Source organism: Babylonia areolata, chromosome 9 (genome assembly GCF_041734735.1).
Source record: "Babylonia areolata isolate BAREFJ2019XMU chromosome 9, ASM4173473v1, whole genome shotgun sequence".
In the NCBI taxonomy this organism is placed as follows: domain Eukaryota; kingdom Metazoa; phylum Mollusca; class Gastropoda; order Neogastropoda; family Buccinidae; genus Babylonia; species Babylonia areolata.
This window is the reverse complement of record NC_134884.1, coordinates 41,467,241-41,608,953: the sequence shown is the minus strand read 5'-3', so window position 1 is coordinate 41,608,953 and position 141,713 is coordinate 41,467,241. Positions and strand designations below refer to the sequence as shown.

At 40.6% G+C, this 141,713-nt stretch overlaps 6 protein-coding genes and 1 non-coding gene across 13 annotated transcripts; 2 read left to right on the top strand and 5 right to left on the bottom strand.

The window, feature by feature from the left end:
* Positions 1-20,298: 20,298 nt before the first annotated feature.
* On the bottom strand, positions 20,299-20,370 carry Trnag-ucc (transfer RNA glycine (anticodon UCC)). The gene has a single exon. It is a non-coding gene; the product is annotated as a tRNA-Gly (tRNA).
* A 193-nt stretch (positions 20,371-20,563) lies between these two features.
* On the top strand, positions 20,564-28,215 carry LOC143285877 (ADP-ribosylation factor-like protein 2-binding protein). 2 transcript variants are annotated; one of them, XM_076593317.1, is made up of 7 exons: positions 20,564-20,581; positions 21,645-21,717; positions 22,262-22,320; positions 23,257-23,363; positions 25,662-25,747; positions 26,560-26,656; positions 27,683-28,215. In XM_076593317.1, exons 1-7 carry the CDS (start codon positions 20,566-20,568, stop codon positions 27,803-27,805), a joined length of 561 nt encoding a protein of 186 aa, XP_076449432.1. In that variant the 5' UTR covers positions 20,564-20,565; the 3' UTR covers positions 27,806-28,215. The 2 variants fall into 2 exon arrangements, with proteins under 2 accessions (XP_076449432.1, XP_076449433.1); XM_076593318.1 differs by lacking the exon at positions 22,262-22,320 and having other exon boundaries at positions 20,566-20,581.
* An 8,871-nt stretch (positions 28,216-37,086) lies between these two features.
* Positions 37,087-50,440, bottom strand: LOC143285454 (borealin-like). The gene is made up of 9 exons (XM_076592750.1): positions 50,383-50,440; positions 46,573-46,711; positions 44,959-45,053; positions 42,072-42,105; positions 40,973-41,058; positions 40,042-40,151; positions 39,155-39,235; positions 38,405-38,516; positions 37,087-37,241 (listed from the first exon to the last, which is right to left on the bottom strand). The coding sequence occupies exons 2-9, from the start codon at positions 46,706-46,708 to the stop codon at positions 37,095-37,097; spliced, it is 801 nt and encodes a 266-aa protein (XP_076448865.1). The 5' UTR covers positions 46,709-46,711; positions 50,383-50,440; the 3' UTR covers positions 37,087-37,094.
* A 6,657-nt stretch (positions 50,441-57,097) lies between these two features.
* On the bottom strand, positions 57,098-67,709 carry LOC143285453 (uncharacterized). Of its 2 annotated transcripts, none has more exons than XM_076592748.1 (6): positions 67,573-67,709; positions 64,428-64,617; positions 63,229-63,309; positions 60,497-60,686; positions 59,447-59,639; positions 57,098-58,294 (listed from the first exon to the last, which is right to left on the bottom strand). In XM_076592748.1, the coding sequence occupies exons 1-6, from the start codon at positions 67,591-67,593 to the stop codon at positions 58,085-58,087; spliced, it is 885 nt and encodes a 294-aa protein (XP_076448863.1). In that variant the 5' UTR covers positions 67,594-67,709; the 3' UTR covers positions 57,098-58,084. The 2 variants fall into 2 exon arrangements, with proteins under 2 accessions (XP_076448863.1, XP_076448864.1); XM_076592749.1 differs by having other exon boundaries at positions 64,428-64,614; positions 67,573-67,704.
* Positions 67,710-68,151: 442 nt separating this feature from the next.
* LOC143285452 (putative phospholipid-transporting ATPase IIB) lies at positions 68,152-115,484 on the top strand. 4 transcript variants are annotated; one of them, XM_076592745.1, is made up of 26 exons: positions 68,172-68,262; positions 70,051-70,108; positions 81,894-82,082; positions 82,848-82,998; positions 84,331-84,444; positions 85,944-86,111; positions 87,556-87,702; positions 88,340-88,420; positions 89,379-89,528; positions 90,997-91,086; positions 91,945-92,015; positions 92,891-93,056; positions 94,048-94,104; positions 95,073-95,333; positions 96,284-96,445; positions 97,147-97,239; positions 98,451-98,534; positions 100,005-100,175; positions 100,990-101,178; positions 102,362-102,506; positions 103,058-103,122; positions 103,741-103,829; positions 104,418-104,658; positions 106,539-106,596; positions 107,303-107,506; positions 111,696-115,484. In XM_076592745.1, exons 2-26 carry the CDS (start codon positions 70,056-70,058, stop codon positions 111,830-111,832), a joined length of 3,336 nt encoding a protein of 1,111 aa, XP_076448860.1. In that variant the 5' UTR covers positions 68,172-68,262; positions 70,051-70,055; the 3' UTR covers positions 111,833-115,484. The 4 variants fall into 4 exon arrangements, with proteins under 4 accessions (XP_076448859.1, XP_076448860.1, XP_076448861.1 ...); XM_076592746.1 differs by lacking the exon at positions 70,051-70,108 and adding an exon at positions 71,912-71,977 and having other exon boundaries at positions 68,175-68,262; XM_076592744.1 differs by lacking the exon at positions 70,051-70,108 and having other exon boundaries at positions 68,152-68,262.
* Positions 115,485-117,223: 1,739 nt separating this feature from the next.
* Positions 117,224-128,074, bottom strand: LOC143285451 (uncharacterized). 2 transcript variants are annotated; one of them, XM_076592741.1, is made up of 4 exons: positions 127,994-128,074; positions 125,656-125,713; positions 123,845-123,904; positions 117,224-122,433 (listed from the first exon to the last, which is right to left on the bottom strand). In XM_076592741.1, exons 3-4 carry the CDS (start codon positions 123,864-123,866, stop codon positions 121,826-121,828), a joined length of 630 nt encoding a protein of 209 aa, XP_076448856.1. In that variant the 5' UTR covers positions 123,867-123,904; positions 125,656-125,713; positions 127,994-128,074; the 3' UTR covers positions 117,224-121,825. The 2 variants fall into 2 exon arrangements, with proteins under 2 accessions (XP_076448856.1, XP_076448858.1); XM_076592743.1 differs by having other exon boundaries at positions 123,869-123,904.
* A 6,835-nt stretch (positions 128,075-134,909) lies between these two features.
* LOC143285876 (peptidoglycan-recognition protein SC2-like) lies at positions 134,910-140,158 on the bottom strand. Its single transcript, XM_076593316.1, has 4 exons — positions 139,043-140,158; positions 138,096-138,278; positions 136,094-136,207; positions 134,910-135,576 (listed from the first exon to the last, which is right to left on the bottom strand). The coding sequence occupies exons 1-4, from the start codon at positions 139,053-139,055 to the stop codon at positions 135,353-135,355; spliced, it is 534 nt and encodes a 177-aa protein (XP_076449431.1). The 5' UTR covers positions 139,056-140,158; the 3' UTR covers positions 134,910-135,352.
* Between the last annotated feature and the right edge of the window lie 1,555 nt (positions 140,159-141,713).

The following is a 141,713-nucleotide window of genomic DNA, read 5'->3' as shown; positions in this document are numbered from 1 at the left end:
ACCAAGATTACAAACATGCTCTAAAAATCCCAAAAACATTGGAAGCAATGTTGTAGGACTTGAACTTTGACACAGTTTAATAGTTAATAGTTGATTTGATCGGATATGTTGATAGCGCATTGCCAGTGCTGGGAGAAATTAAGAAAGCAAATCTGTGACAGATCAGAACGTCAGTTTTGACAGGAATCTGCAAAACAGTGTCGTTAGCAATTAAACCATAGGATATTTTGACCTGAGTCTATTTGCGAAAGCTTCTCTGAAGGCCTTCAACATCAGCCACGACACATGGGAGCTGAATGCAATGGACAGACCAAAATGGTGTTCAGCTGTCCACAAAGGCGCCAAATCCTGTGAGGCCAACAGAATCGCTGCAGCAGAGCAACGCAGACAGGCCAGGAAAAGCAGTGCCAGCAAGTCTCCGACAGCCGCCACCATCCCATGTCCACACTGCGTCAGAACCTTCCGGGCGCGGATCGGCCTGACCAGTCATCTGCGCACCCACAGAGTCCAACCCACCCACCCCTAGGATGACTAGATGGTCCTCGTTGATCCCGACGGACGAACCACATTTGCGAACGATTCCGAACAGCCACTAAGTACTCTCAAAAGGGTGCGTTTGTGTGCGGTGTGGGGTGTGTGTTTAAATGTCTTTTTGTGTGTTTGTGTGCATGTGTGATCAAAACCAACAATACAGCAGTGTGGTGTGATGTTCCAATAACATGTTATGTCTTATGAGTTAAGACCTGCTCCTGTTTAAATTGTCTACATGTACCCAAAGGCATAGTTCACAATCAGACTTGCCCGTTCGCATTTACCCTCCGGCAGCCCTGCTATTTCAAACGTCGACAAAACGTTGAAAAGAATGAGCAGATGGAACATTTCCTGGTGCAACCAGTAGGAGAAAGTCTTCAAAAACGAAAGAACTACATTTGAATTTCGTACATGTTATATGTACAGTACACACGTTGACTGAGCTGGTCGCTTCGACTGGGTCGTTCGCAATTACCCATACCTACCCTAATAAGAGTCACAGAGAGAGGGAGAGAGGGGGAGAGAAAGACCGAGAGAGATATATAGACAGAGAGAGAGGGGGGAGAGGGGGGGAGAGAAAGACCGAGAGAGATATATAGACAGACAGAAAGAGAGGGGAGAGAGGGGGAGAGAAAGACCGAGAGAGTTATATAGACCGACAGAAAGAGAGGGGAGAGAGGGGGAGAGAAAGACCGAGAGAGATATATAGACAGAGAGAGGGGGGGAGAAAGACCGAGAGAGATATATAGACAGAGAGAGGGGGGGGGAGAGGGGGAGAGAAAGACCGAGAGAGATATATAGACAGAGAGAGAGAGGGGAGAGAGGGGGAGAGAAAGACCGAGAGAGATATTTTGACACAGAGAGAGAGGGGAGAGAGGGGGGGGAGAAAGACCGAGAGAGATATATAGACAGAGAGAGGGGGGGAGAGAGGGGGAGAGAAAGACCGAGAGAGATATATAGACAGACAGAAAGAGAGGGGACAGAGGGTGAGAGAAAGATCGAGAGAGATATATAGACAGTGAGAGAGGGGGGAGAGGGGGGGGGAGACAGACCGAGAGAGATATATAGACAGAGAGAGAGAGAAAGACGGGAGAGAGAAAGACCGAGAGAGATATATAGACAGAGAGAGAGAGGGGGGGAGAGAAAGACCGAGAGAGATATATAGACAGAGAGAGAGAGGGGGGAGAGAGGGGAGAGAGGGGGAGAGAAAGACCGAGAGAGACATATAATAGAGACAGAGAGAGGGGAGGGGGGGGAGAAAGACCGAGATATATATATATATATATATATAGTCAGAGACACAGAGAGAGGGGAGAGAGGGGGAGAGAAAGATCGAGAGATATATATAGTCAGAGACACAGAGAGAGGGGAGAGAGAGGGGGGAGAGGGGGGAGAGAAAGATCGAGAGATATATATAGTCAGAGACACAGAGAGAGGGGAGAGAGAGGGGGGAGAGGGGGAGAGAAAGATCGAGAGATATATATAGTCAGAGACACAGAGAGAGGGGAGAGAGGGGGGAGAGGGGGAGAGAAAGATCGAGAGAGATATATATAGTCAGAGACACAGAGAGAGGGGAGAGAGGGGGGAGAGGGGGAGAGAAAGATCGAGAGAGATATATATAGTTAGAGACACAGAGAGAGGGGAGAGAGGGGGAGAGAAAGATCGAGAGAGATATATATAGTCAGACACAGAGAGAGGGGAGAGGGGGGAGGAGAAAGACCGAGAGATATATATAGTCAGAGACAGAGAGAGAGGGGAGAGAGGGGGAGAGAAAGACCGGAGAGACATATAATCGACAGAGAGAGAGAGAGAGAGAGAGGGAGAGAAAGAGCGAGAGAGATATATATAGTCAGAGACACAGAGAGAGGGGAGAGAGGGGGAGAGAAAGACCGGAGAGACATATAATCGACAGAGAGAGAGGGAGAGAGAGAAAGAGCGAGAGAGAGAGATATATATAGTCAGAGACACAGAGAGAGGCGAGAGAAAGACCGAGAGAGAGGGGAGAGAGGGGGAGAGAAAGACCGGAGAGACATATAATCGACAGAGAGAGAGGGAGAGAAAGAGCGAGAGATATATATATAGTCAGAGACACAGAGAGAGGGGAGAGAAAGACCGAGAGAGAGGGGAGAGAGGGGGAGAGAAAGACCGAAAATTTTTCAGACAGATAACGATAACGATAACGATAACGATAACGATTTTTTTATTCAGATAAAGGCCAAAGCCCCTTACTGAAGGGGGTGACATTAAAGAAAGATAAATAAGATTTTACATGACACACTATGCATCTTCAACACAAACCAACCAAAAAATATCTAACACAGATGTTCAACAACATTCACGTGGTAACTATTCTCAATCTCTTCAATGCCTCATATATATAAATGGCCAAGTTACACAGAGTAGACTCATGTCTTGACGACATGAGCAAATTAAATCTAAAGTTAGATGGATCTTTATAATATTTTGGTTGGATTAGTTTTTGTCTGAGGTCACTCAAGGCAGGGCAACATAACACAAAATGTAGCTCGTCTTCCATACCCAGATTGCATAAACGACAAGTAAACACCGATTCCCTTAAATTTCCGTATCTAAAACAATGAGTAGCAATATCAGAAACACCAAATCTAAATTTTGTCAATGCACATTTTATAAATCTGTTCAATACCAACTCAATGTATGGTTCTATGCCATGCGATGTCTTGAAAAGTTTAAACTTTGCAAATCTGTTACTATTTTGTATATGATCATGCCAGTCTTGCCACCTGCAATCAATAATTCGTTGCCTAAAGCACTTTAAAAAACCGGCAATATCTTCAACCCCCTGATTGTCCCACACAAATGCAAAACCATAAGAATTCAAACACTGTCTAACACTCGTTGCCCACGTCTTTTTGCCATTATTATCTAAAGAATATAACATATTATATGCTTTAAATGGAAATCTGTTTTCATCCATTCTAGTCAATTTCAGCCAATATTTGATACATTTAATATATGAATTCAAATAAATCGGATATCTCCCCAGCTCACCATAAACAAGATCATTTGGAGTTCGACTGTCTACATTGAGAAACCGTTTCATTGCAAATAAATGCGTTTTTTCTGTTGCTACATTATTTTCCAGTCCCCAAATTTCTGCTCCATACAGCAATATTGGCTGAACTTGAGAATCAAACAACCTACCAAATACACTAAATGATCTACAATCTATTTTATACAAAATATGAAGTATTACAATAACTGCTTTCTTTGCTTTGTTAGCTATATCCTGACATGCAAAATTGAAACTGAGTCTAGTTGAAAAATAAATTCCAAGATACTTATATGCATTGACAACATCAATTCTTTCATTGCCATATGACCATCTTTCATTTCTTGCCAAATACCCTCCCTTACGAAAAACAACAATACTCGTTTTGTCCATGTTTACTTTTAAGTGCAAATTACTGGCAGCAATATATAAATTGTTCAATTGTCGCTGTAAACCAACTGTTGTTATAGATAACAAAATCATATCGTCAGCAAACAGTAAAACAAACAATTCAATCAAATCAAAAGTAACGCCGTGCTGACCATTCTGCATAATTTCTAAAGCAAGTTCATTGATAAAAAGTGAAAACAAAACAGGGCTACAAACATCCCCTTGTTTAACTCCACGAATACAGTTCACACACTCTGATAGTTTTGCCCCTGATCTCACTCTTGCTTTCACTTCTTCATACATACTTTTCACACAACGACACAACTTTCCACTAATACCATTTTTCAACAAAACAGGCCATAAAAGTTTTCTAGAGACAGAATCAAAAGCTTTTTCAAAATCCACAAAAGCAACATATAATTTTCTGTTATTTGCAAATTGTTTCTGTACTGCTGCCATTAAAGTAAATATATGGTCAATTGTTGAATAGCCTTTTTTAAATCCTGCTTGGTATTCTCCAATTATATCATTCTGAGTTATCCATTCTTGCAACCTGTTATTAATAATGGAACTGTATAATTTGCTACTTACATCACATAAAGAAATGCCTCTATAATTGTTTACATTATTAATGTCACCTTTCTTAAATAATGGCAGGATTATAAATTCTGTCCAATTGGTTGGATAAATACCACTATCAAACAAAAAATTAAACATTTTCACCAGAAAATCAACAGTCACTTCTCCTGAATGTTTAAAAAATTCACCAATCAGTCCATCTGGACCAGCAGATTTGCCATTTTTCAATTTTCTAATTGCAAGCAGTACTTCTTCTTGAGATATAGGCCTATCTTGTGTAAAGTTATCATTGTCATTATCTCCACACATGTCTGCAGCTACTTCCTCCTCCTCCTCATAGTCATTTTCAAACACATCTTTAAAATGTTGGTACCACTCTTGGGTAGAAATATCACTTACAAGTTGTACTTTCTTTTTTGTTATCTTGTGTACTGTGTCCCAAAATTCCTTTTGACTTTTAACAGAATGCAGAAGATCATTTACTAATGAGTTATTATATTCTTTCTTTTTTCTCTTATTTAGGTTTTTATATTCACGTCTAGCGATACAAAACAAAACACGGTCGTCTTTATCTAATGTTTTTCTATATTTCCTCAATAATCTACGTACCCTGCATTTCTCTAATTTACATTCATGATCAAACCATTTATTTTCTGCTATTTGTTTGTTACAAAATACCCGTTTTTTCATATGTTCTGCTTGTTCTTTAATAGTCTGATTAAACATATCTAAAGCTCTATTGACATCAACATGAATAAGATCTTCTGCTACTTTGAACTTTACTTGTACTTCCTGTGCCTTCATAGACAAAGAGAAACGTTCAGCATAAATATCATTCCAACAGTACTTAATAATGGGCTGATTCACAATAAGATTAGAATTTTTATCACACTGCCTTACAAAGTGTTCTTTAATATATAACGCAAGGGGTAAGTGGTCAGATTCAATTCTCTCTGCTATCTGCAATGATACCCTCTGATATACAGATTCAAAAAAATTTACAGATGCTATAAAGTAATCATTAACACTTGATCCTTGATCAGAAATGTATGTGAAACGACCTGCAAGGTCACCGTTACATACACCGTTGAGAATGGTCAATCCAAATACAGTGCACATGTTAAGTAATCTTTTCCCATAAGAGTTTAATACTTTGTCTTCAGAATGTCTATTCATCACACTACTGACATTTTTATGACAAATGTATATTTCATCTTCAAGTAAAGTTTCTGGGGATATAGTAGAAGTTCTTGCATTCAGATCACCACACAATAATACATCAACATCATCTAAAAATAGCAATTTATCTAAAACACATTCTTCCAACATATCAATTCCATTATCAAAATCACTTATACTATAATATGGTGCATTTTCAGGCGGAACATATGCACACACCAGCAGAACATTTTTACTGAAACCAAAGAAACTTTTATCTAACATAAATGTCATACAATAATTACTATTACAATCAATACATTTCACAAAAGGGAGTAAAGTTTTCCGTACAAGACAAATTATTCCCCCTGAGCATCTTCCTTGTCGTGTCAGTTTAACTGCTGATTTTACATATAGCGCATGATCTTTAAAAACACAAGATTCAAACTCTTCCACAAATGTTTCTACGAGACAAACAAAATCAAACAATGAAACATATTGAACAAAACTTGAGTCATTCATTTTTTGAAGCAATCCACAAATATTCCAATGAAGAAATGAAATAGTATTTACAAAAGTATCCAGTCTCTCCACATGATCTTCTTCCACATCACTCATCCAGCTACAATCATGTACTTCTGTACTTTCATTCTCACATAAATCATTTTCATCTAACACTGAACTACTATTTGTACTACCCAAATGTACATCAACGCTTTTATTCTTATTTTCATGTTTTCTATCCATCATCATCAAGCTGTTCCAAGCAACATCCTCACAGTCAGTATCATTCTCAGTCACACTATCATCACCGTTGAATACGATCAAATCTTCACAGTCACCATCTCGATCAGTCACATAGTTACATTCATTATTTCTTATTTCCACAATATCACAATTAATACCTACATCATACTGGTCACCAATCACACACCCAGCATCTTTGACAACATCGTCTCTGGACACACAAACATCATTGTTATCCACCATCAACATTTCAGAACAAACACTGTGTTGCACAGAGTTAATAGCAACATTGTCATCAGAACACGCATCAGCATTCACACCAGATAAAGAAGCGCCACTCTCTCCAAGCACGTCAGCATTTTCAACATCATAGCTCGCAACACAAATCAATGGCAAGGTACACATATTCCTTTCATTCAACATTTCATTCTCAACAGCGAAACGTGTCAGATTTACATTTTTCCCTTGCGAACAACACACACTGACGTCATGCTCTACATCTGTACTGCACGTGAATTTCAATTTGACACAGTTCACAGTGCCACTGACACTATCGCCCAGCAAGCTTTCAACACCACACACACACGGTGACTGATTAATTTTGATACCCTTTGATACACTGGTGGGAAAAACTTTCAAAACATGAAAAGGCGGGCCGGACCTCTATGGGAGTTGAACAAGTTTATCTCTGCCATCCAGACCATACTTCCTCCCCTCTATCACGAGATGATCATATACCATTGACGCCTTTTTGTTCTCATTTCTGGCAGCTTTCAAATGAGGTGTTAACTTTTTCCTCATCTCCCTCACCCTCAAAGAAAAATCCTCACCAACAAAGATCTTAGTTCCCTTCAATTTTTGTTTTGCATGCAGGATTTTTTCTTTGTCTTTATAAAATGTACAGCGTGCCACAATAGGAGAGTTTGCTTTTGCATTGATTCTGTGTACACGATCAAATTGCACATCATCAGACAGTTCTAATTTGTCAGTAAGCATGTCCTGTACCAAACCTTCACAATCTTGCCATGATTCATTATCTGCACGGGATATACCATGAATAATGACATTGTTCCTTTTGGACCGCCCTTCCAGATCATCCACTTTTCTGTCTAATGATTCAACTTTGGAAGATAATCTGTCATTTTCAGCTTTCAATGCATCATTTTCTTTCTTCAAAGCAGACACATCCCTTTTAAGATTAACCATGTCTCCTTGCATTTTGGTAAACCCATCTTTCATCTGTACAAACTCTTCTTTCATGTCTTTCATATCCCCACTTAGCATGTCAAACTTACTGTTCAAATTGCTGTTCAAGTCGCTACTCAAACTGCTGATCATGGCCATCACGTCCTTCAGGGTGGGGTCCGAAGACTGCTCAGGTGTAGGTCCGGTCCTGTCCACACTGTCCCTGCGTGAAGCACCTCCAGTGCTGCCCAGTCGTGTCTGCCGCATGCTGTCCGACTTGCTGCCAGGTCCTGGGTTCAACTCCACGTCACCACACTGGTGGATTAAATTCCCATAGTACAGCAGGGTGAGGAGCACGCCTACCATGACACCGTCTGCACGAGTTCTGAGTCTTAAAATAGACATTCGCATGGCGGCCAAATATTTTGCTCGTTTGAACATGAACGAAGCAAATACTGCAGCAAAGCACCCACAGACAGATCTGAATGTCAATGGTAACGAAGGCATGGTACTTCAGCTCGCCGTCTGCCAACGTACAAAGGTAGGTGACGTCTTCAGCTGGAGAAAACAGCAAGGAAACACGGAGCTCCCAACGGCGTGACCTCTCACTTTTGTGTCACGACCTTGCCCCCCCAGACAGACAGAGAGAGAGAGAGAGCGGCTAGAGAGAGAGAGGGGCAGACAGACAGACAGACAGACGGACAGACAGACAGACAGACAGACAACCCTACTGAAAGACAAGAGGGACAGAAAAACAAACAGAGACAGAGAAGAGGAAGAACATGACCAACAAACCAGCCAGCTCGTTGCAGAAGACACAGGAAGAAACTTGGGAGGAAACCAGAGAAAGGACAACACCACCACCAACACCACCACCACCACCAACAACAACACCACCACCACCAACACCACCACCACCACCAACAACACCACCACCACCAACAACACCACCACCACCACCACCAACAACAACAACACTCAGAGAAAACCAGACAATGTCCCCCTACCCCCACCCCCCACCCCCCTCCCATTCACCTCCTACCACCGCCTCAACAACGCACATCCCCCCCCCCCACCCACCCCCCATCCCCAATTCCCTTTTGCATTCCCGTATCGCCTGAATATGGCAGCCACAATTAGACGGCGGGAATCTATGGAACACGCAGAAAGCTGCTGTAGGCTTGAAATTAAAACTGAAATATAATTTTAAAAAAATAAATAAATAAAACAAAGAAAGAAACACCTCACCAATCAGAGGGAAATAGGATCCGCCTCTAATGCATTGTTTGTTCTCATGCCTCCTCCCTCCCTCCCTCGTGCTGGTCTCCCTCCCTTCTTGCACATCCGTTTCTGTAATCAATAATTCAGTAATCCTCCGCGTGCGTGCGTGCGCGCGTGTGTGTGTGTGTGTGTGTGTGTGTGTGTATGCGCGCGCGCGTGTGTCTGTGTGTCTGTGTGAGTGAGTGTGTGTGTGTATATATATATATATATATATATGTCTGTGTGTGTGTCTGTGTGTCTGTGTGTCTGTCTCAGTGTGTCTGTGTACGTGCGTGTGCATTTAACTTACTGTATCTCGATTTTTTGTTTTTTGATGCTGTTGTTGTTGCTCAGTGGTGGTGGTAGTGGTGGTGGTGATGGTGTGTGTGTGTGTGTGTGTGTGTGTGTGTGTGTGTGTGTGTGTGTGTGTGTGTGAAACCCATTCTCTGCATGCAGTAAGTGTGCCGAAACATCGAATCTGCTGTTCGCCTATTATAATAAAAAATACGCACAAAAAAAGCCGAGAAAGGAGACAGTGAAAACTCTGCCCTGTGCCTTTCACGGAAAACATTCACGAAGCCTCACAAAATGGCGGCTTTCTGGGCAAAACAGTACTCTTCGCTGGAGACAAATACGTCAAAATACCAAACGTGTTCAAGTACCAAGAAAGTTCTGTCCTGCAGTTGGTCTAATACTGAGCGCAAAAACATAACCTATTCGTGGGAGATAATTACGTCAAAACACCGAACGTGTTCAAGTGCTCAGAAAGTTCTGTTCTGTTAGCACTCTACTGAAAGGCTGCTCTTGCTCTAATTGCTGTCACTGATGTATACGTTCTTATCCTCGGCGAAGCTAACTGGGTGAACTGCAAAGTCCATCGCCGTGCTTGTTCGTAGCCCTCTTCTGTTTTTTGTTGTTGTTTTTTAAATAATTTTTTCCCCTTTCTCTTTTCATTCTTTCCTCTCATTCCAACTTTCCTTCTCACCTTTTGTTCTTTCTAAGTTTGTTTCTTTACGACCCCCCCCCCCCCCCCCCCCTCCCCCCAAACTCTTTCTTGTAGTCTTGCTGTCTTTCAAAGATTCTTTCTCTCTTTCTTCTTCCTTTCTAAACTGCTGTTGTTGTTTTTTCCCCTCACATTTCTTTCATTCATTCTTTTTTTTTTCTGTTTTCAACCCCTTTTTGTCTTTTACTTGAATTTCTTTTCTTTCTTTCTTTAATTTTTTTCCCTTTCTTTTTCGATCCCTTTTTTTTTTTTTCTTTTTTTCGCTTTCGTTTTTTGTTGGTCTCTCCCTTTTTTCTTCTTTTTCTCCGACTTCTTCTTCGTCTCGTCGTCGTCGTCTTCTTCTTCTTCCGTACTGTACCCCTCTTTTCCTCTCAGTGTTGGCTAAACGCACCGACAAACAAGCTCGTTATCTCCTGAGATCAATGGACGGGCGGTGTTGAGGGTCTGTGGCTACGGACACCACTTCCAGCATGATATTAAGTTCCGATGAATCTTCACGGTTGTCGTGGCAACTCAGCCCCATAAGCTGCCCAAAGGAATTTGGTGCGGTCTGGACAGTGTTCAAACATGAACAGTCCAAAGACGGTCCGAATTCGAATCCCGCCTCTCGCCCTTTTCTCCCCCAAGTTTGACTGGAAAATCGAACTAAGCGTCTAGTCATTCGGTTGAGACGACAAACCGAGGTCGCACGTGTGCAGCACGCACTTGACGCACTGAGAAAGAACCCATGGCAACGAGAGTGTTGTCCCCTGTGGCAACATTCTGGAGAACTGAGAAATCTATTCTGATAGGTACGCCAATAACCATATGCATGCATTTAGGCCTGACTAAGCGCGTTGGGTTCTGCTGCTGGTCAGGCATCTGCCTAGCAGATGTGGTGTAGCGCATATAGCTTTGTCCGAACGCAGTGACGCCTCCCTGAGGAACTGAAATTGAACAGTCCAGTATCGGCAGTCCGTGTCAGTGAGCTGTGTTTATCGACCATGGTGCTTACGGAAATCTATCTTCCACATCAGTTGTGCACAGTGCAGTTTGTTCAGAACGATGTTCACGTCTCTGATTCCATTTCCGTCAATTTCTCTCTCATTCCATAAAAGCATTTTACCATCTTTATCGAAGGTAAACTGCGTCAAATTGCGTAACACTGATTTTCAAGTATCTAGAAAGTTCTGTCCCGTTTTACTTTTGACTTCTGCCGGTCACTTTTGCCGCTCTAAGTGCTGTCTTTGATAGTTCTCATCCCCGGCAAAGTGATTTCGGTGAACCGCAAAATCCATCCCAATCTTTGTTCATAGCTCTCTTCTGTGCCTTTCTTTCTTTTTACTTTTCTTTCTTTCTTTTTTTTTCCAGTCATCTTCTTTCCTTTATTACTACATTTCTTCCCTCTGAATACGGTGCTTGTGAAAATCCAATATCTTCCACACCGTGCACAATGGAATAACGTCTCCATAATGCCCTATCTCTGCCCCCTCCTTTTCCCCAACCCACATTCCCCCCCCCCCCCCCCCCCCCCCCCATCCCCTGATCTCTCTCTCTCTCCCCCCCCCCCCCCCTCTCTCTCATTCACACATAAGCCGAGAGAGAGATCGGGAGGTGGGGGTGTGTGGAATGCGGGTTAGCCAAAAGGAGTGGGGAGAGAGGTTTCTCTCTCATACACACATACGCAGAGAGAGAGACAGAGAGAGAGAGAGAGAGAGAGCTTGCTTTTACATGCAAGACCGTTTTCACCCCATCATGCAGTCAGCCACATGCTTACTCTTGCTTGGTACATTCTTGTTTCCACAACCTACTGAACGCTGACATGGATTACAGTATCTGTAACGTGCATATTTGATCTTGCGTGTGTGTATGCACAGAATGGGGGTTCAGGTATTAACAGGTCTGTGCATCTGTCGCGGATCTGGAGATTGGAAAATTTTCCACCCTTAACCCATCAGGTGCCACGACCGGGGTTTGAACCCAGGATTAAACTTTAAGTTATCATCATCATCATCATCATTGTTACATCTGTATGTAGGTGTACGTGCATGTTTTTATGCAAGATATATAGAGTTCGCTGTGGACAATGAACTCAGTATATTGGGACTTTTGATGCAATGTCTTGTCATTGCTCGCTCACTGGGTTGGACAAACCTGCTTGTTCTGAAAAACGCTCAGTGCACGATTGTTTGATCAGGTGCTATATAAATAAACTTATTGTTATTATCATCATCATCATCATTATTACCATAAACAACCAGGACTTCCTCATTGGAACACCAGGGGCCGTATTCAAGAGACATCGTGCCTGGGGGTAAATGTGTACCTGCAGGTAATCTGCTTGAGGCAAGGCAAACTGCCTGAGGGTAAGCAATACCCAGTATTCATAAACACAAGAGTCGACCTGTGTGTCTACAAACCGGAAGGCAATGTACCCTCACTACCTGCCAAGGCTGACTGCCCACGAAGCAGAGGTAAAAATGGCGGATCCTTTTGCATCATTTTTCTTTCTTTTTTAAAAATGGAAAACAGGCGTGCTTTGCGGATAGCATGTGCTTTGCGAACTCTCTCTACAATGTTCCGATCTGTGGTGCAATGAGAAGTGAGATGAGAAGTGAAACTGAGAGCATGCGCAGTCAGGAATCATTAGGATGTTTAAAAGAGACAATGGGTTAGCTGTCTGAGCAAACTGTGTGTGTCTTAATACGAAGATAACTTACCCGCGGGTCCCAGCCATGTCAAAGATAACTTGCCTGAAGGCAAAATGAATTTCGTCTTGAATACGGCCCCAGAAGGATAGCAAACACCTGCAGACAGCCAGGGCTTTACCTTGGAGAGCCAGAAGGACCTCACACCTGGACATTCACCCAGTACTCCACCCCCTCGAACAATGAAATCTTCACAAAACCTCAGCGCTGATTAAGTTAACCTTTAAAAGTGTGAGCCAATAGGTCGTTACACTAAACTCTACTGTGGGAAGAGAAGCCAGGGTCGACCACGGAAGCTGTACAGAACACAGTCGAACGCAACCTCCAGTGATGCAGTGAGCATCAAGCTTTAAGGAACTGGCAGATGTAACTGCCGACCGACCATTGAGCTCTTGCTCGACAAGCTCCCACCATCTCTGAGGAAGACCAGTGCCATAGACTCCACGCCGAACGAGAGCTTTTCACCACCCGCAGAGCGGCATCGACGTCAGCGTCAAGTGTCCCCTGTGATCCCGACTCTGCGCCTCTGTGGGGCCACCTTGGCGAAAATCAGTGAGTCGCATGACACATACATGATGCCACCTCTGAATACACGGATGAGTCGCATGACACATGTGTGACACGAAAGAACACAACCACTGCAGAAGAACGGATGTAAAGTCTTCGATTTCTCTCTGTCGCTCATTGCAGCTGCAAAAAGTCTTACGATTGATTTCCTTGGTGACGTCGAGTGGAGTTATATATCTCAATAACTTAGTGATACTTATGTAAATAGGAAATAAGTGTCGCGCGTCAAGTATCAGTTTGGATTGCCAGTACAATAGTAATATCATGTCATTTAAATACCAAACCACAAAAACATTCAATGGTGTTCAAAATTCACAGAAACGGCAAAGCAAATTCAAGCATACTCGGATAAATATCTGTGAATGGAAAAAAGTAAGTCTAGTCTCTTCAATGATTATAAATGTTGATATCTATAGACTCAAACATTCGAACAAATGACCCACCAATATAACCATAAAATAAAGGATCGGATTAGAAAGCCGTAGCCTACACTGGCACCGGTCAAATATGAGTCCCTTATTACCTGATCTAACCTGGTAATAAAATCAGGTAGACAGGGACGCAAACTAAAAAAAAAACGATGATGGAATTTATATCGTGAGTTTAAGGAACGTTCTGGTTTGATTTCAGATGAAAAATATCTTCAAAAACATGTTATTCGACATACACATTACAAACGTTCTTCGGAATTGTTATCCTTTGCGTCAGCTGATGAAACTTGAACAAGGAAAATAAAACAAAGACAGTGAAATTCACACCTACCTTGAACATTGAAAGCAGTGCAATATACCGTGGAAAATTGTTCAGAAGTATTGAACAAAAAAATAAACTTCTGGACTTTGAGTTTCACACAGAATAAACAAAATCTTGTCCTGATTATTTGACAACATAGAGAACGCCAACATCTCACCATTTCTATTACGTCATTTGCTTGTGACGTATTTGAACATTTCCAGCATTAATGAAATGTTACTTGAACTGGAATCAGACGTTTTAGGCCTGTGAAGGCCTGTTCGTCGTTCAACTGGATACAGTATACCAGCATGCGTGGCGTTAATGATAGTATACTGGGTCATAAATACTTGGAGAGTTGGCCCAATGAACGTCTAACCTAGTCTTGAAAGATAACATGGTTGGGGCAGTCACAACGCTGTCTGGCAAACCGTTCCATTTATTAACGACTCACACAAGAAGGAACTGCGCACTTTCAGTCTGCAATGTGATTTATTTAACATTAAACTGTTGCCTCTTCTGTCTCTACGTACAGCAGGTTATAGTTCGGGATTAGTGATCTTGTAGATTCCGTGTGTGTATTTATAGCAATCGATCATATCTCCCCGCTGCCTCCTGTGTTCTAGACTAGGTAGCTTAAGCAAAGCGAGTCTTTCATGGTAAGGCTTGTTCTGCAGATGATCAACCAGTTTCGTTGCCCGTCGCTGGACGTCTTCCACCTCTCTGCACAATGTTTTTGACTGCGGATTCCAGACCAAATGCCCATATTCCAAAATGGGTCTAACCAGGGACTTGAAAATTGTATAAACACTAACCAGGGACTTGAAAATTGTATAAACAGACCTTCAGATAGGTAATCGAAGGAACGCCTGATTATACCAACCATCTTGTTAGCCTTTGCAGTAACTGTTGCCACATGCGTCTTAAAGCCCAGCTTGTTATCAAGGTCTTTCACCACGTCACTCTCAGCAAGTACCAGGTTGTATTCCTCCCCGTTGTTGTTTTTCCCTTTCATGCAGTAAATCGCTTCCGATTTGCAGTTTCCTAGCTTCATTACACTGCATTTTTCTGGATGGAAGTGTAGGAGCCACTCTCTAGACCACTGCTGTAGGTTGTCTAGGTCATCTTGGAGGACTTGTGAAGCACCTACTTGGTCACTCTGTGTGAACAACTTTGTGTCGTCGGCAAACAATTCCACATTGCTCTTCACTCTACTAGGAAGGTCATTAATGTACAACAGGAAAAGCAGGGGTCCTAGAACACTACCTTGTGGGATACCACTTGTGACGTCTGCCTGCTGTGATGCTGTCCCATTCACAACCACCCTCTGCTTCCTTCTCTCTGCCTCCCTCTGTCTGTGTGTATGTCTATGGCTCTCTCTGTCCGCCCCTTTCCATGTCAGCCTCTCTGTGTGTCTCTTACTGTCTGTGTCTCTACCTCTGTCTCTCTCTCTCAACTGAGATGCGTACGTGAACAACAGCAGCTGCCATGTGCAGGACACAGCGACGCACTCACCTGTAACTGGATCATCACACCCCAACTGTCACCATGCTGCATTGCTGGTGCGGACGGTGCTGCTGACACAACTGTTGGTCATGGCTGTTTTGAGTTGATATGAATGGCACAGAGAAAGGACGACACGAACAGCAACACTGTGACCCCCAGCACCAGCCACATGACACATTAATAATGGAGGGACACAGTGCACCCCTCTGCTTTTTCTGTCGGGAATCACCACGCTCAAATTCGCAACTGTACACTCAGGTCAAACTAACACTGTCATTCTTACACGTGAAGCACGGGGCTCTAGCTCACCATGTCATGCATGCAGCGATAGTTTTTGCGTTTTAGGACGAGTTCAGCACGTGATTCACGTTGATTTGAATGATGGCTGACTGATACGGACACTTCAATCGCGCGTCTATCCTCGGTCGAAGACCAAGCTGAGAGCGCTTTACAAACACTGGGTCATTTGCACAACAGACTGTCATCCCGGGAAGAGCCGACTGGCAGTTCATCAATGGGCGCTCATCATGCATTTCCTGAGTCAGTCAATTAGATTTCACTGCAGGCACGCACGCATACAGACAGACATGTAACATTTTATATGTATGATCGTTTTGTTTCTTTACCCGGCCGTGTAGGCAACCATACTCCGTTTCGGGGGGGGGGGGGGGGGGGTATGCTGGGTATGTTCTTGTTTCCATAACCCACAGAACGCTGACACTGGCCGGGATTACAGGATCTTTAACGTGCGCGTGTGATCTTCTGCTTGCGTATACACACGAAGGGGGTTCAGACACTGCAGGTCTGCACATAATGTTGACCTGGGAGATCGGAAAAATCTCCACCCTTTACCCACCAGGCGCCGTTACCGAGATTCGAACCCCGGACCCTCAGATTGAAAGTCCAACGCTTTAACCACTCCGGTTGATTTCAGTGTAAAGAGGACTTCAACTCTACTTCCTATTTTCACTTATTTATTTATTTTATAATTCAAACAGTGTGTCTGATAAAGGAAGATACATGTGTGTGTGGCGGGTGTGTCAGCGTGTGAGGACACGCTTGTGCCAGTGCCATGACTGTGCGTACGTGTGTATTGAACGCATGCGTAGGCTAGCTTATGTGTGTCTGTATACCCGCATGTTTGTTTTCCTGTTCCTCTTAATTATGTACTTGCGTTTATTAATCAAACTTTATTTTTTTGTTGGAGCAACCAAGCGCGCGCACACACTCGCACACACAAATGTTTAGGTGCCCAGGCACACACCCGGGCGACACAAACAAGAGAAATCATTCACCGTGATAGAGAGAGACACAGAAAGAGAGAGAGAGAGAGAGAGAGAGAGAGAGAGAGACCCTGTCCAAACTCTATGAGGCTTCTGGTCCACAGTATCTTTCTGATAATCATTCATCCTTACATATCCATCCTCACACCGACTCCGCTCTTCTTCTCCCTCCCCCCCTCCCCCCGGCTGGAACTAAAACGTATGGCCAACGCAGTTTTTCATACCAAGCCCCCATTCTTTGGAATCAACTTCCTCAACCTCTCCGTCACTCATATTCGCTGCAATCTTTCAAATCCAGTCTGAAGACCCATCTTTTCCCGTCAGGAATAATTCTCAACAGCTCATCCCTTTCCAGTATGAACTACTGAATGAGTGAGTTTTGATAGTTTCACTGAGAATTTGTTGGTTGCATTTTTGATTGTGTACAATTTATGATTGTGTGCTATGACTTATTTGTGTGTGTGTGCTTGTGTGTATTGTGTGTGTGTGTGTAGGGGGGGGGGAGAGGGGATGAATAATTTTTGAAAATGTTTAGTATCTTGTGTTCAGTTTTTCCTTTTTGATATTTACGTATGTGCTCTATTTGTAAACGCCTTGGGCCTATTTTCAAGATCAGGCGTAAATGCTCATAATGATATATATATATATATATATATGTGTGTGTGTGTGTGTGTGTGTGTGTGATCTTCTGCTTGCGTATACACACGAAGGGGGTTCAGACACTGCAGGTCTGCACATAATGTTGACCTGGGAGATCGGAAAAATCTCCACCCTTTACCCACCAGGCGCCGTTACCGAGATTCGAACCCCGGACCCTCAGATTGAAAGTCGAACGCTTTAACCACTCCGTTGATTTCAGTGTAAAGAGGACTTCAACTCTACTTCCTATTTTCATTTATTCATTTATTTTATAATTCAAACAGTGTGTCTGATAAAGGAAGATACATGTGCGTGTGGCGGGTGTTTCAGCGTGTGAGGACACGCTTGTGCCAGTGCCATGACTGTGCGTACGTGTGTATTGAACGCATGCGTAGGCTAGCTTATATGTGTCTGTATACCCGCATGTTTGTTTTCCTTTTCCTCTTAATTATGTACTTGCGTTTATTAATCAAACTTTATTTTTTTGTAGGAGCAACCAAGCGCGCACACATTCGCACACACAAATGTTCAGGTGCCCAGGCACACACCCGGGCGACAAAACAAGAGAAATCATTCACCGTGAGAGAGAGACAGACAGACAGACAGACAGACCCTGTCCAAACGCCATGAGGCTTCTAGTCCACAGTATCTTTCTGATAATCATTCATCCTTACATATCCTCACACCAACTCCGCTCTTCTTCTGACACCCGCATGCTCATGTGTGTGTGTGTGTGGTGTGTGTGTGTGTGTGCGGGGGGGGGGGGGGGGTGAGGGGGGGGGGGGGGCAGGGGTGATGAATAATTTTTGATAATGTTTGGTATCTTGTGTTCAATTTTTCCTTTTTGATATTTACGTATGTGCTCTATTTGTAAACGCCTTGGGCCTATTTTCAAGATCAGGCGTAAATGCTCATAAAGATATATATATATATATATATATTGTGTGTGTGTGTGTGTGTGTGTGTGTGTGTGTGTGTGTGTGTGTGTGTGTGTGTGTGTGTGGTGTAGTGTAGTGTCAATGGCGTAAAAAGACAAGTTTAAGTGAACTTGGCGGGTAAGGAAAATAAAAGGTGTGGAAACTGGCATGGAAAATAAAAGAACGAATGCTCAGTTAAAATTGTTTTTCGAGTCAAGGATCCTGTCTGAGGCAACACCATTCATCCTTTCCAGCCCCTTTCCCACCACACCCCCGCAACTCAAATCTACTGTCAACGGGAAACAATCCATCACTATCGACAAGATAGTACGGATCATCTCCCCTGGACCATTCGTGAGTGCATGTGTGTGTGTGTGTGTGTGCGCGCGTACGTGTGTGTGTGTGTGTGTGTGTGTGTGTGTGTGTGTGTGTGTGTGTGTGTGTGGTGTGTGTGTGTGTGTGTGTGTGTGTGTGTGTGTGTGTGTGTGTGTGCAGAGCGTCAGTGGGACCAGGGAGAGGGAGAGAGAGAGAGAGAGAGAGAGAGAGAGTGTGTGTGTAGAGCGCCAGTGGGGCCCGCAGGGAGAGAGACACTGAGAGAGACGGAGAGAGACGGAGAGAGACAGAGAGACAGAGACAAAGACAGAGAGAGACCGAGAGAGACAGAAAGGGACAGACAGAGTCTGTAACTTTCATGACTTATGCCAACAGCCCTTGTCATTACAACGAAAAGTAAGAATATACATTCCGACATTTCATTAAAAAAAACAACAACAACAACAACAAACAAACAAAACAAAACGAGAGAAAACCAAAAGAAGAAGCATTTTTCAGATCAGAAAAAATACAACAAATACAAAATAAAATGTTTCATGGAAGTTACGAAGTCAGCTTTTACACACAGCTTTCGGTCACTGAAAGAAAAGATGAGTAACACACGGGGCAAATATGATTAATGTTCTACTTATAGAATATGGGATGATGACAAGTCTCTTCCATTGTATCAGTCTCTCCTCTGTATTGGAAACATATGAACCGCACAGAACATTAAGATCCAGTTCTGAAAAGCTGCTTAAAGTTCCAAGGACTAATCTCAAATGTGCTGGAAATAGGTCTTTCAAGGTATGCCTGTTAACAAGTATCTTTGTACTAGTATTTTTGTAGTCCTGTTTTAATGCATTGTGTACTTTATGTAGTACCAGTATTTTGTGTAGTTTTGGTCTCATATGTGATGGCATTTTTTCTATCTGGTTATTTTTAATGTGTGTGTGTGTGTGTGTGTGTGTGTGTGTGTGTGTGTGTGTGTGTGTGTGTGTGTGTGACGGTGTGTGTGTGTGTGTGTGTGTGTGTGTGTGTGTGTGTGTGACGGTGTGTGTGTGTGTGTGTGATAGTGTATGTGTGTGTGTGCAGTGTGTGTGACGGTGTGTGTGTGTGTGTGTGTGTGTGTGTGTGTTCTATGAAATGCATTTTGTTTTAATCTAAGCCTTATTTACTTCATAGCTTTTATAATCTGATTCATCTCTCAACTAGTGTGCTTTTTCATTCATATGAACACACTGGATGTTTTCCATTGTCAGATAGCGGTTGATGTGTTTTTTAAGGTATGTTTATTGTCAACTGGATGCTTTGAGCAGCATTAGTGCTGGATATCGCGCCATAGAAAAACTATGTATTATTATTATTATTATGAGGACTAGGATAGCATCTTTGAGAGATTTCCCTGACGCAAGCACCCTTTTGCAGCCGCGGTCTCATTCATCAGTCCACCTATTCTCAGAAAGTGCTTAAAACCAGTATTTAACTTCGTTTCTTCTTATTTTCCCTCATGACCTGACGGCGTATTGGGTTACGCTGCTGTCAGGCATCTGCTTAGTAGATGTGTCGTAGCGTTTATGGATTCATTTGTCTGAAAGCATTATTGACACTTCCTGAAGTAACTGTATGAACTCTTAAAAGCTGTGGTAGAGAACACAAAGAAATGCGACAGTAGACGATTTTCCAGTTTAGTTATGAAACAAATTAATTATGTATGGAAAAGAATTCAGGCTGACGTTTTATCCTCCACCACGGAAAAGGGAAAAAAAAGTGCGTCGGCCGGGAGTCGAACCCGGATCGACTGCTTGGAAGGCAACCATGCTAACCGTTACACCACCGACGCGTCTGTCGATCAGCCTTCTTTAAAATTATATAAACTTATTTTTTATAGCTTTCTTTTAACACTTATCTCAATATTTATTTAGAATTGCTATTGTGGTGATTATATAATCTAAGAAATATGTAACGTCATAGACAAAAACTTTCCCCAAACATTTTTCGCAGAAGATCACTAACAGAAACTTCCGGTACCGACAATATGGCGGACGACACGGGTGAGACTCCTGGCATCATCGACTTCTCTTTTTCATTCTTTTCTTGAAATGTAGCGGTGTGAACTGATTCTTTATAAATAAATGCGATACATATTATCTGTTTAGAAAATATTACTGTCTTAAATCCAAGGTAGAAGTTTTAAACGTGTAACTCTTCGGTTCTTTTTGTCGGTTGATAGGCACGCCAAAGCTCGTTCGGTGGAATTCTGCAAACAGATTTGTCATCATTTGATCAAAAGATCATTCACGGAAACGTACCAGATTTGTCAATTTTGTTTTCAAAAGTGATTGTTAACGCCTCGCTGCTGCCTGTTTGCCCAGTAATGTCTCAGTGGAAGATATCGGATACACACACACACACACACGCACACACACACACACGCGCGCGCGCGCGCGCGAACACACACACACATGTGTACATTGTGTACACACACACTCTCTCTCTCTCTTTCAGCGTGTCTCTCTCACTCTCTCTCATGAATTACACAAACAAAACTTTGAGAAATGCAACACACACAAAGCATGAGATTTAAAAACAGATGTAAGAAAATGCAGATTATCGTCCATAACTTGTGATTTTGTTCAGCATCTTTGCAGACACTCCATGCTGTTATAATTTCTTATTCATTTTTAACAAGAACTGTAAAATGACTTTATAAGATTTTGAAGTATTTGAATTGTCAGCCTTTTGTTTTTTTCCCATCCTCTAATGTTAGTAGTACTGTTTATTCATTTATTTTTGTGATTAATGCATCATTTGTGGATTTCATTATCAGGTACAGTTTGGAATTAAAAGTACAAAAGTCTTATACAAGTGAGGTATTGCTAGACATGCCATTCATTTAATTCAAGAGCTCTCACAAATGCTTAAATATATAACACCTGAAATACGCTCATGTGCACACATGCACACACACACATACTCATAGTCATGCACTCAAACACGCATGCTTGTCTACAAATGCTCACAGACACAGGCATGCACACATCTTTAGCCTTTCTGTTCTTTTATCTGTTATGTCTCTCATTGTTCTGATATAACTTTTTTCTGATGTTGTTCCAGGTAGGGGCAGTCATGATCTGATGGACTTCGATCATGGAGATTTTGAAGAAGAGGAAGACTTGGCTACAGGATGGTAATACATTACAATCCATCTTTGTTTCTGTGCCCTATTTCTTAGACTAATATCCATTTATAAACTGTCTGATAAATAGAAGGTGCTTTAAAAAAAAAAAAGGTTGGTACTGGTAGATATTGTATTGACCTCAGAACCTTTCACTTTCAGTGTTTCACCCTCATATGATATGTTTTTGGTTATCTCGGCTCTCCATTATTATTTCAGTTATAATACCCTGTTTTACATGGGATGCTTTGCTTTTTGTAAATAATTGATGTGTCAGGATGTTCTTGACCAGGTGCAGAAGTAAATTGGTGCATATGATTATTAACTGGAGAAGAGAGCTTGCTGGAGGGTGAGGATAGAAGAGTATAGAGGGTTGATGGGGAGAGGAGTTGGCCATAAATTTACACTGACATGTCATAAGATAAGGTGGGAGTGGAAGGGGTAATGGGTTTTTACAGACATTAAGGAGGTTCCATAAGAAGCTAGCTTCTGTGCAGTATGATTTGTGAAGATCCTTTGATTGGCTCATAATTGGAGGGCTTGATTACTGTTGCAGTTCAAATGCAGATGCTGGTTTTGATGCTGTTATAGGCTACATCGAAGACATAATAATGGGTATGTTCAGATGCCAGTAATTGCTTTTTTGTCTTTGAGTGTATTCTTCTGCCTGTCTTTCATGAGCAGTGGTACAGTTATCCAACAGTGTGAGGTGCCATGATCTTTGATATAAAATGTGTAATGTGCTGAGCAATTAAAGTCAGAGTGCAGAATGATTATCAAGATGCCCAACATGTTGACTGACCACAAAACTGTGGGCTAAGGAATGCTGCCTCAGTGATAGAGGAGCAACCTTCTGCAAAGATGGTTGGACTTACTCTTCTGCTGTGTTCTTTGGCTGCAACTCCCACACTCACAAATGTGTACAAGTGGACTTTCAAATGCCTGGCTGCTTTTGCTTCATGATATCAGCAGCCATACTCTGTTTTCAGGGGTGTGCATGCTGGATATGTTCTTGTTTTCATTAACAGCTGAACACTGACACAGATTATGGGATATTTAACTTATACATTTGATCTTCTGCATGTGTTTACACATGAATGGGGTTTAGACACTAGCAGGATTGAGGATCTTTTCACCTTGGAGATTGGAAAAATCTTCACCTTCAACCAAACAGGTGCAGTAGCTGGGATTCGAACTCAGGACCTTCAGATTCATTGTAAGTGCAATGCTTTAACCACTTGGTTGTTTCACCCATCAGTTGACTTGACTCAAAGTTTACACATCATTGCAGTTGGTGAAGAGTTTTTGCAAGTGTATGTGTTTTGTATTGAGTACATGGAGTGGTGCCAGCACACACACACACACACACACACACACACACACACACACACACACATTTACTCACACTCACTCACATACATGCACACACCAATCAATCCCTCACAGTAATGAAACAATCCACAAACTGGGAACACAAATGTTACTGTTTGATTTCACATGGTAGATGTGTGCGGTTAACATTACATGAATGCATATTTTTGTTCCTGTCAGAGGAAGACTTTCAGCGGTTACAAAACAGCTTCCTGGAGAAATACTACATGGATTTTGAAGACACTGAAGAGAACAAGTTTATTTACACAGACATCCACAAAGAATATGTGAGTACATTTTGAAATACATAAGCATGCTTCAACCATTTGAATTTATCATTTTGTGTTGTGATGATTTTGAACACAGGGCATACAGTAAAACTTTTACTTGCCATACTGCAGTCTGATAACCATGAAACTGTCCACCTTTACATAAAAAGAACTGGCACTGAATCAGTCTAACCCCTAGGGTGCCTATATGACGAGATAACTCATCATCGCAAGTATGTACGCTTCGCTGCCACAATGACGAGATAACTCGTCATCAAAATATTCTGACATTTCCCTGCTTTGCATTCAGTCCGTTGACAAAAATGCTGGTAGCTTTAGTTTGGGGAATCTTTCTAGATTCTATTCATAGCTAGAAACACCATCAACGTCATGAGGCAGTCCTTTATTTGAACGTTTTGGCTGGGTTACTGGCTGCAGTGTTTGCCTGGCTCCTCTCCTCACTCGCTCAACAAAATGTCGGACTGATGCCGTGCTCAAGACATGCGATTGTGGCGAACTAATTTAGTATCAACCAAGATTGCTTTCTTTAGCTGATGCTCATAAAGAATTGAAGCGTAAATTTGACGGAGAAGACAGTGATGAACATTTATCGGATGATTTGATATAAAATAAAGGGAGCAATCAAGAGAGTGGCCAAGATACGATTATCAGTGAGTGATGCCGGCTGCACACTTGTAGCAGATGACAGAAAGTTGACCGAATTATTATTAGGACACAGTGGACACAGTGGCACTCAGCCAACGCGGTCTGATGAGAACTGGATAAAGTGACCGTGTGAGAGGGGTGAAGAGGAGGTGGGTGGAGACTGAGGGGGTGTGGCCTCACATCCACATTATCACTTGGAGAAGTTACAATGCATTGTGTATCTATCTCTTTTTTATTTATTTATTTTTATTGTGGTTATTCTAGTATGATTTTGTGGTTGCAGATATCCATTTGTCCAGAAAATATATTTTAGTGCAAATTACCTGACTAATGTTTGTAATGAACAAGATGAAAATGTGACAAAAAACAAAACACTGATTTCAAAACAACAGCATGTCACTAAAAATATATAAAATGGGAAAACATCATGTGTTTTGTATTCTTTATTCATTTACCTTTCAGAAAATATATACTTTTATGGGTCTTTCTCCAGTAACAAAGAGCACAGAATTTTTTGAGAATTTATATATATTTATTGTGATAAAACCCTGGCAATTAGATTTCACTTAAATCTTATTTTCCTGGCAGTGAAAGAGTTAACAACAACAAAGACCAACCGCAAAGACTGATTGCAAATCTCTATTATGTGTTTGTTAGTGTGTTTCATTCTATTTACCAAGTTTGATATCTTAAAGGTAAACTTCTGTTTGCATTTCAGATAATTGGATAATGTTCTGTGTTATTTTTTAGGTTATTGATAGTGGAATAAGCTAATAACTTGGTACAGAATTGGGTGTTTTAACCAGTTGGCATGATTATGATAACAGAAGCATCATCATTGCGGTGTCATGACTGCAAAATGTTCTTTTTGATTTTCGTTTCTTGTCCTCTGATAGGCAGTTGAGAATTGTTGGTCATATACTGAGAAGACTGAATTTCTCTACTGTTGTGTACTGTTTTTCTGTTGGCCAGTTGTCTGAACAGAGAAAGAAGTTGGATAGGAAAACAGACATCTTGTTGTCACAAATTTGCTGTATCCAGGGTTTTTACCCTCCAGTGGGCAGTTTGGATGCAAAAGGATTAATTATATTTGAAGTAAGGAAAGTGCAGAAGTGACAGTGTTTGTGTTTATATATCATTGCTTGTGAGCTAGAAATTCTTCAAAGTAATGTGGGTTTCATGGTGCAGATGTAGTGATTCAGAGATCTCTGTACTGGGCTTAAGTACCAGTAGGACTTGAAATTTGAATGAGCTTTTATCATTTTTGATAAGTTGAAAAAAAGAATGGAGGAGCAGCATCTTTAGTTTTTTCAGACCTTGAGAGTCAGAGAAAGATGGTGGCTTTTATGGGGAGCAGTTGTAGAAGTTACTCTTTTCATTATACTGGTGAACATGCACAGCAGATGTTTCTGTTATGTGCTCTAACAAGACAAAAAATATGGACAGAGTAGAAGCTAAATGCTTGCAGCAAGAGCACTATTTTTCTTTGAGAAAGAAAAAGGAAAAGTTAGTTTGTTTTTCTGTCAGTAGTGTATCATTGTGAATCTGTACAATCAATGTGTTGTTGTTTATGCTATTCTACTAAATTCACTTATTAACCCTCTTTTAATTGGTATTTGATGGTATGGTTATTTTGTTTTTCTGTCACAGATTGACCTTGTGGAAAAATTTTTGGTAGATGAAATTTCCAAGAGAGTACCTGAGTTTTCCATGGATGAGTTCACTCAAGCACTTATGTGAGTAGCTCTGGGAAATAACTTATTTAGGTTATTGGTGTGTGAAAACTTAACTTTTATTCTCTTTTCATGTTAATATAAACAGATTAATAAATACATATGTATCACTCACTATAGATATAGTTTCACTGTGTAGAGTGAACTCACAGACAAAGTCTGCAGTGCAGATTTTAGACTTTGCTGCTGTGTACAGTTTGCCTGCTTTCTCTTGTGATTGTTTGCTGGATACTGCTGCTGTATGTTCTGTATCATCAGCTTGTGAATGTGCTATCTCCCAGCAAAGTGCAGGGCTTCTGAAAAGTTAAAAGCCTTTGGGGTCACAAGTACTCTTTACTGTTAACTCTAATTGTGCATAAGTGCGCCTATGCTAGTTTGCATTTTGAACTCTACAAAACAGTGGCAGTGAAGGCAATGCTTTTGGGGCTTACATGAAAAAAAAGAAGAAGAATTCTGTGAAATTAAGGCAGTGGATAAGTTGTGTCTCTGTGAAAATCTGCTGTTAACACTTTGTGTGTGTGTGTGTGTGTGTGTGTTGTGTGTCATTGGTTAAAAGCTTCAGTTTCAAGAAGGCGTCAAAGTGTGCAGGTTGATAGATATATGCTACACCACATCTGCTCTTAAAAGGAAAAAGACTTTATTGATTCCAAGACCACTTCCCTTGTCACTATGAAACATTGCTCCGTACTGATTACCAATTAGTTGCTGTCACAATCTTGTCTAAGAATTTGATATGTATCATGTCATTATGATGATGGTTAAAACTTTATTCTTGTATCAGTATGTCAGTGTGTTGTTTGTGTCTTGTGTTTCAGAGCAAGAAAAGATGAATTAGATGGGGAGATTTTCGATCTTTTGCTCACATTCAGTGATTTTCTGGCCTTCAAAGAGCTTATTCTGGACTACAGAGCGGTATGTATTCAGTTTGTCTCTCAACTGTTTGTCTGCTGTTTGTGTGTGTGTGTGTGTGTGTGTGTACAGAGGTGCAAGTGACTAGGTGACCAAATGTCAGACTTTGCCTTTGTTCCCAGAACAAAGTGCTTCATTGAAGAGGAATGAGGGCAGTGCATTCCTGCATCACAAACTCATATGAAATGAACAGTCATTGTTGTCACATGTTTTGCCATTTCTTTTCTTTCTTCTTTCTTGTTTTGATACCTACCCAGTAATCATATTGTATCTAGTATCAATGGAAAGAGCAAACCTTTCACTAACTGTTTATGATATGTTAAATTATCATTTCATTTACTCAGTTGAGTGAGACAGTAGTGCCACCCCTACTCCTGACATTTTTCTGGCAGAGAGAATGCCAGCCGTACAAAGCAGCAAAACCATCTGGCCGGTTTGTTTGTTCTAAGGCTGCTGTGGCCACCCAGTACCACTGCACAGTATCCTAACAAAGGTCTACACTTCACTAGGGCATCCCGGAAGCTAATTATAGATTGAAGTTCCCCCAGACCATACTCTGGAAAATGTAGAAATTTATTTCCTTGCCTGCCAGGGCTGGCAGTCACATATGTTGCGAAGGGGAAACTGGCCTGCCAGTACTGTGAGAACTCCAGTATTAACATATGATCATTTTTGCGTCCTAGACAACTATCTGCATCTGCATAGAGGTAAAAAATATTTCTAAAAACCTTCCAGGTTTATAGTTTTCAGTAGTGTGTTCTGTTGCTTGTTTTATGATTTTTAAATATGTTGGTAGTTGATCTGTCTGGATGGCTATAGAATCTTTCATCACTTAATTCATTGAGCCCTGTGCCTGAGCATTGTTCTCGGTCAAACCCATCTCGATAAAATGTTTTTCATGTTCCGACACTTACATATACCGCAAACAAAGGAAACTAACTTATACAGATATATATATATATATATACACATGTGTTTGTTTTCATGGTGAGATTATGTGACACAGCGCCATTTGTCACTGACTTGCAGGACAAAGAGGGGCGCACAGTGGACTTGAGCGACGGCATCAAGGTGACGGCAGTGCAGAACAGTGACCTGCCCATGGAGGGGGCTGGTTTGTCGCTGTCGGGGATGGGCTTTGGGAAACACTGACCTCAGCTTTCCATGCTGGCTTCAGTCTGTCTGGGTTGTGTTTGTGGAGCGGATGGATGGTCAGCTGTGCATTGTGTATTTAAGCATGTGGTGTGTGTGTGTGGGGGTAAAATAGAGACGAGAGGAAAGCAGAGAGTGACTGAAAGCAAAGGAGAAAGGATTCCCCCACCCCATCCCCAGGACCCCCCACTTCCCCACACTAGAATTATGTTTATTTTTTTGTACTTACAGTGACCCACTGATGCAGACTCTGATTCCTGTCCTGTGCAACATACTGGTCTGTCTATGCTGAAGAAAGTGAAAGTTTCTGTGGCTAAAAGCTTCCCTTGAGTCAAGAGGAAAGTTGAAGAGGGACTCACATGCCCATTGATCAGTTGTGATCTGGACTTGATTTTATCCTGATTACCCGAATGAAGGGCAGAAGAAGCTGAGAAGACTGGACTCCAAATCAACATTGGGAAAACAGAGGTCATGAGGGTCAACAACAAGAAGCAAGATCCAGTGCAACTACACCAAGAGAACATCAAGGAGGTTGACAAGTTTGTCTACTTAGGCAGTGTTGTCAGCAAAGACGGGGGGACGGACGAAGACATCAAGAGCCGTATCAACAAAGCAAGACACGCCTTCAACACCCTTCGACCAATCTGGAGATCGACAGCCCTCTCAATCCGCAACAAGATCCGGATTTTTAACACCAACGTGAAGTCGGTTCTACTCTATGGCTCAGAGACGTGGAGAGTGACAAAGACCAGCACCCACAAGCTTCAGACATTCACCAACAGATGTCTAAGAAACATCCTGAACATCAGATGGCCAGAGGTTGTCTCCAATGAAGAACTTTGGAACATGACAAAACAGGCCCCACTGGAGACGGAAATCAAGAAACGGAAATGGGGATGGATAGGCCATACACTACGCAAGCCTGCAACAAACATCACAAGACAGGCTCTTGATTGGAACCCACAGGGGAAAAGGAAAGTTGGCCGTCCGAAGCAGACCTGGCGGAGAAGCATTGAGGCAGAGACAAGGGCGGCCGGAATGACGTGGGCTGAACTGAAGAAGACCAGCCAGAGCCGGGTGCGTTGGAGGAGTGTTGTTGCGGCCCTATGTTCCCCAAGGAATCAAGAGGAATAAGTCAAGTAAGTAAGTCACCCGAATGAAGAAGGATACTCTTGCGCACATGCCCTGTTCGAACTTGATCAACAGTAATAATAACAAGCAGGCAAATCACTAGAATCAAGAAAAAAAATTTTTTTTAAAACACCAAAAACTCCCCCCCCCAAAAAAAATAAAAACACACACACAAAAAAACCCCACAGAAGCACAGGCTGCAGGAATGGACGATGGCTGCTGGAAAAGGAGAGCATTGCGTACATAAGTAGAAGGGAAGTTATATACAGTATTCAACTGTGATTCAAAGCCCTGTTTCAGGATAGTGTTGTATCCTTGGAAAAGGAAGGCACTTTACTCTGATATTCCTCACTCCGCCCAGGTGTGAATGGGTACCTGACTTTAGTTGGGGAAGGTTAAAAGAGATTTGGACCCCACCTTCATATGCTGACCCCCAGACTCAGTGGATATCATTAGCCTGATGGCCGTAAAAGGCTGTGACAACTTTGACCTTAACTTTGACCTTTTTTTTTTTATATACTCTAGGTAGGCTGTTTCTGCAGCAACTTTGCTTTCTTCCACTTAGCTCCAATGTAGACGGACTAGTATTTTGCTCAGGACAGGAATCTGACCCTAGCCAGAGTCTGTACCAGTGGTCATGGTAAAATACGTGTAATTAAATGGCTTAGTGGAAAGTTTCTTTTTTGGTTATTCTGTACTTGGGTTAGTGATTTGATGATGTTTTCATCCGTGACAGAAATTGGCCTGATTTTTGGGTTGAGGGGGCATATGGTCTGGTCTTTCCTGTTCACTTCTTCAAAATCTTTCAAAATGAAGTAATCTTTTTTGAAAACTAGGATACCTATCATCCATCCTTAGAAATGACTGGATGATTCCTGTTTTTCAGTCTGTTATTATTATTTAAATAACATTTTACCCAGATATGTGTTCCAAAACTCATTTTTATTCCTTTACATTCTGTGAATTTTGATTTAGCATCAGGCTGTGTAAGGTAGGTATTATACCATTTCAAAAGTATTCATAAAGTTCAACCTCTCCTGCCGCCACTCCACATCTCTCTCTCATCCTTTTCAGATGTCTACATTTCATTAGCTAAATATTGAAAATTCTAGTTTGAAGAAATCCCTGTGTGGTTGTCAGTGTGTCATCTGATTATCATTATGTGATTATAGTGAGATGCAGGAATAGTGTGTGTGTTAGCAGGCATGCATGTACATGGGAACAAATGCAGGTGCAGATCTGCGTGGGTAGAGTGAGATAAAATGGGGAAAGTGAGATTGAAGCCTGTTATTCAGCTTTGTGTCCATCCATGTTCATACAAAAAGCTTTTCAGTTTCTGTCATTTCTTTTTTAAATTAATGAAGGAAAATTAAACTGTTTACATATCATATGACTGTAGTGAATTAATGTCCGTGTTGGATATTTCTTGTCACTGACAATTTGCCTCATGACAAAACAAAGTGAGAACAAATTGTTATGATTATTGTCCATTACCTCTACTTGCCAGTGTGTGTTATATTCCTATTTTGGTTTCTATCCCACATTCTTTGATGAGATGAGAGGTCATGATCACCATTGTTGCATATTTGGTAAAATGCTGCACATTTATTTCAAGTCCAGGGTGCGTTAGAGATGTGTGTGTTTGTATGCGGCTATTACAAGGTATTTGTTTTGTCTGGCAGGTTTTAGTATTCAACATTCCTCAACTTATGTTACGCATTCCTTGCAGATTTTGTTTCTGTTTTTAACAGTCATTCATAATTTTTTCCTCTTTGAAACTGCAGAGAAAAAGCAAAAATCCAGGTACACATCAATTGTGATTTATAGCAGTTACATCTATCTCTTTTCTTTTATGCTAGCAAATTAAAAGATGTTCTTCATCAGATGTATCTGCGTGATGCAAAATATCGCTTGCTCCCGGAGAATATACTCAGCAACTGTTAATTCGTTTGTTCTCTTCAGACTTATTATGATTATGTACATGTACCATGGTCATTCACAGAAGTGGAAAAGAAGCTTCATGGAAGTATTGAGCAGCTTTCATATAAAAGTTTGGTTCTGTATGTGCTATTCTAAAATATGTACCTCTATAATAAACAGTTGTGATGCTTATGCACTTTTCATTGCGCAGTTATGTTGGAAGGGTTTCAGCCTTCAAATTCATTACAAATTATACACCAGGTTACTCACTAGTTTAAAGCAAACTCACAGAGGGCGTAGTTGCCACAGCAAGTTTCTTAAACTCTGTGTGTGTTTGTATGTGCGTTAAGTGTGAGGTGACAGAATGGTCATAAGAGGCAGGTCCTAGGTTTATGAGCATGAATGTCATTGTGTCTGTCTGTGTGTTATTTTCTTTTCCAGGTAGTTCCTTTTTCTTTTTTTTCCCCAGATTCTACAGGATCAATATTTACATTTTTTCCAGCATTGTTATGGCCCCCAGTGTGGTTGGCTGGGCTATATTATAAGCAACCACAGATAAGATGTTCTGAAACTTATTTTTAGTTAGAATCTGTAAGTTTTTGATAATCTCTTTTCAGTGGTTGTTTCAGTAAAACAGAATCTGAAAGACACATAATAGCAATGTCAGCAAGTGTTTTTTCATTCTTCTTTCCTTCTGTTTCCTTACTTGCCATGTTTAATTTTTGTCTGCGAGTGGTATTGCATACCTTGCTCAAATTTTTGGTTCTGTTACTGGTTTTGTGTTTTTGGCCATGTCATCCCACCACTTCACCCCCAAGTTTTTGGCATTCCATCATTCTCAGCCTCGACATTGTATCCTCTTTCACCTTCATTTTGTGTGCAGCAGTATCAGGAATGAGCCATTTCTATGCTTGCTTCGGTGACTAATTCATGATAATCTGTCTGCTTGTGATTTGCCATGTAGCCGTCCACGGAAATAATTATCTGTTCATAATGGTTGTACAGTGCTGTTTACCTGCATATCAACAATAAATTTTGTTGAAAGACTTCATTTTCCCCCATTTTTACTTAGGTGAGTGACTGGATAGAAAGGGTGAATTTATTGATGTTAGCGTTGTCACAATGTCACTGTTGGCCAATAATTGGACACTTGTGTACAGAATTTTTATATGATTAATGTAATTCACAGGATACACTGCCTCACAGCTTCCCTTAGGACTATCTGGAACTTCCCTTGGAGTCTGCTGTGCCAGTATTGTCACCCTCAGGTGGGAAACCCTTGCCATTGACTGCAGTGCCTGGTGACTGGCTGTCTTCAAAGGAGTTCAGGCATGCGTCTTCAGAAGTGTCAGTCTGGGAAAGACAGGAGACGAGACCCATCATCTGCTTTTGCCTGCTCACAGTGCGGCTGCATTTGTGCATCTCTGCCTTTGGGCTGCATTCTCATCTCCAGAGTCAGTGACGTCTTCATTGTTCACAGTGGACTTCCATGATGAAGATACACAAATCATTTCTTGACACAGGCATCTGAGCAGACTGATGGAATAAAAGGGCTGAATGAAATTATATACAGCTGCATCAAGTTACTCTTGCCAGTATTGGTGAAACCACATCTGTCACACACACACCAACAATCTGTCACTGCAATTTAAACTTATTATTTACATTTCCTTTTGTCAGTGATAAACCACATAATGGACACTTTTTGGGGGTGAGTGGGAGGGTTAAATGCACTTTGCTTCAATAAGTTTTTTTTTTTTTTTAGCCACTTAAAAAATCTAAACAAAACAAGCAATTTTCCACAACTTTTTTTTTCTTTTTTTTTTTAATGTTTTACTAGTAAAACACATTAACCAGACTTTCAGAACCTTTGCATTATTTCAAATGTGATACTATAAAGTATAATGTTCAGGTCATTAACAGCACCTGTGCATGGGAGGGAAAATACACAAATCCCCTGCAAAAGAAAGGGCTGGAGTGCAAAGGCAGAGGACAAGTCTTAGTGGGCCAACAGCAGTGAGCAAGGAACTCTTTGGAGGCCATGCCAATAATATCCACTAGTCTATAATTTAAGGAAATGAAATGTCAAAATAATCACTTGTATCAAACTTGTTTATTTGATGGGTTCTGCCCCACAGCATGTTTGTAACATCCCCTGTGAAGAATATGAAATACCAAAATAATCTGTGGTTTCAACACTTTTTATTTGATGATCCTTTTCTTTTTTAAAACACTTGGGACAAATAATTGATGCAGCACCTCAATTGTGCATGCATATTAAAAATCCTCCCAATCATGACAGAACTTGACATTTTGCTATGACATTTTGTTAAAACTGTCTACACATTTGATTTACAAAAATAATTTTTGGTTTAATGTGTATGTATCTCATACCATATTTATGGCAATTTATCTTAGACAGGTGACAAGTTTGTAAGAAATCTGCAGCCAATGAAGAAAGCCACGTGCAGAGCACAAAGAAAAAAGTATAATAATAGAAAGAAAAAAAGTGCTCTATGACTTGCATGCAACTGAGATCACACACAAAAAAAAAGAAGAAAAAAAGAGGAGTTTCCATGGATTCAGTCACTGCTTTTGATATCCAAATCACACCATGGAACATCACTGTATTTTCAGTCTTCTTTCTGTTTTTCATGCTGTATGTGAAACACAGAATATTCTGAAAAAATGACATGAAACACTGAGGTGCACATGTTTGTGAAGAAAAAAAAGGACTAATTTTAAGCACACCTGCAGAAATGTCCCTCCTCATGTCCTCCCCTCCCCTCCTAGGAGCAAGTACAGTCATATTCAAGCACATAAACCAAGGACATGCCTCTTACATTGACTGTAGCATCAATTTTTCATCAGAGAATTAAAGAAATTGAAAAAAAAACAACAAAAACCACTAACATCAACATAAACAAAATTATATAGAACTGGCATACGAAACCAGCAATTTCCATCGGGCAAAACAAAATGGGTGCAATAAAGAAGAAAGATGCCCAATTACCAACACTTTAAAAGAACAAAAACAAAAAAAAAGAAGAAAAAATACAGGCAAGAGAAGTGCCGTGAGCAGAAGGAGCTCCACATGGTCTTTGTAGACCTGACTAAGGCCTTTGACACGGTGAACCACCATGGTCTGTGGAAGATCCTCCTAAAGTTCAGCTGCCCAGAGAGCCTACTCCAGCTGAATGCGTCTTTCCACGATGGCATGCAGGCGAGAGTACAGGAAAATACTGACATATCGGATCTGTTCCCTGTGATAAATGGAGTGAAGCAGGGCTGCGTCCTGGCACCCACACTGTTCTCCATTCTCTTCTCTGCCATGCTGATTGACGCCTTCCAAGACTGTGACCGGGGCATCTACGTTCAGTTTTGCACAGATGGCAAACTTTTCAACTTGCGGCGACTCCACGCCAGATACAGGGTGTTTGAGGCACTGATGAGAGAGTTCCTCTTCACTGATGACTGCGTGCTTGCTGCACACACCCATGAGGACATGCAGTTCATTATGGACAGGTTCTCAACCTCCTGCAGGCGCTTTGGACTCACCATCAGCCTCAGCAAGACTAAGTCCATGCACCAACCATCTAGCTCACAAAACGCCAGTGCCCCCCCAAACCCCCATCTGCAATCAAGATCAATGACACAAAGATCAAGTCCGTCGACAAGTTTTACTACCTGGGCAGCACCCAATGCAGCAATGGAGCCCTTGATGCAAAAGTGACACTGCGCATAGCCAAGGCCAGCTCTGCCTTTGGCAGACTCGATAATAGGCTGTGAAACAACAAAGACATCAGGCTCAGCACCAAGATGAAAACCTACAGAGCTGTTGTGCTGACCACCTTGTACTGCTGTGAAACATGGACAACATATTGCTGTCACATTCAACAACTTGAGCAGTTTCACCAGAGATGCCTACGAAAGATCCTCGGCATAAAGTGGCAAGACAGGGTCTCCAACCTCCAGGTCCTAGAGAGGAGCAGCCTGCCCAGCATCGAAAGCCTGCTGATCCAGTGTCAGCTATGCTGGACAGGACACGTTGTCCGCATGACAGTCAGCAGGATCCCGAAGATGCTTTTGTATGGCCAGCTGAAGGAAGGCCACCGTGAACTTGCAAGACCCTACAAGAGCTTCAAGGACACCTTGAAGACAAACCTCAAAGCCTGTGACATAGACATTGCTTCCTGGGAAACTGATGCCCTTGACCGCTGTCGCATGCTGTGCTCTAGTGACATAAAGACGTTTGAAAACAAGAGAACGCTGGCCATTAAGGAGAAGCATGAGCAAAGAAAGCAGGGCTCAACTTCTGGAGACATTTTCCCTTGCAACACCTGTGGGAAGTGCTGTGCATCCAGAATCGGCCTCTTCTCCCATATGAGGACACACACCGACAGATAAGCCTGCCTGCCTACTCATCCGTCGGACCGACGGGAGACTCCGTCATCATCATCAAAAGAACAAAAAACAAAAAACCCAGACTTTCTGGAGAAGGAGAACAGGTGAAAGGACCAGCAAGGCAGAAAACAAGGAAGAGACAACAGAAAGAGGAAACAGCACAAAGCCAGAAACAAACAGGGTGAAAGAAAAGAGGAGAATTTCCACAATGGGTCTTGCTGATACTACGGACAAATAATGCAGACAAAAGTGGGGGGGGGGGGGGGTAAGGCAACAGCTTGTAGCCTGAAAAATATGTTGATGACAGCACAGCAAGGTACTCCCATTTCTGACTTAAACTTCAAGACTTCACAAATAAGGGAGAATACACAAACAGAAGGAAAGACAGAAAAAAAGTTGTTTTTTTTAAAACTACCAATGAATAAACGCTGCCTGTACAGATTATTCATTAAGCGGATGATAGAGTAAGTGTACATTATATATACAAAACAGCATACATAACAGCCAAGGTGAGCTTCAGTACAACCAGTTACTCCTGCAGCAATGAAAATGACAAATTCAACTTTCCCAGTTCTTCACAGCAAAGGTCTTCTTGCTCAGCACAAATTGGAAAGTGCAGCTGGACTTGGGTTATTTACACTTCCAACACAGTAATCAATGTGAAGAACATTTTCTACAAATTGGAAAGTACGTCTTGACTTGCGCATGTACGCTTTCCAACACAATGACCAATGATGAATATTATCCTTTGTAGTAGGTAGCTATTGCACAGCTGAGGCTGTGAGAGGTGCTTTCAGGCTCTGAATCTTTCCTGCATTTCACATGTTTTTGAGCTCCATCATGTTGCTGAACTCCAATCATTATGAAATGGGGCACATCATATTTTCATGACCCACATTATCTTGTACTAAAAACATCTTTGCCCCCCCACCCCACTCCTGTCATTTCATTCCATCTCAAAGACATGCAACAAACACTTTCAAGTAAATAATGATGGATCTCTAACTTCTTGATCCCTTCTGATGAATCAAGAAACGTACACCAGAACAATCAATCCCTCCACTGTCTCCAGGTCTGTCTTCATTTGTATGTATTGTGGGTTTACCTGTAGAAGACATTCTCATATTGTTTTGTGTTCTAACCTATGTTCATGCCGGTACATGACTATGTCTTCTTTCTCCAAAATGCAAAGGGTTTACTGTGCAATGCCTATTTGTGCTCTTCTGTTCCCCGAAAAACTCATCAATACTTATGTTGCATACAAAAGAAGTTTGACTGACCAGTTTACAAAAACCATTGGTTTCGTGTCTTAACACTTACCCAAGCTCTTTGCATTACATTCTGGGCAAAATTACTACTTTTTTCAGTTTTTCTTTCTTTTTATTCCACCTTTGTTTTGTTTACATGTTTAATGCTTGCAGAATCCTCAGTACAGAATCCTCAGTGAGGAAGACAGAATTAACTACCTTGTAATAATTTACGACAGAGTTGCATTCAAATCAACAATACTCCAGCTGGCAGACCTGTCTAGGCACTTGAACTCATTAGAAAAAATGTCCATATTAGCACAGAACATGCTGCAGGCATATACTCAGGTCTGCGGCATAGAGTTCTGCCAAGACCAATACTACGACTTCAGCAGCTGAAAGATTTGCAGAACATGACACCCTCTGGGAAAACAAGCAAAACTACTGGCTTCGCTTCAACCAATGTAAAGTCTTACTGCAGAACACTGTAGACATGAAGGGGGTCACACTCAGAGTGTTTTTCTGGGTCAAACCCCTGAAGTATGGCCTGCAATGTAACGCTGATCTCACAGTCACTGTTGGAGTGGTCACTTTGAGGATGAACCCCCCTTCTTGGCGGTGGAGAAGTCGGACAGGAACTTGTGGATGTCTGTTGTGGAGACCTGCGGGACCATGGCGGCCAGGCGGCTGACAGCGTTCTCCAGATCCTCTTCTTCAGAGATCACCGTGTGCTTCTGAAACAGCCACAGGTCACACACAGCTTCAACACTTGCAGACCCAGTGATGGGTGCCACTGCAGACCAGCTAGTGCCTGACCACACTTGATGTGTGTATACATGCAGAAACTTAAATGCACATGTTACAGATCCCATAGTCCATGTCAATGTTCAATGGGTAATGGAAACAAGAACATTCTCAACATGCACTGCCCTGACAATGGAGTATGGCACCCTACATGGAGGTGTGGGGGTAGAGGGTGAGGTAAAAATGGTTATGTACATAAAAGCCCAAACAAGTTGCAGCCAACAAACGCAGGAGGAGACACAATGGATTCATACCACACTATAACATCTGTTGTGAATCACATAACACACTTTGGACTCCGGAAGAATGGAAATAATGGTCAGCTCAAGCAATAAAAACATGTCTGTGTTGGATTTAGTCCCTGTGATAGTTTAAATTCTGGAATGCTCCACTCTCTCGGTATAGCAAAACACTGTTCTCGCCATAACACAAACCGGTCACCAATCCCCCATCTATCATGTGAGTGCTTTTACATGTTGGCGAATGCAATTTACTTTCATGATGGAATATTTTGTTTGTTTTTTTTCTAATACTAATCAGGCTTCGACTTTTCTTCTCTTGTGCTTGATGGTAAATTTTTGTTCATTATGTATTTCAGACAATGAGGTGATTGCTTACCCAGTCATTTCCAGAAATCACAGTCCTACAAAAAAACCAGTATTATTAGTATAATTGTTGCTGGTATAAAGTTATAGCACAGCTGACTGTACAGGCCCATATCAAGGCTCAAAACAGTCAATATGAATCACATACAACCTGAAAAGAAAGAAACATGGAACAAAAAATCAGGCATAAGTAGTCATATCCATGCACATCAACCGAGGTCAAGTCCCTGACATGGACCATTCTGTCAATGTTTTGACAGATAATTAAAACAAAAAAGAAGTCATAAATGATACACAAAATGGTCGTATTCATGCATGAAAACCTTGGACATGCCTGATGTTAAACATTCCATTAATGATTCAACAGAGGATTACCAACCCCCCCCCCCCCCCCCAAAAAAAAAAACCCCAAAAAACAACCCAAAAACCCCACCTGAACATAAACATAATCATACATGAAAACTTTTGAGACAGTTAAATCCACTAACCAGGGTTCTGGTCGCCCTCTGTGTGGTGGAGAGGTCGACGGGACTGCCAGCCAAGGACATAAGTCGCTCCCCTTGCTTTGGTGCTCGTGCGATGCCAGGCGTGAAGGGCAAGCTGCACAGTGGGGAACAAGTCGTGTTGTGTGCTTTAACTTGACTCAACAACACAAGAAGACATAAAAGAAAACACTCACATGCACACACACACACATCTAACTATCTAGCCGAACCACCAAAGTGACCCAGCAGCAGTGCAGGGTTCTCCTCTGGTGTGTGGCCTCCTGGCGACCTAACATAAATGGTTCCCTGTGGATTGCCGACGCTGGAACTGCGACAGACGAACCCGGGTGTGGCTGGGTATGGGGGAGGGGGGAATCTAAATGAGCGGCATGGGAGTAATGCCACTGAAACGGTGCAGATGATGGGGCAGAAAAAACAAAAAAAACAAAAAAAACTATCTAGCCGAAAGAACAAAAAGTCAGGTCATGTTCCCACAGAGTTTTAATTTCTCTCTCAAACTTTTGCCCTGTCCTTGGGCTTCATCAGGAGAAGCAGGATCAAAGAGCCTTTGACAAGGCTGCCTAAGACTGTACACCAAGAAAATATTACAGATTACAGCCAAAACACAAGATATGACCTACACACACAGACACAAGCATATACACAAGCTGCAGCCCACAAACACAGAAAGAAAAAAGAAAAAGAAAAAAAGCACAGCTGACACATAAGCACTATCAGCAGTCTGAAGCTTACTTGACATCAAACTTGGGCGTGACGGCAGGCGTGTCCCACACAGCAGGCAGTTGTCGTGACAATGGTGTCTGGAACCTGGACCTGACACCAACAGCCTCACTGTCAAGACTGGTGTTAGTCACATGTTCACACCACTGACATCAGGTGGTGACTTATCACATTCTTATGGGTTCACAAAAAGTTAAGGACCACTTCATGACAGCAGGTATGTTTTCTTAACATGTTAAAAAATTGAGAAAATATATATTCATATCACGCAATGGGCATATGGTTTCTCACTGAATACATAAATAGCTGTTTGGGGCAAACTTGCACCATGAACAGCTTGAAAAACACATTTCAAAAATCAATGTTTCAGCTAAAACTTTACATTTATTCAGTCGTTTATGAAAGATCACTGTGCTTTTTCAATGTAACTCACCATCCTTTCACCATGCCCCAAGAAGAAAACTGTGCAATTAAGTGGTCCTTAACTTTTTGTGAACCCTATACTTTTATCTATGTCTGACAGTATGTTGGGGAAAAAATCTGTCCTTAATTCAAAGGATGCCTTGGCCTCAGTTTGCAAATGAAGCCTTAAAATTTCTTATGTATTGGTTTCAAAATGTCTTGGTCTACAATTTTGTTACAAAACAAAGGGTGTATGTACCCGGCCTATTAAAAAAAGAACAAAAATGAGGGGAAAAAACAGAAAAAATATACAACTAAATAAACAAATTATATACACATAAAAGTATGCCTTATTTCCAAAAAATTTTTTGCACATGTTCACATGCATGCATATACAAGTGCAAATGCATGACACACATACACACACAGAAAATCAAGAATTCGTACACATTTTTGATTACACTAAGTTCACACAGGTTTTTAACGACACAATTTACCTTTGTTTCCTGGTGGACATCATTGTTGAACTCGGTGGTGGCATATCTGATTTCATGTCAGTGCCTTTGCCCTTCCGCAAACCTCTTGTCTTCTTGCTGGTCAAACGAACCTGTGTGACCATCACAAACCTATGGTAACTAATGCACCAATCGCTCACAACACACATTTCTTTCAAAAGAAGACATTTGTACTCACACTGTTATCTGGCTCACACAATGTAAGCTTTGGCATAAATGGACTGGAAACTTCCCTTTGAAAAAGAAATGTCAGCATCCACAGAAATGTTTGAAATATATAATTTCTTGGATGCTGCAAAGAATGACATTGCCAGCAATATATTTCCCTTATCAAAATAGTTTTCCACACTTTCAGTTAAAGGTTTCACCACTTTTGATTCAGCTGCGTATGGTGGGTTAATCAATTCAGCATGGATATTTTTTCCAGTTTTCTGGGTCTACAGATGTGCAGACATACTTGTGCCTGAAAACCCTTTCTTTATATACAAACCCCGAATGTAAAATATGCTCGTTAAAAATTCCTTAAGATGTGTCAGCATCCAGTGAGTTTACCATTATGGAAACACAAACATACCCAGCATGCACACCCCTGAAAATGGCTGCTTACTAAAGAGTGGGGTGAAAATAGCCGTACATTCAAAAGCCTACTTACAGATATCTATACAACTACAAGTCCAAACAATGGGACATGTCATTTAAAATCAGCAAAGGAGACAAAGGTGCAGCAAACTCAATGCAATTCATGGAGCGCAAACTTTGTGTGAGCATAAAGGCAAGGAAGAATATGGAAAATGCTTTACTTTACCAGTTAAATAGCAAGGAATAATATGTCTAAGAAAACAACCAGAACAACAAAATTTGATAAAGAAATTCTGTAATAGCCTTTAAAAGAAAACATCAGATTCTTGCTTACCCCTTGTGTAGCTTCCATCTGCTCCAGAGAGTCCTTTCTTGAGGTCTGTAGTGACACCATCGCATTTTCCACAGTCCCTCCTGCAGCTACAAACAACAAGCACCACCATGGTCTGGTCACTCAGCCATCATCTTGCAAACTCTGCATGTATCGCACAGCTACAACAGCACGACAAATGTCACACCAAGGCTTCTGATCACACATACATATGCATTCCTGACTCTCTGACAAAGGAAAGGAGGCACTGTAAGCTCTTCATTGAGCGGGTCCCTGGGGTGTTTTAAATATTTCTAGAATGAACATTTCGTTTAAAGTACTGATAAAGCATTGACTTCTGTGCTGTAGTCACAGTGACCTGGAGAGGTCTGTACAACATTTTTATTCTGTGCTGGCTGTGACCTCAGGACATTGAAAGAATATGGTTATTTAGGTCGTAACCTGACCTGCTTTAATTCCCTGTATTTACAATTGTCATGGTTTTTGGAAAGCCAGAGTTATCTGGAATATTTTTGTGATGGAGGGCAGTAGTTCCCTGAAATGAATAGTAATTGAAATTGGATATTAGTAACTCAAGTATAATACCTTTTTGTAGCACTGGGATGTGCTGATGTAGTTCTAAACTATCAACTGAATATAAAAGGTTTTGAATACTGGGTGGTGATGTACACAATTGTATAATAGTGTGATGCTCAGTTACGCTGGATAGACATGATTGATTGCTTAGTGCAGTGAACTGATACTAGCTTTGCTAAGTGAAGGTGTGTGAAGTCATCTGAATAACTTCCCATAGGGGAAATGACTGAAATTTTTTTTTTTTTTTTTAAATTCTTTTCTTTACTATTTGAGATGGTAAGGTGTATGATCACTTACTTGATCCCTCATGGGGAGGTAATTGATACATAGAACAAGAATTGAAATGTTTTAAATATTGTATAAAATTGAATTAGTTAAATAGAATAAGAGGGAATTTAAGAGGTTTTTTTTTTTTAGTGAATAAGTGTGAAGAGAACATGTGAGCTTCTGACACAAACTACTTATGATCTATTTTCATACACTAATACTGGTCTGAGCTGGAAAAAAAAATCTGATATTTCCTCACCTATAAAGTCCATGATATTCATGTCCCGAATTTCCTGTGGGAACAGAAAAAATACATTCAAGCTTAGTGCTTTATCAATCAGTCAATCAAAACAACAGACTGGAAAAATAAATAAACAAGTAAAACTTGCAAACTGTAGTGGCTGTTTCACATTCAAGCAGAAAAAGTAGTTTACAAAACAGCTCCACTTAAATATAAAATAGAATATGTCTTTATTACCAAGTGTACCAGGGTCACAAGGAATATTGGGGGGGATTGTACAACAATATAAATAAAAAGTCATACACGAACACAGATGTGTGTGTGTGTGTGTGTGTGTGTGTGTGTGTGTGTGTGTGTGTGTGTGTGTGTGTGTGTGTGTGTGTGTGTGTGTGTTGGATGTTCCTGTTTGTTTATACTGTTTGTTCATACTGATTTCTGTATATTGTATACATATCTTTGCAAAAATTTTAATAAAGTAAAAAAAGAGAGAAAAAGAACAGGTAAAATATTCATTGTTATGAGCAAAATAAGTGTAATTAGACACATTTCTGTCACAGCATACCTGCATATGTTTAATATATCATGTACTGGGGGTTTTTTTTCTGTTTTTTCTTCTTCTTTTTTTCCTCTGTAATATTCAAGTCCTCTGGCTATTTGTCTTTTGGGGAGCAGTTGCTTGTTTTATGCAAGTGTGTGTTTGTATGTGCATACTTGCAGGTATATTTACTTCTTTTTTTAATTTTTCATATGTGTGTGTTCAAAGAGGTTAAGAACATTTGATTATAGTTGATGCCTCAATTTCATTCAATAGTCTGTGTAGCCAGTATAATTTGTCGTGTCTTTTCAAAATCGGCATTCAAAAACAGCTAGTTCTCTATATGATATGTATAGAAACAGGAACGGTTCTTTCAAATCTATTTCTCATGTAGTAAGTGTCTTCATTCATTCATAACTTCAGAGCTACCATTCTGCTGCAAAATCCAACAAAACAGACTTCATTTCCTTTCTTTGGAATATAATTATATTCACTGATTCAGTAAGGTTACTGTTCTGAAGACAGACCTGTGCACCCCTCTGTTAAACATTTCAGTACTGTCATAACAGTCTTCAGTATTTTTCATTGGCTGTCAGTATTTTATTACATTCGATCAGTTCAGACCATTGCTTGCTCTTGCTCTCTCCCCATCCTCCCTCCCACTCTCTTATTAAAAGAAAATGCTTATCCTGCAATATCCAATAACCATTTTCATGATGGGAACAAAAAAAATTTTTTGTATTCTATATTGTTGAGAAATTGGATTTTGGTTTACGAAATCAGATTTCCATATCTCTCTCTTTTTCCCAGGAACAAATACTAACAAATATGGGGGATGCATAGGTCTGTGAAGATACATGGAAAAAAAATGAGTAACCATGACATAAGTCATAAAGAACCCCTCGACAGGCGCAACAGCTGAATGGTTAAAGTGTTGGACTTTCAATCTGAGGGTCCCGGGTTCAAATCTCAGTGACGGCGCCTGGTGGGTCAAGGGTGGAGATTTTCCAATCTCCCAGGTCAACATATGTGCAGACCTGCTAGTGCCTGAACCTCCTTCATGTGTATACGCACGCAGAAGATCTGTTTCATACGTTAAAGATCCTGTAACCCATGTCAGCGTTCAAAGGGTTATGAAAACAAGAACACACCCAGCATGCACACCCCCAAAAACGGAGTATGGCTGCCTACATGGCTGGGTAAATAAACAGTCATACATGTAAAATGTTACATGTCTGTCTGAGTGTGTATGTGTGCGTGCCTGAAATCTGATTGAATGACGCAGGAATGATGAGCGCCCAGTGGCAGCCGTCAGTCGGCTCTACCCAGGTAGGCAACCTGTTGTGCAAATGACCCCGTGTTTGTAAAGCACTTAGAGCTTGGTCTCTGACCAAGGACAGGCGCTATATGAATATCCATATCAATTAATCAATCAATCTTCATAAAGAACAACAACAAATAAAACATAATTCTACGAGTACAAAAGTATACTCATAACAAAATGCAAAAATGCTATTAACATATCATGCTGAAAATAGGAATCTTTTGGCTGCACAATCAAAGCAGCCAGTCATTGTCACAATCTTTTCAGTCTCTTGAGAGCGTCTTCAGAAGAAATTAATGCCATGCTGCATCTGAAAGCAAGACCTATGTCATGCGATGCAAGTGTTGCCAGGTTGTTTGCTTAATCCCAGGGGAGGTGTTTCTAGTGTAAAGACAGATTTATCTAGTCTACATAATCTCCAATGTTTCTTATCTTACTCCTGGAGAGTCAGTCTCTGTTTTCAAAATCAAGTGTCTTTGAAATGTTAATATAATAAAATGTTCTTACTACGAAAGTCATGAGAGTAAAAGCAGAATGAAAGCTTACAAAATACAACAAACTATCGTGCCACACTTTCTGTTTCTGCAGGTAAATTTAATGCCAACCCTCTGAACCTTTTTTTAGGAACAATTTGATTCATTTGAATTTTTGCACAATTTTAGGAACACTTGGAATCTCACTCTCAGACCTTTGGCATACATACATTGTTTACCTAGTATAGAAAAAAATCATGTCCTTTCCTCTGAGAAAATAAATCAGCTGACAGTCTGCTCAATGTGGGTTTTGTGTAAATGTTCATGCAACTGATTTTGGCAGCTCCATTACTAGAGGCTAGTTATGTGATTCATTACCAATCTGTGTGTTGCAAAACTACCAAGCAGCTTACAGCAATACAAGAAAGCAGTTAGGTGACCCTCACTGGACAAAAAATAAACTTGTTTTGATGCTGGCGTAACAAAAGACCAGTCAACAGAAAATACAAGTCAACGTAATAAACCAGTTGGCATCAATATATATGTAACCTTTTCCCATACAATATTCCTCACCACAGGAATATAGCTGAGCTGCAGGTTGAGTTCTTTCTCTATCACAGACTGGATTCGGATCTTTTCACTCTCGATTTTCCGAAGCCTCTGGTTTACTGAAACAAGACAAACAGGAGAGTGTATTCAAAATCATTTGATAACAAAGATCCTAACTATATGTGCAAGCGCATGTGTGTTTGTGCATATATGATATATATACCCATATCCGTGAGTATGATGGTGTATGGGTGTGTGTATGCATGCTGATGAATGTGTGTGTGCATATGTGGTTGTATGTGCATGCATGTGGGTTATGTGACAAACAATGAACATGTAAATCAAACTAAGTTTTGTACATTATTTAAGACTGAGTATGAACTTGCTTTTCTGGGTATTCTCAATATCTTAATTTGAACATAGACACTTAGAATGGAGGGGGAAAAAAAGAAAGGAAATTAAGACTGAACAGATGCTTCTTTCTGTACAGTGCATGCCAGTGTTTAAAAGTTCACACTTAAAACAACACTATTCAATAAAACATTACAATACAACCCCCCCCACCTTTTTTTTTTTTTTACTGCATTATGTTCTTTTACTAGTTTAGTCTTCAGAAGTGGACAATTTTCATTTGCTTTTCTATAGCCAGTAATTGTCTGAATAAGCATGCAATGATACTATTGTATCATAAAGTACACTCACTAGAGGTTCACCCCCATCTAAAGACTTAGGACTTTCTACTTTAAAGTACAGAATATCTATATCACAATATCTGGAGTGATGGCCTACAGGTAACACATTCGCCTAGGAAGTGAGAGAATCTGAGTGCGCTGATTCAACTCATGGCTCAGCCGCTGATATCTTCTCCTCCTCTAGACCTTGAGTGGTGGTCTGGACGCTAGTCATTTGGATGAGATAAACTGAGGTCCCATGTGCAGCATGCACTTAGCGCACGTAAAAGAACCCACGGCAACAAACGGGTTGTTCCTGGCAAAATTCTGTAGAAAAATCCACTTTGATAGGAAAAACAAATTAAAAAAACTGCATGCAGGAAAAAATACCCCAAAAAATGGGTGGGGCTGTAGCGCTCTCCCCACCCAAATTTTACTCAGAGAAATCTGTTGTGATAAAAAGAGAAATACAATATAATATCAGCAAAATGTCTCTCCCCAAAACACAACAAAACAGTGGAAAAGCAAGAAGTGCAAAATTACTCTAATAATGGACATTTGTTAAGCATAAGACAGATATGTTCTGTTGCTATATCTTAATCTGCAGGACATGTAAATCAGTAAACATTTACCCAAATACAATAAAACAGTGGAAGATATCAACTGATTAAATAAAAAGTGCAGATCATTCAAATGGAGACATGTCAAGCATGAGACATACAAACAGAGCTTTTTTCTTTGATGTTTTGGAGGGTCTGAACCATCTTTTGGGGGGCAGGAGGTGGGGGTGTGGGGGGAGGCAGGGGACAGTCGGTAATGTGTGTATGATTTATTTAATTAATTTTGCAGAGAGAAGCTTAAGAAAAATAACAAAAGTCCCAAGAAGTAATGAAAACCCACAAACATCATGTACAGCAGTTCATCCACCAGGCTGACTCAGTGTCTCACCAACATTCACAAGACTGACCTTCCATGTCAAAGTCCTGCAGGAAGACCCCCAGCTTGTGTCGTCTCTCTTCTGGGTCCAGATGATCACCAATGTCATCTTCTGGTTTTTTGGGCTTGGTGTGTTTCTTGATCCGCGTGGCTCTCCTGCGTGGCATTGTCTGGTAGTCAACACAAACATTTTAAAAATCATGCATTTAAGTTTTCTATAATTTAGATATTATACAATTAATCAGATCTATTTGTGCCTAAACACTGCTCAGGTGCAGGCAGAAAAAGCCAGCTGAAAATGCCTGAACATCGCTCGGGCATAGGGCAATATGAATTAGAATGTATTTGAAAAATAAACTGACATGTTTTTTCCCCCAAGCGTGAAGGGGAGCTGACTAGTTTTATTATTTATTTATTTATTCATTTTTCTTCTTTCCTCCTTTCTGTATTTTTTAATTAATGTTATGACCCATGTTGTAAAATATTTAAATATTTCCACATGATCCAGTCTGATACTTTGCATTGTTATGAATATTTCACATTATATAAAATAATTTGAAATATTTTCTGAAATCTACAATCAAAATTATTCATGAAAAAAATCAAATGATTGAAAATCGAAGACTATCCAACTCCAAGTCCAAATGAAGGGCATGATGAGCTTCTAAGAACAAACTTACCCAGCATGTATTAGACTATTACATTTCAATCCACAGTTTATAATCTCAGTGCATTCTTTTCCGGTATGCATTAAAAGCCAGTCCATTATGCTTGGGCCAGTTGGGGGCTGCAGTCATTTCAGGCATACAACTGGCTGTTTCCAACAGAAGGAATTCAAATGGCCTCTGACTGCAGCATTCAAAGAGTATATCTTACATTTCCCTTTTCAATCTTCAAGTTTTTTTGTTTTGTTTTTTAAATAACAAAAGGATTGTTTGGTTGTTACCTATACTCTTCTACCTCCACTATCATGTTGTACAAACTATTATCTTACACATACATATTCATATTTTTCACAATGTTTGTCTGCTTGGTGCAGAGCAACAACAGTATCAATTACATCTTTTTTGAGTAAGAAACAACATTCACAACTGTTATGTAAGATAATAAGAAAAAAACTATAAAAACCCTTTTTAGTACGACTGATTTTACAATCAATTATTAAGTCAATGGACTGACTGGCTGTCACATCAATGGGTCATTTCAAAATTGTATGCATCAATGACCGACATGAAACCTAAACCCTGTGTGTGTGTGTGTGTGTGTGTGTGTGTGTGTGTTCGTGTGTATGTATGTTCAGAGTTTGTCAGAGTAGTTAAACTCCAGCAAGTTAATAAGCATACATAAAATATATATATATGTTTATGCATAATATAAAAATAAAAAAATCTACATATATGCATGTGTTCTATGCTGAGTTTATTTAGGTTTGCATGCCGCCAATCAAATCAGTTGTCTGTTGGCTGCACAACCTGTTGACTAAATGATAGACGATTGTCCATTATTACACTCCAAGGTCCTTCCCCTCCTCATTTTCTGCCAGTACTGAAACGCTTGAAATCACTGGATATTTGTAATAGGTCCTAATGCCACGTATCTGAAAATCCTATGTGAAATGTCAGTGGTTCTCTCTGAGAGATAATTCAAATGGCCTCCAGTCTTCAGTGAGTTTATTAATCAATTTCCATTTCTAATCTTTACTAAGTTATTTCAATGCTCACTCGCCTTGCCACAGTAACAACAGTGCCACACTTACTACAAAGTCACAGACAGTATTAGTATCAGTATCTCAAGGAGGCGTCACTACGTTCAGTCAAATCCATATACGCTACACCACATCTGCCAAGCAGATGCCTGACCAGCAGCGTAGCTCAAGGAGGCGTCACTACGTTTGGTCAAATCCATACACACTACACCACATCTGCCAAGCAGATGCCTGACCAGCAGCGTAACCCAACGCTCTTAGTCAGGCCTTGAGAAAATAAATAAATAAATAAATAAAATTAAAATAAATAAATAATTTTTAAAAATAATAAATTAATAGTAATAGTAATGATAATAATAAATGAATAAATAATAATAATTATTATTATTATGGTATTTATGAGGCGCAAAATCCTGATGCAATCAACTCTAAGCGCACACACACACACACACACACAAATAAATAAATAAATAAAATTAAATAAAAAGACAATAATGATGATCAATAAGCAAATAAACGTAAAACATGCGGACACACCTTCACACATACACACACGCATAACAGATATGCAACAAACATGCAGTTTCGCAAATATGAGAGCACAATCAAATACACATAAACGTACATGAGCCCCAACACACAAACATTACCCTGCACCCTCCCCCCCCCCCCCCCTCCTCCACACACTCATTTCTTGGCTACGTATCACAGCTTCCACGGCACACACACACACGCACACTTACTTGTACAAGCACACACACATATAGCACGTCCATATCCCCCACCCCCACACACATTTCTACAAATATATATATGCACACCCACACATTTTAATATTCCGTTGCTCCCACAGTACAGACATGCATACACACACATACTCATCCTCTACACACACACACACAGTGCATAGAGCTCTCCTGACATGTGTACACTTACAGTTACACCCTTGCGCACGCACACACACGCACAGAGGCTGCCACTGACTGGCCGCAAGAGGGGTGGGAAAAGATCTCTGATGCCAGGAACGTGGCGTCTAGCATGTTGCTCAGTCTATTGTATTTGGATAAGCCCACAGCTACTCTGTTCTGTTTTGAAGAAATTTGCGCAATGTTGGTTTGGAAATGATGCCGATGTTCGTTTGATTTGGACTTTGATGATAAGACTTACGGCCTGCTCCCTCTCTCTACCTTTATTTCGTTGAGGCGATCAATGGTGTAATGGCCTTGTACCTGTTCTTTTTGGTATTCTTTGACTTTTCTGAGGATTTCCGATTTTCCTAGATGTAGGCCGCTCGTTGCTGTTGTGTTACCAGCAAGTCTGTCAGCTCGCTCATTTCCCTTAACACCTGCATGTCCTGGGCAGTATGACCATGTAAATGAGGTTCACTGACCCCATTAGAATCATGGCATGTTGGTTTCCAGGCATATGGATAGATGATAGCCACTGGAGAGCATGTGTCACAGCTTCAACTTCCACCATTAGGCTGGAGGTTGTGACTTTGTAGGCAGCATTCCCTTCCCTAATTGTTTTTCCATATTGTTTTGCAGTGAATCCCCAACCGGAATGTCCTTTGGTGACTGAGCCATCTGTGTATAATGATGATGTCCATCTTGTCAGTGTCAAGTCACAGACAAAAGATCGTATAGGATTAGATGGAAAGTTACAGCAGACCAAGAGATCATCATGATTAGGCTGAACAGCCTTACCAATCTGCGTATCATATAATATCATATCATTTAGCTGTGACTCTCCTCCCTCTCCTTCGACAACTTGCCTTGAGCAGCTTTCTTCCCTTCCACTTGTCCCACTCCCAACTTGAGAACGTAACATAAAAAAAATGTCAAAACAGTCCTGGATATGGAAATTGTTAAACTAAATTCAGAAACTGCCTAAGTCGATCTACTTTTTAAATGATTATTTAGAGAAACTGAGTTAAATCATTTTAAATTTGACAGAAACATGCCATCGTTGGAACTGCTGTTGTGTGTAGAAAACTAAATGCTATTTTCCTTGTGATTTTCCCAGAAAGGATGTCATTAAATTCAACCTTAGCCAGACTGCTTCATCTGACTGCTCTGGCAAATCCATGACTGCTACAATACAATAAAAGATATTTTTGTTGGTCTCTGTACTTACTGCTAGACTTCTGTTTACCGTCACGTCACCTTCGCTTTGAAAATACCGCTTGACAGGAAGTAATGCACAGCAGCAATGTATATATGCACAGCAACTATGTTAGCAAATGTATGGTGCTTGTACGCACGCGCACGCGCGCGCATACACACAGACGCGCGCACGCACCTGAATCGTTTCAATGGTTCATACTTTACCCAAAATGATTGGACTCGCCTTCTTTCAACACTTGTTGGTTAACGGCTTGTTTGTTCTTCTTGACGGATATGTCAAAATGCAGTATTTTACAGCTTTTCATCTAAAGCAATACATTCATTGCTGTTCTGATTGAGCTCTGTCATCATGACAAAGTAACAACCTCCAGCCTAACAACTAAATTTACAGCATTGACACAGGCTGTGCAGTGACTGACATCCATATATAGATCTATGCAAATCAACATTCTGCAATACTGACTCTACAAACTGAAAAATCCTCCAAAAAGTAGAAGCTGGATGGAAAGCCCAGGGAGGCTATGTACAATATCCAGATGCAAAAGCTTACATAGATGTACTGCCCTGGACATGTGGATGTTAAGGCAAATGAGTGAGCTGACAGAGTTGCTGGAAGTGCAACTGTCATTACAAGTGGCCTACGTCTGGGAGGATCTGAATTGTCAAGAAAGTTAAAATAACCCTCAAACCAGGTACATGGCTGTCACATCATCAATCACCTCAAAAAAGAATGATAGAGGGAGCAGCCGTAAGTCTAACTTGAAAGGAAAAGGAACAGCCATCCCAAATCAAACTAATGTTGGCATCATCTCCAAACCAAAAATGTGCAAACTTCTTCAAAATGGAGAAGTCTTTCTGGGCAATTCCAAATAGAGTAGAATGGAGAAACATGTTAGTTATGCTCATCATGTCAAAGAGGTGAATGCAGGTGTTTGTGACCACAGTGGAGAAACTATAGCAGCATGTGAATGTGTTTGTGTGTGTGTGCGTGCATGTGTACATGAGTTTCCACGCATGCGCACATATGTGTGTACCAGACTGTGGGAGCTCATGGTGTGTGTGTGTGTGTGTGTGTCTCTGTCTGTCTCCGTGTGTTTGTATGCATGCATTTACATGTGTGTTTTTATACATTCATGTGTGTGTGTGTGTGTGTGTGTGTGTGTGTCTGTCTGTCTCTGCGTGTTTGTATGTATGCATTTGCGTGTGTGTTTTTATACATTCATGTGTGTGTGTGTGTGTGTGTGTGTGTGTGTGTGTTATGTATACCAATGGTCAGCTCTCAAGGCCTGACTATACAATGATCTGCTCCCAAAGAATAGCTGATATAAAACTACCACCCTGTTGCAGTTGGTGACAGAAAGATTGCATAGCATATCTGACGGCAGTGACAGTCGACAGTCTGTTGCTGGGGACTTCCCCCAAAACAACTGCCATCAAGGCTGCTGACATGAGCATTAAATGTTATTTTGATAGCTGGTGTTCAGAAAACAAAATTTTATTACTGCTGTCAAGACAGTGTTATAGTGTGTCAGGCACCTATGGTGGAAGCGTGGGATTTTCTCAGACACACTGCTCACTGATGGACCCCTCCTTCCTACCTCCCTACTCTTCTCCCCCCACCCCCCTTCCATGGCATCTATCCCCACCAACACCCCTCCCCATACCCTCTCTCCCTTTCCCCCCTTCTCTTGGCCAAGTACAGAGGGAGCAAGTTATCAAGAAATACTAAGTAAAGATGGTATCTCCTCTGACCATTCTCTTCCTATACACTCCCCTGCCCTTTTCCCTTCCACTCCCATCACCCTCAACCCCGTCCCCCCCCCCCCCCCCCCAACCCCCCTCCTTACCCCCCATGTCGATCTCTGGCAGGATGGCATCTGCCTCAATGGTCACCACATGGTGTGGTGTGTTTATCATGAGATGTTTAGAGCAGAATCAGGGCTGGGCGATCTTTCCTCCTCCTTCCCTTCCTCTTTTCATCACACCCCCCCCTCCCCTCCCCTTCGCCTTGACAATGCTGGGTTCTGTGAGAAAAGTGTTGGATGTGCAAGTCTAGCACGGTTGGTCCCAGATTGGTCTGTTAACTTCAGCCAATTGGAAACGTTCTGGGTCAGAAGATAGTTTGCATACAGCGCCAGCTTGTGAAGAGGATAAAATGAATAGGTGTCTTTCTTTTCCATCCTTGAAGCAGGCCAGGAGAGCCAGACGGTCAAGACAGTACCATGGGGGCTGTGAGTGTCAAACTAGCATCTATTTTTCGGACTTAGATGAATGCTTGATTTATGCTATACTTGGATTCTGTGACTAACACACTGGCTTAGTGGGATTGTGTTCTGCTACATGAATTAAGTGAACCCTGAAACGTTGGGGGCTGTGAGTAATGCTTGTACTGGTAATTTGGTTTGTTGACAATTTACTTTATGGTTTTTGGAAACAGTTTGGAGTTTGTAGAATTGTGATGTTGTGTCACAAGAGCATTGAGAGATCCTTTTTAGCTGATGTGGTATTTTACAGTTAATTTAACTGGAATGTGTTGATGCAGATACCATGACTTGTGAGAGAGCATAGCCAGCATGTGTATGGCTTAATTGTATTTGAGGCTAGTGACTGAGGGAAAAGTGGTTAAAATACACAATGTAGCCAATACATGACTAAATGGAGTACTGGTTTAGGGTATTTGGGTATCCCTCCCCCCCCCCTTTCCTGTTTTCTGCAGGTTGATATTATGGTATGATGCTTGGACATCATGTTTGGGTTTACATGTTGTGCATCTTGGCTTGCATAAATGATAATGTTCAGTAACATGTCAGTGGTGTGTCAATTGTTGACATACTGTGGGAACAATGTAAGCATTCAGTCACAAAGAAACACAGAGATTATGTGTGTGTTGCATCTGTGTATAATGTTTTGGTTGTAACAGTTGGAGTTATTTTGAAGTATGACATACCTATTTTGTATGTTAGGTGGTGATGGTTATATTCAAGGTGAACAAATCTACAGGCTAACTGTATGTTCATGTGTTTCCATGTGTGTGTGCACATGGGTGATAATGCAACATGGGGAACATATGTGACTTGGTAGTTGTGATTACCATGTGCTGTAGTCATGTATTATATGCCACTGGGGTAACACATAGCTGTATGTGTTCAATAAGATTTGAGACCACTGACAGGCAGTCCAATGTTGGTGCACATATATATATATATATTTACCAAATTACTTGGTAACTATATGATTCCCATGTAAAAATTTTACCAATGAGATACTTTGCAGAGACAAAGTACAGATTTGTTCAGTCTTAATGGAAACAGTTAATACTGTATGGTGATTTAACTGGAGTTAAACACTGGGAGTTTGTAATTGTCTGCCACATACTTGGTGCGACAGCTATTACTGTATGGTGATTTAACAGGAGTTAAACACTGGGAGTTAGTATTTGTTAGTCATATATTTGGTGCACATTAACTTATGTGCCACTGATTGTTGATGGTAAGCTATATGAAGCTTGTTTTACATTTATACATAGATCTCTTTGAGAAGAGAGTGTACGGCTAGACATTGAGTGTCAGAATGGAGAAAGGTTATCTGTGGAATTGTTTACTTGTCCAGACAACATAATGATGTTTCTGTTACATCAGTGCAATTATGTCTAGCATATGTTTTGGTATTGATTTAACCTGGGTTTTAATATTGTGTGTGTTCCAGGTGTGCTGTTAAGTTAGAGAAATAAACACCTCAATTCATCTTTCTAAAAGACCCTGCTGTGGTACGAGGAGAGAGTGGATTGTGCACCTATCCTCTGCCTGTTATCCTACTCTACCTCTTCACCTTCTACACCTACCCCTACTCAACCCCTACCCCCACCACTACTACCCCCTCTTTAACAACAGTTAAGGGGCTGACATACCAGATCCATTTTGTGGCCGGAGCTGTATACAGTTTTTGAGTTACATGTTAAGTCACATGTCAGCCCAACAGTGTGTGTGTGTGTGTGTGTGTGTGTGGTCAGTATGTATCCCTGTGTATTACACACAAATCATACTGAGCTGAATACTATCAATTCCAAGAGTAACCCTTTGCAGGGCACTAGCTGGACAAAGAGAATGACCAAGGGACACAAGGCAGGAAGCTGAAAAAAGAACTGAAGAACCTTCTTCCCATGTCACTGTGTTTCCCTTCCCCTATATACCCTCTCCCACCACCAAACACGCACACACATATATGCTCATATTCATACAATCACTCAGGTGGACATTAATTCAAAACATGCATGCATGTACACACACACACACACACACACACACAACACGCACAATATTGCAACATCATAAAGTTATATTTTTTTCTTCTTTTTTATGAATCAAAACAGGAAATCATGATTTACAGATCACAGATCAAAGAAAAATGCATTTTCAGCAAACATGACTGTTAAAATATTGGATCAGTACCTAAATGCTTGATGCAATTGCAAAGACTGGTTATATCAACTGTACAAGTCAACATGTGTAAATGTGGGGAAGGAAGACACCATGCACATAGCCCATGGAATGTCACACAGTGTTACAAAATACATGTCCAGCAGTTTTTACAATCATTATAAATGAATGAAACTAATGAAAGACAGAACATTTTACCACAGCCCACATCATGTCTGCACAAGACAAAAGTCTATGTTATAACACTACAGTGTAGACAAACAACAGATGTCTGCCTGCTATTCAGAGACTGACCCAAAACAGACAAGAGTGGTGGATGTTTGTTGCTGTCCTGCACCGACAGAACACATACAAAGATAAAGGAGCAGAATGAAGATGTTGAAGAAGAAAAGGAAATGGAGAGACACACTCAAAAAAGGAAGGCGCTGGAAGAAACAGATAGGCAAAGACACAGAGAAAGATACTGAAGCAAAAAATGAAGCACAGATTTTGGCATTTACGAAAATACTGAAAAATGACTGGTGCGATACTAAAAACCAACATTCAGAATAACAACAGTATAAGGTCTTGATGTGAGAGCACCAATCTTATAGGGTCATTTATTGATTTTGGCGGTCTGTGGTTTGGGGGATTTATGGTATTTTTACATTCATTAGCAGTTTGTAGCTTTCTTTCCTGGTAAAGCAAAGTATTACACAAGAAGCTACTTCCAGAAACATAAGTAATCATCACTGCAACACATCTCTTAAATTGGTCAAAGACATGTTTGCCATGCGTATAACAACATAATTACGTAGACAGAATTCATAATATTTAACAATGAAAATGCACCAGGAAACAAAACATTGCAGATGCATTTCTGACAAAATTATCTGTCAATACATCTTAGCTAGAGAATCATGTACCTTTATTACAAACAAGACAAACTTACCTGTCAATACAGGTGGACATAAATGTAAGGAAATGCCATTAACAAGAAGGTGAAAAATTCAGCAGACTAGCCCAAAACAATGTGTAAAGTCATCCTTATAAACAGTGTGTTTAAAACGAATCAGGTCACTATCAAAGTCTGGCATATTACAAACGGAGCAGTCTGACTAAACACATTTTAATTTCATTCATGTCATAACACTTTTTTCTATTACCTTCAACATAAATAATCATGTCAGTATCATGTCTCATACAATATCCATATACTGAAGGGGTAGCTTCAGAGATAAAAACTTGCCAAGCAGAGATGGAACGTTGTCTGGATAATGTTCTTGTGAATTCATGCAGTTTTATTATCATAATGGAATCTGTGTAAATACTATCGCATAAAAGTGTGCACTATATAAATTGGAACAACACACACACACACACACACACACACACACACTGACATAGAGTACAGAAAGAGAAAAACAAATCCATACTCAAAGACAGATGAAATCAAATTCAGGGGATATACAACACCAGACCATTAAACTAAGAAATGCATTTCTTCACTAACTACTAAGACAAACAAAGCAACAAAAAAGGTTTCATTAAAAATTTACATTAAGCTTAACATTAGACCCAGCTTGATGCATCTTGACAAAACAAAGTTTAGTAAAGAGTTAGTACCCAGTGTTCAAGTGCCACTTGGTGCATTTTCCTGCTCCCATATGTCTAAACACTGCTCAGATATCTGATCTTAAAACCATCTTTAATTGTTGCGATGGCTGCAATCTTTGAAAGGAAAAAGGATAAAACATGGCAAGAAATTAATGTATACTGTAGTGTCGTTTGTTATTATCAAATGACCTGAACAGAGGCCAACCAGCTTCGACCACAGCTGGTAGGTAATATTAACAATATCCGAGTCCCATCCTACATGAAATGTTAATAATAATATATAATGTATTTTTTTTATCAGTAAACTTATAACACATAAAAATAATTATGAATATTACATATATGATGCTAGAAATGATTTTTGGAAATATGGAGATATTTCAATTCAGATCATCTGTATCTGTTTCCAGTAGTAGAATGGTGATAAAAGAGCTCGCTGTACGAATGTTTCGCTGAGATTCCGAATTACTGAGCAACTGTTTCTTTAGTTAAAGCGATAAATAAACAAACATATCAAAAACAAAAACAGAAACAAAACAAAACAAAACAAAAAAAAGTCTGTTGGTTCACTGTAACACCATAACAACATTCTGCATGAATACTGTTAATAATTGTGTGTCTTATGTTCAAGTGCTTTGAAGTGAAAAACAACAAAGTTTATGCATTTGTGTCTTTTTTTTTTTTCTTCCCCCCCCCCCCCTTTTTTGGGGGTGGAATAAGAGACAGATAGGAGAACAGGTATAGAGAGAGACAAAAGTTCAAATTCGTCAGTGTCAACATCACTGGTTATTCCACAGGTCATTAGCCAGTGACACAGTCTAAGACCAGACATCACACTGGTTGTAACTGATTAGTGTCAGTGTCACTGGTTATTACACTGGTCATTAATCAGTGACACAAAGGATGTCATTTGTCAGCGACATAATCTATGACAACACTTAAAAATGTTTTGGATATATATGCTGTAATTTGTACCTCAGCTGACTCCTGCCAAGACTTCAGTATGCTACATGCTCTTTTGGGAAATCTGGCACCAAACAGACAAATGCCATCCACATAAGGGACATATCTTTGACAGTGATAAAACACTGTAGGTGTCTGCATCTCTTGGGCGTGGTTGATGTCAGCCAGGCAATGTTATGAAAGGAAGTATAAAGTAGAGCCTTGCAACTCAGTCTCAAACCAAAAAGGATCTCCACAGCATTGTGATTGCTGTTCATACTGTCAATCATCATATAATAATACTTGAAATATACCCTATTTCTATAAATTCCAACGCTTCCTGAGAGACAACAGAAATTTGACAGAAAAAAACGGGGTCTGACAAAACCTGCTAAGAGGGAGATAGAGAGAGAGAAAAAAAACAACACAACATCTGTTGATTTAGGCACAAACAAGAGTCATGACCAGAAAGGAAAGGAGACGCTTGGTCACCTGAAAATACTACATTTTTCCCCTCATAAAATCCACAAGCACATATTACAAATAGGTCCTGTACATTCAGAACATTAAAATGACCTCTGGTAGCTGATGGATCAAGATATGTGTGCCACCGAAAACATGTATGGCTTGAACATTTCTTGTCATGTATTCTCCCCCTCCTCCACACCCTATGTGCAAATTTCCTGCAGCCTCATCCTGCAGTAACATGACCACCCCTGGACATCTCGTCGTTCCGTTTCAGTCGGTGTGCAGGCTCCGGAACTTCATGCCTTCCTTGTAGGCTGAGCACAGTTTCATCAGGGTCTCCCCCATGCGACTGGCTTTCTCGGGGTCGTCATACTTGCGTCTCCACTGCTGCACGAGGCCTTTCTCCCAGCTGACCTGAGGGGAGTCCTTGGAGGCCAGGCTGGCCACTAGCCGCTCTTTCTTCTTCCTCTGCTTCTGGTCCTGCAACACAGAAACACATTGTCTGAACTGTGTGTTCTGCACACAGAAACATGCTGTCTGAACTGTGTGTTCTGCACACAGCAACACGCTGTCTGAACTGTGTCTTCTGCACACAGCAACACACCGTCTGAACTGTGTCTTCTGCACACAGCAACACGCTGTCTGAACTGTGTCTTCTGCACACAGCAACACATTGTCTGAACTGTGTCATCTGCACACAGCAACATGCTGTCTGAACTGTGTCTTCTGCACACAGCAACACGCTGTCTGAACTGTGTCTTCTGCACACAGCAACACATTGTCTGAACTGTGTCTTCTGCACACAGCAACACACTGTCTGAACTGTGTCTTCTGCACACATCAACACACTGTCTGAACTGTGTCTTCTGCACACATCAACACACTGTCTGAACTGTGTCTTCTGCACACAGCAACACGCTGTCTGAACTGTGTCTTCACCCTCCTCTTTCCATCACACCACCAACATCAGTTTGATGATGAATCTGTCACCTACTGCTTCTTTTAAAAAAAAAAAAAGTGGGTTTTTTTTCTTTTCTTTAAAGTAGATGTGGTGTAGTGTATAAGAATCAGACCACAAGCTTAGACACATCGCTTGCAAAATTCTGTAGAAAAATCCACTTTCAGACAGTAAAAAAAGGGGATGTATTGAGGTGATGATGAGCTCGATCTCTCTTTGGAGAGCAGCCTGAATTTCACACAGAGAAATCTATTGTGACAAAAAGTCACACAATACATTACAACACAATATTAAAAAGAGTAAATATATGCCCTAAAATGTGCAGTATGGTAAATAAAGTCATCCAGCTATGACAGTAAGCACAGTCCTACCACAGCAGTATCCCCTGCCACCTCCCACACATTCCTGACCAATCTTACCACCTTGCCACCCCTTCACACTTGAAATAAAGAAATACAAACATCAGTGTGTTGAAATATGTGTGCATGCATATGGTTGACATGTTTGACACATATCTTTTAATGCAAAATACCCCTTTCAAATGGAACTATGGCCTTCATGTTTGACATGCATTATTTAATGCAAAATACACCTTTCAAATGGAGCTATGGCCTTTTTTAAAAAAATAAATGTGGCCTTTTCTTGAATAAGGCATTGTTATTCTTATCGGGTACCTTAATGGCCACATCACTGGGATCATCTTGGATGACAAGGTAGGGCTCAGATCTTTGGCCCTTGCCAGGGGTGGTTTCTTGCCGCAGCATCTGGGTTCGATTATCGCGGGGAGAAATGGCTGGCGGTCGAGGAGTTTTGGTGGAGGATCCTGGGGAGGGTCTCCTACTGTTCTTCCTGTAGGTCTCCTCTATCCTGAAGTCAGGACAAACACACACACACACATAACACACACATCACACAAATGAGGAGACCTGTATCCCCATAAAAACTATGGGTCACTGCACACCCATGAAGTATGGTGCTTTTTAAAATTTTAGGGGATGTATGGGAAAGGTTAAGACTACTGTGAAGTATTCTTAAAAAATAAAAGTGTTTGTAGTTGTGTCTGAGCAAACTGTGAATTAACTTTATCATTCTATTTGATCCCTTATTATTAAACACATACATGTCTTTCCAATACATCTTTCAGGTTTGTATTGTGAGCATGAGCAACACAGACCACAAGTGAATTTCTCTCTGGAGTTAAAGCTGACTTGACTTGACAAAACCAGTTTTGATCATTCTAACAACTTGTTACATCTTGAACTAACTGGTCAATTTTAACTTTACTTTGGGGCAACAACACTACATAGATCAGACAATGTATGGGTGTGAAGACATACACACAAGTAAACATCACACTAAAGGAGGCCTGCTTCCAAACAAAACCAGTCCAATGTCAAGGACGGAATGGTGGCCCAGTGGTAATGCGCCCAACTAGGAAATTAGTGCCATGGGTTTGAGCCTCCCTACACACACACCAGCATTTTACTACCCCCTCCAATTGACTTTGAGTAGTGGTCTGGATGGTAGCCTTTCAGATGAGATAATAAACCTAGGTCCCGTGTTTCAGCATGCACTTCACACACCTAAAGAAACCCATAGTAACAAAAAGAGTTGTCCATGACAAAATTATGTGTGTGCATGTGTGTATCCGTGTTTGTGTATATACACAAACAAACGAAATTATTTTTTTTTGCGGGGGAGAAAGGATAGTGGGAGGGACTCACATGGCTTCTCTCTGCTTTCTCCTCTTGCAGATTTCAGGCCAGCTGGGGAACATGGGGTTTCCCTTCACTGGGGGACGCTTGTTGGGCGCCTTCAATGGCACCACGTCTGCATAGCGCACCAGAACCCCGTGACCCTTGGTGCAGAAGAAGTAGCGCTTTCCATTGTATGTCCCATCATGGCCAAGGTGAACTGAGAATGGCAAATGGAAAAGAAAAAAAAATGTACACTGTTTCCTTTACCATATATTTATATATGTGTATATATATGTATATATATATACATATATATGTGTGTGTATATATATATATACATGTATATACATATAGAACAGAATAGATTAGAATATGTCTTTATTAACAAGTGTACCGGGGTCACAAGGAATATTGGGGGGGGGGATAGTACATAAAAAGGTACAAACATAAATTGAAAATCATACACAAACACAGATACAGTAGAAATTAGGATACATACATGTGCATATCAATACAAAAACTTGTGCACACACACACACACACACACACACACGTTTGAACAGAAGCCGCTTATTTCATGTGGATAGGTCTAATGACTAGATCTTCAGGTAGATGGTTGTTGATTGTACAATTCTATTTAATCATACTAGATTTGTTTGAGAGACAGAGCATTGACTGCTTTGGGGGAAAAGCTATTGGGGAAACAATTGGTTTTCGTCCTTATACTTCTGTACTGTCGACCAGGGGGGAGCATCTCGAAAATCCCAAGAGCTGGATGTGATTCATCCTGGCTAATTTTTTTCACTTTTTTGAGTAGCCACTTATAATGTATGTCATCTAGAAAAGGTAGATCAGCCCCAGTAATCTTGGTAGCAGTTTTTATGATTCTGTTCAGGGCTGCAACTTCTGCCTTGGAAATGTTTCCATACCAAACAGTAATAGCGAAGGTTAACACACTTTCAATGACTGCTTGGTAGATATGAACCATGATTTTTTTTTTAATTCCCAACTTTTTGAGTCACCAAAGAACGTACAGGCACTGTTGTGCTTTCTTAACAATTTTTTCCGTATTTTTCTCCCATTTCAAATTGTTGGAAATGATCAGTCCAAGAAATTCAAATTCGCTGATGATCTCTACTTGCTTGTCTTTGATGACAAGTGGTAAGGGGTCAGATCTGGTCTTCCTGAAATCTAAAAGTAATTCTTTTGTTTTTGATACATTCAGTTCTAAGTTGTTTTGGTCACACCAGCTAACTACTTCTTCCTTCTTCGTTCATGAACTGCAAGTCCCACGTTCACTCATATGTACATGAGTGGGCTTTTATGTGTATGACTGTTTTTACCCTGCCATGCAGACAGCCATACTCCGTTTTCGGGGATCACCAGCTAACAAGTTCTAGTATTTCTTCCCTATATTTTGACTCATCACTGTTCGTAATCAGCCCTTCTAGAGTAGTATTGTCGGCAAACCTGACCATAGTGTTACATTCATTTTGAGTTGCACAGTCATGTGTGAATAGTGAGTACAACAGTGGAGATAGAACACATCCCTGTGGGGCGCCTATCTAGGATCCTTGCGCAAATTGATTCAGGCAGCGAGAGGTCTTTCAATTCAAAACATAGTTTTGATGGTACTATTGTGTTGAACGCAGAGCTGTAGTCAATGAAAAGGATCCTAGCATAACTGTTAGGATTTTCAAGATGAATGAAGACGTGGTAGAGACCTATGCTAATGGCATCTTCAACGATGTATATATATATGTGTGTTAAAAAGAGGTCCTGTAGCTTTTTACCAGCATTGGGCAGTGAATTCAAATCAACCATGGCTAAGGGTTTGCACAGGAAGGCAACTAAAGTCAGGGACCCGTTCAAACCTGGGTGGAGTGAGGTACAAGAGAGTAATATGCCTTTCCCAGGGACACAACACCATGCTGAAATGGGGGCCTCATTCCCTGGTCACTGGTGAACACCACATGAGAAGTCTAATGCCTGACCGATTCTGCCAAGGCACCTCTCTTATCTCTCTCTCTTTATCTCTCTTTATCTCTCTCTCTCTCTCTTTATCTGTCTTAACACACTGATGCTTTAAAACACACTTGTACATGAAAGTGAACAAAGAAGTTGCAGCCCATGAATGCAGAAGAAGGGGAAGAAGAAGAAGGAGAAGAAAAAGAAGAATAAGGAGAAGACACACACACACACACACACACACACACACACACACAAAATCAGACACCTATCAGACAGAAGGCAAACATGTTAGTCATAGAGCAAAATCTGTTGGTTTATTTATTTTATATCTTTTTTCCTACAACACATAGACTGGTTCACAAACGGATTTACAGAGTTATCATCACAATGAAAGAAAAGTGTGTGTGTGTGTGTGAGAGAGAGAGAGAACGAACGAACGAACGAACATTTTTATTCAATAAAGGCCGTAGCCCCTCATGAAGGGGATCAGTGAACACAAATTGTTACATTCCAGAACAATGTGGAACAGAAAACATTTAACTACAATTCTAGCAATGCACATGTACACACAAAAAGCACAATTAATCACATATCAAACTGTGGATTTTGAATGCCTTATACAAGTATATAGCGAACTGTTTTACAATGTGTGAGAGAGAGAGAGAGAAAGAGAGAGAGAGAGCACATGTTCTCTGACACTTGTTCCGGAGTGCTTGAGGCAGCAGCAACCATATCTAGATTTGCATCTTTATTCTATGGGGATAGGTTTTTTCTAACAGTATGCTTACCACACTCATCCAACTTGACCCCAATCATCAGAAGTGGAGCCACTGTGTTCTCGTCTACAAAGCCAATAAACTTCACAACACCTGTGAAAAAAAACCGTACAGAAACTGGAATTAAGCACAAAAGCAAAATATTCTATTTCAAATGATATGTCAAAACATGTCAATGAATGCAAATTTAAGGTGACAATCAGAGTCATCTTCTGTAAAAATGATAAAAAGTAAACAACAACAACAAGAAAAAAGAAACTTGTCAATGTGTAAATCAAATCTTTAAAAGTTTTTCCATAGCCCTTTACACAGAAGCATGCACACACTCACTCACTCACACAGACACACACACACACACACACACACACACTCACACACTTCCCTCCATTTTTTACTAAGTCTGAAATGCACACACACAAATACAAATACACACATACAAAGACAAATCCCCTTACGAAAGCACCCACACATGCACACACACACACCCCCCTCACAGATGTATTCATACACACACATGCCTCCCTTCACAAATGCACACACACACACACAAACACAACACCCCTCACAAATGCACACATACACACAAACACACACATAACACCCTTTACAAATGCATTCACACACACACACACACCCTCCACAAATCCACACCCCTCTCACAAATGAACACACACATATCTCCCCCCCCCCCCCTTCATAAATGCACACTCACACACACACCCCTCCTCATAAATGCACACACTTATCTCCCTCACATAAACATTCATACATACAACCACCACTCTCAAAAATGTATATACACACACCTCTCTCACAAATGTATGCACACACACTTCCCTACTCACAAATGCATGCAAACGCCCCCCCCCCTCCTCCACCCCTCCCACATCCCCCACTCACTAATGCACACACACACATTCCCCTGACAAATGCACATACACACACACACACATACACACACACACATACCTGCCCTTCACAAAATGCAAACACACACACACACATCCCCCTTCACAAATGCATGCTCAGTCACAAACAAGGACACACACACATCCCCTGCCCCCTGACCAAACACATGCACTCACAAACACAAACATGCCTCTTCCTCCATCACAAATGCATTGGCACACATCCTCCTCATGGATGCACATTCCCCATCCTATAAATGCACTCACACAGACACACACACAGACACACAAACATAAAAATACCTGGCTTATCTTGCACTGCAACCCTATCACCAAGGGAGATCATTGCGTGAGGTTGGAGTCTACTGAGAGTGGCGCTTTGATCAGACCTGTCTTCTGCATTCTGCTGCAGGTAGTCTACACTGCTGTGAAATGTGTTCCTCCAGAATCGCTTGCATGGACCACAGGTGCAGAGGAACGGGTCTATTTGCTGCTAGAAGAAGAAAAACAAAAAGATATTGCAATGTTTGCATCAATAGCAAACCTCAAACTTATATAAAAGAAGACAAAAAAAGAGACCGATATTTTTTTTTTTTTTTTTTTTTTACGAAAGATTGAATAAAAAAAAACTGCAGAGACACAGACACACATACAAGTCCTTGTGAACATTGAAAAAGAACTATCTGTCTGTTTTCCTCTCTCTCTCTCTCTCTCTCTCTCTCTCTCTCTCTCTCTCTCTCTTTCTCACATGCAATCACACACACAGAAATATGATGCCCAAAGTGTTGATCAGTCTGCAGAAGGGGTCAACACAACTGAACAACATGAATTTACAAGAAATATGTCCTGAGACATACATACAGCAAAACATAAATAATGAAGATACAGAGTTTCTGTTTATATTAGAACAAACACAGAGTATGCCACTGGACAAACACAGATTCATTTATTCTCTCTCTCTCTCTCTCTCTCTCTCTCTCCCTCTCTTACACACACACACACACACACACACATGCACACGTTAACTTTCATTCACAACATGCTACTGCCATTCATCAGATTCTCAAACACATATATCTGCATGTTATATCTATCCCATCATGATCATTCTACCACAAAACTGCTAAATTGAAATGAGAAACAAAATTCAAATGAGATTCCCTATCAAAGGAAAACCATTTTCAAAAGGTATCAGTTTTGATATGGACATATCACAAATTCTGTACACATTGCAATACAGTCTGCAATAAATGCAATACAGTACAACACAACAAAATCCAATATCTGCAAAACAATACAATGTGGATTTCAAACAGACCTTCATTCATTAAATTCTGTACAATTCTGATCATATTTTGTTTTATATCAAGTGGACTTGCTCTCTTATCACAGTGGCTGAATAAGCAGTTGTTCTTCTTTCTTTATGCTTCCAACATCAGTGTTCTGAATGTTCTGCCACTCTCATGAGATTATGAAGCACCGAAAATGCTCAGACACTTGATTTATCCATATATATATATATATATTCCAAATTATAACACTGCATCCTTTTGTTGATTCTTCTATAAATATATCTTGTCCTTTTGAAATTACCTTTGCTCTCTCTACTTGTTCTACTAGTGTAATGCAATGTTCATTTTAACAATTAAATGACTGATGCTGAGGATGTTAATAACTCAGCAGCCCCAGTGATATCATGTTTAGGCCTTGTACGCTATCGTTCCTTTCTTCATTCCAGGAGACAGACTGCAAATATGGTGCTGCCCAGCAATCAATGAGAATGTTGAAATAAGGGAATATTAAAATGTTGAATCAAAATAATATTCACAATGATTCAAATGATTTCCATTATTTTTGTCCATGATATTAGAATTTGATGAATTAATGCCCTTTGATGTATGCTGCCTTTAAGCATATTTTTGGCTTTATACATGGCTGATGTGTGTACCTACCATTGTCAAAAGTAACAGCAAATATCTGCTTGCGTGCATGTGAGCATGAGCAGGTAAGTGTGCATACATCTGTACATGCTCTGTGCATGCATATGCATATGCATGTGCATGTGTATGTGCGTGCGTGTGTGTGCATGCGCGCATGTGCATGTCTGAATCTCTCTCTATATATGCATGCACACAAGAAAAACAAAACATTTATATTTAAAATAAAAAATTGCATCATCAGTAATTACAAGACATGAAAAAATGCAATTATCTTAATGTCTAAAGTGATGAACAATGGAATGATGCATATAATGTTCTTTTACTCTGATAACAGTGCACACATCTAATGTTGAAACCAGAGAAATAAAATTGCAACTGCCATCATCACCACTACAAACACCCTCTCAATTTTTCTCTCAGTGGTTATTTCTCACAGAGTTATTCAAGCAACTTAAAGCTACAATTTCCAATCAAAAATATGTTTTGCTTTAAGCAGCCTGACACATACACACCCAAGATTCAAGCAAAACTGGCAAACCAGATCATGCAAATTCATTGACTTATACCAATTACTGAAAAAAAAAGTTTCCTGGTTAGCAAATTCAAGAAACCAACTTACGATATATGCCTCTGTCACCTCTTTGATCAGACACATATAGTAAATGCTGTAGATCAGCCAAACTGACAGACTAATCAACAAACAAATATGCCCACAGATCGCACACGTGTCAAAAGATGTGAATTAACTTGCATACAGGCGTGTGCATACACACAGATAAGCATACTGAACATATAATCAAAATTAAGTACATGCTTGTTATTTCTCGAAAATCAAACCACTTAACATTTCCTTAAAAATGAACCACATAAGTTAATCTATATTGACATATGTGATTCATTCATATATGTGGAATACATATATCCATTTTGTTTCTGATTTTGCATGTTTCTCAACTTTATTTACTTGTACAGCAAAAAAATTAAAGTCCACACGAAGTAAACAGTTGGATAGGTTTTCACTGAAAGTGCAACATGTAGTTCTGACCCGAGAGCTACTGAGACGAAGTGTAATATCTGTCAGTCAATTTTGAAATTTTAAGCAATCATCTGATATCTCTCTCTTCTTTGGTTACTTCTAACTTCACATCAGTAATGAAAAAAAAAATCCTTCCTGGGCCCAAGTAAATCAAACAAACTGTATGTTAAATTAATATACCTGTGTTGCTTATAAATCCATTTTGTAAACGGAGTTTAATAATAATAAACATATAAAATTCCCTTCTGCATATAAAAATATAAAATGTGAAAAAAGACCCCACACTGCAAAGAAAAAAAGACTGAATATGGACATCCGTTTTCATGAAACATGAAAGGGCATCTAATCAATCCAAAGCATCCATGACCATTCATGATGTTACCGACAGTGTCAAGATCTAACTGCAAATCCTGCCCCGAAAGGATCCGTGGTAAAAGTAAAGTTGACGAATTATTCACACAAAATCACCAACCTGATTAGCGCATTCGGTCATTTTGATCCTGTCCTGTGGAAATAAGCCAGAAAACTCATTAATATAAGTAAGTACACTCGCACCAAATGTTGTCAGTGCTCAGATGGCATCATTGCTTCCATGACAGCCAATTTATCCTCTCCCGTCATTCCCTATTTTCTGGATTGGATCCTGTCACTAATTTCGGGTCACTTGTCCCATGATGCTCATTGAACAAAAGATGTACACATTTATTCAAAACATTTAAGAAGCATTTAGAACAACTAATTTGAATACCAGATAATGCAAAGATCTACAATATGCATTCCGAATAATACATGTATAATCATTGCAATGTTTTGTTCTTGCTTCTTGTTCTTGAATAAGACAGGTCCACATGTAATATCACTATTTTTAGTTAAAAACCAAAATCGCTTCTAATAATAAAAAACGAACGCATCATGGAATTTTAGAATGAGAGAAACATGAAATATATTTATTTCTGAGATTTTTCATATATTGACATATATGTAAGAGGATGCAGTCATCCATTGAGCGAGAACATACTGCCATTCAAATTTTATAACGTTGTGAGTGACAACATCAGACGATAATTTCTCAAGGAAGTGAGCTAAAGAGTCATCGACACATGTCTGTTAACAAATCTTTTGCCTCCTCAAAACGAAGACTGAAAGTGAAACGTAGATCAAGGTAATACTTTGTTACTTTTGTCGTGCTTTATATTTTCTGCTAAGTAAAAGGATAAGAGCTTGACGTGAAAGGTAATGTCTCGGTCATTGTCGCTGTGGTGTTGAGCAACAGTTTCAGATGTGATTTGAGATCATAGATCTATTTTAAAATGCATCCGTTACCAGACGGAGGAGTTATGGTGTATTATGTTATTGTTCAGCATAATCTGACCGTGAAACAATAACTTTTGATTTAGGATTTTAATTCAAGCCATGCACAGATTGACAGAATCTTACGCTTTTTGTTTGATAGAGCCACGCAGTAATGTAAAATTACAAAATGCAATCTGTGATGTGGTTGTTCCAAAGAACTGTATTAAAAAAGTACAAAATAAACAAAAGAGTATAAACCAGCATGGTAGCACTGTATGATAAACATCACAATACTGCTAGGTGAATTTTAGCAAACATCAGATTACCCCCAAAACAAACAAACAAAAAAATTGAAAAATGTCTACTTCAGAATGAAAACACCAACCTGTCTAAAATGCAAGACGTAAGGAGAAAAATGCTTCTCAGTCATGTTTTGGGCAGGAAAAGAGGAGAGAGCAATAGGGAGGGTGATGTCATACTTGGATTTTATTTGTTGTGTGTGTGTGTGTGTGTTGCTGTACTTCAGTATGTGTGTGTGTGTGTGTGTGTGTTTACACTAATATCTCTCAAAGAAATGATCAACTAATTTGGTACAGTTAGGATAATTCTGTAGTTAAAGGGATTCTGAACATGTACTTTCTCTCATGGTGTGGAATAGCAGGTAGCCTTTTAATTTATATGGTGAGGGTAATGTTTGTGTACAGGATGCAGAGTCCTGAGAGAACCTTTACTAACTGTAGTGCAGAATTGCTTTTTAAATGATATTAAAGTCTTACCATTTCAAAGACTCTGCAATGATAAACTAAGAATATGGTTTTTACAGGTAATATCAGCTAATGCAGATTCAAATTGAAATTTATACCAACAGTAAATCACAGTCCACTGTCTACAGTAAATAGTGTGTTTGCAATGTGGTGTTTGTAGAGACATGGCCAGAATTCTTTACATTTGAGATGCAGGTGAACATATGACATCAATGATCAAAATTCAAATGAATGATTTGCATGATGCTTTACATACATACATAAGGAACTGAATAAAAAAAGAAAAGAAAAGAAAAAAAAGGGGGGGGGGGGGGGGTTATGACATTGACCTCAATTCATGATGATAGAGTTGAAGAAAACTGCATTTTGTGTTTCTATGGAATGCTACCTCTAACCCTCCCCTTTTGTTTTTGATTCCGTGTAGTATCAGCTAGTATCAAGCAGACTGCATGGTCCAGGAAATATTAGAAATACCAAAAAACTGCATTATTTAGGGTATACATAGCCTTAAGATTTTTTAATATATTTTTTATCACATCTGCACATTGAAAAAAGGGGGAAAATGTTAGATTAGATGTCTCTTAATCATGAGAGAATTGTAAATTTAATATAAGAAGGCAATAAACATTATTTTGAGTAATATCTAGAGTACATCGCATATGACCCAAATGTTAATATTTCATTGTTGAGCCTGTGAGACAATTAAGGGCTACAACATTTTCTTTCATAAAACAGAGATATTACCGTGAGGACACTGCTTTTTTTCTCTCAATTTGTGTGTGCACAGAACTTGTAGTAAGAAAACAGAGAATGTTTGTTTTACGGGTTGCTTCGCATTACAGATAAGAAGGCTTATTCTTAATTCTTCAATTTTTTTCTTGTCTTTTCCCAAGATTACATGTCTACCACAGAGCTACTAGTTTTACAGAATGGTCCGACAAATTCCTCAGGGTAAGACAAAACATGAGGATTAATTATGCACTGGATGGTGAATTGACTTCAGCCTCCACCCAAGCAACTTCAGACCCTCGCCTTCCACCTTCCTTCCCTTTTCACAGTTCCCTCCCGTTCTGCCCCTTCCTTCACTCCATCTCCTCCATGGATACTCCCCTTGCAAACATGTGTGTACACATGCAGCATTTCCACTGACAGACACACATATTTACTCACAGAATAGTCACACACACATGCACATCATTGTTGGTGTAATGTTTGACAATCCAGTTTGTGGTCTGTCTACAGACTTTTCTTTCAGAATTTTAGAAAAGGTATAAATAATAAAATATGTAATATATCTCTTTCATAATAAGCAAGGATTATTTATATCTCTTTCACAATTAACAAGGTTTAATTGAATGATTGAATATATGAATTTATGGAAAGATTTTTTTTTTTTGTTTTGAATTTTTTTGATAAAATGATCTGAATAGGCTGCTCCACTTTGTGAATCAAATTCATTGCATCATTGCACAACTGTCTAAACACCTTTGATGTACATTTTAGACAGAAGAAAACATATTCTAAAGACCCAAACATTTATATATTTAAGATCACATAATTTGTGTTGTAGTTTGGTGAAATCTTCACAAAATTAAGATGTTACTCAGTAGGCAACATTCTGTCATTCATCAAAGCTGTGTATGACTCTCCTATTTCCTGGATTTGAAAAAAAAGAAAAGTGCCATTATATGATATAAAAGCTAATTCTTAAGTGATAGTGAGCATGAGTCTTGGACCCACAGACATGACAAAACAGAATCTTAGTCAATTAAGTCATGTACACATTGGTTAGTAGTGTGTGTGTGTGTGTGTGTGTGCGCGCATGTCACTGTGTTTTGTTTGTGTTTAAAGGTGATAGAGTGTGTTCGTGGATATGAGTAACATATGCTAGGGGCTAGCATGTTTGGTTTTTTGGTGTTTTTTTTCAGGTTGCAGTGATATTATTTGTTTTTGTTTGCTTCGACATTTGGAACTAAAATCAAAGTACAAAAATATGCAGCAGTTGCTGCAGCAGCTAAATCCATAGGATGATTTAGAGTGAAAACAAAGTTTAAAAAAAAAAAATTTATAATGAAGCTAGTGTCAGTGTGAATGTGTATAGACTGACATGCTTGCAGAAATTAATTTTCTTTACATGTCTGGTAAACTGTGTGGATACACATGAGATGAGTTAACTTAATGGACAGTTTTTCTCTGTGATACTGATAGCATTGAAAACTGTTCACAATAACAGTTATAGGAAACATAATGATATTGTGTTTAGTTTTCTCTCTGACATTCTCTTTGACAATCTTGTTTACTTACATATGATATATATATATATATGCATTATGTGCGCACGCACACACACACACACACACACACACACACACACACACACACACACACACACTCACTCTCTGTCTCTCTCTCTCTCTCTCTCTCTCTCTCTCTCTCTCTCTCTCACACACACAAACACACCTACATTTACACATACACCAGTTCATTATCTCTGTAATCTATCCATCAGTGTTAGTCAGTGTGTTTTCTTGTATAATATGTTACATTTCACTGTCCAGAATCAATGAATCTGTCCTTTTCTATCTTCTCTCTCCCCCCCCCCCCCCTCCCCACCCCCCCTGTTTCTTTTTCATGCCCTTCCCTGTCCTTTCCAATGTCTTTATATTTGGAACCTGGAATGCTGCAATACAGTTTGCATTTATATGTTTATATATAAGTTAATAAATAAGTAACCAGTTCTTATTGTTTGTACAGGGAATTCAGAGGACTAAAATCTACTGAGCAGTCAAGAGTGATTGATCAGTCTTTAAGGTTCTGAAGGTGACATGAATTCACAACCACTTTCTAAGTGCTGAGTTGTGGATATTTCAGCTTGCAATAATCATTTTGTGACAAGTTTTATTACCTTATGTGTGTTAGGTAGACAGCTTCATGTGTGTACTGTGTTATTAGTAACCATTGCATTGGCTTCATAAGTATGAAGGAGAACATTTGCTTCATGTTTGACAAGAGTTGTTGCTTTTTCCCTCTTTGTGCATTATTTCACCTCCTATTTACATGTTTTTGTGTTTGTTTATCTTTTTTTAAATTTTTTATTATTATTAAAAATTCTAACTTTCACATTTAGGTTCACTACATGAGCATGTACCATCAGGAGAGTCAGCAAGCATTCTCACTTGTACTGATGGATAATCTTGCTTTAATCATTTAAAAAGACTGATACATAAATATTGTACAAATCAAATCTTAGTTGGTTGAATGAACAAGACAATAAATAAATTCCTGAATAAGTGAATGTGATTAACAAATTGATGTGTAGTTTCATTTTCTCAATTGACAGTTATTAGAAATGATTGGATAGACATAAAGAACCTATGGTGGGTATAACAAATAATGATAGAGAGAAAGAAAGATGAACTGTACATTGGAAGACATCAGTAAAAATTACTCAGTATTACTATTAGGTAACCTTTCTTAACTCACAGATCCATGCTTGTGGGCTCCCATGTCCATTGGTATGCACAAGTGCACATGCAGGGTATGTTTTTGTTTTCATATCCTACCAAATAATATGGACAGGGATTTCTTTATCTTTATTCTGCACAGTTGACCTTCATCATGTATAATGTATACACATAAAGGGGATTCAGGTGAAATCAGGTCTGCATATCTGTTTACCTGGGATAGTGGGAGATGGGAAAAACCTCAACCCATTACGCACTAGACATGATCAGGATATGAACTTGGGGCCCTCAGATTGAAAGTCCAGTGCTTTAACTGTTTGGCTGTTGCTCATCCTTTCAGTCTCGTGATTCTCAAGACTGAAGTCAAGCAGACAGTATTAACACCCTCATTTGTGTGGATCAATATTTTTGTAATAAGACTCTCCTATGTGTTGATTGGAAGTTACAAGGAGGATTCAGTGTTTTGATTTATAACAATTTCTGTTTATTCCCAGTTCCTTTTTATTCAGTATTCCCTATCTGAATACATGTACCATTATTCAGCTTGATTTGAGTTGTTCAGCTGCTGTTTAGTGTTTTGTATGTATCAATTGTTCCTTGTTAATGTACCCTGCTGGAAAGAGCAGAGCAATTACAGTTGTTTGACATTTCTGGATCTGAGACTGAGTCACTGCAATATTTTGTGGCAGGAGTTGGAGCAGGAAGTTGCAACACCACTAAACATGGTTATATTCCTGTCCATGCACCCTCTCCTTTTTACTTTTAGAAAATTATTAATGATAAATCCAAACCATAAAGCCATAATGAAGGGAGTATTCTAAATTATGCTCTGTATGCTCATGCATGCATGCACACACACACATGCACAAACACATACACACACTCACACACACACATACACACACAAATGTGTTCTCACTCTCTCTCTTACAAACACACATATTCTGCCAGTTGATTAGAAGTAGAACCATGCTTTTTTATTTATATTTTTAGATAAATTCCACAATGAAAAGAGGGAACTAAAATAAAATGTAAACCAGTTGACTAATTCAGATGAAAAAAGGGAATTGAAATGTTGACTAATTAATTAATAATGCCAAATCCGCACCAACTAACACCTCCTCTACCTTCTCTCCCCTCCTCCTCCTCTAATACTCCAATGCACAGAGGTTAAGAAGAGTGACGTGTGAACGGTAGAGGGACAGCCAGCGGTATTAATTTTTCTGTTCTGCTCACTTGTCACAGCTGTGGCTGTGCTGTGTGTGGGTGGAGGGTTGGGAAGGTGTTGGGGCAGGGTGATGGGAGTTAGAAAATTGCCATGATCCTTATACCCTCACATCCCACAGCCGATCGCACCAGCACGAACATTTCCCCTCTTGGCATTTTGTAGTGTAGTGGGCTGTTGCAGCAGATGTGGATGTTATATTGGAGCATGAATTTTGTGGTGGTGTCAGTGAATGTGTTGTAGGTGTGATTGTGTATCGGTGTTTTTTCAGTGTGTACACACCTGTGTGTTTGTGTATTTTCTCGAGTTTTAATCTTTGGATAATTTATAAAAGAGTACTAAAAAGATTCACCAAAGACAAAACAAAAACAGTACTGTGACTTTTTAATTTCTTGTTTTATTTTATGTTTACCCATTCATTTAAGTCATCATGGACACAGGTTTTGAAGAAGGTAAGTTGTATTGTTGTTTTTATTGAAGTTGGACAATTTACTTTTTTGTTCCTTCAGTTTCTGTTGTGACTTGATTTTGTTTCGTCATGATGTATCAAAGAGTTGGATTATCTTAACACAAGTTTCTTGGGAAATTGATGTATCAAACATAATAACATTGTGTATTCAAGTTGTATTCAAGGGAACAGGAATCACATTGATCTGTCATGTTTCATAGATATGTACAGAATATCATTATATTCAGATTTTTGTGGTTTGTGCTACACAGTAACACATGTATATTTGTGAAACAAAGATGGTGTGCTTGGCTGTTTGGTATATGATACACTTCAGGAAGTTTTAACTGACAAAGTAAGAATTCATTTTGCAGATAATACATTTCAGAAAGTAAGACTTTATTTGGTGGAAGTTACTCTTGAAGTTTTATGACAAAAATAAGAATTTGTAACGGGAAGTCACATTCCAGAAATTGACTTTGTTTGGTGGAAGTTACACTTAAAGTGTTATGACAAAGTGAGACTTAGTTCCGTAGAAATTACACTTCATGAAGTTTTGTGACAAAATAAACTATCGTTTGGTAGAAGCTTCACTTCAGGAAATTTTATAACAAAATAAGAATTAGTTTGGTAGAAGTTACACTTCAGGAAGTTTAATGACAAAATAAGACTTAGTTTAGTAGAAACTACACTTAGGAAGTTTTATGACAAAGTAACATTTTTTTTGGTCATGGAAACAGTTTCATTCATGAAGTACATTTTAAAACTGTGACACACTCCTGATGTCACTATAACACTTGGATGTGTACAAATACATGAATACATATATACAAGTGTCTTCTTTCTCTGATGATATGATGCACAGTGTATGCTCTTTGTCTTCTGTCACACACATGCACAAAATGTATGCACACTGACTCGGTCGTATTTGCTGTCTTTCACTACTTCACATGACATACACACCTGTGCTCCTGAACATTTTTTCACACTTTCAGTAAATCTTTGTGCACCATTTGGTTGAAGTACACACTTCATGTCTTCATGCCTTGAGGCAATCTCTTATACAACAGGCATGCATGCAGTGTTGAACTGTTACAAACACATACTCTCTCTCACCACACAGTAAACCTGAGAAAGAGAGAGAAATGGAAATGGTTTATTTATTAGAAGACCATAGCCCCAAATGAAGAGGTATTTGTGACAAAATAAACATTTGCAGATTCACAGTGCACTGTGAAAACAATATATCTTTCATTAGGCATGACACACAAACATACAAAACATTTTTAAACCATTTGAGAGAGAGAGAGAGAGAGAGAGAGAGAGAGAGAATCACATTTAATTTTTTTTATTTTTTCATTTTATTTTGTATTGTTTTATTCATTTACTGATATTTTTTAACAGTTGATTTGTGCGTGGAAATGCTTGCTCATGGTGGTTCAGTTACCAGTTTGTTACAATTATTTTGACTGTGATCCAGTGGAAACTGGCCTGATAGTATCGATGTATATGTAAACCAAGGATAAGAAACAAATGCATAATGCAACAGTTAAGTGTAGCAAGTTTAGACCCTAGAGAAAGGAACAAGTGAATGTGCAACAGCACAAAACAATGAAGGTGGAAAAGTGTTGGAGTTCAGTAAAAGTAGATATTTTCTTCTGAGAGAATGTGTGTTTATATGTGTGAGTGTGCATGTAAATGTGCGGGAATTTTCTTTTGTGTTTTCAGTCTGTTTTGTTTATGTTAAATATATAAAATGCAATAATACATCCATAGTGCCATTCTCTTTGGCATACATTATTTTTATTCTCAATACTTCTTCCTCAGAATGTTTTCATTCACACACACACAGACACACACACAGCTAGAAACACACACACACACACACACACACACACACACACACACAGTGAGAGAGAGAGAGAGAGAGAGAGAGAGAGAGAGAGAGAGAAGATGGTTTCAGTTTGTCAAGGAGGTGTCACTTTGTACGGATAAATCCATATATGCTACACCACATCTGCTTTTCATCATCATCTTCTGCATTTGTTGGCTGCAACACATCAAGATCAGCAAGCGGGTATTAGGGGAATGATTGTGTTTACTTCACCATTTTGGCAGCCATACTCCAGTTTTTGGGGGTGCATATTGACTCGATCAGTGTTTCTGTAGCCCACCTAAAGCTGGCATGGATTATTTAATCTTTAATGGGCATTTTCTATTTTCTGCATGTGTATAAAGCAGTAAGGGATTAAGGCACCAGCAGATCTGCACTTGTGTTGACCAGTTAGGCATGGAAAAGTGATTTCCACACTTAAGCCAAGGTGCCAAAACCAGGATTGCATCCAGGACCCTCAGATTTAAAGTACAACAAATTTAGACCAGTCGGCTCTTGTGCATATCATTTTGATTTTGATTATTGTATATTGTTGTACTAAAAACATGATGATTGAATTATTGCTAGGATTTTTTTTTCTTGTTTCATGTTTGTGCATTTATTCATTTATCTATTTATTTATGATATACTTGTTATGCTACTCTGACTGAAATGCTTTTTTGAGCTGTAAGTCTAAAAAATCCTCAGTCATTCCATTTTAGGTGGAGCATCAAAAAGATGAAGTTCTGCAGGCTGTAAGAGGCAAACAGGAAGTGTGGACATGGTCTTGGGGATCTGGACATGATGGCTCTCAGCAGACAACCACTTTTAAAAAGATTATAAAATTGGTCTTTGGTGTTCTGTTAGTGTGATATCCAGATAAAGGATGTTGCAGTTAAGGTTACCATTTGAGACCTCACCTGTTTGATTCATATGTTGAAGAGTTTGGTTTTTCTTAGAAGATCAAGAAAAAAGCATTGGGTTTTAAGATTATAGAATGAATGATACTGAATGCATGATTCCTACATAAGTACTTCTAATTAGAAGTGACCCCCCCCCCCCCCCCATCCCTCTCTCTCTTTCTATCTCATTTTTTCTCTCTATATAAATGATAACAAATGAAAAAGGTTACATAAGTACTCCTGATTGAAGATGAAATTCCCCCCTGCTCCCCCTGCCCCCATCTTTCATTCTCCCTCCCTCTTTCCCCCCCTCTCTCTCTTTTTCTGTGAAAAACAAGAAGAAAATTTTTAAAAAGGTTTGTCAATATTTCATTATTTTGTATGTAGCCTGCATAATTATTCGGTATGTATATAGCATGCACAAGTGACTGCATGATGAGCATTGTGATTTTATTCATTTCTGTATTTTTTAGAGTTTTTTTTGGGTTTTTAAAAATTAATTTCTGCATTTCTTAAAACATACTAGGATAGGAACTCAGGAGTATTAAAAGGAAATGAGAAAAAATACAAACACATGTAGACACATGAGCATGCTCACACACACACACACACACACACACACACACACACACACACACACACACAAGGAAAAAAGAGTGCGTTACTTTCCTTTTTTACATTCTATTTTTTACCCCAAATTTGAATTGTGTGTGACTGCTAAGCATGATTCTGCATAATCATTACTGCATGAAACAAAACATGCATGGACTACCAACTGTCACTGTAGTATTTAATTGTTCTGCATGAATCTGAATTGATTTTCCCCCTTTAGTTCATTTGTTTGTTTTAAAAGAAACATCTGTGTGGACAGTATTTCTCAGCTGCAACCTTCTGCGACTTGCATTAGAAACTATGAATAAGAATACAAATATGAAATGTTTTATTCAGACGAAGCCTCAGCCCCTGTCTGAAGTCATAAGTCATACTAATCACATTATCAGTTTTCCAGTGATTCAGTGCTTGAAATTTATGCTTGAAATAACTGTCGTGATGAAAAATTCATACTGATACTATGATTTAAATTATAGGCGTTTGCGAATATTTTAAGTCATTGTTAATGTATAATCCCACATTGAACGGTATACATACTAATATAGTCTCAATAACATAAACAGATTTTATCGAAAAATGACACAGGCTATTTTTAAACTCCTGCTGAATATAACCTTAAGTCATGAAGACCAGGAAAACAAGACATAAAATGATTTTGATCTTCATCTGAATCATGGCATAAATAGACAGCAGTTTTTCAACTCTCCTTTCACTGAATCTGAAGTGATGGCGGCAGTATCTGAAAATACCAAATCTGAAGATAGTCAAAGTTTTCTTTACATATCTATTCATTGCCGTTTCAACGTGTGGTTCCACGTTGTTTTTCAACATAAACATCCTATATTCAGCAGACCTCACCTGTTACTATTATGAACATGGTTGTGCCAGTCCTAGCTTGCATGAGAGAGAGAGAGAGAGAGTGGGTCAGTGTTGTGATGACAGACTCAGTGTAGCGAAGCATAGGAGCAGGCAACTTATTGGGCTTTCAGCCCTATTGATTGGATTTGTTCAACATGTGTTGCCAGATTGATTTGTCACTGCAGTACTTTATCGTTTCAGCCTTTGGGCATCCATGGGTGATTTATTGATGTGACCTTTCAGTGTGACCCACTAGGGTCATGATAATTTTGTTGTTGAAAAACGGAAGTTGGGTGATTGAAAATTTTGAGAAACCATTCTGAAGGCAGGTAAAATGACATGACAGTATTTAGCGGAAACATTCCAGGGAGAGAAAGAATAACAACATGATAAAGCAGCCAACAACAACACCACCACCAGAAACAAACAATAAACTATCAAGAGGTAAATGTTTTTTGGGAATTGCAACAAAAGACTTTAAAGAGCCAGAAGTGTACACTTTGCAGACTCAGAAATTGTGAGCATTGAAATGATCCACAAGTAGCAAGAGGTACACAAAAATTCTTATGAAGATTTATTTTAAGATAAAGTCATGGGTTCCTTTTTTGTGAATCATGGGTGATTAAAAAAAGTGAGTGTGTTATCACATTGTCTTGATTGTGTGTGTGTGTGTGTGTGTGTGTGTGTGTGTATTTTCCTGTTCATCTTTAATGTTGGCATTTTCTTGGCTGTTGATGAAATTCAGTTTAAAACTCATCCTCAAAACAATCTTGTTGCTATGCATTGCTACACACGTAGTAAAACAGTCAAGTGCCCAACATGCCAAACCACTTGCCTGTAATGAAAAATATAATTTTTGCAAACTTGTCTCTGTCAGTGTTGTGTTTTACTGTGTGTGATGTATGTGAGCCCTGGTATTGCTCAGTGTAGCTGGTTGAGCACTGATCCAAACTAAATTGAAGATGACTGGTGTGCTGGCAATGCATTTGATTACAATTTCACATTACAATTGGTGCGTTAGAACGAGAAACTATTATTATGATTATGTATTATATTGCGTTTGTGTGGAACTTGTTTAGAGAACACTGGTATACCAACAAACATACTGGGACTCTGTTTCCACAAAGATATTAATCATATAGTGAAACCTCCAGAGCTGTGAGCGCAGGGTCACATGCACACACCATCTGTCACACTATTGACAATCTGTTGAAGAATGTAGCCTTGGCTGCCATCTTGTGTGTGGTTATTTACAGAGTGTATTATTCAGCAGAAGTGTTGGCAGCACAGATGTTGCTTTCTTTTTTTTTTATGTTGTGTTTTTATTTGATGGGTTTTGAAGTTATTGCTAGTGTGAGTGAGTGAGAGAGAGAGAGAGAGAGAGTGTGTGTGTACAGACCAGCGGATGAGTGAAACAGAATTTGAGCTTTTGAAGTGATGATGTTAAATTTACTAGCTAAAAAAACAAAAACAACCCCACTTAATGTTGATTATTGAATATCTGTGCATTGTATGCCTCTCTCTCTCTCTCTCCTTTTCTATGTGTTTTTTTTTAAAGTTTTATATACTTATATACTGTTTATACAATATAATGAAGCCCATAAAAACAGAACTCATTTCACATTGCGAATGTTCATTAAGCGTGTTTATGTGTGTGTGTGTGTGTGCTCGCTTTTATGTGTGTGCATGCGTGTGTGTGTGTGTGTGTGTGTGTGTGTTTGCACAGGTGCTGCCATGTTTAGCAAGTTATTATTAATATTCTTCTTCTTCTTCCACTTAATGACCAACATCACGATGCTGATGAAAATTGTCATGTTGTAGGAGGTTGCTGTTGGGCGCAGTTTAGCTAGAGATGTTCTGTTAATTGATAGGGGAGATGGGGTGCAGTCCAGTGGTGAATTCGCATCTGAAAGTTTAGAACTGAATGAACTGTGATTTACATTCAAAGAAATCCTATGCTTTTGAATCAAGAAAAGATGTGTATTGTACTTGTTGTGATGAATTTAGTTTGAAATTTCGGTGTTACTGTAGTATTGTATTATCTTTTTTTTAATTTTATTTTTTTACACATGTTGTGTACATCACATGTATAAATGTAACTCACAGGGTTTTCTAGTTTTACTGGATTGTTTATGTGTACCTCAGAAGAAAATCATACAACTTCATTATACTTCATTTTCGTTTTTGATTCATAATAGTATATCATGTGTTTTCAAGTCACAAAGATGATGAAATGATCAGGATGTCCTGAATTTAATATGTAATATTGTAAATATTTGTAATTTACAAAATATGATTCACAAACAGTTGCTAAGCAATGTGGCCATGAAAGTGTACACAAAGAAAACTGATATACTTAAAGAAAGCTCATGGTATTTTGTGATAATATTAACTAAAAGAGAATAATATTGTTGGTGTGACTATTTCAGATTACACTTTCGGAATATATATATTTAAGGCTTTGAGATGAATGTAAAACACTTTTTTCAGCCAGTACTTATTTATATGGAGATGTTTGTGCATCTTTATTTATTGTTGCTTACAGCCCAGCTAACTACACAGGGTCGTATCACAGCTGAAAAACTATAAACATCAATCACATAGAACCTGGAAAAAAAAAACTTGAATAAGAAAATTAGGCACAAATACAGTTACATTCATGTACTTAATCCTCGGACATACCTCTGATATTGACCATTCAGACGACTGACCCCCCCCTTTTTTTTTAATGAAACATACGGAAGATCATTGCAAAACAGAGGTTGATGTGCCATTGTGTTAGGCATTTCAGCACAAAGTTTATATTATTTTACTATTCATGAATAAATCAGTGTTTGTTTTCACAAATCACATTTGAATAAGTCAACAGAGATACATTTTTTTTTTTTTTTTTATCATTGAAACCTACTTTTAAAGACATTAACAATCAGCCTTAGCTCTGCTTTTTCAGATGCAACAGGTGAAGTAAAACTACTTCAGCAAATGTAAATTATAGATGAGAATAAACCAGAGCCTGACACAACAGTTCATGACAACAGAGGGTTGGTTTATGTTACTGAGATAAAGGACAGAGGTATTTGTTTACTGGGAATAGCCTTGAGAGCACATGTATTATTATACAAAAATATTTAATGCATTAGTTATTTTATGTTCATCATCATTCTAATTTATCATTTGTATGTATGGAATATAGTTAACATTTTGATTGAGGAGGACAGAGTTTAGAGTTTACATGTTGGTGCATGGAACGTGCTGATTGAGGGAAACTGCAGTTTGGAGTGACACATTGATGTTGTGATTTTGGCAATGCGTCATGTGCACTGTGTGTGCGTGTGTGTGTGTGTGTGTGTGAAGACCTTTTGCCGGAGGTTCTGATGAGGACGATTATGACGAGGACTGTCTGGACACAATTCCCCTGATGTGTGGCGACAGCTTTGAGATGGACGAAAGTGACCGCTTGGTCAAGGAAAGGAGGCGGCGGCGGTCTCAGTATCGTTCTGTGGGCTACTTCTTGTCTGAGGGATGGATCAACTTGTGTGCAAGGTGAGGTGGATGTGTGTGTGCGTGTGTGTGTGCATGTTTGTGTGTGTGTGTGCACGTGTGTGTGTATGCATGTGTGTGTGTGTGTGTGTGTGTGTGCGTATGTGTGTACATGTGTATTTGTATGTGATTGTGTTGTCTTTGTATCATTCTGTTGGCTACTTCTTGTCTGAGGGATGGATCAACTTGTGCGCAAGGTGAGGTGGATGTGTGTGTGCGTATGTGTGTGTGTGTGCACATGTGTGTGTATGCATGTGTGTGTGTGTGTGTGTGTGTGTGTGTGTGTGTGTGTGTACATGTGTACTTGTGTGTGGTTGTGTGGCCTTTGTATCATTCTGTGGGCTACTTCTTGTCTGAAGGATGGACCAACCTGTGTGCCACGTGTGGTGTGTATGTGTGTATGTGTGTGTCTGCATGCATATGTGTATGCGTAATTGTGTGTGCGGACTCAGTATCATTCTGCAGGCTACTTCTTGTCTGAGGAATGGATCAGCTTGTGTCTTGTCTGAGGTGTGTGAGTGTGTTAGTGTGCGTTCATGCGCATGTGTGTTTGTGAGTGTGTGTGTGTGTGGGTGTGTGTGTGTGGCATATTTTATGCATTTTAAGTGAATCTGTATTACTGTCTGTTTTTTACTTTATTTATTTTTGTTTTGATGTGCTGTTTATGCCATTAAGTACTATTGTATGTGTATTGTTTCACTGTAAGTGCTTAGAGCCATATAAGTACTCTATATTAATGTTATTTTGACATTCTGTTTTCAAACACAGTTGCTGGTGCAAAGTGTTTTCCAAATGTCGCCGCAAGAAGGATCTGAAGCCACGTACTGTGTACATTGGCATGGCCCGGGGACCTCCCGAAAAACATCCACGCAATGTTATCCGCAACCAGAAGTACAGCATCATCTCATTCATACCTAAGGTAATTTTTGTGTGTGTGTGTGTGTGTGTGTGTGTGTGTGTTAGGGAAGGGGGCTAGTTGCAGCTTAGTGATTCACAGAATATTGAATTCACAAGCCAAAACTTGATAATGCTTGTAGTATTATATATCAAAAATGACAGTGGGAATCTTGAGTAGCTTCTGATATTCTTTGAATCAAAAAGTGGGTTGGAGATTGCCAGGGGGGTGGAGTGGAAAGGTGGGGGTGGGGTGGGTGGGATAAGAGATATGGCATTTTCAGTGTAAGAATAGTAGTAAAAGGAAACAAGCTTGACATTCAAAAGCAGTGAACGATAAACATTCACGCAGCCTGACACTTCTGGATGGCCCCTAGTCAGTACCAGCATGTACAATATTAGAATTGATAGAGCAATTTAAGTCATTCATGAACTTCCAGCCTAGTTTGGAAACTGCAGTACATCGCTCACAACCCAGCGTGTATAGTGCCCAGAGCTCATAGAGAGAAAGGGCACTTTTCAATAATGCATTATTATAATTGTTATTATTTCATTTGTTAGTACTGGTCTGACTGCCCTGGTGTAAAAGACGAGGGAGCACGGGATACAGTCACAAAATTTTCTGTAGCACTGCAGCCTATGCGTCTGTTTGTATGATTGCTTTAAATCTTTTTTTTTTGTCCTGAAATATAGACCATGTTCTTGTTCTGCTAGAACTTTGTCTTAAGTGGTCAACTGATACTGTGTTAGGAAGCAGTGAATCCATTTGTATTGGGCTCCTAACACTTTGAACCCCAAGTACTAATCTATCCGTGGCTGCTAGTTTCTTCCCTTGGACTGAGTACAGATAAAAAATATTAAAAAAATTACTTTCTGTTGTTGGCATGTTCAGTTTCTCTTTCTCAATCACTGAGTGCTTTTTGCTTGTTGGCTTTAGCATCTACTTTGTTCAGACGTTGTTCACCAGTATTTTGAAGGGGACTGGGTGTGTTTTTGATGATGTGTGTATTTTGTGTATGATGTATTGTATAGCTTCAACAGTGCACTCAGCTGCTTGTAGGGATGGTCCACAGAAAATGCAGTGCAGCTGCACTGATGGGCTACAAAGTGTTGATATTATGTGACCGTCATGTGATCACCTAATGTTCTCTGTGTCTACTGAATCGACATAAACTTTATTATTTTTATTATATATATATTTAAAAGCTCTTGTTAAACATTCTTTTTGTTCCTCGGAAGTAAAAAAGCGTTGGTGTCTCTGATTGCTATATGTATGTGTGTATGTGTGTGTGTGTGTGTGTTTGTGTGTGTGTGTGTTTGTGTTGTGTGTGGGTATTTGTGTGTGTGTTTGTTGTAGGTTCTGTTTGAGCAGTTCAGAATCTTCCTGAATCTCTACTTCCTCATCATGGCGCTGTCCCAGCTGATTCCTTCTCTTCGCATTGGTTACCTCTACACCTACTGGGCACCACTGGTCAGTGGGGTAGATTTCTTGCTTCACCTAAATTAATCGTTGTATTGATGGGGGAGAGTTGTGTATGAGTGATTTGGTCCAACAGTGATGTGTGTGTGTGTGTGTTTGTGTGCATAAATGGGAGGAGGTGCTTGTGTTTTGATTGATATGGATACTTATATGCCACGTATCCTCGGTCAGACACCAATCTCTAAGTGCTTTACAAAAATGGAGTCATTTGCACAACAGGCTGCCTACCTGGGTAGAGCCGACTGACTGTTTGGGCGCTCATCATTTGTTTCCTGTGTCCTTTAGTCAGATTTCAGGCACACACACACGTACACACTCAACATGTAACATTTAACATTTTACGTGTATGACCGTTTTTGTTTATTTACCCTGCCATGTAGGCAGCCATACTCTGGGGTGTGCATACTGGATATTTTCTTGTTTCCATAACCCACTGAACGCTGACATGGAATACACGATCTTAAACATGCATATTTGATCTTCTGCGTGCGTATACACATGAAGGGGTTTCAGGCACTGGCAGGTCTGCACATATGTTGACTTGGGAGATCGGAAAAATCTCCACCCTTTTCTCACCAGGTGCCACTGAAATTCAAACCTGGGACCCTCAGATTGAAAGTCCAACGCTTTAAACAATCAGCTATTGCGCCTGAGTATTACATTGGCAGTGTGGATTTGCATGTGGTTTGTGCATTGCATCCATGAACGTGCTTTTGTATGTAAGTGTGTGTGTATGATAGTATCATAATTTGCAGCATGTTCCTGTGTGTTGAGCATAATTAAACTGAAAAAGAAATCATGTAAATGTGAGAAGAAGGTGCACTTTGAGAGTAACTTTAGAACTGGTAAACAGAAAAAAATGTATGAACTTTCAGTATAGTAACTTTAACATGTATGTAAAATGAAGAAAAGAGACGGGAAAATGGATATTTTGGAAGATCCTGAATAAGTCACTTCCATTTCACTCATATCTGATTCATCATTATTATCTGGCCAGAATGCCAAGAAATATGATCTTGCAAAGTCTGACCATAAAAGAGGAATTGTGCGGTTTGCTGGACGTTGTGTGACTTACCTGGCAATGTGTGGCTTACAGGGTTTACATGGTTTTGTGTGGTTTACATTTACAGGTTTGTGTGGTTTCCTGGGCTTACAAGGCATTGCATGGTTTCCAGGATTCACAGCACATTATGTTTACAGGGTTTTGTGTGATTTCCTGGGTTTACAGGTCTTTGTGTGGTTTACAGGTCTTTGTGTGGTTTACGGGAGTATGTGTGGTTTCCTGGGTTCACAGGGCTTTTTGTGGTTCATAGGGCTTTTGTGGGTTTCCTGGATTTACAGGGCTGTATGTGGTTTACAGAGCATTGTCTCATTTCCTGGGTTTGTGCTTAGTTTCCAGGGTTTACAGTTTTTTTGTGTTTTCCTGGGTTTACATGACTTTGTGTGGTTTATCGAGTTTACATGACTTTGTGGTTTTCCCGGGTGTACAGGGCTTTGTGCTGTTTGTGACGATGTGCCGGGAAGCTGTTGACGACTGGCGGCGCTATCGGCGTGACAAAGAAGCCAACTCCCAGATGTACAGAAAACTGACACGGGATGGGTTCGGTAAAGTGCCCAGCTCAGACATCCAAGTGGGAGACCTGATTTGTGTGGATAAGGTGAGAGATTGTTCTGCCTCTGGCTGTCTGTCTGTCAGTCTGTCTTTCTGCCCTGTACTGTGCACAACCTAGAACACTGTTCATGGAAAGATTGATTTATTTTTATATATATTTTTTTTACCCTTAAGAGTTTGTAGGTGGTCATTTTTATTTGAAGAGGGAGGGGACAGATGCAGCAGCAGAAAAATGGATGAGTGTCAGCTATTTTCTGTAGGAACAACTGTATGATGTAGGCTTCAGTGCCCATCTTTTGTGAAAACATTTCTTCTTCTTCTTCTTTTTCTCCTCCCTTAACTCTTTGAAGAGTCATTGGTGCACTGCACAGTATAACCCTTCACCAGATTCTTCCAAGTCTGACAGGTGTGTCTCAAAGCATGGGCCTCTGCAGCTGGTTTTCCTGTCCATTCTGAAGTGTTTGTCATTGCATTGGGTTTTTTTATCTTTCTTCCCCTCCATCTCCTTCAGGAGGATTGTACCAGCAAGGCCATTGGATCTTGTTACATGGCTATACCAACAAAGTTTACTTTTTTTATGTCAGCAGATTATCATATGTTCCAATGTGCTGTTTGATGGACTGGCTCACTGGAACATTGGTGATATGATCAGTGTGTAGTGATATGATCAGTGTACCTAACAAAGCTGAAACTGAAAGGGCCCAGGCCAAAAGTGCTAGCAGCAATATAAGTTGTGATGAAAATAAATGATAGACTTCTCATATTTCGTAAACCTGTTTATTAGTCTCATTATACTGCATGTTCATGTCTTTTACATTTTGTCCAGAAAAAAAGCAATTAAAATTGTGTGCTAAATTGTTTTCTTTGAATTGACTGATGGAATACATCTGTTGCTTTAGTTGCTGGTTAAGATATTGCTTTTTATTTGGAGCATGATTCAGCAGCCCAAAAAAGCAGGGCAGTAGAATGAAGTTAGGAGGAGCCTTACTGATGAACAATGATGATATGTGTGTTGTGTGTTGTTACTATTGTTATTCTTCTTCTTATTTTTTGATGCTTACTTGTATGCACCTATCTTCGGTCAGAGATCAAGCTTTTATAAACATGAAGTCATTTGCAGGCTACCTAACTGGACAGAACCTCTGGGTGGTCTTCATTTATTTCCTGTGTCATTCAGTCAAACTTCAGTCATGCTCACTCACACATATGTATATTAGACTGGATTTTTTAAAGAAATTTGCCAGGGACAAAGCTTTTGTTACCGAGAGTTCATTTTCATGACCTAAATGTATGCTGCATGTGGGATCTCAGTTTTTATCGTCTCATCCAGATAACTAGACCACCACTTAAGGTTGAGTGTAGGGTGGAGGAAAATCTGTTGAGTATGAGATTCGATCCCGCGCCGTCAAGTTCTCTCTTTTCCTGGACGGATGGTTATCACTAGGCCACCACTTGATGCTCCACGCTGTGCGTGTTGTGTGTGTGAGCAGAACCAGCGTGTGCCTGCTGACATGGTGTTCCTGAGGACTACAGAGCATGATGGAAGCTGCTTTATCCGCACGGACCAGATGGATGGAGAAACGGATTGGAAACTGCGACTAGCCGTGCAGACAACACAGCGTCTCCCCAGCAACGTGGTCAGTGGATCTCTGTTGTGTTTCAGCTAAATACTGCTGTTTGAATTAACATTTAATTATACATACTATACCATGACCTAGTGGTGCATACTCTGGCAGTTGTCTTATTCCTGTCCTTTGCAAAATAATATTCTGCTCGAGTAGAGAAATCGAAAGTAGTTGTTGCTAGTACTGTAGTCTCCATTGATATATTGCCTCTCTTCTCTTTATGAATGCAGTGCCCTTTTGTTTCGCTTAATACTGCTGTTTGAAATAGACTTTGGTTCATATGCAGTAAGATTTTTATAATAAGGTCATCTTTGGATAAAAACATTTTTTTGTGCAGTGATTTCAAGTGTTATGTGGACTGAGGTGGATTGCTTGATAGTGTTTAACATTTTTGTTTAATTGATCTTTGTGCAGATTGTGGTGGTGCTTTATGAGTGTATGTGTGTGTGTACATGCGTGTGTGCATGCCTGCGTGTATGCATGTCAGTGTGTGTGTTGCATGTTTGTAAGATAGGAAGCGGAGCGTGAGTTCTCATATTTGAAGAAGGACGAGTGAATGATACTGTTCATTTTCTCAGTTAACTCAGCATGATTAGATAATGGGCAAGTGAAAGAAAAGCACTGACATTTGTCTGTTGTTGTGTTGCAGGACATTTTGGACATCACGGCAAGCGTGTTTGCTGAGAAACCTCAGAAGGACATCTACAGTTTTGTGGGCACTTTCACAAGGGTAGGATGCACCTCTTTCTGTTCCCTGTCTTCCTGACTCAGTTTGGTTCATTTAACATGTGTGTATACACTTGCATGTCTGCACATTTTAGATAATTTTTTTCCAGTGTTCATTTTGATATTTTAATGTCATTAAGGATTTAAACACAGTGAGATATTCGTTGTTGTCAGAATGAATCATCATCATATCTAAAAAAAAAATGGAGAAATCAGTCCACATCAAAACTTAATATGCCATATCTCAGAAGTGATTTGTAACAAATGGGCTTCCTTTTAACATTTTTGTTTCTGCTTATAATCATTCATTAATTCATTGTTTTACATGTCCCCAGTTCTCCCAACTACCATTCCATCTTTAAAAGAAATGTGTTTTATTATTATTTTTTTACTTCTGTGTGTCTGCGGTAAACTTTAACAAATTCATTTGTATTTGACAGTCACTTTGTCTGGTGATGCCAAGTTTGGCTAAAAAATTGTAAAATGGTACTTTCCATACATTCTAATTATGATGACAGTGATACTATGTTACTGATAGTGATACATTTTATTTTATTTTTTCATAGAACTTAGCACTTTTATGTGACTTATTAATATATTTATCAGTAGTATTCATTTTATTATTTTAGTTGAGATATAAACTTCTGTTTAATTTGGAAGTTACATTGATGCATACATCTGCCAGGAGCACAACATGATGCATGTAATGGGACAATAATCTATGGGGATGTTTTTTAATTTTAAAAATTTTTTTTATAAACAAACGGATCTCACTTGTCAGAAAGTGCCTTATTCTGTGCCGGTCCATCATTGATATACTGTGTGTGTTTTGTGTCCAGAATGACGGTATAATCTGTGGGATTTTTTTTTGTTCTGTTTAACAAACAGATCTCACTTGTCACAAACTGCGCCATTCCATGCCGGTCCATCGTTGACTAAAAGTGTGTGTGGTGTGTGTGCAGAATGACGGTGTGACTGTGGAGGACTCTCTGGCGGTGGAGAACACACTGTGGGCTAACACAGTGGTGGCCTCAGGCACGGCCCTGGGCGTGGTCATTTATACAGGGCGGGAGACTCGCAGCGTCATGAACACCTCGCAGCCACATAGCAAGGTAATCGCTGACTCACCTCCTGTTTCTTCTCCTCCTCCTCCTCCTTCCACTGCTTCTGCTGCTGCTGCTTCTTCTCCTTCTTCTTCTCTTCCTCCTTCGTCTTCTGCTGCTGCTGCTGCTCTTTTCTTCTTCTTCTTCTTCTTCTTCTTCTTCTTCTTCTTCTTCTTCTTCTTCTTCTTCTTCTTCTTCTCCTCCTCCTCCTCTTTTGTCTTCTGCTTCTTCTGCTTCTTTTTCTTCTTTTTCTTTTTCTTCTTCTTCATCTTCTCCTTTTTCTTCTTCTTCTTCTTCTGTATTTGTCTGCTGGAACTCCTATGTTTCTTCATGTATGAGTAGGCTTTCACTTGTATGACCATTTTTAACCCACCATGTAGGTAGCCATACTGCATTTTCGGGAGTGTGCATGCTGGGTATGTTCTTGTTTTCATAACCCACTGAATGCTTACCAGGATTACACGATATTTAATGTGAGTAATTGACCTTAGCATGGATATACATGCAAAGGGGGTTCAGGCACTAGTAGGTCTGCAGTTATGTTGACCTGGAAGAGTGGAATAATTTCCACTCTTTACCCACCAGTAGTGCTGAAACTGTAGTGAGAATCCAGCACTCGAACCATTTGGCCACTACACCCATCAGTTCAGTTTAACACGTTGACTGTTGCTGCTGACAAGTATGCTCATCAGTGATAGGCTATTTAAATGTTGGACTTTCAGTCTAAGAGTCCTGTTCCTGCATCACCATCTGGTGGTTTAATGGTGGAGATTTTTCTGATCTGCCAGGTCAACAGACCTGCCAGTGCCGTTGTCCTCTTGCAAAAGATCAAATACGCACGTTAAAGATCACTCAGCCCATGTCAGTGTCAGGTAGCCTAAGCAAACATGAACGTACTGAACACCCACATCCAGGAAAATGGTGTATGGCTGCTTATATGGTAGAATAAAAAATAGTCATATACATAAAAGTGTACCTGTTGATAAGAGTGAACATTGGAGTTGTAGCCCATGAACATAAGAGATAAATGAAACAACTAACAATGTGATTGATGAAATCTATTTATCATTCTCTTTTATGGAGAATGTTTGAGCCATACTGGAGTAGTATTTGTCATCTATTAACATCTAGCATGCACAAACTTTGCCAGCTTTACAAAATGTAACTATGAACTCTGAGCCAATATATTTATTCACATGATTGTATTGTCGTAAGCCAAACAGAATGTAATTGTGTATCTTGGACTGAAGTATATTATTAACAATACTTTATAAAAATGCTGTGATTTTGTGTATTTTGACTGAAGTATTAATGGTGCTTAACTAAGAAACAATCTTGAACTGAAGTCTTTTTTTTTTTATCAACGATACTTTAGAAAATACTGTGTAATTGCTTATCATGAATCAAATTATTAACGATGTTTTAACCGAGAAAGAACTGTGTGCATGATGTGTGTTGATATGTCTGTTGTTCCCAGATTGGGACAGTGGATCTGGAGATCAACACACTGACCAAGATGCTGTTTCTGGCAGTCATCATCCTGTCTGTGCTGATGATGATTCTGAAGGTAAGCTTTGTGCCTCTCTTTGTGCTTTGTAGACAAACAGTTCAAAATGTTCATTTGTGGAACACACTGTTGATGAGACTCACCTGTCAAGAAGAGGCAGGCCAGTTGTTTGCAAGACTGACTGACTGTCAGTGTAGAATACTGATCGTTTGCCAGAAGACCAATTGTTTGCCAGTGTGGAAGATTTATTCTTTGCCAATGTAGCAGACTGACAGTTTGCCAGAAAACTGATCGTTTGACAGTGTAAAATTTTTGCCATTGTAGAAGACTGACCATTTGCCAGTGTAGAAAGGTGATTGTTTGCCAGAAGACTGACAGTATGCCAGTATAAAAGACTGATTGCTTGCCAGTGCAGAATGTTTGCCAGTGTAGCAGACTGATTGCCAATGTAGAATGTATGCAAGTGTAGAAGACTGATCATTTGCCAGTGTAGAAAGCTGATTGTTTGCCAGAAGATATAGTATGCAAGTGTAAAATAGTATGCGAGTGTAAAAGACTGACTGTTTGACATTGTAGAAGACTGATTGTTTGCCAGTGTAGAATGTTTGCCAGCGTAGAAGACTGATCGTTTGAAGTGTAGAAGACTGTTTTCCAGTAAAGAAGACTGATTATTTGTTAGTGTAGAATGTTTGTCAGTCTAGAATGTTTGCAGTGTACAAGACTGATCCTGTTTTCCGGTATTGAAGAATGATTTGCTGGTGTAGAATGTTTGCCAGCGCAGAATGTTTGCAGTGTTGAAGACTGATCGTTTACCAGTGAAGAAGACTGGTCATTTGTCAGATGTTGATGTTGTCCCTGAGCATGTTGATGCAAGCACAAGGTTTACCATAGGTGTTGATCACAGGACTGGTGTTGCAGGGTTTTGGCGGTCCATGGTACAGATACTTGTTCCGGTTTGTCCTGCTGTTTTCCTACATCATTCCCATCAGGTTAGTGGGGAAGGTCTCTTCACTTCTGGTTTTTCAGACAACAAGAAAACAAGCACCAGGAATATGATGAAGAAGATGATAAATAAAAACAACAAACGAAACAATATGCTGTTGTTTGTTGTTTTTTTTTACAGAAATAACAAAGAACACACATACATCTGTGGGGCTTGTTCAGGTTTAAAGAGGCTATACCAGTCTTGAATAAAAGCCAATTGTGTTTGCACATTTCTTCCGTCATTGCTGCTGTGTGCACATGTCAAATGATTGGTATAAGGACAAGCCTTGTGCTTCCTTTTTGAGGAAGTGTCTGGTTTGTTCCACTGTGCCTTTTATTTACCTGTGTGCTAGCTTAATCGGTAACGTAAGCAGCATTGACTTGAAGTTGTGTACCTTGTGAATGGAGAGAGTTACCACTCTTTACTATTTGTTGAACACACATACATTTTTTTTTTAAAACTAATTCTAGTCCTTTTCCGGGTCTGAAACTAAAAACAATTTGTGACATAATTTTATTGTGTTTGCATGTGCACACACACGCATGCGCACACTCTCACTCTCTCTTTCTCTCTCTCTCCCACTCACACACACACACACACACACACATACACACACACAAGCACATGCACATGCACATATGCACACATACACACTGTTCAGGTATTTGTTAACTCAGAGTAAGATACCAACAAATCAGGAATGTATACTTTCACTGTCATCATATCCATGCTTGCCACATGTTTGAATAATGGAGTGAAGAGGTTTTCTGTTGTGTGGTTATGTGTGTGTGTGTGTGTGTGTATGTGTGTGTGGTTGTGTATGTGTGTGTGCCTGCATGTGTGTGTGTGTGTGTGTGTGTGTGTGTGTGTGTCCTTCAGTCTGCGTGTAAACCTGGACATGGGCAAGGCGTGGTACTCGTGGGTGATCCAGCGGGACAAGGCCATGCCTGGCACCACTGTGCGCAGCACCACCATCCCTGAGGAACTGGGCCGCATCACCTACCTCCTGTCCGACAAGACTGGCACCCTTACACAGAATGAAATGGTCAGCAGTCACTGTTCTCTGTGTGAGGAGGAGGGGAGGGGGGGCGGGAGGGGGGGCAAGGAGGGTTCGGGGGGAGGGGTGTGTGCGTGTGTTTAGGGTGTGGGGTTGGTTGTGTGTTTGTGAATGAATTGGTCAGCATTCCCTCTTCTGTGTGTGTGTGCGTGTGTTGGGGGTGTGGGGTGGGTTGTGTGTTTGTGAATGTTTGTGAATGAATTGGTCAGCATTCCCTCTTCTGTGTGTGTGTGTGTGTGTTGGGGGTGTGGGGTGGGTTGTGTGTTTGTGAATGTTTGTGAATGGATTGGTCAGCATTCCCTCTTCTGTGTGTGTGTGTGTGTGTTGGGGGTGTGGGGTGGGTTGTGTGTTTGTGAATGTTTGTGAATGGATTGGTCAGCATTCCCTCTTCTGTGTGTGTGTGTGTGTGTTGGGGGTGTGGAGTGGGTTGTGTGTTTGTGAATGTTTGTGAATGAAATGGTCAGCAATCACTCTTCTGTGTGTGTGTGTGTTGGGGGTGTGGGGTGGGTCGTGTTTTCATGAATGTTTGTGAATGAAATGGTCAACATTCACTCTTCTCTGTGTGTGTATATATGTGTTGGGGGTGTTGTGGGGTGGGTTGAATATGTGAGTGTGGGGTTGTGAGTACATACATCCATATTTTTACATACATACATACATACATACATATGTATACAATAACAAAAGAAAGCTGCAGAACAGGCATGTATAACAGGCATATATCAGTTGAAGTAACAAGTAAACCAGCAACAAAATAGTGGCAAGACAGACAGCCAGACTGGCAGGTAGAAAAGTATTAAAAAATACCCCAAAGTTTTTGTTAAACAATCGTCTAAAGAAATTGTCCCTGCAGCTCTGTAGAAAGTGTTTTTAATCCTTGATACAGAGAATTTGTGGTGTGGTTGGCAGGCCTGATTATATATAATGCGTTTATTTGATTGAAACTTGTTTGACGGTTGTCCTGTATGTGTTGTTGCAGATCTTCAAGAAACTGCACTTAGGCACAGTGTCTTACTCCTCGGACACAGCTGATGAGGTAGGAACTTATTTGGGCTGAGAGTAGTTGGTAACGTTTTTCTTCTCTTTCTTGCCTTTTTCATTTCTTGTTTCCATGACTGTGTTCTTGTATGTCTGTGTGTCTTTCTCTGTGTGCATATGTGAATGTGTGCTTGTTTGTACATGAATATGTGCACCGATGTGTGTACATGTCTCTGTGTAAATGTATATGTACACACAGCTTACAGAGAAAAAAGAACTCAACTGTAATTTTCTTGAAAGAGAAAAAATACAGAAGAAGAGTTGTTGTTTTTCATACTGACCAAAAGAAAAGTGAGCAATGCATGAATGTCAAAAATGAAATTGAATCTGATACAGAACTACAAAAGTTCTTGGTACAAAACTTCCATATACAGGAATATACAAGAATCCCACATACACCTATGACTTTGAATGTCAAAGTAACATTGTAGCTCATGATAAAAAAAGCAAAAAAAGAAGCAAAATCTTGTCCCACGTGACTCCCAGGTGCAGAAATCATTGCCTGTGACTTTTTGACAATCTTGATTTTAAAAATTCCACTTTCAGTATTGAACATCATCTAATTGACTGCTGGTATCTGCATAATAGCAGGCAAAAACATTTTACAGCTAGCTTCATGGACATCTGGTTCCAGGAAGTCCCCCCAGAAGCTCTTTTTGAGATCCTAAAGGAAATCAGTTTTTTTTTTAATCTTGATTTAGGTTTTACTTGGACTGAAACAGATGTGTATGAATCCATCCTTTTATGCTGTTTTCTAAATTTTTAACTCGATTGAATTTTTATGTGGACCGAGCGAGACATGAATGAGTCAGTCTTTCTAATGTTATTTCATTTGACCTTTTAACAGTATTTTGTGTTCTCTTCAACTGATTACAAGAACTGATGGATATTCAGCCCTGAAATGGCCCCGTTTGCTGTTGGCTGGGCTATAGTATAAGCTACATGATTTGATTTGATTTGATGCAGGTGATGTCCCACCTGAAGACGGCCTATGCCCAGCAACAGCAGCAGTCTTCCACCTCATCGGCGATGACCCCAACCCGCGCTTCAGGGCCGGTGCGCCGCACCGGGGTGACAAAGGTGTTTGAGGCGGTGCGGGCTATCGCGCTGTGCCACAACGTGACCCCTGTGTATGAGGAGGACGAGACGAGTGAGGCGGGCCAGGCCACGGAGGCCGACCAACACTCCCAGCAGTCTGTGTCCTATCAGGCCTCCAGTCCTGATGAGGTGAGAGTGGGTGGTGTGGGTGTAGGGGGTTGGGGTGTGGGGGGGGATGGGGTGGGGGGTTGCCGGAGAGATAGACAGGATTCTTACAGGTTTTAAAAGTTTTTGAAAAAAAATTAGAAAATGAAATGCCTTTTTTTGAGTCCTTGAAAGTCTTTTGAATTGTTTTTTTAATTATTTTTTTTTTAAATGACCCAGGTTTGTAAAAGTTTTTAATTTTGGCCTCTGTATTCTGATACCCAAAACAATATACATTATTTCTTCCGGTGGTAACATGAAGCTGTGTAATGTTCCTGAATTTGAATTTGATGGAAAATAATGACTTTTAAGACTTAAAACTGAAACCAAAATGCTGGCTTTGAAAATGTCATAAATTTCATTGAGTTCCTGATTTTTGGTGTTTAAAAGGTTTTCTAAAGGGTTTTAACATTTTGTGATTAAAAGCCTGAATGATTTCTGGATAAATGTGGGGAGGTACCATCTTTCTGTCATGTCCAGGACCTGACTATAATGTTGATTGTACAAGTTGTCTTCTCAGTAAAACATGGGGGGGAGGGGGGGCAGGTACTGGGGGGGGGACACTCATTTTGATAACAACCTCAGTTTGGATACTGGCGGTTTACTCAACGGTTGTGAAGTGAAATTGGACTGACACACTAGATGTGTTCATCACTTCCATAAATGAAAACACAAAGGTCTGGCAACAAGGATGGGATATAAAATAGCAAATCAAATCAAATCAAGTCGTGTTGCCTATAGCCTAGCTGTTTGTAAACATTAGGGCCAGACAAGGCAGTATGTTTATTTCATGAGCCCTCTGGGGGCATTGAAAGGATGCTCACGAACCCAGTTGATTCTGCCCAGCAGTCAGACGGAATAAGTGTGTGCAGGGAACACAACACAGACCAACAGAAAACACAGACGTGTGGCACACAGACAGTGCGTTGTTTCAGGTTGCGCTGGTGAGCTGGACGGAGAGCGTGGGCCTGACACTGGTGCGGCGGGACCTGAGCAGCATGCAGCTGAGGACGCCCATCGGCACCACTGTCAGCTACTCCATCCTGCAGGTCTTCCCCTTCACCTCTGAGGCCAAGCGCATGGGCATCATCCTCAGGGTAGGTACATGGGCATCACACACACACACACACACACACACACATACACACACACAGACACACACACACAGACACATGCACGCGCACACACACACACACACATACACATACACACACACACACACAGACGCACACACACAGACACATGCGCACACACACACACACACACAGAATCGCACATGCGAACATACGCCAACACAATAAACAACTCCATGGAGCAGGATCATGTGAATGGGACATACAATACAATATACAACAGTGGAAATAAAAATCCAGACATGTGTAAGCATGTGATCAACATTAAAGTTCATGGCAATTGTCCATCACTAGAAAAGCACACAGATAAAATGATGAAAGAATGAGGGTTTTTTCCTTTTTTTCTTATGGTAGATATTTTTTTTTGGCCAATGAAGGAAACCATGTGCAGAGCAATAAAAAAAAGAAGAAGAAGAAAGGGGGGGGAAAGAGAGAAAAGAAAATGATAACGATGTTCTCCGTGGACCTGCATGCATCTGAGGCCACAAAAAACAAAAACAAAAAACCCAAAAAAACCCACATATACATCATCCTAATGATTGGATTTTATCTGTCTTTTCTCTGCTTCCCCTTTTCACGTCAGTTTTGCTTTCCCAGCTTCCCTTCCTTTCATTATTTAAAATAATTATTATATTGGTTGTGTGTGTGTGTTTGTGTGTGAGCAGGAAGAGGAGAGTGGGGAGATCATCTTTTTCCTGAAGGGAGCAGACACGGTGATGCAGCCCATAGTGCAGTACAACGACTGGCTGGAGGAAGAGGTACGCCCATCTCAACTTCCACACTCATATGCTCATCTGTGATACTTTCAGGCTTCTGGGGACAGCACCTAGGTTTATTGTGGGTTTGTTTGTTTTTTTAATAGAAAAAAGAAATAATACAGACAACAGGTAGCTCTCAAGGGTAATTTATACAGCAGGAGCGATGTCAGTCTTTAGTACACATACAAAGACAATTCGGGCATCAGGGCATAATCACATTTTAATTACACATACTTGACCGTGACCCACTAGTGCAGACTCCGGCAGGGGTCTGACGTTCCTGTCCTGTGCAAACTACTATCCGCCTATGCGGAGAAAACGAAAGTAGCTATGGCTGATAACCTCCCGGAAGTATGTAACCTCCCCTTTGCCCACCTGACTTGCGCCCTCTTATTTCGGCAGCCATTATGACTCCTGTTCCTGTGCTCTTCATACGGCTAAGTTTTTTTTCGTATTTTCTGTCTGTCGATTCTTTGGTGTTCTTCTTCTTGAGATAGAAAATTTCCTATGTATGGTAAAATTGGGTACAGGTACATGTCTTGAGTACAAAGTAATTAGTACAATTAATGCACCAAGAAAAAAATAATAAGTTGTGTTCAACGAGCTTTCGGTATGGTAACCATTAACACCCTGTTTTACCATCTCTCCTTCATGACTGTGATGATTTAGTCATGGTGAAAGCTTTCCATGTATTAGGCCATTTGGTGCATTTCATGAAACTTGGTCTCAACAACTGTTTTTATGTTGTGTTTGCTTGATGAGGAAATGTTTCAGGTAAGATTACTCCAAACAAAAAAAAGGAACAAGTTGAGTAAATGGATGTTTGATCAGCATTGTTATTCATGTTAATGTTCAGCTCGGATCAGAAATATTGTCTCAAATCTTGAAAAAATTGTTTCAGTTCTTTTTCAGCTTGACTACACAACCTTTGTCAGTTTGGAGCTAATTAAACATTAGCATATACCCACAACCATTCTTTTTCAATTGGACTGATTTAACTCCTGTATTGTTAGAATTCATACCATCTCAATCATAAGCAGTATGCATATTGGCCAGGAAGGTAAGATCAGATCAGGTACAACTTTATTCTTTGGCTCAAGTACATGTAACATTATACATATAAAGCACAGTTAGTTACTTTTAGAACATGAACATTCAGTAAGGTGCGCATCACAAAAAAATACCTGACAGTGTGTGTGGTCTGTGTGCAGTGTGGGAACATGGCACGTGAGGGACTGCGTACCTTGGTGGTGGCCAAGAAAGTGCTGACAGAGGAACAGTACCAGGACTTTGAGGTCAGTGCTACAACACTGTGGTCCATGGGCTGTCTTCTGAAAACATCTTTGTTGTTCAGACTGTTTCACATGCCCCTTCCTTCTTTCTGCCTTTGGGTATTGGTATGCATTATTTGGTGCTGGGACAACTATTCAGATCATAAACATGGATGCAGCATGTTATAAGACACATGTCAAAGTGAACAACAAAAGGGAAGAGGATTAAAATGGAAAGAGCATTGATGGGGAGATCACTAAGCATTGATGGGTAGATCACTGTCACTATCGTTGCTGTGTTAGCATCTTTAATCAACGTTGAGGCCCTGATCTCATGATCAGAACTCTATTTATAGGTTGTGTCATCAACTCGTATGTCTCTTCTGTTGATCTCTGACTCTTCAATCCATTCGTGATCACTGTTATGGAAACTTGCTGCCATTTCTTTTTACGAATGTTCTCTTTCAGACATAAGCTGCTTCCACAAATGTGGAAGGTGTGATTTTAAACAGCTGTTTTCACCACTACAAACTTCATATTTCTGGATTCAGAGGTCAGCTGCTATGTGATTCTGAGTCTTGACATCAAGTGTTTTGACAGACTCTTACCATGCATTCGGCGCTCCATAATTAGTACAAGGCGCATGTGTTAAAGCTCAGGAAAAAAATCATCATGACATATTTAGTAAACTGCAGTGATTGATAATAATCCTTCTCTCCTCCTCCTTCCACCTCACTGTGTGCCAGTTTCTACTTGTGCCAATGTGCAGCATCAAAACAGGCGAACAAAAATGTTAATGTGTTGAGCTGGTGCTGGAATTAAGGCAGCATCACAGGGACCCAACAGTGCTCCTGTCTCTGTAAATCAGATACTGCTAAACCTTTCAAATCTAACAGAAAAACGTTTTTGTTCAAACAATATTTTAAAGTATAGATCCTTCTCCACACCAGACCATCTGTGTGGGGGGTGGGGGGTGGGGGAGAGGTGAGTGAGTTGTGAGTGATTTTACCGTTTTTCATTTGCATTTTTAGCAGGTTTATATCTTCATGTTTTTTTATATTTAATTATGATTATCCCTGTGTCTTATTCATGGCATGTATTATTAATTGCGCTTACAGCTGCAGGGTAAGCGCTGTATAACTGCACATTATTGTTTTTAAATGCCTCCTTTGTGTAATACAAGAATACTTTTAAAGAAAGAAAAAAAAGGCATTCCATCCACAGAACAACACAAAGTTGATCATTCAGTGAAAGCACAAATTCATAACTGTTTAACACAGAATGAGCTCCCTCTGCGTATCCTTTTTCCACAAATTCCCATGAAAAAGAAGATATAACAATAATGATAGTAATAATGATAATTTTTTTTTAATAGCAATGATAAATAGACTGAAATATGTAAAATAGAAATGAAATAAAGGGAAGCAAACCGATTATATAATTGAACAGTAAAATGAAAACAGTAATAATGTGTGTGTGTGCACGCGCGTGTAGTCCCGGTACCACCAGGCCAAGCTGAGCCTGCAGGAGCGCAGTGCCCGTGTGCAGAGTGTGGTGGAGTCGCTGGAGCGCGACATGGAGCTGCTGTGTCTGACAGGGGTGGAGGACCGCCTGCAGGACAATGTCAGACCAACGTTAGAGCTGCTGCGTAATGCTGGCATCAAGGTCTGTGGTGTGGCGTGGTGTGGTGTGGCATGGTGTGGTGTGGTGTGTTACTTTTTGCCACAGCAGATTCTCTGTGGTCTGGTGTTTGTTGCTTTGCTGTTGTGTGGGATGGGTTGGCTTTTGATGAGGAGGGGATTTCAAATCAAATCTTATAGTTGTTCAAACATTGTTTTAAACTATAGATCCTTCGCGGAAATTAACACATAATGAGGCCAGGAGATGAAATGATTAACAAATAGTAAAGAGTGGTAACTCTCTCCATTCACAAGGTACACAACTTACAGATCCTTCTCCTCCTAAACCATCTTTGTGTGTGTGTGTGTGTTGATGTGTGGGGGTGGGGGGTGAAGCTGAGGGGGTTGAGGTGGGACTGGTGTGTGTGTGTTGTGATTAATGTTTCACTGTTTTTAGAATAGTATTTTTACTGAGTTTGTTTCTTAACATTTTGAATTATGTTCCTGTGCCTGATTCATACCATGCATATTGTTAAATGTGCTTAGACCCACAGGGTAAGAGCTAAATAATTGCACACATTATTATTATAATTATCATGATTAGAATAGAATAGAATATGTCTTTATTACCAAGTGCACTAGGGTCAAAAGGAATATTGGGGGGATAATACATCAAGAGTACGAACATGAACCAGAAATCATATACAAAAACACATATACAGTAAGATTTTGGACACGTATGCATATACACATAATTGCAAGAACATGTGCATGCTCACACATTCACTCTCTCTCCCCTCACTGGACTGTTGCATATGAACTGAGTGAGTGAAGGATGTTGTTGTTGGTGTTGGTGACAGGTGTGGATGCTGACTGGGGACAAGCTGGAGACGGCCATCTGCATCGCCAAGAGCTCCAAGCTGGTGTCCCGGACCCACGACATCCATGTGCTGAGTCGCGTCACCGACAGGGCACAGGCCCACCTGGAACTCAACTCCCTCCGACGCAAAAATGATGCTGCCCTCGTCATCTCTGGGGATTCCCTGCAGGTGTGTGTGTGTGTGTGTGTGTGTGTGTGATGCAGATGGGTGAGTCCACTTGAGTTTTGCCCAGGTGTGCCTGAAATACTATGAACAGTGTTCCCATGTGTGTCTGAAGAACTATGAACAGTGTGTACCCAGGTGTGCCTGAAGTACTATGAACAGTGTTCCCATGTGTGTCTGAAGAACTATGAACAGTGTGTACCCAGGTGTGCCTGAAGTACTATGAACACTATGTACCCAGGTGTGTCTGAAGAACTATGAACAGTGTGTACCCAGGTGTGCCTGAAGTACTATGAACACCATGTACCCAGGTGTGCCTGAAGTACTATGAACAGTGTTACCATGTGTGTCTGAAGAACTATGAACAGTGTGTGCCCAGGTGTGCCTGAAGTACTATGAACAGTGTTCTCATGTGTGTCTGAAGAACTATGAACAGTGTGTGCCCAGGTGTGCCTGAAGTACTATGAACAGTGTTCCCATGTGTGTCTGAAGAACTATGAACAATGTGTGCCCAGGTGTGCCTGAAGTACTATGAACACTATGTACCCAGGTGTGCCTGAAGTACTATGAACACTATGTACCCAGGTGTGCCTGAAGTACGATGAACACTGTGTACCCATGTGTGTCTGAAGAACTATGAACAGTGTGTACCCAGGTGTGCCTGAAGTACTATGAACACTATGTGCCCAGGTGTGCCTGAAGTACTATGAACACTATGTACCCAGGTGTGCCTGAATTACTATGAACACTGTGTGTACCCAGGTGTGCCTGAAGTTACTATGAACACTGTGTGTGCCCAGGTGTGCCTGAAGTTCTATGAACACAGTATTGCCCAGGTGTGTCTGAAGAACTATGAACAGTGTGTACCCAGGTGTGCCTGAAGTACTATGAACACTATGTGCCCAGGTGTGCCTGAAGTACTATGAACACTGTGTGCCCAGGTGTGCCTGAAGTTCTATGAACACAGTGTGCCCAGGTGTGCCTGAAGTACTATGAACACTATGTACCCAGGTGTGCCTGAAGTACTATGAACACTGTGTACCCAGGTGTGCCTGAAGTACTATGAACACTGTGTGTGCCCAGGTGTGCCTGAAGTTCTATGAACACAGTATTGCCCAGGTGTGCCTGAAGTACTATGAACGCTGTGTGTACAGGTATGCCTGAAGTACTATGAACACTGTGTGTACAGGTATGCCTGAAGTACTATGAACATGAGTTTGTGGAGCTTGCGTGTCAGTGCCCGGCGGTCGTGGTGTGTCGCTGTTCCCCCACACAGAAAGCAGACATCGTCAAGCTGCTGAAGTCACACACTGGCAAGAGGACCAGTGCTATTGGTCAGTCTGCACTCTCTTGTGCTTCTTCTTCTTGGTGGTTTTCATTCTTCTTGTTGTCTTGTTACCAGTGCTGTTGTCAGTCTGCACTCTCTTCACCTCCTCTTGTTGTTGTTGTCTTGGTACTCATTGCCCTCAACCTCATTCTATTTTTCTTTTGCTTCTTCCTCTTCTTCTTCTTTGAACTTTTCAGTTCTTTCCCTCCATTGTCACAGGTTTTTGACAGCAGCAGTTTCCAGCATCAGCAGTTTTGGGGGATGGTTTTTTGTTGTTTTTTTCTTTTGTCTGAATATAGAACTGAATATGCTGTGTCTTTCTTTTCATGATCATAACTTCACCATTCTTTATGCATTATCAGACATTATCAGAGTTGTGAATACTTTTTCTTTGGAAAAAACAAGAAGACTTCTGCTGTGTTTGGAGTCATTGAGTTGGAGAAGATAATTGATGATAATAATTGCGACTGACGATTGTTGTGACTGCTATCATTGAGTCAGAGATGATAATAGATGATGATGATCATGACTGATGACCATTGTGACTGGTGTGTACAGGTGATGGAGGGAATGACGTCAGCATGATTCAGGCAGCGGATGCAGGTGTTGGAATAGTTGGAAAGGTAAGACATGCAGACATCATGACAGCAGTGTGCTTGCTCATATTCAGCCATGTGTGTGGGCCTGTAATTCATTTGGAGACCTTTGTTTTTAAAAGTTCTGGCCCTCTTGGTAAAGAGTATGTTATGATTTTATTTTGCATACTGGCCTTTAATACAAGTGTAGGTAGAGTTCAGTTTAATGACCTGTCAGCTGTTGCCTTGAAGGTCATATTGTCCAGTGCTGGGGTTGTTAATGTTGTTCTTTAATGTAAGCTGTGGGTAAATGTTGGTTATTGCGGTTGGGATTTTAAGAGAGATTTATTCGGAGAGGTTCCAAGGTCATCAAAGTATATGAACTGACTAATAGACGCTACACCACATCTTTAAAATTTAAAAAAAAGAAAGAAGAGGGGGGGGGGGGGGAGGAGGGGGGGGGGGGGGGTAGCAGATGATTGACCAACACAAGGACCTAACACACAAGTCAGGTCTCATGTTAAGTGTAATATGTATTTGTTGCACAAGTATTGTGTGTGTGTGTGTGTGTGTGTGTGTGTGTATTGTTTTGTTTTTTGTTTTGTCTAAACTGAATAGGCATTATCTCTGTCTCTGCCACTCAGCTGACTGTGTGTGTGATTTCAGGAGGGGAAGCAAGCATCTTTGGCGGCTGACTTCTCCATTACCCAGTTCAGTCACATTGGACGCTTACTGCTTGTGCATGGAAGAAACAGGTACCCACACCACACAATGAAAAGAAAAAAAAAACAACTCTGCTGACAGGATTTGCATGAAGTACAGTTCTTTGTTTTGTATTTGCTGTCCTTCCCCCTTCAATCATGATTTTTATCAAGAATTTTACGCATGACAAAGATCGTTCAGATCTGTGTATCAGTGTGGGCAGTTCTTTGGTTATGTTGTGTCATTGTGACTTGTTAACAGGCATCAGTAACGTTTTGGTATCATAGTGACTGGAAGTATTTCATCTTCTTCACTGTTTGTATTGATATGCGCAACAACAGAGTGGTTATAGTGGATTTTTACTGTGTGAGTGTGTGTGTGTGTGTGTAACTGAAGCCTGACTTAATGACAGGAAATGGATGATGAGCACCTGAAGGCAGCTGTCATTCGCCTCAGTCCTGTTGTGCAAATGACTGCATGTTTGTAAAGCGCTTACAGCTTGGTCTGTGACTGAAGATAGGCACATATAAGTGTCAATAATGATGATAAAAACAAAAACACACAACGCACATCATCGTGGATCAACAGTTAGGCATCCTGCACATATCAACGATGATAAAGATAATTGTTGTCCTTTGCAGCTACAAGCGGTCAGCGTCGCTGAGTCAGTTTGTGATCCACCGCGGCCTTATCATCACCACCATGCAGGTGGTGTTCTGCTCTGTGTTCTACTTCTCCTCCATCAACCTGTTCCCCGGCTTCCTGATCGTTGGCTACGCCACTGTGTACACCATGTACCCTGTCTTCTCCCTGGTGCTGGACAAGGACGTGTCCGCAGATATTGCCATGACCTACCCGGAGCTCTATAAAGACCTAACCAAGGTAATAATGATAACAATGAAGTGCTCTTCTGTAGTACTGTTCCCTCACAGAGAGGCTCACGGCGCTTCACAAATCAATTAACAGGAAAGAACCAACAATCCTCAAGAAAATTCAAATAACAATCACTAATGGTGCTCCACTAATTACATGTTACAAAAGATAAGCAACAATCATCAAGAAAAAGAATCAACCATGAAGAAACAGTCGCCATCCTCGCATCATGAACAGCACACACACAGACACACAGCCACACACAAGCACATGCACTCACACACGCACACACACACACACACACACACAGCAACTCCACCCACACATACACACATAACACTGGAAAAGGTAGTGCATGCTCTGTATCAATGTTTTACCTTTGTTTGACAATACATTTCTCTGTGTGAAATTTGGGCTGTTCTCACCGGGGAGAGCATATTGCCACAGATGCAGATTCATGAAAATCTGAACCTTTGTCTCTGTTAAGTGTCAGATAAACCAGTAGTTGACAGTGAGGGTGATTGGTTCTCTGTGATTGGCATGATTTGTTGAATTAAGTTTTTGGTTAAATAGTGATGCCCTATGTAGGTCACAAAATCCTGCAAAGTGAGAATTCTTGATGCAGTTTGTTTGCTTCTGATGACTGCTGCATGCAGTGATGATCAAGTCACTGATGGTCTGTATTATATGTTCCAGCCCAGCTTGAGAGCAACACATGCATATGAAATCAGTGTGCACATGGGCAGCCAGAAATGGGTTACAAGATTTTTTGTAAGCAGACAGGGTTGTACAGGTGTTTAGGAATAAAAGTTGTTCAACTATTCTGTGGGGATCTAAGTGATAGAAGATAATGATAATTTTGGGGGGTTTCTTTTTTTTTTCTTTTTTTTTTTTTCAGTGTTTGGGTGCCATAGCTGAATTAGTGAGGCACTGGACTTTTGATCCAGTGATCAGAGTTCAAAGACCTGTTTTTGCCAGGTGTTTTTGTTGAGTCCATGGGAAATGAGTTTTACTCTGATTTTCCTCACTCGACCCAAGTGTGAATGGGTACCTTACTTCAGTTGAGTAACGTTTAACTCTCTCTGGATGAAGGAATGCTCACACATTCCTACACAAAACGTATTCGGATTGGGACGAAGGAATGGAATAGCATTCTCCGAAAGTAAAATTCCATCACGCGCTGTACACGTGATTTTGTGATTAGCCAAGCAGAGTGCGCTATTCTGGGTCACTCCACAATCGAACAGTATGATTGGTCAGCCTGGCATGTGTGGCCTGTCTATCACACACGCTGACAAAGTCACTGACCGGTCGTCTGCTCGCGTGCCAGCCTGTTAGCAAAGTGGGCTCTTCTCAGAATGTTGTGAAGCGAACAAGGCAGTGACGGCAACGTTTTAAATTTGCCGAAGTACTTCAGATGCTACAAACTGAAGGGTCGGACATTGAAGAGGTGGATGATGGTGAAGAAGAAAGCAAATTTAATGCAGAAAACGAGCATGGGTATGGTGATTCAGGGTGAAAAATTGGCAGTATTTTCTACATATGGCAAAACTGTAAAATTAAGATGAGAAATTTGATTTTTTTTTTTATGTAATAGCTCAACAAGTAATAAACCAGTTCTGAAAGTTTCATTTTCTTACTCTTTATTTTGTATTTTTTGTAATTTTTTTCCAAACCTTCACAAATGGGCTGTCTGTGGGGAAAAGCAAGGGAGAAAACTTGTCGTCCCGAGTGAGTTAAACGGCAGAAGGAGAGGATTGGTCCCTGCCTTCCATTGCCAAGCCCTAGACACAGTGGATATGGAATCACTGCTCCCAAGGCTTAAAAGGCTGTCTGACCTTTAAACTTTATAAAGATAAATGAGCTCAATGTTTTTTGTCTGTTTTCAGGGTCGATCATTGTCTTTCAAAACGTTTTTCATCTGGGTGCTTATCAGTATGTATCAAGGTAGGTTTCCTTTTTATCTGCTTTGTTGCTTTGAATTATTTCATATGGTTAAATGTTTTGTTTATATTTGTGTGTGTATGCATGGTAATGATAATTCATTTATTTTGGAGTCATATGGATGTGTTTTTATAGCAATAACTGGATAAATGGAAATGATTATTTTTGTGTGACATTTTAAAAACAAAACAAAAAGCCTTTCCATTTATTTGTTGTACTCAGTTCTATGGTGCTGTCTCAATGAAAACAGTTTGCTCACAGAAGTACAGTGTGTATTGATGGCCTCTCACATGACAGATCTCCAGAATGGTCGGCCGGTTGTCGTCCACATCCAGAATGTCTTTATGCCTAAAAAAATAACTAAGACAGGATTGACAGTGAAAACGTCATAGCCGGGGTCAAAATTGACTTGAAATTGTGCCCCTTGTACATGGAGAGAGTTACCACTCTTTATTGTTTATTAATTCATGGTCAAAAAGTGTCAAAGACATGCAACAGACTTGGTGAAAAAGCAGAATTAAATGTACTCACATTTGGCGGTGTGTGTGTGTGTGTGTGTGTTTGCATGTGTGTGTGTGTGTGTGTGCATGCGTGTGTGTGTGTGTGTGTGTGTGTGTGTGTGTGTGCACATGCGTGCGTGTGTGTATGTGTGTGTGCTTCTGTACGTGTGTGTGTGTGCTTCTGTACGTGTGTGTGTGTGTGTGCCCAGGGGGAATCATCATGTACGGGGCACTGCTGCTTTTTGAGGAGGACTTCATCCACGTGGTGTCCATCACCTTCACCTCCCTGATCCTGACAGAGCTGCTGATGGTGGGGCTGACAGTGCGCACCTGGCACTGGCTGATGGTCGTCGCCCAGGTCTTCTCCCTTGGCATCTACATCGCCTCCCTCGCCTTCTTCAAGGACTACTTCGGTGCGCGCCCCCCTCACCTGCCTGTCATGTCTTGTCTTGTCTCGTCCCGCCTGCTGTCTCATCGCCTGCTTGTCTCGTCTTGTCCCACCTCCTGTCTTGTCTTGTCTCGTCCCTGCCTGTCTTGTCTCGTCCCACCTGCCTGTCTTGTCTCGTCCCGCCTGTCTTGTCTTGTCCCACCTGCCTGTCTTGTATCGTCCCGCCTGTCTTGTCTTGTCCCACCTGCCTGTCTTGTCTCGTCCCGCCTGTCTTGTCTCGTCCTGCCTGCCTGTCTTGTCTCGTCCCGCCTTCCTGTCTTGTCTCGTTCCGCTGCCTATCATGTCTTGTCTTGTCTCGTCTTGTCCCACCTCCTGTCTTGTCTTGTCTTGTCCCGCCTGCTGTCTCATTGCCTGCCTGTCTTGTCTCGTCCCTGTCTGTATCATCCCGCCTCCTGTCTTGTCTTGTCTCGTCCTGCCTGTCTCTCTTGTCTCTTCCCTGTCTGTCTTGCCTCGTCCCACCTGCCTGTCTTGTCTGTCCATGCCTGTCTTGTCTCGTCCCGCCTGCCTGTCTTGTCTCGTTCTGCTGCCTATCATGTCTTGTCTTGTCTCGTCTGTATTGTCTTGTCCTGCCTGCCTGTCTTGTCTCGTCCCACCTGCCTGTCTTGTCTCGTCCCTGCCTGTCTTGTCTCGTCCCTGCCTGTCTTGTCTTGTCCCACCTGCCTGTCTTGTCTCGTCCCTGCCTGTCTTGTCTCATCCCACCTGCCTGTCTTGTCTCGTCCCACCTGCCTGTCTTGTCTCGTCCCACCTGCCTGTCTTGTCTTGCCCTGCCTGTCTTGTCTCGTCCCTGCCTGTCTTGTCTTGTCCCACCTGCCTGTCTTGTCTTGTCTCACCACTGCCTGTCCTGTCTCATCCCTGCCTGTCTTGTCTTGTCCATGCCTGTCTTGTCTCATCCCTGTCTGTCTTGTCTTGTCCATGCCTGTCTTGTCTCGTCCTGCCTGTTTTGTCTCGTCCCTGCCTGTCTTGTCTCGTCCCTGCCTGTCTTGTCTTGCCCTGCCTGTCTTGTCTCGCCCTGCCTGTCTTGTCTCGTCCCACCTGCCTGTCTTGTCTCATCCCTGCCTGTCTTGTCTCATCCCTGCCTGTCTTGTCTCGTCCCTGCCTGTCTTGTCTCATCCCACCTGCCTGTCTTGTCTCGTCCCTGCCTGTCTTGTCTCATCCCACCTGCCTGTCTTGTCTCATCCCTGCTTGTCTTGTGTCGTCCCACCTGCCTGTCTTGTCTCATCCCACCTGCCTGTCTTGTCTTGCCCTGCCTGTCTTGTCTCGTCCCTGCCTGTCTTGTCTCATCCCTGCCTGTCTTGTCTCGTCCCGCCTGTCTTGTCTTGTCTCACCCCTGCCTGTCCTGTCTCATCCCTGCCTGTCTTGTCTCGTCCCTGCCTGTCTTGTCTTGTCTCACCCCTGCCTGTCCTGTCTCACCCCTGCCTGTCCTGTCTCATCCCTGTCTGTCTTGTCTCGTCCATGCCTGTCTTGTCTCATTCCTGCCTGTCTTGTCTTGTCCCACCTGCCTGTCTTGTCTCGTCCCATGTCTCGTCCTGCCTGTCTTGTCTCGCCCCTGCCTGTCCTGTCTCATCCCTGCCTGTCTTGTCTTGTCCCACCTGCCTGTCTTGTCTCGTCCCATGTCTCGTCCTGCCTGTCTTGTCTCGTCCCTGCCTGTCTTGTCTCGTCCATGCCTGTCTTGTCTCATTCCTGCCTGTCTTGTCTCGTCCCATGTCTCGTCCTGCCTGTCTTGTCTCGTCCCATGTCTCATCCCTGCCTGTCTTGTCTCGTCCATGCCTGTCTTGTCTCATCCCTGCCTGTCTTGTCTTGTCCCACCTGCCTGTCTTGTCTCATCCCTGCCTGTCTTGTCTCATCCCTGCCTGTCTTGTCTTGCCCTGCCTGTCTTGTCTCGTCCCACCTGCCTGTCTTGTCTCGTCCCACCTGCCTGTCTTGTCTTGCCCTGCCTGTCTTGTCTCGTCCCTGCCTGTCTTGTCTTGTCCCACCTGCCTGTCTTGTCTCATCCCTGCCTGTCTTGTCTCGTCCCAGCCTGTCTTGTCTTGTCTCACCCCTGCCTGTCTTGTCTCGTCCCTGCCTGTCTTGTCCCACCTGCCTGTTTTGTCTCGTCCCTGCCTGTCTTGTCTCATTCCTGCCTGTCTTGTCTTGTCCCACCTGCCTGTCTTGTCTCGTCCCATGTCTCGTCCTGCCTGTCTTGTCTCGTCCCTGCCTGTCTTGTCTTGTCCCTGCCTGTCTTGTCTCGTCCCACCTGCCTGTCTTGTCTCGTCCCACCTGCCTGTCTTGTCTCATCCTTGCCTGTCTTGTCTTGTCCCACCTGCCTGTCTTGTCTCGTCCCTGCCTGTCTTGTCTCGTCCCTGCCTGTCTTGTCTTGTCCCTGCCTGTCTTGTCTCGTCCCACCTGCCTGTCTTGTCTCATTCCTGCCTGTCTTGTCTCGTCCCACCTACCTGTCTTGTCTCGTCCCATGTCTTGTCCTGCTGTCTTGTCTCATCCCTGCCTATCTTGTCTCGTCCCTGCCTGTCTTGTCTTGTCCCACCTGCCTGTCTTGTCTCGTCCTGCCTGTCTTGTCTCGTCCCACCTTCCTGTCTTGTCTCATCCCATGTCTTGTCCTGCCTGTCTTGTCTTGTCCCTGCCTGTCTTGTCTTTTCCCTGCCTGTATTGTCTTGTCCTGCCTGCCTGTCTTGTCTCGTCCATGCCAGTCTTGTCTCATCCCTGCCTGTCTTGTCTCGTCCCACCTGCCTGTCTTGTCTTTGTGTATATGTTATCCTTCTTTCTGTTTGCTGTCTTGTTTTGTTAGTTGTCTGTGTGTTGTCTGTCATGTCTGTTGTCCTTTTGTTGTCTGTCATGTCTGTTGTCTGTCTGTTGTCTCCAATGTTTGTCTTTATGTTGTCTGTCTGTTGCCTCAGTGTCTGTCTGTGAATGTTTCTGTTGTCTGTTATATATGTTGTCTGTCTGTTGCCTTAGTGTCTACCTGTCTGTCTGTCTGTTGTCTTTCTGTTGTCTGTCATTTCTTTTGTTTCCACTGTTTGGCTGCATGTTGTCTTTCTGTTGCCTCAGTGTGTGTCTGTGTGTTGTCTGTTATGTCTGTTGTCCATCTGTTGCCTCAATGTCTGACTGTTGTCTGTGTGTTGTCTCCAGTGTCTGCGTGTTGTCTTTCTGTTGTCTGTTACCTGTCTTTTGTCTCCAGTGTCTGTCAGTATGTTGTCTGTTGTCTCAGTGCCTGCCTGTCTGTTGCATCAGTGTCTGTTTTTTGTTGTCTCCTGTCTGTTGTCTCAAATATCTGTTGTCTGTCTGTTGTCTTTTGTGCCTGCTTGCTGTCTGTCTGTCTGTCTGCTGCCTCATTACATGGTGGTATTTGTGTCTACTCCATGTTCTCCTCAGGGGCTTGATGTGTTCTTCAGTGTGCATCTTCAATTTTGTTTTAATTATTTGTCTTCTGTATGTCTGTTTCAGTTTTAGTATATTTCAGTTTTGTTCACTTTTTTTTTTTTTCATTTTCATTTTATATTTTATGTATACCTGTGGGAGGCTATCAAGGTCTGAGGTTTATGCGTAGGTCAGGCAGATGTGGTGTAGCCCATATGGATTAGTCTGCACACTTTGAGACCTCTTTGAAACTGGAACTCAAGTCTGCCACATTTTCACTGCGCAGAAAGTATAGGGAAGGGATGGGTTATGTTTCCTGTGCAGTATTTGGGCTTTGTAAGATCATGGATGACTTTACAAATTATGTTCCTGTATTCACTGTATAGGAATGGTAGAGAGTGAGTATAGAAAAACTGTAATCACTTTTTGAAAGCAGCATAGAATAAATGAGTAAAGTGTAAAAGTGAACAAGAATAGACAAGGCAACAACAACTAAAAGAAAAAGAAAGAAAAAAGACAAGGCAAGAGTCAGTTGATCTTAAGTCATGTAGAAATGGTTGAGAGTGAATATGTAAAGAATGAGTTAAAGCATTCAGAAGGTGAAGATGTAAATAATCTGTTATGTACTGTATTCAGTATTCTCCATGGAGGAAGGAAGGAGAGACAGAGACGGGGGAGAGTGTAGAATCATTAGGTCATGTTCTATATGTTCAGTGTGCATGAATGGTGAAGTCAACAACACTGGAGATATTTGCAGTTCATGAAATGTGACTCAGCGTAGTTTTTTTTTTTTTTCGTGTGTGCAGATTCAGAATTCCTGCAGACATGGGACTTCATCTGGAAGGTGCTAGTCATCACCTCTGTCAGCTGCATTCCGCTGTACGTCCTGAAGTATCTGCGCAAAAGGTTCTCCCCTCCTGTCTACTCCAAGCTCACCCCTTGAGTCAGTGGAGCTCTTGCTTTCTGCAACTGCTCCCAGTGTGAAGGAATGTGTACATAGAGACTGTGATCTGCCAGACAGCAAGACCACTGCTTTGTTTTCGTTTTTTTTTTTTTTTTCTTTCTTTCTTGTCTACATTTGAGATGTCAGGATGTTTGCTATCTGCCTGTAAAACACACTCTCTCGTACAATACTCTGTGTGGGGGGTGGGGGCATGAGTGAATGTGTGTCTCTGTGTGTGTGTGTACTGCTAAACATGTGACCAGTGAGGAGCCACCTGTCTGTTGGCAAGTAAAAAAAGACCTTGTTTTTTTGTCAAGCTCTTACCAAGAGAGCTGATGCTGAAAGATCCACCTTCCCAGATCTTTGAGACAAGAAAGCATCCTTTCAGTAAAATCATTATTACTTAGTCACCTGGATGGAACTGGAATTGAGCTGCTCTGAATGCTGGTCTGTATGTTTTATTAGTTGTGCAGAATGGTCATGATCTTTCCATCCCTTTTTGTTTATATTTGGCTGTGCTGGTTTCTTATTACAGCACAGAAGTTTGAAGTGTTGTCCTGGTTTGTTTGAGATGTGAATATTTGCATGATTTATTTCAGACATGAATGGAGGCATACATGATTTGGTTTAAGAATTGAACATTGGCATGGTTTTCTGAACAATCTGGAGAGGTTTTGTCACTGTTATATGACAAAGTTGAAATGATGATTTATTTAAAGTCTACTACTACCATTATTTAACCACAGTTTGCAAGGTGAATTTTTTTTGTGTGGTGTCTGCATGGAAATGAAAAAATAAAAATAAACTTTAATTGCACATTGCTTAAATCCTGCATCGCATATTGTGAAATTGTTATGAAACGTTAAATTATCATGTGAAAATGTATATTTATTACATCTTTTTTTTATTTTTCTTGTGTATAAACAAAAAGAGTTTATGTATAAACACTGCTTTGGTTGTCCGTGTGTCTGGCTCTGTGTGTGTGTGTGTGTGTGTGCACGCGCGCGCACATGTGTTTGTGGTAAATGTTTACATCGGAACGTGGGCTTAAGTCATAAATCCACAGTAGACTTTTCAGCAGTGATTTTGATATTTCATATATTTTCTTTGAACCAGTCATAAATCAGAGTTGTTGCCTACTATACTTGTCAGCATATGGTAATTTTTTAACGGGTCAGTTAGTATTCAAACAGCCTATTCAGACCAGTCAAAATATATAGTATTTGTTAGAACAGAGTGATCATATTTAAGATCCAATGGGAATAATTCCAGCAAGTGAAAGGATAAAAGGGAGCGATACTTGCTTACTTGTACGCATTGGCAACGATCATTGATTTTAATATCCAAGCACACTGTAGATGTTTGACTGCACAGATGTATTTTTCAGCTGATATGGAAACACCCAAAGATTCCCATATGACAGATTGAACATGAAATCAGTTTGTTTTCTGTTTGTTGGCATTGTCATTTCTGTGGTGGTTTTGTCAGCAGTCACACATAGTCCCATAAGGCTATGCCACTTTTGTTCAATATAATGTTGCACAGGTGTGTTTTTTTGTTGTGAATCTTGTTTCTAGGATAGGTGGTGACTGCTGTTGGGTTTTTGGGTGAGTGTTACGTTGTGTCTGGGACATGTAAAAAAGTGAATTCCACACAGAAGGTGGCAATATTTTCATACTCTGCTCTGTGATAAACCATTCACCTTTTCTTTATTGTGGTGACATATTTTGTGCACGATGTTTCATAGCTTGCTTGTTTCTTCTTAGGCATGCTTCCTGTTTCGTTTTTGTTTGTTTGTTTGCAAGGCAGTACTATTCTTTCCCCCCCATGTATCACTCAGTGTGACTGCATTTCCTCCCTAGTTATGCAAGTTTTGGTGAATGCAGCCCAGGTATATACTCTTTCATGTCTGAATCTCTGCATAGCTTGCCAAAGTGGTTATGATCATTGGCAGATGGGAGATAGAGCATTTCAAATCTTGTGACTGTCTTGCATTTTGTTTCCACCACCCCTCCCTCACATTTCAGTTTCTCTCTGATTTTCAGTCATTGCTCCTCCTATGAAGAGTGCATTTACTGCCACTTTGTTTTCCCTTAGCACACAGATTCAAGCCAGTGGTAATCACTGCTTACTGTCAGTTTGAAACCTCCCCCCCGCCCCAGGAAAAGAGGAACAAACATAGCAACCATTTTGACTGAACACACAGCACCAAAATTAGGGTTTCTGGGTTCATTCCTCAGTTTACCTGTGTGCTAGCTGACAGGCAGCACCAACCATTGGTCTGGGTTGAAAGACAGTGGTCAGAAGTGTGTGTAATAAGTGCTTTACATTCATGGGCTGGGTTGCTGAATTAAGCAATCTTAGCAGTGTGAATTTGCAGAGCACCAAGAATTTTCCTCAATTTATGGAAGTTGCATAGACTGAGCACCATTCTTAATGCTAAGCAAACTTAGGGCTGCTGAGATCATTTTATGCAACCTGGCCCTCGTGTCATAAATGCGATTCGTATGCCCCTGCAATGACTCCTTTGTTTACTTCTCTTGTTGATCAGCATTCAAAACAAGTCTCTTGTCAGCTTGGTCTTCCTGGACACATTCTGTTCACTTGATGGGCAAGAGAAAATCAGCATTTATTCTGTTGCTTTCTTGAAAGGTGCTGCCATCATTATTCATCACAGCTTTGTGGGTCGTCCTCACATCTAAGCAAACAAAATGAGCTGACTGGCGTGGAAATATGTACAAGTATTTGTGTTTTGACAAAGATATACCTAACTATAAACGAGCATTCTGCATTGCTGGATGGCTTGAAATTGTGAAGAAGTGATGTTTTCTCATAGGATACAAGAACTAGATTAAAAACAAAACACAAAAAACAGCCAGTAGGATGATCAATATTTCAGATCTTTCTGGTCATCCCATTTACAGGATCCTACATAATTATGAGGTCTGTTGAGGAGAAAGTAAGAGAAAGGGAAATACATTTCATAAGGTATGTGCATCATATCATTTGTGAGAAAAACAGTTGCTTTGCTCTTGGATGCCAGACAAGTGAGAATGATTGACTGCAGTTCATTTTCCACGTACTTGAAAATCTTCCTTGAGCAGCGATCAGTGGGAATTGGACGAGGGTTTGTTTTTGTTTTTTTTTCCCTGGAATTGAGACAGTTATTAAAAGTGTTTATTGCTGCTTTTTTGTTTGAATTTCACTTTTGTAACACAAAAGCAAGCCAACCTTTTATAAAGAAAATATTTTAATAATCAAGAAAAACTTTGAGAAAATTGAGCTATCACCTTTCTTTGGTTGCGTTGACTTGTTGGCTCAGGAAGTTTCCTACATGAGGACAATCAGTTATTTTTGTTAATCCTAGGTTGGAATCCGCTTTCATTTAAAAAAGAAACACCCTCATTTATATTGATTATCATTTATGTTAATCCCAGACAGAATGAAATACACTTTCATTTTTGTAATCAGTTATTTATATGATCATTTTTGTTAATCCCAATCGGACTGAAATATGCTTTCATTTTTCTAATCAGTCTATATTAGCATTGTGTTCATTCCAGTCGGATTCAACTTTAATTTCTACACTCCATCCCTCTCAGAACGACCATTGTGCTCTGTGCAAAATCAAACTGCACCCAAGAAGAGTTGTCATGAAATATTTATTAGTGAAGCCTGATCACCAGACAATCTGGAGCACGGAAGAGAGATTGTAAGCAGAAACATATATGTAACTAGCCCATGGTTCACTGGGAGGAATTGATGGTATGTAGAACAGAAGTGGTGTAATGCCAGCTCAAAAAAATTATTCATATTATACTAGACATTGGAATTATATAGCGAGTATGCTCTGGCCTAAAGATATGAGAATTTCATTGTATTATTTCACAAGGAAAAAGATTATAAAGATATTAAGCATAGAGGAAGATTTTCAAGCAAGGAAAAACATAATAAGAGAAAGATTATATGGCAAGGAAGATGACATGGCAAGGATGAAGATGAGGAGACGTGGAAAACGATTAATAACTTTTTGGTGGTTCAGTCTCATTTCCTCACACCAGGAACTGGATTCAGTGACTGCACAAGTAATTAAAGAGCCCAACAAAGAATGGATTTAAATGCGAGTGAATGACAGAAGCAGGGTGTCTGTTCTGGCGTTCAGCCAATGGTACTTTGAATAGGTCCCAGTTGTAGCTTTCAGGAATGCTTGCAGGCCCTTGAGGTGAGGCCACTCTGCTTCTAGACCACCCATTCTTCTGGATGGGCCAGTTCTTTGAGTCACTGTAGAGTTCAGGGGAAAGGTGTGATGGTTTGCTTCGTTCAAAACATTCCTGCCAACAGCATGCACAAGAAAATAACTTGGTTTAAAATTATTTTATCTGTATTTTGTTGGGTTTAGTTTTGAAAGCCCCTGTTGTTCATAAATCTTTGTTTATTTACATTATTGGTTAATTTTTATTTGTTTTTTTAAGCTTCTGTTCACCCTAAAACTTTGTTTACTTATTTGATTTCTGTTGTTATTTGTCTGTTGTTCTTTTTTATATTTTCCAAAGCTTTTTTTTAGCATAAATTCTGTTGGTTTCTCCCACCTCACCATACTACATGTAATATGTGCAACCTTGATATTCTGACAGGGGTTCTTTCACAAGCATCTGTGCAGCTTTATTTTGTTTAATTCATAGATTAATGTTGCCTTGTTATCATTTTGTTCACTTGATTCTCGGTCTTTTAAATATTTAGCCCTCAGATTGTTCTGATGTGATCTGCAGTGAAAGTAGTATTCTTTTGGAAATTGGAAACATATTTATTATTAGTCATTAGCAGTTTTAATTGAGTTATAAAAATGTATTCCTGTGGGAAAAAATCTGTTGTGTAAAAAATAGACTCGCAAACCTGTTTAGTTAATAATGAGTCAAAATGGTTTATCTTGAAACATAATGTGTCATGAATTTTGTGCAAAATGACAAGTCTGTGAAGTGCTTGAGCTTCAACTGTCTTAAATCTTATGGAATAAACAACCTTCTGTGGAGAACTACACCTGTCTTTGATTCACAATGGTTCTTGTGGTTTGTATTGCTTACCCTGTATTCCTTAAATCTACATTGATTTCTTTTACCTGTGTGTGTGTATGTGTGTTTTATTTGGTAGGGGTGTACATCACTATGTGTGTTGGTAAGTGTGTGAGTGGAAACGTGTTCTTGTGTGTTGTCTCAATGACGTGCATGTTAAAGCGCTTTCAAATTTTAAAAAACACTACAAATACTCATAGTACTGTCAAAGTTTTATTATTCTTATTATCACTGTTACCATAATGACTAAGATTTTGCTTTTGTTTTCAATACCAAATACAAGACAGCCAAAGTTCAAACAGACGATCACAAACACATAATAGAAGTTTTAAGTTTATTTCCAGTTAGTCAAGCCATCTCACATCACAGGAGGGAAATGGATGAAGGTGGGGAAAAGGAGCATTAGATCTTCAAAATAAAAAAACAATCTCATTGTGGACAAAAAAAAAAAAAAAACAACGCAAATTGGTAAAATGCATAAGACGCAGTGGCAGATTTCTATACTTGATCCCAGAGTGAAAGAGGGTGAGGTACAGAATAGCACAAAAAGTTATTACAACAAAACAAAAAAAGTAATTGCACACAAACTTAAAACCCGACTCCTCCATTTGCCACAACACGTTTTGCGCATTGACAAGAACCAATGTTGTTTATTTGTCAGATGTAAGGACTTGCATATTTTTAATTTATAAAGTGATACCAGTTTTATCACATGTATATTATTACAAACATTCAAACAACATCATATTCACTAATTCAGTCTTGCTGATCAAATCGTAAAAAAAATGCCCATAAGATAGAATAATTTAGGGATTTAATGAAAAAAAATGCTGCAATATAATCAATCCAACAGGAACGTAACTTACAGTTGTCTTGTCTCACATCTGTGATGCAAAGGGGTTCTGGTCCATGTCAAAAATCAAGAATGCACAACTATCCACAGAAATGTGTATGTCAACCTAGAACAGAGATGAATGGTTACTGGAGAAAAAAACAAAACAAAAACAAACAAAAAAAACAAAAAACAAAGGTCAGAAATGTTTCATGGAGCTGGAAGAAGGCAAATCTGTACAGTAATGACCTTACCCACAGAAATAAATGTATGAAAAGAGCAGTAAGAGAAATGGACCTGATCTTCCAATCCCCACTCTCTCTCTCTCTCTCTCTCCAATGAAAATAGAGAACAGTCGCTCCCCATGTGATAAAAAAAAAAAAAAAAAGAGAAAAAAAAAAGTGAGCATGAGTTAACATGTTTGTATCTTTACGTGGATGAGTGTATATTGTTTGTTGTACACTTTAGTGGTTTTTGACTTGTTTTCCTTCATAACCTCACAGAATCTAAAGTGGTCAGTGTTTTATTCAAGCGGTAACTCAGTGCCATAGCACTGTGCACAAGAATGTGTGTGTGTGGAAGGAAGTGAAGGGGGCCATCACAAAAACATGTGTGCAGGTGTGTGCACTCGAAAAGTGTGCTGAACGTTTGAACATAGGAAGGGGGTGGGTAGGTGAAGCACATGTATGTCTTCATGCATGTATTTTGTTTTTACATGCTTGCAAGGAAATTTTCCTTATTTTATGAGGACATAATATCTGAAGTCAGAGAGGAGGAAAGATTGACAAACAAGACAGTATGGTTGTAAACATGGTGGGGCTCAAAATCACAGTCAGACTAAGAGCTATCCACTTCAGCACTCCAACAATACACTGAACAAGAAAAAAAGAAAGAAAGAAAGAAAAAAAAAAGAAGTCTGAAAACTATTTTGTTCAGTCAATCGAAATCTGGTCAAGCCCTAACAGAAGTTATTCACAGGCTCTAATTACTGCAGTGACTTCTGACACACACACCCCCACCCAAGAAAGAAAGAAAAAAAGAAGTCTGAAAACTATTTTGTTCAGTCAATCGAAATCTGGTCAAGCCCTAACAGAAGTTATCCACAGGCTCTAATAACTGCAGTGACTTCTGACACACCCACCCCCACCCACCCCCACTCCCTATCAAAAGGAGCTTTCCCTGGTCAAAAGTAAATTAAGAGGTCACAATGCATCTCTTGGCGGGCATTTTGGTATTAGGGCACCACACCATTCATACAAGTGTTTTTTTGTGTTTTTTAAGGGCATTTATTTCCAGGTATCTGCGACAACAGAGCCACAGAACAAGGACAGGTCTGTCACTTGTGTAGAAAAATAATACACTTCAGGATAGTCATGGATGCTAAATCCAAGTATTTTGAAAAACTGAAATAACTGGCTATTATTCTGGCTGCACATAAAAATTTTCTGCTTTTCCAGTGTTGGTTCTGCTGTCCAGTTCTTGATAAAGCAGTTAGGGGTTTTTTGTTGTTTTTTCTCCCACATTGTTCAGTTGGATGACCACTGCACAAATCACTGCTGCTTTGCTTTAAACAATGAAATAAACTGTGTTGTACAATCAGTGTTAGTCACAAACAAATGGTAATTCAATTCACTTATCTGCGAGAAAATCTTTTCAGTTCCCCCCAATTTTTGTTTGTTTGTTCACCAACATTTCATGAAAAAGTCATACACAATTTCCTTGTTTATTCAAGTTTTTTTGTTTTTTTTAATATGGTTGTAAAATATCAATGTTCAATCAAAGGAGAAAATTTCCAGAGTAAGATTTTCAACTCAAAGACCTAAACTGAATATAGAAAGTACGTGAAAAATGAGACAACCAATATTAGAGAAAATGCACTACAATAGGAAAGGGCACATGTAAATACAAATGCATCCTCACCATGCTCACAGACCTATAGTTTGTTCATTAAAATCACTGAACACAACTGCTTTTGTTAACTATCTGGAAACATGAGTAATGAATAACCATGATGACAGGTGTCACTCTATTACAAACATCAGCACACCCCTCAACTGTCAGTTGCCTTCCAGAACAGCCTTTTTTAAAAAGACAAGACAGACAGAACAGAACTCATAACAATCATGAAAGGAAACCATGAGCAAATGACAACTGAACAGATTCAAGTTTAAAAAATAAAAAATCAGGAATGGGAACTAATGTTAAGATGGAGCCTGTCAGGTGTAAAAAAAGAAGAAAAAAAAATCCAAAACAAAATGTGGAGCATTTGCTTATACCAGTTATAAATTCCTTGATACACTGGTCTTTAACATTCACACCCTCACCAAAATTGCTGCAGCCATGGACCTCACAAAACTACTTTTCACAAAATGCCACAAAACTGTCCAAAAGATAGTAAATAAATGCACAGATTTTAAAAAGAAACAAGCTGCTGGCAAGTGGAGTGTATGAAAAATGGAGGCCAACACGCTTTGTTCATATATTTCTGTCCATTTCAAGTATGACTGTTAAAGAAGTTATGAGTCTTGAAAAGCAATATATATGTATATTACGGAAAAAAAAAAAATGATTTAAAAAATAAATTAAGTCTTGTATTGTCTCCACAAAATAGGTTAAACCCTCTAAAACAGCCCAAAATGATAAATAAAATTTAAGTTTACATTAAACAAGACATGTAAAAATTCATCTGACCTTTTTTCATTTCTGCTGCCTGAACTTGGTTTTATCAGTTTCATTGTGCAGCACTGCAGAGGCCCATTACTTTTACTTTTTTTCTTTTTTTAATAGCTTAAAAAAAATTTAAGCCTCATGGTTTTCTTTTTTTTTTTTCAGAACATTCAAGTTCCCTGTACTTGTTATCCCTTCCCAGTGTGAACACTATTCCATCTGTTCTTTTCACAAGGAGGACCAGAAACAAAAGCCAACAGCTAAAGCAACTGGTGGGGAAAAGAAACACAAACCAAGAAGAGAGGAACTGCGGCTCACCTCGCACCAGCAGCCAACAAGAGGAATGAAACTGACAGCTGATCTCTCCAAAATCACCTCACCAATCACCAGCATTGTTGGAATAACTTGCATCTCACAGCAATCACTGCTTGCAACTCCAAACTTTCACCTCTCACACACATTCCAGTCTGTTGTCGATTTTAACCATTAGAACACGGAAGCACTATAAACTTCAAATCCAGCCAAAATTCATCCACTCCATTTGGATACAATTTTGCAGCTACAAGTACAAGGCACAAAAGGAGTTGTTAAAAAAAAAAAGAAAGAAAAAAAGGAATGATTAAAATCGAATTGCGCAGTTTTCAATTTATCTACTTTGCGTAGCATGTATATATGTATGCATGTTTAAATTTGAACACCACTTAGTATAAAAACTAACAAGAAGCAATTTCTGAATATATGCGTGTAAAAGAGGGGGTGTGGGGGGGGAATAAAACAAGGTATTGCAAGGAAAGTATGAGAGAGCACAGCAATATAAGTTTGCCTCTGCTCTCATAAAATATATATCACGTAATGACTTGCTACATTATGCGTAACTGTATACTGTCTTGTCGTCACATTATGCGTAGTTGTGCACTGACTTGTGTCAAACCGACAGTCCCAACTTACCCTTGTCAGTCAAACATATGTCAAACATGCCTCCCACTGCCACCCCAACAATCTTTGATTTAAAGCTATAAAATCAAATAATTTAATAGAGTTTTAGATCCAATGCTTCATTTTGCTTCCCCATTCCAAAGGCAAGGAGTTTGAGATCATCAAACATAAATCCAAATCTAACAAGTATCTCAGGGATTAAGCTTCAAAGGCAGCTGACTGCACCTTGGCACATGAACTGATAATATGCCATGTCACTCAAACAACAAACATGTTCATACCTCCCACCCTGCCCCAACCACCCGAAAAACAACAACATGGGCTCAATGGCACCCCTCATTTTGTGCAGTCGGCACAGCAACAGGACCAACAACTCTCCATCACATCCACTCCACAGACATCAAACATGTGACAACACCGCAAGACTTCTCTACAACCAAACCAACTGCTAACCAAGCACAATGTGTGCATGCATGTACCACCCTGACCTCAATAAGGAGACACCCCATACGAGCTAGCGCTGGGGTAAGCAGCACTGGAGGCAGAGGGCGGTAGACCAGCACCAGCAGCGTAACCCACAGGACCAACGGCATATGGGGTTCGGCCGGCCTGGGCGGGCACTGCTTGCAGCCCGTTGTACGCGCTCATGCCATACAGGGAGCTGCCCGCATAACCGGCAGCGGCCACTGACGTGGGTCTCAACATTGCGGCCGGGACGCCGATCCTGGAAGCGTACTGCGTGCCCAGGTAGGGGGACTGGGCGGAAGAGGAAGACATAGTTTGTAAGGACGACAGAGGCACCATGGCAGGGGTGGAGTAGCCAGTGGTGGGAGAGGCGTAGAAGGCTGCGGCAGTGGCAGCAGCATGCTGGCCCGAGGGGTACGGCGATGGCTGCGACACCACAGCGTACTGCTGCCTGACTGCTGCATAGTGTGGCATGCTGGGAGTCAGGCTGGGCTGGCCCGAGGCGTAAGGGGACTGGATCTGAGCGTATGGGGAGGCGGCATACAGACCCGGTTTGTCTGCCACAGCCATGGCGTACCCTGCCGGGGCTGCCACACTCCCCGGGTAATAGTTCATCCTGTACTGTGCCTGATCTGTACAGCACCAGTCACACCATTACAGCCTCTGCTCCAAACACCTCTTTCATCAAAACACTTATGCATTGATATAAACTTACATTCATAACACACAAAACAACTGACATGAAGTTATTCAAATGCAGAAACCAGAGTGTACGTGACTCATAACATGCAGTCTACTTCTTACTCAAAACACATACACATAATATACAAATATTACAATGGCACTTTAAACACAGAGTAATACAGACAAGAGTAATACAAATGGTGCAATGACAGTAACTGGAGTTCAAGTGGCCACCAACTCATAATCAAATATGGTACACTTTGAGTCATTCCCCCCCCGACAGGTGGAGGTGAGATTAGTAAACAACACCTGAAGGACGTATCTGGTAAAAGCTCAAAATCCATTACCTTTTGTTCCTCTGCATTTCAGTACATTTTCAATATCCCCCCTGCCCTCTTTTTTTTTCATAATAAAAACTAAAATTTAAAAATGCAATGACAACACCACATCTTCACATAATATTCCAAAAATTCTGCAACCCCATAAAAGCAAACATTTAATTACCCTTCATCTTGTGGATTGTTATTTCTAACTGCATGGTAAAACAGGTTTATACTTTTATGTCACTCTCTCTTCATGAAAAAAATTAAATTAATGACTTACAAGCAGAATATAAACAATTCACTGAGAGAAAAACTGAACAATTTCTGCCATGGAAAAAAAGGGCATGAGGAAAGGACCACAAATACATCTGTATGTTAAATTTTACTGATCCATTTACATATCATCAGTTTACTTTGTTTTTTCTTTCACCACTGGTGGCTTAGCTATAAGAGCTGACTGTCAAGAACAGTTTGACCAATATAAGTAACACAAATTATAGTCCTCACATATTACACACACCACAAGTCCCAGTCATGGGAGAGAAGAACAGCCTGAGAGATGGACAGGAAAATAATGCAAAATGGAACATTCACACATACACAAAATGACAAATGACACATGCATTTTTTCTTTTTTTAAAGATACACTCACACACACACAAAATCACAAATATATACAAAAATACACATTTTCAGACACACAAACTCAAATGACACAAACATACACTTACACACATCTAAAATGCACACAAATGACACATAAGTATACACTCACATACATTAGTAATACACACACACACAGAGAAAAAGAAAGTATGTAACTTAAGCAAACAATAACAAAGTAGAGAAATTCATAATGGATTGCAATAACCCATGGTTATAATCAGTATCAAAAACAAAAAAAAAGTTCAAGAGAAAGAGAAGTGTGTCAGCCCCAAAAGCTGTTGGTATGTGTCACTGTAGACTGGTGTTCATGTGTTCATGTACAGGGTGCATCAGAACAGTGGTTTTACCGCTCACTGGTCCAGAGGGTTACCTGAATTCTGCTTTCTGTTCATACCTGCTTCCAATCTGGGGGTTGTCTGAAATAAAACACCTGCAAAAAAACAACAAAAAAAACAACATAAAAGCAATGTGTATATCTGTAGTTATTCTCCAAAGAAACAATATGCAGTTATACCCCTCAAAACTTTTTTTTCTTCTGGTTTTCCAAATTCAAGCTCTGTTAACTTCACCCTGGACACTATTACAAATATGAGTACTATGACAGTATTAGTTATTCATCAGTATATCAGTTATGAGAACAAAATGCAGTATACTATTACTAATCATATACTTCAAGCCAAGTGTGACTGTGTCATATGGTTCAAAATAAATATTCCTTCAAATGCACAAAATAATTTAAATCACATTTCTCTGAAACACACAGACTGGATCCCTACAAACCTCAACATTACTGTGCTGAATCAGTGTGAATGCTCGATCATGTTTGAGTGTCTCCCTGTGTAAAATAAATACCAGCTGTTAAATGTACATTTTTGTAGAAATAAATCTCTTGTGATACCCTGGAATGAGATTTGTTGCCACTGCAAGTGCTAGTTCTACAAAGAGCAACGGTGGGAGACTGATTTTTGTGATACTGAAATGTTTGAGTCTGGGATTCAGGGGCCACAAAAGAGAAGTGCATGTTATAATACCAAAAGAAAGGAACAAAACTACTGAAAAAAAATTTTAATAGCTAAAATGCTATATAATAATATGGAAATACTCCTATCCTGGAATGTAAGAAAACACTGGGCGCCTAGTCTGTGTCGCTCACAAGCTGGAGGTTTTTCTCAACCCCTTCCTCCCTGTCCACCTGTCATTTTCCATACACCTGAGTGGTGGACAAACTGAGCTACATGTGTACCAGACCAGACAATACATTCAGCACCTGAAGTCCCATGTGCAGCACAAACACACGCACACATACAAAGAGACACACATCAACAATGGAACTGCTCCTGGCAAATCCAGGTGGAAAAATACATGATGAAAAAAAATATACACATAAACAAAATCTCTGTGTGTGTTGTGTGTGTGTGTGCATTTGTTGTCACTGTGCATGTGCCAATTCATTACAGATTTCATTGTATGAGGAGGAAGATGGCAAAATGGTTAAGACACTCCTCTGAACTGAGCGTCCAGTTGTTAAAATAAGACAAACTGAGGTCCTGTGTGCAGCTCGCACTTGGTGCAATGAAAAAGAATCCATGGCAACAAAAGTGTTGACCTCTGGCAAAATTCTGTTGAAGAAATCCACTCTGACAGGTACACAAACATACAATATGCATGCAATCAAGGCCTGACCCAGCTCACTGGGTTACGCTGCTGGCCAAGCATCTGCCAAGCCGATTTACGGATTTGTCTGAACACAGTAATGCCTCCTTGAGAAACTTGAACTATTTTAAACTTTCTTGTGAAGTGTATACATAAACTTCACAAAAAAGTTTAAAGCTCTAATTTATACTACTAACTAGTCATGGAACAGTAAAAAAAAAAAAAAAAAAAAAAAAGAACCTTATCTGTATGTGTATCATTCATTTCACATGAAAGGATAAAAAACAAAAGTTGAAAAGCGCAAGAATAATTTCTAAATACAAAATTCACAAACTTCTGCACAATGCAGAAAAACAACAACAAAAAACACAATGAAACACACAAGCACATAACAAATTACTATTGAGAATGCATTTTACATTACAAACTGACATGAAAACATCATTATTTCAATCACCATGATACACACACACACACACACACACTCAGACACACTTCACTCATTGTGACTCAATCAAGAAGACTCACCTGGGTTGTTTACATGGGTATCCAAAATCTTGTAAGTTCCAAGTTCTCAGCAAAACCCCTGGAAACACAAGAAGGGTTTCAAAGAATACAAACTCTGAAACTGCATTTGTTATCAACAATATTGAAATATTAACACAAGAAGTGAAGTGAAGCCTTCATGGCTCACATTTGATTCCTGCCAGTTTAAAAAACTACTAGAACTAAACCAAAAACATATACACTATAGGCCTACTGATCCAAATTATACTTTCACTCACCTTCTGAAACAAGTCTTTGTCTCGCAAAAATCTGTGTGCTGGAAACCAAACAATTCAATCTAACAAAAGCAGCCTACATCAATTGGCATTTCATTATTTCATCATAATATAGATCTATGAATGTTAAAACATATTCTGGTCTTCATCATAATAAAATCACAACCATGTATTTGGTCAAAATATACAAAGTAACATCTCTGGTCAAGTCTAGATCTTTTCACCAAAATTATCAGATGACTGAACAGTTCTCCCACATGATGTAGATCTGGACTAAGTCTGAAGTTCCAAACTTAAGATATTTTTCATCATACTCACATCTTTCCAGATTCAACAGATGTGACAAACACTCCACACAAGTACTGTTTTTAGGTAATCTCCACTTGTAGTCATAGGGTTATTTTCTTTTGAAATGATCGAATTATTGCAATTTAAAGATAACACTGAGTAAACTCCATGACTTGATCCTAAATAATAAAATATACTTATAATAAAAGTTTTATGCTCAATATCAATAGATGAATTTGTGTAGATCTGTTGAAACATTGTTTAGACAGTCAAACTGGATCAAAATTTTGTAATATCCAAACAAATGATAGACCCAAAATACATTCCTATCTGTTGAACCTTTAACCTATTCCCATCTTCCTTCCATGGAGTGACTACAATCATTTGCTGATTATTCTGGGAGGATCTGCAGGAAGAAGCACTAATTCTACAATAAATAAAACAGAAAAAAAACAACAACACTGGCTAGAAAGTAGAATGCTCTGGGCAGATAAACCAAAATTGGCACCGCTTCAGCCCATCATTTATTGCTATTTTGTTCCATGATCCCTACACTAAGAATTTCAAATATTACTTAACTCCTTTTTGTTTTTGGTGTTTCACAGGAAAAATAAAAAAGGGGGAATGTCAGATGTTCATATTTGGCAACCACTTTGACACCCTTCACACAAAGGTGCCAGTAGAATTGGCCTCCACAGTTGTCTGAAGCTGGGCATTCCAGTCCTGAATAATTCTTGGGAGGTATCCTGCTTTTCTTAAAATGAATGACATTCAGTGAGAGGCACAATTTGTGACACATCACTTTACAAAGTGGTACCAGTGACGTCTACTGTAAGAAATTACCCACATTGCATTTCCTCTACTTTAGGCCAAATTATGCAAAACAGAAAGAAGCACTCCACACACATTTAGTTGACATAAACTGCTACTAATTTATTTACTCTCAACATTTCAGTTTGTTCCATACAGACTGTAAATATCAGTGATATATATATATATTTTTTTTTTTACAAAATCTTGAAAATGGGGTATTTCTTTCATTCTTATGACACGCCCCAAGTGGATGGGATAAATATTAACCTGTGACTGAAAATGTATCTTGCTGCATACATGAACTTAACATAGGTTTGAAATGGCACTGGCAATGAACTATCAGATGTACTGATTCCAAGCTTGAAACATGCATAAAAATCCCTGATGGAGTGAATCACTCTTTATGTGTGTGTGTGTGTTTATTATGAACGATTATTATGTATGTTTGCACACACAGCTGTGTGGAAAAGGCTGCTCTACTCACGCTGTGTGTGTGTGTGTGTGTGTGTGTGTGTGTGTGTGTGTGTGTGTGTGTGTGTGTGTTTGTGTGCTTGTGTATGTGTGTGTGAAAGTGTGTGCTTGTGTATGTGTGTGTGAAAGTGTGTGTGTGTGTGTGTGTGTGACTGTGTGTGTGAAAGTGTGTGTGTGTGAATGTGCGTGTGCGAGCACGCTCACAGCAGCCAAGATATTAAAAATCATTAACACCCCTTTCTCAAATTATGCTCCTTTCCGCTGGCTTCCCCACTTCCCAGCTGTTGCCACTGCAATAAAAAAAATGTACTGCCCGAGATTTTTGATGGAGTTGGGTGAGGACTGACTCAAGACTTCAGTGCAGTTTGCAGCCTCACGAGTGTAAACAAACACCTGCCAGCATTCGTTTAAAAAAATGTCCTGGTTAAAATATAAAATGGCGCTGCGTTATCAAATGACCAAACCAAGATAAGCAAGAGAACAAACTTCGTCCCCAGCAAAACAACACTCACCGCATCAGTTATAACAACGCACCCACACAGCCGTCTGTAATATCACCATTAAACAATGGCGACCTCGAGTAATCCCGCAGAACAATTTTCAAAGGCTGCTGGTTGGATAATATCTTCAACATCACGGAGATCGTTTCTAAATCAGTAAATGCCTCGCTTTGTGTTGCGAACTATTTTTATTGTAAAACTTAGTAGGTTAGCGAATTCTAGAATGCTTAAATACTATAATAATCCACATGCGATATCAATCTTTTTTTTTTCTTTTTTTTTTTCAATAATGAATAAAATGCTGGAAGATCGTCTGGAATCCGCCTCTCTGGACAACCAGAATGTGGAGTCTGACTGGAGGACCCTGCGTGAGCTGATCTATAATACAGCTTCAGAGACCCTGAGACCCATGACCAGAAAACACAAAGACTGGTTTGATGAAAACTGTGATGAAATCAAGCAGCTTCTGGATGAGAAACGCCGTCTGCATCAAGCCTACCTGAGCAACCCAAAGTCCACATCAAAAAAGGATGCGTACGATGCCATCCGCAGGACTGTTCAGCAAAAGTTACACCAGATGCAGGATAAGTGGCTGAGTGACAAAGCTGATGAGATCCAGGGATATGCTGACAGGCACGATATGAAGAGGTTCTATGATGCCTTAAAAGAAGTCTACGGCCCCACATCCTCAGAATCATCCCCCCTCCTCAGTGCAGATGGGAATACCTTGATCACCGAGAAGGAGAAAATTCTCGAACGCTGGGCTGAGCACTTCAACAGTGTCTTAAATCGCCCTTCCTCCATAAATGATGAAGCCATAGACCGTCTCCCACAAGTCCCCATCAACGAAGCACTGGACGATCCGCCAACACCTCTTGAGACCCAGAAAGCAATCCGTCTGCTATCCAGTGGCAAAGCACCTGGCTCAGACTCCATACCAGCAGAGGTCTACAAGGATGGAGGCACTGTGCTGACTGAGAAGCTCCATCAGCTGTACTCACTCATGTGGAAAGAAGAGACGATCCCCCAGGATTTCAAAGATGCATCTATCATTCACTTGTACAAGCGAAAGGGGAACCGGCAAGCCTGTGATAACCATCGGGGCATTTCCTTGTTCTCCATCGCAGGCAAGATACTTGCCAGGATCCTACTAAACCGCCTCACAGCACACCTTGACCAAGGTCATTTGCCTGAGAGCCAATGTGGATTCCGGAAAGAGCGCGGAACCACCGACATGGTGTTTGCTGCAAGGCAGCTGCAAGAGAAATGTCAGGAGCAAAATGCTGATCTGTTCTCCACCTATGTCGACCTCACTAAGGCCTTCGACACCGTGAGTAGAGAGGGACTGTGGAAGATCATGGCCAAGTACGGATGCCCTCGGAAATGTATTTCCTTGGTCAGCCAATTCCATGAAGGCATGCAGGCTCGAGTCCAGGACAATGGCGAAACGTCTGCTCCTTTTGCTGTCACAAATGGTGTCAAGCAAGGCTGCGTCCTGGCTCCAGCACTGTTCAGCCTCATGTTCTCTGCAATACTTACTGATGCCTTCAGAGATGGCGATGTTGGAATCGGCCTAAAGTACCGAACAGATGGCAAGTTGTTTAACCTCAGAAGGCTTCAAGCAAAAAACGAAGGTCATGACAGACATCATCAGAGACTTTTTGTTTGCTGATGATTGTGTCGTCAACGCTGGATCTGAAGCTGACATGCAACTCAGCGTCGACAAGTTTGCCACTGCCAGCAGGAACTTCGGCCTTACCATCAGCACGAGGAAAACTGAAGTTCTCCATCAGCCAGCCCCAGGGAAACCCTACGTTGAGCCCAACATCACAGTCAACGGTCAGAGACTCAGTGCGGTGGAGCGGTTCACATACCTTGGCAGCACACTGTCACGAAATGCGACCATCGACGATGAAGTGAACGTCAGGATTGCAAGAGCAAGCGCAACTTTTGGTAGACTCAATGCAAATGTCTGGAACAGAAGAGGCATTAGTCTTGAGACCAAGCTAAAGGTCTACAGAGCAGTAGTTCTCCCCACACTACTGTACGCCTGCGAAACTTGGACAGTGTACCAACGACATGCCAAGAAGCTGAACCACTTCCACACAACATGCCTCAGGAAGCTACTGAACATCAAGTGGCAAGACAGGACCCCAGACACAGAGGTGCTCGCAAAAGCCACCCTTCCCAGCATCTTCACCATCCTGATGCAGTCCCAGCTTCGCTGGGCTGGACACGTGGCGCGCATGCCTGACCATCGGCTGCCCAAAAGGCTCTTCTATGGCGAGCTGCAACAAGGGAAGAGATCACACGGAGGTCAGAAGAAGCGCTTCAGAGATACTCTGAAAGTCTCTCTGAAAGCGTTTGATATCAACCCTGACTCCTGGGAGGAATCTGCAATGGACCGTGACTAATGGCGTGCTGCTGTGCACAAAGGCGCCAAGTTGTGCGAGGCCAACAGGACTGCTGCAGCTGTTCAGAAGAGGCAGGCCAGAAAGTCACGGGCAAACAAGCTCCCTGACAATGGTATGCTTGTCTTTGTCTGCCCCAACTGTCAGCGAACATTTCGTGCGCAGATTGGACTATTCAGCCATCTGCGCATTCACAGATAGATTCATGAGCAATACAAAGAGGGCCGACATCAGTGGAGAGGCTGGAGGTCATCCAGTCGGCAGCGGGGCGGCCTCCATCATCAGTGAGGCTCTGACACCCCTGGGCATGCCGGGCGCTGCTCTCAGCAAGCTGTACAGGGTCCGTACGGACACCCCACTCCACCAGCTGCTGACTGCTTGCATGTGAGTCCAGGAGGCAGTCTTCTGAAGGGCTGCTGTGTATCAGGGCCAGGACTGATCAACCACGTGAGGAATACCTTCCTCCGTAAAAGCCGTGTGCCGGACTCCACAATTTTACGGACCACAGAACGACTATATTGCCGGACATCTGTCCAGAACAGCTTGACCTTAAAGGCTTATTGCCGATAGGTCGTTACATTCAACTCAGCTAATCCACAACGAGTCCTCAGTTTCAGTGACACCATCGGCGGCCATCATCACTTCATCTGGCCGGGCTGATCAGTCTATGTTCATCATCGACGCAGTGTGCGTGCGTGTGTGTGTGTGTGTGTGTGTGTGTGTGTGTGTGTAATCAGTCAAGGTGGCAGAATGGATAAGACCCCCATCTGCCAATGCAGTGTCCCGTGTGTGGGTCTGGGCTCCGTCGAATCTTGCTCAAGCCCTTTATCCCAAACTTGACTGGAAAATCAAATTGAGCGTCTAGTCTTTCGGATGCGTGAGACGATACACCGAGGTCACTGACGTCGGTGTGCAGCACGCACTTGGCGCACTGAAAAAGAACCCATAGCAACAAAAGCGTTGTCCTCTGGCAAAATACTCCAACACTCAAGGCGTGACAAACGCGTTGGGTTATGCTGCTGTCAGGCACATGTCTAGCAGGTGTGGTGTAGCCGGAGATTAGAAAAGAGAGATAAACCACTCGCGGCAGGCCCCTTCTTACTGTCTATAACAGTGCTGAAGCCGTTTTGGGGCACACACGCAGTGCGGAAGGGTGGGGGTAAATCACCCTCTCCTTCCCCACCCGAAGGAAACTGGTCGGTTCTGACGGTTCAGCTGCAGTAAAGCGAAAGTTAAGTTACGCCTGGAATTTCCCACGTGTAGTAAGATTCGCTGTATACAATGAAAACCGATTCATTTTTGCTTTGGTTTTTAGCACGTTTGCATCTGCTTGAATATAGATAATATAAAAAGAAAATAAAGCAGCTTCCCCCACCACCAACTCCCCCCCCCCTCCCCCAGCGCAATGTTGCACATGAGAGAGACTGTTATAAATTATTGAACTGCGTTTTCGTAACGCTACTTTTTCTTCACACTTTCTGGTTTACATCACCATTTCTTCAAAATAAATAAATAAATAAAAAATATATATCAAAACATAAAACACATATTCAGCTCTGTCTCTCTTCTAACATCTGTCTATACATACATACATGAATACATATATACATAATTTCATATAGATCTATCAGTATGTAAATCTAAATCTATCTATATGTACATAATCATATATATAATTCGAATGCTTCATGTTGCCCGAGCAGACCGTTGTATTGTGCTCTTTCTCTCTCTCTCTAAGTCTCTGTCTCTGTCTCTCTCTCTCGGGAGTTTTACATGGCTGGTAAAAGCATCTACGATTCTGTACTTGTATGTGTTCGTGACAAAGGTATTTATTCAGACTTTTTTCAGTGTCCAAGAGGGGTTAAACAAGGTTGTATGCCAAGCACACAGCTGTTTTCCTTTTTCATCGGTGAATTGGCAGTGGAGTTATCAAAGAAGGGGAGACATGGAATACAAATGATACCTGGCGCAACAGATTTGCTCTTAATGCTATTTGCTGATGATGTTGTTCTCTTGTCTGACACACCCATAGGGTTACAAAATCAATTAAATGCCCTTAAGCAAGAAACAGACAGACTACAACAAACAGTGAATCTCGATAAGACCAATATTATAGTTTTCCGCAATGGAGGTCATCTTTCGACTCGTGAAAAATGGTGCTGTGGTGATAGGGAAATAAAAGTAACCAATACATATAAATATTTAGGAATGTTATTCACAACAAAATTGAGTTTGACATCTGCGTGGGATGAAGCAAACAGAAAAGGGAAAAAAGGTGTAATCCAAATTATAAAATCACTCAGGAGACTGCGTTCGACTGACGCTTTCCTTTCGTATGGGCGGGGCAAAGGCAGCTCATGAATAATGAATGCGTGTCGCGGCGCAGGCTGCCTGGCTTCAGCAATTTCTGCAAGTGGTTTATCTCTCTTTTCTAATCTCCGGTGTAGCGCATAAGGATTCGTCGGAACGCTGCAGTGACGCCTCCTTGACTCGAGAAACTGAAACTGAAACTCTGTGTGTGTGTGTGTGTGTGTGTGTGTGTGTGTGTGTGTGTGTGTGTGTGTGCGCCTGAAACATGAACCAATTTCTCTCAGAGGTGCCTGGGTCCCATCATGTGACGCAGCAGACCTGAGGGCCAAGGATCGCTTCAGACAGTTCCAGCACTTGGTGCACAAAGATACCTCCGAAAGCGGAGTATGGCTGCCTACATGGCTGGGTATAAACGGTCATACACGTAAAAATCCTACTCGCGTATATACGAGTGAACGTGGGAGTTGAAGCCCACGAGCGCAGAAGAAGAAGAAGGTGCACAAAGCTCTGCAACTCCAGGGATTTCTGATGGCCGCCCATGTTATGACTCTTGCCACAGCCACCAAGTATCCGGGCTGGGTTACATTTCGAAAAAGTGATCTTGGCAGCACTAAGTTTGCTTTGCGTTGGTACTTTCGAGAGAAGTCTCCTGCTAATTCCAGTGTGGGCTTTGGGGGGGAAAAAAGAAAGAAAAAAAAGAAGACAAAAAAGACTGGCACTGAGCAAGCTTAAATTGTTAATGCTGCAACCCAGCTTTGAAGTTTTGTTCCGCTATTTGTTTTGCTCTTGTTCTTTTGTTGTTAGGTCTTGGAAAAATACGTTGGTAAGGCTATACAAATTCAGTAATTAGACGGTAGGGAAACCTGATAATTTGTGCATAATGTGAACATTGTTCTCGTCAGTCGTGGCATTAGGTCTCTTTTTACCCCCCGTGGGGATGCTGGGGGTCTTTCAGCATCAATACCATCCCCGCCTTCTGGAAATTCTCTGCTAGAAATTTCCTCTTTTCTGTCACTCTCTTTGTTTCTGCCTTTTTTTCTTTCTTCACTGTTGTTTCATTTTTCTGCCTTCTCTGTCCACCCCTCTATCTTTTTTGAAGCAAGCATTGACACTTCTTTTTCTCTCTCTTTTCCGCAGCTTGTGATGTACTATCCGCAGTGCTGGTTTGCTCTGGTGATTAGACAGTGAGATGTAAACACTGGGATGAGCACTAGCTGCCCTTTCTGCAGTGTTATTTGCCTATATGTCCTTTTAAGTATTTTTTGTTTGGCTTTGAGGTATTGTTGTTTTTAGCGATACCTTTTTTACGTGTTTTGTTGTTGTTGTTGTTGTTATTGTTGTTGTTGTTGTACTCTGGGGATTGTAAATGAAGCGGAAGGGCTGGCGTCCTCAGCATGGCCTCGTCTTATTTGCCATAAGGAGCTAAATGGTTGGGATACCGTGTCATGAAGTGTGTTTTGTGGGTTTGTCTTGGTGCTTTTTTGTAGATGTGACAGTTTTGTGTTGACGCGGTTGAGCATTTGTATGGTTTGACAGTCCTGATATGGCCCTGTGCGGTCGGCTGGACTATAAGCAACAAGAATAATAAAAATAAGAATAAGGTCAATTTTTTCTTTGTTTTGTTACAATTATAAAACAGTGTCATACATTTACAAAACAGTATCCACATGTAAATAGATTTCAGCTGTTACTATGTATGACCTTTATATAAGCCGTGCGTCCGTATTTTCTATCTTACAATATCATGTTACATGGTATTGCTTGTGCATTGGTATATCATAATGAGGTTTTCTGATAATGCAATGGTTATTGCTTGTCCGAGTCAGTTTCATGATACAAACCGTTCGCAATTACACGCTGTTCGCAATTAGGCATACCCACCCTATGTGAGTGTAGCACCACCTCCTCCCCCCCACTAAAATGTGTTAACAAAGTGAGTCGATATTATGTCACGGTGTGTGTGTGTGTGTGTGTGTGTGTGTGTGTGTGTGAAACTTTATTATTGGCATTTTCTCGGCGACTGCGAGTGGCATAGGAACCAAACTTAGTATGATGGTAGGTAGTATGAACAAGACCTTTGAAGTCATCCCCTTTATGATGATAATCTATGGTAAGCAGGGTGAGAGGTCAAAGGTCAAAATCATTCTTAAAAAAAAATATTTAAAAAAAGAAGAAAGAAAGACAGACACTGTATCTTACATCCAATTTTAATCAAAATTGGTATTGTGACTGGTCATGGGTACAATGTGATCCCAAAAGCAATTCAAAATTTGTGGTTAATGGTCAATGTCACAACATCATATATGATATCAATAGTAAAAGTTCATATTGCAAGAGTGAGTAAATGCTAATTATCTTCATCAAACTTGGTACAATCATTTGTCATGATTAAAACAAAAGCTATGTAAAAAAAAAAAAAAAGAAAAAAAAAAGCAATCCGAGAGGTCAAAGGTCAAGGTCACAACATGGCGTAGTGGGGAAAATGCAAAAGTGTGATAGAACTTTGTTTTTTTTTTTTTTTTCAACCAGTTTTCATTAAACATGATGTACCACGTATTGATTTGTTTTGGTCAGAATATCAAAACGGTTTGTACGAATGTGTGTGTGTGTGTGTGTGAGAGAGAGAGAGAGAGAGAGAGAGAGAGAGTGTCTACTGGAACGTGGCACTGCCCGCAGCGAAGCGGGGCCAGGCCTTGACGAGCTCGTACAGCCTGTCTCCCGGGCAGTCCGTGGCGCCCAGGTCCCGGTGGCCCTTCAGGGTGTAGGTGGCGCTGATGTGCCCGTGGTCCACGCCCATCTTGATCAGCTGCTGCGCTGTGCTGACGGCTGCCGCGTTAGGTTCTCGGGTGTTAAAGTCTCCGATGAAACAGATTCCTGGAGAGGGGAAAACAACAACAATTTTAAAAATAAAAACACAAAACAACAACAACAAAAACACGAACTTGAGAAAATAATAAAGACTTCTGACTGAACAGTTGAAAATTCCAGAAAGAAAGAAGGAAAGGACATAAATGAATTAACTAATTCAGAGACAACTAAATCAATGAATATCAAAAGAGGAAAATAGCCGGACAACACTGAAAAATGAAACAAATGATTTAACAACGAACGAGAGAAAAAAAAGTTGTTTTTTCCCCACAAGATAACGTAAGCGGGCGTGTCTTACAAGTTACAGCACGGACATAAATAGAATGGTTCTATTTATATAGGTTCGTAGTCTTACAAGTCCTCCACCACCACGAAACATCCCAGAATGGACGGGCTTGAGGTTGAGCGATACAATCAGGAGGTCAGAAAACCGAGAGGATGCTGGTTGCCAGATCACCTGTGGCGCCCCAACGGTCCACAAGACTACGGGATAGGTGAAGGTGAAGTCTTACAAGTGACGTACCAATAGCCACGGAGTTGTAGTTCTTGGTGTGCGCGCCCACCACACCCCAGCCTCTGCCTTCGTAAGCCTTTCCGTCCTCCCCCACCACGAAACTGTAGGCGATGTCGTTCCAGTCTGGATGCATATCATTAACAACGACAAAAAAATCATCATTATCATCATTGAGTCATCATCATCGGTAATCATCGACAACAAGAACAATAACAATACTGACTACTTCTGCTACTGCGGCTATTGGTCACTGATAGACCTGTTGCTATTAAAAGTGACATTATTGATGATAATATCATTAAAACTAATAGTAACAAGAACAACAACAAGAACATTACGACTACTACTCATGATAATAATGATGATAATGACGATAATAATAATGATAATGACACAAACGATCATTATCATCATCACCACCATCGCTGATTCCCTGTGTGTGTGTGTGTGTGTGTGTGTGTGTGTGTGTGTGTGTGTGTGTGTGTGTGCAGCGTACCACTAAGCAGTAAGACCAGCTGCAACAAGTAGTACTTCATAAGGATAGTGGAAGCTATATGATTTCAGTGAAAGAGAATACAAACATTACAAACAGCAATAGCTTCAGGCAGAAAATATCAGTTTCAACTGAAACATTATCATAATGAAACCAACGTAAAGTAATTCAGTAATTCGTGTTGTCACAGTCTTAATACACACACACACACACACACACACACACACACACACACACACACACACACACACACACACACACACACACACTATGTGTATGCACGAATACACATATAAACAAACTAGCCCCATCCGTCATAAAAGGAAAAAAAAAGATGTGCAGGTGCAAGAAAGTACTTGTGTTTATTTGAGTGGTGCTCATGACACTGAGACACACACTGCTGTTTATCGAAAAAAATTAGCGTCATTTTCTTTATGTTCCCAAGAAGAAAACTGTGCAAATTACCGGGTGGTCCTTAACTTTCTTGTGACCCTGTACTACTGACCAAACACACGTTTATCTTTCACGTGGTGGTCTTAGAAATCACGTTAAAACACTGACCAAACACACACCTTTATCTTTCATGTGGTAGTCTTGGAGACCACGTTAAAGCACTGACCAAACATACGTTTATCTTTCATGTGGTAGTCTTGGAAACCACATTAAAACACTACCAAACATACCTACCTTTATCTTTCATGTTGAAGTCGTGGAAACCACATTAAACCACTGACCAATCACAAACACCTTTATCTTTCATGCGCCGGTAGTCTTGGAAACCACATTAAACCACTGACAAACACACACACCTTTATCTTTCATGTGGTAGTCCTGGAAACCACATAATACCGCTACTGACCAACCACAAACCTTAATCTTTCATGTGGTAGGTTTGGAAATCACATTAAATCAACGACCAACACATACCTTAATCTTTCACGTGGTAGTCTTGGAAACCACATTAAATAACTAACAAACACATAACGGCCTTTAACTTTCATGTGGTAGTCTTGAAAACCACATCAAATAGCTGACAAAACACACACATACCTTTATCTTCCATGTGATAGTCTTGGAAACCAGATCAAACCGCTGACCAAACACACACACACACACCTTTATCTTTCAAGTTCATGTAGTAGTCTTGGAAACCACATTAAACCACTGACCAAACACACACACACACCTTTATCTTTCATGTGGTAGTCTCAGTTGGAAACAACATCAAACCGCTGACCAAACACACACACATACCTTTATCTTCCATGTGGTAGTCTTGGAAACCAGATCAAACCGCTGACCAAACACACACACACACACCTTTATCTTTCAAGTTCATGTAGTAGTCTTGGAAACCACATTAAACCACTGACCAAACACACACACATACCTTTATCTTTCATGTGGTAGTCTTGGAAACCACATTAAACCACTGACCAAACACACACACATACCTTTATCTTTCATGTGGTAGTCTTGGAAACCACATTAAACCACTGACCAAACACACACACACACCTTTATCTTTCATGTGGTAGTCCTGGAAACCCTTTATCTGGCCGATGCAGGCAGTGCTGTTCTCAGCAACAGCTCCGGCGCTGTGGTGGATGACGACGAACTTGGCAGGTTCTTTCATGGAATCCGGGGTTTTCTTGGGGCTCTTGGCGCCCCACTCCGTCCGTGGAACGATGGCTGGACCGCCTGGACATTTAATGATGATAATAATGACGATGATAGTGATGATGATGATGTCGACGACGACGATGATGATGATGATAGTAATGATGATGACAATGATACTGATGATGACGATGATAGTGATGATGACGACGACGACGACGACGATGATGATAATAATGATGATGACGACGACGACGACGGTGATGATGACAGTAACGATGGTGACAGTAATGACGATGATGATGATGGTGACGACGATGATGATGGTGGTGATGACAGTAATGATGATGATGATGACGATGATGATGATGATGACAACTACGACGGACTCGGACGACGACGGCGACGATGATGATACTACTACTACTACTACTAGGTGTTTGTAATAGTGATGATGATGATGATGACAATGATAATGATGATAATAATAACGGCCGCCGGGTAGTTTACTAATGCGCTAGTACAGGGACCAAGAGCACAAACAATGAACATCAATATGTGGGGGTGGGGTATGGTTACAAAAATAAAGAACATAGGGCACTAGTATCAAGACTCACTGTTTAAAGCAAGACAAAAAGAATGTGTCAATGACAACACAGACAAACAGACACAGTCACAGACACACACAGATGCGCGCCGGCCACATACACTGACACACACACACACACACTCTCTCTCTCTCTCTTCTGACGCACGCACGCACACACACACACACACACACACACACACACACACACACACACACACACACACACACATGCACCGGCACCCCAACTAGTGCCTACCTGCTGTTGACATAGTCACGTCGTGTAGGACTCCGCACAAGCACGCCCAACAACTTAGCAGCAGAATGGATCGATGACAACTAAAAACACGTTGTAGCTGTTCAACTGTTGATCAGTAGCCTTGGCACTGTCAAAGTTCTGGAAAGCGACTAAATTCACTGACACTTCAAACTATAACTGTGCGTCTTTATGTAAATTAATGTCGTTCGACTGCGAAATATTCTCAGCAACTGAAATAATCGGTTTCGGTTGAATTCGTGATTCAGGGCGTCTGCGTACAGTTGGAAACCGTAAGAGCGTGCTGTGTAGTCCGTTGGCTAAACTGATGCAAAAAGTCGTTGGTAATGTCACAACATAATTATATCAAAGTCTAAAAAGCCTCGGATAGGCTTCGCGTTTTGCCGTCCAACTGTTCGGATTTTAGTTTGTAAACTGCTGACCAGTGCAAGAGAGAGAACGTGACATCCAGCGATAGCTGTTCGTAGCTGAGCCAAGAAGCCTGCACCTGTCTGCTCTCTACATTGGCAGAGAGCACTTCGAGGTGTCGGTAAACCTTGAAAGGGTCAAAGTCGTACAGTTTGTGTCATCCTTTTTATTGCGGAGTTCGTTATTTTAAGCTGCTGGCTCGGTGAATCCAATTACTGATTAGTCAGAGCTTTCCCGGTAACCGTGTCGAATGATAATTCGTCTTGTTGTCAGTTCATTACGTTCCCTGTTGCATTAATCTGATTCGTGTTTTGTATTGTACTGTCATGTTGTATTGTGCTGTGCTGTTGTCCGAGCAGTATTGCGTTGTGTTGTATTATACCGCTGCAGATTGTGCCGTATATCACTGCTTGCTTATTACGTAGTAACATCAACTGATTTATTCCGCTGGTTTGCCACGCTCTTCGTCTTAAGGCCCGTGAGCACACATTGTCAAAACGCAGACCTAGTAGTCTTTATTTTTTGGCTTCGCCGCCGCTGCATTTGTGCTCGTCAGAACTCAGCTAAATCAATTCCTCGGTGATATTTTGGCGGAGACTCATCATAATGCAGGAAGTGTTGTTATTTGGATCAGTTTTCTGCTGCGGAGTTGCGTCCACTATTTAATTAATCACATCAGTATATTCATTTGTGGGACCTTTATTTTTTATAATGAAATTTGTCTAATGAATAGATCATTTGTGTGGAAAATAGCAGGTTGTTTAATTTGTATTTGTTACGGGCGCAATAGCCGAGTGGTTAAAGCGTTGGACTGTCAATCTGAGGGTCCCGGGTTCGAATCACGGTGACGGCGCCTGGTGGATAAAGGGTGGAGATTTTTACGATCTCCCAGGTCAACATATGTGCAGACCTGCTAGTGCCTGAACCCTCTTCGTGTGTATGTACAAGCAGAAGATCAAATACGCACGTTAAAGATCCTGTAATCCATGTCAGCGTCCGGTGGGTTATGGAAACAAGAACATACCCAGCATGCACACCCCCGAAAACGGAGTATGGCTGCCTACATGGCGGGGTAAAAACGGTCATACACGAAAAAGCCCATTCGTGTACATACGAGTGAACACAAAAGAAGAAAGTATTTGTTAATCAAATTTGATATCCGCACAAGAATCAGTTTTCTGAGTGTTTTCTGTGTTGCATGTCTTTTGATTATGTCAGCTGGTCATTCAGAGATTGATAGACACACAGACAGAGACACAGACAGAGAGATGAGAAGCTTATGGCCACTAATATTTTGAGACATAACATTCGATTTTCGCGACGGTACATATCTGCATGTTTTAGACGACCAAGACACTTTCAAGGGCGAGCGTTTTTATCTCGAACAACTAATTTGGGATTTCCCGTTCCAAATTTATTCCCGGCATCAGGCCATCGGCTGGGAGGTAAGGGTAGGGGTGAATCTTGTAGCTGGTAGGTGGGAAGCCATGCGCATGCAGTGTTTTTTGAGAAGAGAGTCGGAAAGAAATTTATGACAATTAACTGCCACCGTGGCGAGGCGGTTAGCGCCGCGGCTGACGGCTGGGAGACGTGGGTTCGATGAGTCCTACCGGCACAGATTCAGTCGAGTGTGCTTATAAGGGCTTAAACGGAAAGACTCAGGAACCACTGTACCGACACAGTCGAGTATTATCCATAACACCGGTGTGTCTTGGAATGTGTTGCACAGTCAAATTCCATGGTCAACACTGCGAGTGTTCAGTATATCTGATCTCTGGCCTGGTTAACGTGAACACCGGGATCATTGTACTGAATCATCATGAAAGGAATGTAAGCGGCCCGGCGACGGTAAAGTCAGTACAGACTTGTCTCGTAGTCCCAACCTAAGAAATGGACCTCCATAGGAGCACCGTCATCTTCCTCCTAATTCGTCATCACCTAAGCCATTACTCAGTGTCGCCATTTGGACAAAGGCTTCAGTCGGAGTCAAGTTAACTTGAACTCAGTAGACTGAGATGCACAGCTGAACATCATAGTGTCACCTGCGAAGTGACTCTGCAGCAGTGCCAGCGGGGTCTCCTCTGATGTGTGGCCTCCTGGCGACCAAACATCGATTTATTGTTTCCTGTGGACTGCCGGCACTGGGACTGTGACAGACGTATCAGTCGGAGTGTGGATGATGGACTCGGAATGACCGGTGCGAGACTCGATAGAGTAATGCTGACACTGTGCAGATGATGGGGCA

What these genes read in the sequence shown, in the direction of transcription:
- LOC143285877 (XM_076593317.1), top strand. An exon ending in CATCGAAGACATAATAATGG is followed by an intron (nt 22,321 to 23,256) that starts GTATGTTCAGAT and finishes TGTTCCTGTCAG; the next exon opens with AGGAAGACTTTCAGCGGTTA. An exon ending in GAGTTCACTCAAGCACTTAT is followed by an intron (nt 25,748 to 26,559) that starts GTGAGTAGCTCT and finishes CTTGTGTTTCAG; the next exon opens with AGCAAGAAAAGATGAATTAG.
- LOC143285454 (XM_076592750.1), bottom strand. Translation starts at nt 46,708, where the DNA reads ATGCCACGCAGGAGAGCCACGCGGATCAAGAAACACACCAAGCCCAAA. An exon ending in GAATATCATGGACTTTATAG is followed by an intron (nt 41,059 to 42,071) that starts GTGAGGAAATAT and finishes TGTTGTTTGTAG; the next exon opens with CTGCAGGAGGGACTGTGGAA. An exon ending in AGATGGAAGCTACACAAGGG is followed by an intron (nt 40,152 to 40,972) that starts GTAAGCAAGAAT and finishes ATGGTCACACAG; the next exon opens with GTTCGTTTGACCAGCAAGAA.
- LOC143285453 (XM_076592748.1), bottom strand. Translation starts at nt 67,593, where the DNA reads ATGACCGAATGCGCTAATCAG. An exon ending in TGACCGAATGCGCTAATCAG is followed by an intron (nt 64,618 to 67,572) that starts GTTGGTGATTTT and finishes TTCTTCTTCTAG; the next exon opens with CAGCAAATAGACCCGTTCCT. An exon ending in GGTCAAGTTGGATGAGTGTG is followed by an intron (nt 60,687 to 63,228) that starts GTAAGCATACTG and finishes TGCCATTCTCAG; the next exon opens with TTCACCTTGGCCATGATGGG.
- LOC143285452 (XM_076592744.1), top strand. Translation starts at nt 68,201, where the DNA reads ATGTCTGTTAACAAATCTTTTGCCTCCTCAAAACGAAGACTGAAAGTG. An exon ending in TCTCTGGGGATTCCCTGCAG is followed by an intron (nt 101,179 to 102,361) that starts GTGTGTGTGTGT and finishes CTGTGTGTACAG; the next exon opens with GTATGCCTGAAGTACTATGA. An exon ending in GCTTATCAGTATGTATCAAG is followed by an intron (nt 106,597 to 107,302) that starts GTAGGTTTCCTT and finishes GTGTGTGCCCAG; the next exon opens with GGGGAATCATCATGTACGGG.
- LOC143285451 (XM_076592741.1), bottom strand. Translation starts at nt 123,866, where the DNA reads ATGAACAGAAAGCAGAATTCAG. An exon ending in GAACAGAAAGCAGAATTCAG is followed by an intron (nt 122,434 to 123,844) that starts GTAACCCTCTGG and finishes GGTGCTGTACAG; the next exon opens with ATCAGGCACAGTACAGGATG.
- LOC143285876 (XM_076593316.1), bottom strand. An exon ending in CTACCACATGAAAGATAAAG is followed by an intron (nt 136,208 to 138,095) that starts GTGTGTGTGTGT and finishes ATATGCATCCAG; the next exon opens with ACTGGAACGACATCGCCTAC. An exon ending in CTACAACTCCGTGGCTATTG is followed by an intron (nt 135,577 to 136,093) that starts GTACGTCACTTG and finishes TCCCCTCTCCAG; the next exon opens with GAATCTGTTTCATCGGAGAC.